Below are 121,896 nucleotides of genomic sequence, written 5' to 3'. Positions count from 1 at the left end.
GTCTCGCGAAAGAGGGAGGGGGGAAATGGCCCTTTTTCCACTGCTTGGCGTGTGGATCTCGTTGACGTTTCGAGGCCCATCTTGTCGTTTTTGGAGCTGGAGCGGATCCACCCGTGGTGCAATGGCTTGAGGCCCGTGAAACGATCAGTCACCGGGGGCCGGTAATGCTGGACACCATCTTCTTGCACGACTCGGCCTGCCATGAGATGAAACGCGAATTTTCAGAAAGAAAATCCGGTATCGAACACTGCATGTGTCTTCTTTGTAATCCAATTATTTGGCATGTGAAATCAGAATCGAAATGTTCCTGAGTCGATGCGAATTGTGAACACGATTTTGACATGCCGACGTGAATTGCCGGCTTTAATTGGGACCTCTCTCGCCAAGATGAATCAAATCAAATGAACACGTAGATCCATTAAATGAGTGGATCATAATGAGTCGAAAATGGTCCAACTCATTTGACAAACTCAGTATGTTGAAATTTGGCTAACTACACTTATCCCAACCTGTGCCCAATCCAACCTAGAATCCATTTTAGGAAACTTTTCTCCTTAAAATGTTACATTTGAAGAATGGATGGCTTCATGGACTGACTCGTCAAGCTTGTGAGGGACCTCAGGTACGTGTTATGGCTGAAGGCAAGAAGTTGATAGTAAAAGTCAGCCTTGAATCATCCATAAAATCATGAAACAGGTTTGGACTTTGGTTTTAAATATAGACGAGACATCTCAATGTATTGGACTTTTTTTTTTTTTTTGGGTTGAAAAATGTATTCAACTTGATAACAACCCAACTTACGATTTTTTCATAACAAAAACAAATTCGTATTAATTTACTTTTGCTCATTTTCCAAAATTACACATCTTGGTCGACAATCAACATACGAATTTATTACACAAAAACATACTTTTGAGAAATTATTGCACCATCAATTGTATTTTTCCATCCAAGAAAACACAACAATTGGATTCAAATCTGAAATTGTTAGCAATGGGAGGGAGTACTTAAGTCGTCTTCAAAATAATAACTAGTGGCCTAAAATACCACGAAACACAATAGCAAGACTAAAGTGACATACTTCAAAATACATAGGTAGAAATGTATTTTCTTATATCACACATTTTGTCCTTCGGGTCAGTAAATGTAGAGCACCATATGATCAATCTTTTTACAAAGTGAACTTTTTTCCTCAAGATAAAAGAGCCCTGTTTTGTCATCTCCCTTAGCCATGCATAAACACAAACAATTCATTGGCACTCTATAAAATCCATTATCAACCTTGAACCTCAAATCAATGTCCAACAATTTCCAAAATTAGCGTGATCAAGTCTACTTAGCCAATGGAAACTCAGTCTTATGAGGCTGAATCTTTACTCTACGCACCACCAATGAAAACTCTGCGAAGAACCATCACTGCCTTAAAGAATCAACCTATCAAACTTGAAAAAAAACAACTAAAACTTCAAGAAATCACTTGGCAGTAGAATACCACGAGATGGTATCCAGGTAAGTGTGCTGGCCTCCGAAGATGCAACATTGTTGTTTCTCCTTCCACCAACCTCTTTAAATCTTAAGGAAGGCCGGTGCCTTTGCTATTGAGACTGTAATCCCTCTCCTCGTGGCTCATCCAGCGTTCCAACTTGGAGCGCCCTCTTTTGGATTCCAGTGGTTCATCCTCCCACGTTTCCGTACCGCTCGAAATGAAGCAACCAGACACGCTTAACCAAAAGACAGATTAGTTACACCCCCAATTCAGCACAGGCCCGCCAATAGAATTGTAAACAAAACCATCGCACATGTGAAGCACATTAGATGGAATGCTACATGTGAAACACAACTACCGAAGCATCTGAGAAAAAAAGCCACGACCAAAACGACGAAGAACAACCCACGATCTTTCCATTCGAGATCGGTGGATGGAAGGAGAGGGAAGAGAGGAGGAAGGACTTGGAACTCTTGAATCGGGTTGACAGTGGGTTTCTGAATAATACATTGGCATCTATTTTCTTCGGCTTTACTTTTCAAAGCCCATTATAATTGATATTTTAACTTTGACTTGACTTTTTAAAATAAATGTGAGTTGGGATATGGGTTGTAGTTGTAATTTATTTCGATAGCTCTACGTCTTTTGGCCTTTGAGAGTAAATTGACTGCGGCCACCGTGGAAGGCATTTTACGTGACGCATCGAATGGATGGTCAGGTGTTGCTTGCTCAACAGGTTATTACAATTTCTCTTGAGGTTGAGCTAAGGACGCTTCATTAAGGTCATAAACTAGCATGCTCCCTCGCTGTGAATTAATTGACTTTGGGAGTCGATTTGTATACCGCAATTCCCCTTTCATCTCTAAAATACAAGGCAAGTTTAAGTTTTGAGAGGCTTTGCTGGCGCAAATTCTCGGGATGATTAGTCGAACGGGAAATTCTCTTGTTTAATTGCTGCGCAAATACGTCTTTTTAAGAGTTTACTTCCTGCAATGTAGAGCTCACGAGCCATCCATAAATTTCGTGTAAAAATGTTCGAGTGAAATTTAAACAAGAATAACCCATTTACGAGTCAAGTCATCCCGCCAAATCCCAGTCATCATCATCCACGAACCAACTTCCCCTTATTGTTTTTCTTCTCTTCCTCGCGGATTCTGCGAGGGAAATGGCCTCTCGCGAAATGGCATCTCCGGCGGCCGGCCACCTCGAGCTGTGGCATGACCTCCGTGACAAGGTGGTGATGGTCACGGTGGCTCCTCCGGCCTTGGCCGCGAGTTCTGCCTCAACCCAGCCCAGGCCAGCTACCACATCGTCGCCATCGTGTGTTGCGTGGATCGGCTCTAGTCCCTCTGTAGTGAGATTGATGGCCTCGGCTCATTGCCCCTGGGCTCTGTGGCCGTGGCCGGGTCGGGCGGCTAGCGAGCCGTGGCCATGGAGCTCGACATCACGGCTGACGAGGCATGAAGTTGGTGGTAAAAGTCTAGGCTGGGCCATCCATAAATCAGGAATATAGGTTTGGATTTTGGTTTTACGTTAAATATGGATGATAGATCTCAATGTATTGGACTTGATGAAAGCCTAACTTACGATTTTATCATAACAAAAACAAATCCATATTAATTTACCTTCTTTTGCTCATTTCCCAAAATTACATGTCTTAATTGATGAGAAGTTATGAATTTATTACACAATAACATACTTTTAAGCAATTATTTATTTTATTGTCAAAAGTAAATACAACAACTGGATTCAAATCTTAAGTTGTTAGCAATGGGGGAGAGTACTTAAATTGCCTTCAAAATAATAACTAGTGACCTAACATCTCCACGAAACATAATAACGAGACGAGAGGGACACACTTCGAAATACACAAATAGAAATGTATTTTCTTTAGATTACACATTTGTCCTTTGGGTCAATAAATGTAGAGCACCATACAATCGATCTTTTTTTGACTAAGTGAACTTTCTCCCCAGAGAAAGGAGAGCCCAGTTTTGTCATCTTCCTTAGCCATGCATAAACACAAAAAATTCATAGGCACTCCACGTCCAAAACATTAGATAGAAAGCTACATGTGAAACACAACTACCGAAGCATCTGAGAAACAAACCCACGACCAAAACACCATGACCAAGCACAACCCACGATCTTTCCGTTCGCGATCGGTGGATGGAAGGAGAGTGAAGAGAGGAGCAAGGACTTGGAACTCTCGACTTGGGTTGAAAGCGGGTTTCTTGGCTTGAAACATCAACATCCATTGTTTTGGGCTTTATCAAAACCCAATATAATCCATATTTTAGTTTTGACTCGACCCATTTAAATAAATATGAGTTAGGATATGCATTTTGGCCTATTTCGATTTTGGTTTCCAAGAGTAAACTGAGTTTGGCCTCTGGGACGCATTTTATGTGGCATGTCGGATGGATGGTCAAGTGTTGTTTGCTTGACAGATTATTGCAATTTCTCTCGAGGCCGAGCTAAGGACGCTTTTCAAGGTCGTAAGCTAGCATCCTCCCTCAGTGCGGATCGGTTGACTATGGGAGTTGATACATAAACTGCAATTTCACTGTTATATCTAAAAGATAGAAGATAAGTTGAAGTTTCGAGAGGCTTTGCTGGTGCAAATTCTCAAGATGATTAGTCGAGCCAGGGACATCCTCACGTCTAATCCTCGTGCAAATAGGTCTTCCTAAGAGTTTACACTATATATGATATGTGTGAACTAGTTGGAGGGAAATTTAAACAATTAGAACGCGTTTATCGATAGATTATAAATGTGTCATATGCAAATTGATGTTTTTTTAATCCGTTTACGATAAATTTAGGCATTATGGTCAACATGTCATTGGCATCCACCATCCATGCACTAAAAAATTAAATTAAAGAAAGGAAAAAGATTAGGGCATGTTTGTTTATGTTTCTTTTTTTTGTTTTTAAACACTTTTTCTGTTTTTTTTTGTTTCAGGAACAAAAAAACAAAACGCGTTTGGGTATATTTCTGTTCATTTTTTGTTCTTTTTTTGTTAAGGAACAAAAAAGAAACATAAATAAGAAACACAAAATTTGTGTTTCTTATTTCAAACACATTTGAGAAACACATTTTATTTTCTTCTTCTTTTTCTTTCGCGGTCGCCGGCCTCGGCCATGGGGCGATCGGCCGACGAGGGCGCGGCCTCGCCCGGCCACGGCGAGGCTTGCCGCCCTCGCCGTCCCCGGCCGAGGCCGAGCTCGCCGTAGGCCGGGTGAGGGTCGGCCTCGCCTTGGCTAGGCGAGCTCGAGCTCGCCCAGATCCGGCGAGGCCGAGCTCGCTAAGCGGCCGGGCGAGCCTCGCCTCGCGCGAGCCTCGCCGGCCGTTGGGCGAGCTCGGCCTCGCCGGATCGGGCGAGTCGGCGTCGCTTGGCGGTGGCCCGGCGAGGCCGCCGGCCCTCGTCGGCTGGTCACCGGCCATGGCCGAGGCCGGCGACCGGCCAAAAGAAGAAAAAAAAAAAAAGGAAAAAAAAAAAAAAAAAAAGGAAAAAAAAAGAAAAAATAGAAAAAATAAAAGAAATAAAAAAATTATATAAATTTACCAAACGTGTTTGTTTATTTTTATTTAATGAATAAGTTTACCAAACGCGTTTTTTTTTCAAAAATTGTTCCTCAAACAGAAACACTTTTTTCTATTTTTTGTTAACAACTTTTAAACCGGGATTTCTGTTCCTGGAACAACTTTTAAACCGGGACGCGAACAAACGCACCGTCAACCACAAGTCAACCCATCCCAACCAAAACTTGGTCATCATCATCATCACCCACGAGCCAACTTCCCCGCCATTGTCGTTTCCCTTCTCTTCGTCGCAGATCCTGCAAAGCAAGGAAAGGGCCGCTCGCGAAATGGCATCTCCGGCGGCCGGCCACCTCGAGCCGTGGCGCGACCTCCGCGACAAGGTGGTGATGGTCACCGGCGCCTCCTCCGGCCTCGGCCGCGAGTTCTGCCTCGACCTGGCCCGGGCCGGCTGCCGCGTCGTCGCCGCCGCCCGCCGCGTCGATCGGCTCCAGTCCCTCTGCGGCGAGATCGACGGCATCGGATCGCCGGCCCCCACGGGCGGCCGGAGGGCCGTGGCCGTGGAGCTCGACATCGCGGCCGGCGGGGCCGCCATCGAGAGGTCCGTGGGGAGCGCTTGGGATGCGTTCGGGCGCATCGATGCGCTAATTAACAACGCTGGGGTTCGCGGTAATGCTATTCCTGCTCACCTGTTTCGACTTTCGGTTTCGCCATGTTTATTTCGTGCTGATTAGTTGCTGAAATTGAGGAGGAGGCTGACGTGATACTGGCTTGTCTTATCGTTATGTGTTTGAGGAATTTCACCTGAACACAATTTTCGGTTTAAGTTGAATTAGTGGATGGCTGCAGCGGTTTCTGCCGCAATTTGAATCAGTGTGTTTGATTTGACATCGTGCCTTTCGTTGTTGAAGCTGTCGGAGTGCTCGAATTTGAGCTTTAGACTGAATTGGTGTTTGATTTGCGAGTAGAGAATAAGGAAAAGATCCCACCTTTCCTGTGATATCATTATTGTGATAATGATTATTGTTCGAGTCCTTAAGAAAGATCATTTTTTGAATCTCTTCCTTGAGCAATTTACTGACTCGTGTGAGTCCTCAGTTGGCCCAAGTAAGCATTTAGAGGAGAACGTATTGCGCAGCTGCGTATCAAGCACAAGATTATTTAAAAGCAGAGCATTTGATGCTTACGCTTTTTCAGATGCCTCCTGGACTGATGACTCATGGTGCTTTGGAGTATTGCGGATACTATAAAATTAAACAGCCTTCAATTTTGATTGAATATGCTGGTTTTTGAGTATGTTCAGCTTAGGGATGGTCTTTCGCCTGTGTCTGGAGTCAATCAATCAAATAGTTGCATCTTCTTTGCTCGACAAGTGTTAATGACCATTTTTTGTCTCTTACTTCTCAGCACCTTCATTTTTCTAAGTCCACAGCAGGCATCTTTTGTGGGATTCACATGCTTCACATGCTTCTCCTGCCAATTGAAGTTTGCATCTATAAGTGAAAGAAAATTCTTTGCAATTTGTTGTGGGGCGGTACATACTTGCAATTCAGCATGATCACTGCATACTCTCTCTTGCTTGTTCCACTCTTCTAATTAGATGCCTTTTTCTTTAAATGTGCTTTGTTAGTCATTTTATTATCCAAATACTGGAATAGTGTATGGAATGATCATTCTTTCTTGCAACCCAGGATCTGTAAAATCTCCACTAGAATTGTCTGAGGAGGAATGGAATCATACTTTCAAGACGAACCTGACAGGATCATGGCTGGTGTCAAAATATGTGTGCATACGCATGCGTGATGCTCACCAGGGAGGATCCATTGTCAATATCTCCTCTATCGCTGGTCTTAATCGAGGACAACTTCCTGGGGGTGTTGCATATACTTCTTCAAAGGCAGCCCTAAATACCATGACAAAGGTAATGATAACTTTAATTTAAGATGGCAGGCAGTCAAGTCATTTGCTTTCTGATTGAGTAAATTTCAGCTATACATATGAAAATCAAGTTTTCTCTTTTATAATAGAATTACTGGCTGCAAACATCTGCTTTAAGCTTTTGGCAAAGGTAGTTGTTCCATGAATAGAGTCACAAGACTCCTTTCTGTATCCTACAAACTTTCTATTGCTTTGAGCTTGGTTTGTGGGTTTCACGTGGTTGTCTAGATTCCTCGAGATAACGGGAACAAAGTTTTGACCAAATGATGATATCGTTAATAACAGGTCATGGCCTTGGAACTTGGGGAGTACAAAATTAGAGTGAACTCAATTTCACCAGGACTTTTCAAATCCGAGATCACACAGGGTCTCATGCAAAGAGACTGGCTGAATAATGTGGCTGAGAAAACCGTCCCTCTGAGAACATACGGGACCTCTGATCCGGCGTTGACTACGCTCATCCGCTACTTAATCCACGACTCCTCGGAGTACATCACGGGCAACATTTTCATCGTTGATGCGGGGGCCACCTTGCCAGGAGTTCCTATTTTCTCTTCACTATGAAAGGTCAACTGACAACATGGGTACTTCTCCGTGTGGCGAGGGCATCCCGAACAGAGTAGCAGAGTTGCTTTGCTGCAGGATCGTAGTGTTCTTAGTTCTACTGTGTTGAAGTGTTGCTTATGTGTTAATAATGAATAATCTAGCCTCGGTCATTTGAGTTCTGCTATAACATTAGGTTGTGATTCTAAGGAGATGAGCACAACCCTGACTATATGTCCTTTTGGTCTCTGCAGTTGAATGAGTGAAACTTCAATCCAAGGCCTGGCATGGAAAGTTATGCGCAGTAGTCATATAAAATCTGGCGCCTAAAGCGACTTCTTTTGCTAATTGATGCGATGATAAGTTTTTCAAAAACAGGGCATGTCTTCTTGGAAAAAGAGTACACCGATTATTGACATATATAGATGAAGAGGCCAGTCTTTCATGGTTGCTCACTGTGAAGGAGATACAATTGTTAGATTAGCCACATTTCAGTTTAGTAAGCAACATCATCCCTCAGAAGCCAAAATCACTTTTTAATTGAAAATCGAAGCCAAATTAGAAAGAAAGAGGAGTAAAAGAAAAATAAGCTGAAATCATTCTAAATGAAAATTGAAGCCAAGTAGGAGATACAATTGTTAGATTAGCCACATTTCAATTTAGTAAGCAACATCATCTGTAATTTATTGATCAGCCAGAAGCCAAAATCACTTTTTACTTGAAAATCGAAGCCAAATTAGAAAGAAAGGGGAGTAGAAGAGAAATAAGCCGAAATCACTCTAAATGAAAATTGAAGCCAAGTAGTAAAAAGGACAAAAAAATTTGGACCATTTCTCGATTTGTGCGTGTCATCCTTGCGCAGGGGCCATGCTAATCTTCTCTGTATCGTTCCAATTTTATCGGATGTCTCCTAAGAGACGGACTCTTACGCTCCTCCATCGACATAAAAACCGTCTAGTTTCCGTTGACCTGGCGATGTGGGACTTCTCGTAACTCCAAAGCCCACGCTCCGCTTATTGGGCCGGCGGGCCTTTCCTGCCACTCGCGGCCCATATCAATCTTTCCAAATCCTTGGGTCTTATCCGTTTCTCTTTCTCACGTCATCGTCGCTCGCCATTCTTATTTCCGCAACACCGTCGGAAGGATCGTCGGGAACGAAGCTCCGTCGATCGGGGTTGGTGCCTCTAACGAACTCGAGCGCATGCATCTTCTTCCGGCTTCGTTGATCGTCGGATTCGGATTCCTCGTTCGATCTTCCACCGGTTTCGATTTTCCTTTCCGCGGCGTCCGCTTCGATCGCTGACGAACTTCCGCCTCGTTGGAACAGGTGACTCTTGTGGGAGCTGGCCGGTGCGACCGCGGTCCGATGCTGACGCGGAGGGCTCTGGACGAGGTCTCGCGGCGCGGCGCGCTGTCTGGTCGCGAGGCGGTGTCGCGGAAGTGCGACGCGAGAGGAGCTCTCGCGTTTATCGGCGCGGCGTCGGGCGCTCGGGGGGGTGATACGCCGGAGAGGTCTTATTCCAGCTCCGGCGCATCCGCGGCTGATGAAGTCGGAGCTGGAGATGGCGCCGGCGAGGGTGGCATTCGCTATCCGCGGCGCGGCAGCGAGTACGCGACGAGTAGACTTTAGCTCATTCGGAAGATTGCTTTGTCTGTCTGAAATTGCTGCTTAGAAATTGCTGCTTAGTAATCTCGTTTTGCTTGCAAATGCTTTGCCTATGTGCTACGGGAGATTTTGAGATTCTTTGGGCACGATCGTGTGGAGAAATCATATTGCCTCTGAAATTTGTTGTCTTGTTGACCTTTTCCTCCCCTTGAACATCTGGGGTTGTTCTATTTCCATGGAACCGTGTCTTTTAGACGTTGCGTAGGTCCGGTTCTAGTTCGTTTTCTTGTTGGCATGCGAATGGGTTGGGCGTGTCGGCTGTTCTATTGTGACTGAGTTATGGCTGGATGAATGGTTTTAAATGATAAAATGATAAATCTGTCTGGTTTACAAGGCATTAATTGTTGCCACTTTTCTTACGTTGTTTTGGATATCATGAGGCTGGTTTAATGAATAGATCGTCTTCATGCTTACGCTGGATGCTTGAATTTCTGCAGTCAGGGATACTCGGTACCTTCGAGTAGGTACTCAAGCATTAGGTTACGGAATACGTTATTCAATCGGACACGTGGCAGTTTGGGTTGGGACCTTAAGGCTACAAATAACGACAGTGTTTGTGATGCACGGTATTTATCAACTTGTGATTATACTAGCCATTGTGTTGAGAAGAATACAAGGGAGGGCGGTAAGGTGCAACCGTGCAACAAATTGTATCTTTCAGCATTTTGATTTGTTGCCGGCGCATGTTATTTTTGTATTTGTATGGTTTCGTTGGTGCGTATCTTGTTTGTTCTCCTTTATATAATAAGTCATGACATCAATCTTTTTGTATTGCAGCTTTTAGGAAGCATTCCAAGGTATGTGAAGATTGTAGAAGTTGGTCCGAGGGATGGATTGCAAAATGAGAAGGAAATTGTGCCTACCAAAGTAAAGGTTGGGTTGATAAAAATGCTAGTCTCTTCAGGTTTGCCTGTTGTTGAGGCCACGAGTTTTGTCTCACCAAAATGGGTGCCGCAGGTAGTCAACCTCTCTTGTAGAAGTCTGGCACCTTGTTTTGTTCTGAAGTGTTCTTTATTAATGGTTTAGATAGTTGTTTTTATTCTCTTTCCCATGCAATGAATTTCCTCCGTCTGTGATATTTGTAAATTATCATCCTACTTTTGAATAATTGGATGAGAAAAATTACGCATGTCCTTGAGATAGAAAAATAATAAAATACATAACGTTTAGGAGTAGTGAGGATGTGTGCTACATTGAGTGAAGAGCCATCTCCTGCCATATTATCATATCCACTTTCTAAGTCTTGGTTAATGAGGTAGAGCGAGTTTAATCAATTTTTATTGTTGTCCTGTTGGAACTTTTGTATTCCTTTTATGCTTATTTCTGGTCTAAATTTTCTTACGTTTCATTAGTTGAACCATATTGCAATATAAAGTGCTACCATCATGAACTTTATTGTGATTGAGCAGCTAGGAGATGCAAAGGATGTTATGGAAGCAATTCGAAATGTTGAAGGTGCTAGATTTCCTGTATTAACTCCTAATCTTAAGGTAAGTATAGTTGAGTATTTAGTAACGAAGTTTATGTCTCAGCATATGCAATCATCTGGCATGATGAAAAATTTCACATTCTTTCAGGGATTTGAAGCTGCAGTTGCAGCAGGAGCCAAGGAAGTGGCCATCTTTGCTTCTGCTTCAGAATCTTTTTCGAAGTCAAATATAAATTGCAGCATAGAAGAGAGTCTTAAGCGTTATCATGATGTTTCACTTGCAGCTGAGAAGGCCTCAGTTCCTATCCGTGGGTATGTCTTTTCACTTAGACTACTAATCTTCAGAGAAGAGAAGTTGTCTCATTTTTTTTGCCAAGTGAATATTTTCTATTAAAATGATCCCTTTTGGAACTGAAAACCAGAGAGATAGGATGTTGATATGGTTTAATCTGCTGTCATTCATGTTGTTTTAGGAAACAATTGTTTGTTCAAGGACATAGCACTTTTGTTATGTAACTTAGGCACAACTCTAGTCACAACTCTAGTCACATAAATAGCACATCTTGTGGTGGCATTGGGTATTTAAGAAAATTATTAGAACTGCTTTTGATATTATAGATGTAAACCAATGAATTTATGGATTTATAAGTTACATATCATACTTGAGCCTCTCTACACAGTGTAATTGCTTTTCTTGATCCTGGCCTTCACATAGGCATGGCCAGAAGTACTTCTCTTTTCATTGTTGACCATTTTGGTGGTACAGTATATATGTTAGTGATCACACTTCATAGTTCTGTACAGTTATCTTATTTCTCCACTTTAGACTGGATAAACTTTCTTTTCATGCTTCTTTACCAAAAAAAAAAACTTTCTTTTCATGCTTGTGATATTTAATGCATCGCAAAACAACTGTCTCATTTTGGCTAAATTAATTTCTCCTATGAGGGCAAGATGGAATTCTAAAGAACAATTCTGCTAGCTATATAGAATTACATGGAAAATCACACTTTGTAGCTGCTTTTTAAAAATCACTCTGGACATCCTTGGATTGATGAGATCAAGTCCCCATTATCCTCATTCACAATGTTGGTGGACTCTCAAAGACATGTAGAAGAGAGGGAATGGTAAAGTCATGAAAGATGGTGATTGTGTGTGAAGGAGGCAAGTCAAGAAATAGGGTGAGGCCTCCAACAGTTTGCAAGAGTAATTTTGAGCAATCAACATACTAAATTCCACTAGTGTGAACAGTGATTATCCTAACAGATATGGAGGACGCATACTGCTACTTGGTGTGCCAACTAATAATGTGACTTAATTTCTTAAAAGTAGGGAATGCCTTGTCAAATTACGAGAATTGCAAACAATAATTCTTACTTACATGCATATGGTCCAAATTCTCCAATATACTGGTTCGGCTGTTTCTTCTTTTGCAAGTGGGATGTGACTGATTTAATATTTCATTTTCAGATACATATCGTGTGTTGTGGGTTGTCCAGTGGAAGGAAAGGTACCTCCAACAAAAGTCGCTTATGTGGCAGAAAAACTTTATGATATGGGTTGCTCTGAAATATCTCTAGGAGATACGATCGGCGTTGGTACTCCTGGTAATACTTAATTTATCTGCTCTATTTTTGCAAAAGAACTTTTGAAACAGTCTAATATTCTAACTCATACAATGGCACCTTTTATTGGCCATCGCAGAGGAGTTGTTATTATCTCTATATTCTTTCAGTGGAACAAAAGATGAGCTTTCTTGTTTCTATGTATTCTGTAGTACTGTTGATTAGCATTTTCGGATCTTTGTTTAGCAAGTAACATGTGAATGAAAAGAGAAGGGGCTGATCAGTGACATTTCATCCATCTAAATCTGCCCCCCATACTATTCTGTCTTATGTTTGGAGGCTGAGATTGTCATGTCTGAATGATCAGGGAGCATCTCTATGACTCTGCTTATGCCCTAGTTCCAGCAATAGCGGGATCACATTATTTCTCAAAATAAATGAACATTTTTCCATATTTTCTGTCTCTTTGTAAAGCTGCTGATGTCTGCATCATTAATCTCAAGCCTTATGAAAAACGTGTGCCAGTAATATGGGCATATAATGTTAAGTGTTGATCGGAGTGTGGTTAAATCAACAGGCAGCATCGTGGATTTTAGGGAGGAAAATTTTGTTTTCTCTACTTGACTGCCCGAGCCATTGGTTAGATATGCCACTTTAGAATATTAAGATTATAATATTGTGCTGGGACCAATGGGTGAATGGACAGTTAATATGAAGGATGATTAGATTTAGAAAAGGACTTTCTAGGTGACTAGTATGTTGAACTGCCATTAATGCTATATTTGGTAAATAATGGGGGAAAAGAAGATTTGAATGGAAAGTTTTGTAAAATTCATCATTTGAGTGAGTAGGAAGAGGGGGGAAAATTTAAGATATGGGGTATTTTCTTTGCATTTTCTTTCCGCATGGAGCCCCTCCATGGGGGGCTTAAATTATTCTTATTCCTATGTTCTACTTACTTTGACCTCTTACTTGGTTTTGATCTTCTTTGACAATTTAGGTACTGTGGTCCCAATGCTTGAAGCTGTTATGAATGTTGTCCCTGTTGATAAGCTAGCTGTTCATTTTCACGATACTTATGGACAGGCTCTTTCAAATATTTTAGCATCCTTACAGGTAAGCAAATTTTGAAGAAATTGAGTTCATGATATCTTCTTGAATTATTTAGAAACTTAGGAGGTTGAGTTTTGATTTAACAGATGTCCGCATACCTGTCAGTGAAATCATTAATAAACCACTTTTTCTCCAGTCAACTTCAAAATAGCTTGGTGACTGATAGTTCGAATGTATATTCAATTGTCTTACAAGTTGTGAAAGGCTGCATCTTTGAAAGCTGCTGTACACGTCTTTTCAATTTTCAAGCGAAGAAATTCAGTACCTTCAAGTGCAGGCCAGCTAATTTTTTCTGCCTTGCCGTGATAATTGTTCAATACCAAAACTGTGTTCAAATTGACTGAGCTTGAAAGAAAGGTAAGCCAACATAAGAATGAAATAAAATTGCCGTAACTTTTAGGACGAAATGGTTATCAGTCAACTAAAAAATTAAACAATTCAAGTCACTCGACTTCATACTTGATGGCATCTGTATGTGCTTACTATTTGAAATTAAAAGGTTAGTTTAAGGCAGGTATAATTATGCAGTCAAACTCAAATTCCTCCCTTTTCTCATCAATGTGTGCCTGCAAAGGCATCATGCTTACGCTTCACCATCTTTTGGGGCAATCACTTTTAGGCTTAGCTCGATAATGATTCAGAGGTCCTCGTGTTTGATTTATCATACTTGCATTTCTTAAACTCCAATTTGTAGTTTAGACATGATAGGATTTAATATTCATTGTCATATCAGCCTTTCTTTATGGGAGAGTTTAAAATACACAATTTGTATCTCCGCCCTTTTCTTTAAGTGCTTAAAGCTGAGTAATTGATTTGATTCTGCATCTAGTCTAACGATAATAAGACATGTTTATTTAAATCCACTGTATTTCTTAGCTATCGTTTCAGAAATAGGAATTAATTGATCATATTTTTCCATTTACGCACAGATGGGTATTGCAACAGTAGATTCATCAGTCGCCGGCCTTGGGGGTTGTCCATATGCTAAAGGTGCAACTGGGAATGTTGCAACGGAGGATGTTGTTTACATGCTTAATGGACTTGGAGTGAAAACCAATGTGGACCTTGGGAAGGTCATGTTAGCTGGGGATTTCATCTGTAAGCATCTGGAACGTCCATCATTCGAAGACCGCAACTGCCCTAAGCACAAGCACAGCTCATGTGTCTAAGCTTTAAGGTACTCGAGAAAGCCGACACATACATTGTTCACTTTCAAAATTCGAGCTGCGATAACTGTACTGCGATACATAAAGCAGGGGCAAATTCCCCATTTCATTTAAATTTCTATTCTGGCATGGACTGTTTCCCCAACACCTCTCTCTCTTGTATTATTTAAAATACTCGGACTAGTCTGCTCTAAGCTTTGATTTGGAGAGACAGCGAGAGAGAGAGAGAGAGAGAGAGAGAGCTCCTGCATGTTACTGCCTCAAAAGCAGCAAAAGGTGTTAGTGGAAAGGAGTATTGATGAGAATGTCGGATTGGTTGGTGGATCGGAGAAAGGTTGGTGATCTACAACATGGGAAATGGACCGAAACGATGACTGCATTAAACACCGCTTTTAAAGTTCTGAGAACTTGTCCTTCGGCGGTAGTTGGCCCTGAGGAACTTGGGTAAGGGAGGCAGAAGACCGTCGGTGAATGCGAGGATGCGATAATGGAGGACTTCCGCTTTCTAGCCTTGAAGAACATTTTCCAAAGAATTTAGTTGACTAGTGTCCCTTGCGACCAGTTAGGAAAGCTTCATAGTTTCAAAGCATTGATTATGTGTAATGCAAGACGGTCAGAACCTTGAGAATTATGAAATATCCTTAATGAGTTGCTAAAATAGCGACTTGAGACATTCATTAACAAAATCCCTACACATGCCATGCCGTACGTAGTCTTGTCAATTATGTCTTGATGGCTAATTGATATCTCGAAAGAGCAGAGAATCGACGTTGCAGTGGAATTATGAGTGGTTCATAATACATTCTGGGGTCTCGTAGCCTCTTGAGGGTAGACTTCCCTCTCTGTTCTGGCGCACGCTTTTGGGGGCTTTTGGGACCGGGGTTTGAGGGAAGCTTTTATCGAGTGTACTGCCATCAGGTCTGTCTAATTAATTGATGGAGAATCCAGGCCCCCCAGGGCTTCTTTAAGTATTTTACCACATTATATTTAAATAATACGAAAAAAAAGAAAAAAAAAGGACTTCTCTATTTTATCTTAATGGAGTTCGTAAGAACTCAGACCAAGTAGTTTATCCCAGCATATTTGGTGTTTACCCATTTCTTAACAAGGAAAGAAAGTGCTTTCTTACCGTCAAGTGCAAATAATTTCATATTTTAGATCTACTTTTGATTTTTTCGCACGCGCAAGAGAGATTATTTGCTTTACATTCTTGAGTGATGCGAAGGATTCTCAAGATTTGTTGTTAACTTGCTAACATGGTCTTATGGTAATCAGGGAGACTTCTCCCACTAGTAACATTCCTAGTCAGGTTTCGCACACATGGCTATACGGAAATCTTAGAGCGACCGTAGAGACGGTGTTCTAAGTATCTTCTCCATAACAGCTACAGCTGCGAAACAGGAGTGTTGCTACCGGTCATGGACCGACCATTAACCAAAAAGATTGCCCTCCTGAAAGCTCAAGCGGCAAAAGGCCAGGGGTTCTCCCTAGCAGAAACTCGCGTTGGAATCTAATTTACACTGCATGCATGGTTTGGGCTTTTGTCCAGGTCTCGTTATAAATGAGAATTGACAGATGGAAGCCAGTCTCTGCTCACCTGCACCTGCACCTGCACCTGCTGCCGTAGCCAGAGCTTGGAGTCTCAGTTCTAGTCCCCGCAACCGTCCAAGAAAACACAAACCCATTAAATGTATTTGTGGCCGCGTCTGCTTTCCAGGGACCCGAATTTCGTTCATGCATCGAAAGACATATCTCAACGTTTAAGAGACCTGGAATCAATCGGAGCTTTACCCGCAGAGACGAGAGTAATGTCTCGTGCTGCATGATTGGTCCCTGTTCTCTCAGCTGGAGATGGTTCAATCACATTCACCTTTCATTAATTTGCGTACCGTTCTTTCTTCGTCCCGTGAACATTATGTATCGAGTGTACAGCTTTGACTCCATTTTTTTCCTTTTGGCAACATCTTGCGACATCCTTCAAGCTCTTCTCGTAAGGCGGGAAAAGGACACCCGAGTGTTTTAATTTTTGTACGACGTTCATAATTTTTGTACACATTCACGTGTCGTGACGCTTACTTAAGTATTGTAATCTTCTTTTTTTCAATCATTTGAGTGACGTTACTTATATATGACGTTCACTTAATGCCATAATTTTTTTTTCCTACTACTCGAGTGGTATAACATTTTAGAAATGTTTACCACAAATGTCATGCCATTTTGGTTTTTGGCACTTGAGTGAACTTTTCTAAAAGAAATATAACATTTAAAGAATTAATTAAAAGTTATGACATTCAAGTGAACGCTTTTTAAAAAATTCTGAAACTCTAATGGTCAGAAAAAAAAAGTTATGTTACTTAAGTGAGTACTGTACAAAAGTTATAACACTTGTAATATCGTTATCCTATCATAAAGTTGATTTGTTTTGGGAATGGGTTGGCTGCGCATTTGAAAACAATTGTTAGAAATGAGTAGAGTGAACAGTTTTCCCATGACTCAACTTACTTCTAAAAACCCCAGCGTTCTTTAAAACTAATCTAACTCGAAACAAGATCGAAGAAGACAATACTGTCTGATTCCACGTATTGTAAATCAAAAGATTGCTATGTGGAATGAGAATGCAGTACAACAGCGACACACGCTCTTGCCCACTAAAGACCGAGGATAAAAGAGCCTTATAGCTCTTTCTGCTTCATCAATGATGAATAACACACCACAACCACCGCCCAACTCACCAGTGCAAAAGCACTGGTAGTGCGCGTGCCTATTCCTTCAAGTTATACTCGTCAAGCGCACAAGCACTTTGTTCTCAGTATTGCACAAGTGTTCCTCAGAAGAAAACCACCAAAAGTATCAATCGGTTGATTCCAATCTAACGAATTTACAGCTGAACTTTCATGGTTGAGCCATCTGCATTATATATTATTCGGAAGTTGGTCTTCCTGATCAGTTACAGTGCGCATCATTCACCAAGGCCTCACAGCATTGAAGAGTGATTTTTGTAACATTGAAATGCACTAGAAAGGGAGGGGCAAAAGAAAAAGGAACATACGACGATTCCCAAAGCTTGCTTGCTTCATTTGCGTGCTGACCGCCCACAATAACCTAGCTATCTGTTGTGGAGAGGATTTGGACCCGTGTGGACTCTTCTTTCTTGAGCGCGGAAGATTCTGTCGGCATCGTCTTTGCGTGCATGGCCTCCGGCTCGAGATTCAACACCGTTCTTCCTCATCGTCGTCTGGGGCACAGCATTGACCGACCGGCTCTCAGATCTCTTCGGCCTCCCATGTCTGCGTGCATCGTGAGCCGAAGAAGAGGTCGTCTCTGACGAGTGTAAGAGCAAGAGGAAGAGAAGGGGCCAGCATGCCAATGGCAGCTTCCTCCTTCTTGTTCTACTACCGCCAAGTTTCTTGGAGTTGGAGGAGACACATTCCATTTTTTCTCAAGAGGACAATTCACTAGAAAGAGAGCTCCTTTATGTGCGTCTTTGGTCCCCTTGAGGAAGCGGATGTTGATAGTGGAAGAGAATGAGAGGGTGACGTGTGACTTGGGGGCTATTGGGTTGCTGCCAAGGGAGCTTTGGGTGATTTTGTTTGCTTTAGAAGCCTCGGAGTTTGGGGACGGAGAGAAGAGAGGGTGGAGTCAACATGGAGTGAGAGTCAACATGCATCGGAGATGCCGCTCTTTAATTTAAGGAGAAGAAAAGTCAATAGCAAATGAGTCGTACCAATAGGCGTCTCCATGACACTTATTAAGCTGTCTTCAAAACACTCGGTTAAGTATATTAAGTAAGGAATAATTCAACCACCGAGTTCTCAATCCAATGGGCGAGGTTAGGATCCAAGAGAAGAGAGGTTCAAATTGCTCGTATCTCCCTTTTCCTTTACGAATTGATGCATACGTAGATGCGCCGTTCTATTTTGCCTTCTAATGTTGAGTCCGAATCCTTTTTCATATATTTATTTTGGATTTATCTGGTGCTAGCCTGCTAGGAGTGGTTTTATGCTGTAATCGGTATAAGTAAGGCTGGTATGAGTTTCCCTTATTCGAGGAAATTAGGGCATTGAAAGGGCCAATTTAGTCAATTTTCTTTATTTAGCTTAGTTAACAAGTATGCGTTTGCTCATGAAAGTCTTATTTGTCTGACTCTGTTTGTGAGAGAGGGAAGAACCTTTTTTAGGTAGATGCACCCCCATTTGTCAAATGTGCACTACCCCTAGTGAAGTAATGAATGTTTCCATGCGGCGGAAGACAAATTTTACTGTGCCTCCGCTGTTTTATAGAGACGCGCCCACCATTTCCTCTACTGTTCAATCACAAGAAGAGCATGGAAAGCTGGATTCCACTTATATTAACCAGCAATTATGTGTTGAACCCCTCTTGGTTGCAACATTTTCTTCAAAAAAAAGAAAAAAAAATGAACCCAATATGACCTACTTACTACGTCAACACGGGCCAATGATTATTAATGCCGACGTGATAACCCGGTAGTTCAGGGATCGCACTCCCTTCCATGAGACGATAAATTCTAGCTTGTGTCGTGAGTGAGAACCAGGCCAACTTGTGCCTTCAACATACGCTGTATCTTGGAGAGAGATTTCTCGACTTCTAGCATTGCCGATGGAGCTGCGGCGACAGGCCGGCGACAGGCCGGATGGATTGAGTAGTTATAAGTCAAATTGAATATTTTGTAGCGATTATAAAAATCTCGTGATAATACCCAGAGGAGGAAACTGCCCGGATTGCCCCCTGCCCATCCCGCAACTCATTTGAAAAAAAAGGGCTAATGATCATTGCAACCAAATTTAATTGTCTAAATTCATTGGCTCAAAGCCTCAAACCACCATCGGATAGAGAAGATTCCCTCTGCCGCAGATCTCAAAACCTATAATTTACTGTGCTGATATAGGAGTAGAAAATCATGAATAATATATCAACCATGCAATTTACGTACGAAAGCGAAATGAAGTGATGTGATAAACATAAGATTTTCAGACGATTAACTTGTGTCCCTCTTGAGGATAACAACAAATGAATATCACATCCCATTTCCTCTTCCCGACGACGTAGGAAAGAAAACAGTACTCCATGGGAAACGCAAAGACAATTGAAGGCCACGCTCACGAGAGACACAGACGACCCTGGATGCTTTATATTCATATGTTATAAAAGTCTTAGTGAATTTTCCGATCGAATCTCTCGATTTTAATTCCAATCATTGAATAGGTTAATTTTCATTTTCTATTTTGAGTTTGGTGCATTTAATAGGATCACATGACGGAGTATTGACGTGACCACTAGGTGATTGTTTCTATAAAGGCTGTATTGTTGCCACATGGCTACTTCGCCGACACTTCAGTTAAAGATTCACATAATTTCCTGTTTGAGGTATATCAAATAGATTAAAAAAGGACAAAATTAGAGTTGATTTTTTTTTTAAAATGTGATTATAATTGAAGTTTAGCAACGTCATTCCGAACTAATGTATTTGAATAAAAATTAGAATTTACCAAAGTTTAGTAACGTCATTCCCAACTCAGACCTAAGGATATATGATGGGTCGTGGATATGTGAAGATGAGAATAAGTGAATAACATGCAGTGGGCCACGGGCACTTTCATACGAGAAATGATGACGCTTTTCTAAGCACTATATTATGTTATGATAAAAGAAGAAAGCACTAGATTATGCAAGGAAAAAGAGGCCTCCTTGAAAGTCATGGACACTTCTCATGATTTCCCAATGTGGAAACATGAGATTCATGGTGTGTTTGTTTCACCGAAAATTTTATAATATAGAATAATATTTTTTCATGAAAGTTTTCAGTTGTTTGTTTAGTTGTACAGGGAAAGTGATTTCCATTTTGGTAGAAGGTAAAGTTTCCTCTAAACTAAGCTTGTTATTTTTATAATTTTCTGTCATTTACAAATTGGAAAGTCGGAAAACAAATTTCTAAAAATGGTTTTCCTTCACATGAACGAATCTTTAATAATATGTGACTCTATGATATTTCTCTCGTAGAGATGAATAGAGACAAGTAGAATGTGTCCACCAAGCTTTGGCAAATATTGTGTAAATTTTATAATGCCTGGAAAGGCATAGGGGATTTATCCTTTTCATTCGTGAAGCAACCGGTGCTGCCTAAGAGTGAGTGCGAGACTCTCATGATCAAGTCCATAGGATGTCGTTATGGTCGGTCGGCCCCCTTGTCCTTTTTGGTTTGAGGCCATGTTTTGCTCTAATCCAAATTGGACGAAACTCCTCCCAAGTATACTTCTAATTGGTCGATTGTAGAGACGGACATCGCCTGCGTTTAATTTGGTTAATTTTTCATGTGGGTGATGTCCACAACTTACAACTCGTTAATTAGAGACACGGTCGACGGGAGTTTCTTTTTATCATGCAATGGACATAACGTCGACTGACGTCCTACGGGTAATGAAGAAGTGGGGAAATAGTAAGCATAAGCAGATTGATATTGAAAAATCTTTGCATCGAAATTATGGTTGGATCTACAGCACGCACATCACCTCAGGGGGATGCGTGACGGGTTCAACGGGTTGGTGTCGAGGAGGTCCCATGTCAGATCTGAATGTAGGGTTATCAAATCAGAACGACAAGGAAGCGGTGTAATCTGCCATAATTAGCCAAGCTGTCTCTCAATGATTCCGCTTTTCTCGATGTTTAGTCTCCTCTTATAACAGCAATAAGAGCTAATTATCTGGAGGAAAGCTCAAATGCCCTCCTCTCATCAATTCTCAAAAGGTGAGAAGTCACCATCTGCTCGGCTCCACATTGATCCCCTCCAGGACTAATCGGAGTGATGCATATGGCGTCGCTGTTAGGAATCATTGGCATGTCGCAAATCATGTCATTCAAACCAAACACGACAAGAAACGCTACAAAATATGTTGCCCTTACTTTCGAGTCATAAGCTCCTAAGAATTCGTTAATGGCTTGCAATCCTAAGTATAGATGCTTCAAACATGACTCAGTCCACTTGATACAGTTTGAGCCCCCCTCTATTTTCTGTCTTTACTGTTTCCGCTACCCCCCCTCCCCCTTTTGGGGTATCTGAAGACTTTGCCATCTTGAATTAGTAAATTGCATTTCATAGCCAGATTACCTCACCTTCGTATAGGAAATTGGAATTTAGCCATGGAAGCAGAGTCGGTACTCCGCACTTTTGATGGAACTGTCCATGGGTCTAAGTTCAGGACGAGCGATCTGCTATGGCCTCTCATACTTAGAAATTTTGTTGGAGCTGGACCCATTTAAGGGAGGTCATTGGCATATAAGGACGTTATGAAGCCGAGATAGTTACAGAAGAAACAGAGAAGAGAGGTGTTGGTGATTATTTACACAAGTTATTAGTCTCTCGGCTCTCTATACTCGGGACTTGGTCTGGCATATGCTGCTCAAGCCTTTTCTGGTGCATGTTCCCGTACATTGCACGTATGATCTGATCAATGTGATACTAAAAAGGCCATTGTTGGGCCTCTGTAAATGTCATCTTCCCAAGCTACTTTCTTGCCAGACCGCAATGCACTCCTAATCGTCGCGCTACTCGCATTGAAGATATCACATTCACATGGCTTTTTAACTATATAAAACAGTCCAATGTGATCCCAGCCCACACAAAGCCTAGGGGTTTTGTCATAATTTTAGGTAACGTTCGCATAGCATACCATCGTTTCTTGTCCAATGAACGTCAAACCCCAGTTTTCGTAATAGTTTCTCCAGGAAAAGAAATCAAGCGGTTGACCTGTCTTATCCGTTGCTACTTATGAGCTTTCCTTCTGTAGGTACCGGCCATGAATAGGAAAGAGGAGAATGATATTCCTCTCTTCCATTAACCATAATTGGTGAAGCTTCAAGATGATCAAGTCAACAACGATGTTGAGAATACCCACTTATTCGCAACCCGTTTCTATCCGTCCGTCTATAATCTCATTAAAAGCTTCAGTGCTTGGAAACGTTCACAACACCCGAATTCAAACATTTTTGCCCCTTCAAAACTGAAGAACTACGAAAAAGGGTTGTCGTCCCCATGTCTTGATTTTAATTGTGAATGAAACCGAAATTTCCTGAGAATACGCGAATCGCTCCTTTTCTCTCACTCTCAGAGTGATTGTGATACAGAAAGCAGCACTGGGGAAGCAAACAGTGATTTTGGAAGAAGCCAAGAAATGCAAATTGGAAACATGGTGATTTTGATATTTATTGCTGATCAAATCGGATGCAGTCCAATTTTGGTAAACTTAGGACCACTTAATATTGATATCGTTACTCTCCGCAGCAGACTCCGACAAGAGCCCTCCTGGCAATGGCCTCCCTCCCAGAAATGAGCTAAACAACACCAGCGATCTCTCCGGCTGCGAAAACGGGGCTTCATGAGAGGCCCCTCTGATTGTTGCAAATGATAATATATCTCCATACACTTGTGTCCACCCGGCAACCTATGAAAAATGAAGGAAAAAGGCCTTAGTTTTGTCAATCACCTATCAAAATCAATGCGAGGATTGATGTTCATGAAGGTTGATTACTTAGCCTACCTGTCTTTCCTTGAACCAGACTCTATAAGGCACGGTTGTGTTCAGTCCCAATTGCTTTGCTAAGTTGTTCACTATAGTTCTCGTTCCAAGTAATGGAATAGCAGCATCTTGATCCCCACTGTTGACATTGCAAGTGGAAAATCAAATCGACCTTGTTCCGTGTATGACAGCCCATGAAGTGATTGACCAATTTCGAGGAATGCCATTTCTTTGTTTACCTGTAAACTAGAACGTGGATTCCTGACTTTGCTAACTCCCCCAAAATTGAAACGGTGGGTATCTCCAGATTTTGCATTTCATATTTGAGAACACTGTAGCACACAAGAACTCAGGTAATAAGACAAAGAAGCATGACATGAGATATAGAATACAAGTCAAAGAACGAGTGATTAAGCACTACTCGATGAAAGTTCAAGAGAAACCCCGTCATTGATGGATATTAATGTTAGGAAGAACCAATCATGTAGTCCTATTTTACGCAACAATGTCGCTAAGAATCTTGTATAGGAATCGGGAAATGTGGACTTAGAATCTTGTCTAGGAATCAGGAAATGTGGATCTAGTTTGACAAGACACCCCAGATTGGTCACCATGCCAGTTATTCATGAACTTGAGCCTCGCGAAGATGAAGGTCCAACGAGTTAAGTTGATCCTTACCTGCTGCAAGTTGTCCATGCAGAGATTCCAATGAGCCGAGCATGTAGAGCCTCCTGCACTTCTTTCCTGTTCAAGTACTTGTACGTTTCCTCTTGTACACATACATCTATCTTCTGTGTTTCTTGCTAGAAAAAAAGCATAACCCGAAGGAAATCAAAATTTTGCAAAAGGGAAAAATCACGAAGTACCTCAGAATAGATAAAGAGGCTTACCAGCTTATTCAAAACCGCAGACTGAGAAAAAACTGTTGACAAACAAACATCAAGAGTGACATCGTACCCATCAACGAATTTGCTTATTTCTCGCAATGCTTCAGTGAAGACATGAGAGCAGACAGGGGTGAGGGCACCGCTCCGTCTTTGTCTTTGAATTTTGGAGAAATTGCATATTGTGTTGAAACTTTCGTAGGTTGCATCTGATATCAATCCGTGAGACCATAAAAATTCTGCCCGTGAGTTGATATCAGTGTCGAACTCGAGAAGCGGATTTCCTATCTGCAGTGAGCATAAGATTTGTTCATCCAAGTCAGTATCAATCCAATAATGTGAATTGCTAATTCAAGTTTGGAGATTTTTCAGTCAAACTCACAGCAATTCCCTTTAAATTGAACAGCTTGGACTGCACGATGAGCTTTGCAAGTTGTGGAACATAGTGACCTGGTAAGAGTGAGAATAGATACAAGTTAAATTCTGCATTAATGGAGCGTCCAATTCATTCAACCGCACCCGTTGCTGTTCAAAAAATTTTAAACACTAGTTCACCTGCATAGCTCTCTCCTGTGATGAATAAATCTCTCTCTCTGTATTGCGGGAATTTTTCAAACCAGTTGCAGAGGAATGCGAGATTGTCTCTTGCTGAAATGTGGAAGCATTGTTTAGCTGTTATTAGTACTTAATTTCAGCTTCAGAATAGATCTGTCAATCATAGTTGCACTTTTATTTTGGTCGGTAATAGTTGCACCTTCATTTGCTAAAAATACATGGTAATTTGCGAGGAAAAAGAACCTGTCATCTTGTCATCGACGGAATTGTAAAAAGAATTATTGACAGAATAGGAGAAACCAACTCCTGCCGGGGATTCGATGTACAACATGTTTGCTTCTGCAAATAGATTGAAAAATGCGAGAATTAACCAATTACAGAATCTTCATAGTCGGGACTACATCAAAGCGAACGTGATCGATCTCATGATTACCATCGCAGAGAATATATCCAATACAAAGTCCAAGTCCGTTTCCTATCAATTTAAGATCATGCGACGAGAGATAACCTGTTCAAATTCGTTTCCTATCAATTTAGGGAACTTACGCTCACCTTTATTCCAGCTATAGTCATTTTTCAGGAGCACATCTCCACTGGGCTTGAATGGTCCATGCTCACTGAAAGCACCAACTCCAACGGATGAACAACCAGGCCCTGCAAAGCGCAAACCCCACACAAGCAAACTCCAGTGTTTTTCAACGTGTTCATTTCATTTCTCACCGTCACCCCCTCAAATCTATTCCAGACGCTTTTACCTCCATTGAGCCAAAGCACAAGAGGCTTCAAAGCCGGGTCGGCTTCGGCTTCAGTGAAGTAATAGAAGAGAGCTCTCTGCTGCTTCTCATCCACGGTGATGTAACCTGCATACTGGCTGAAGCTAACCTTGGGCTGTCCCGGCAAGCTGGCGATTTTGTCAGCATCTGAGATGGTGCTTAGCGTCGAGCTTGAGCACATCCGGCTCAGTGTTACACAGAGTGTGGCTGCGGTAAGCCATGGCACTAGTTGCAGATGCATCACGAGAGAGAGAGAGAGAGAGAGAGAGAGAGAGTAAACAAAATGCCGGCAAAGCAAAGAAGTGAATATCTGGGTCGAAACGTAAAGTTTTTGACCTTTTTGCCGAATTCTGCGGTTTGGCTCTTTTGTTTCTCGCATCTTTGTTTATTGGAAGACACGTTGCTTTTTTACTTTAATAACCCAAGTAGGTTCTTGCAAGAATAGACATAGGGTTTTGTGTGGAAGGATGAAGTCTTTTATGTAACACGACATGATGTGACGTGTTAAGTAGTGTCTCCTGCAGCAGGAAGTTTGCTGGTGTTTAGTTAGGAAACAATTTATCTGCTCGAACTATTTAAAATTCTTTTTGAAGGAGTTTAAATGAATGATGTTGTAGACGAATTCAACAAGAATTCCCTTGTTTGAACTTTGGAGGAATCATAATTTCGAGAGTTGTTTGAGGTGCCCGGTGACCCAATCAAAATGGTTTATATGAGCTTTAATGGGAGATAGTGGTGGATTTCATATTGGGATGTCAGATGCATCTACCAAGAGTTTAAGTTGATGCCTAAAGGTTTTGAATGAAAGGAATCTGCCATGTGATTACGTGGCTAAGGAGCTGGATGTATGTAGGTCTATGACTAAGGCAAATGACAGAAAGTGCGGTTTAATATGATTATCAAAGAAACTACAGAGATTGCAAATTTGATTCACTTGGATATTCACATACTATTGAGATTTTTTTTTGAGAGATAATGCCAAATCTATGCTTATAGTTGTGGCTAACTACAAGAGAAGGACTTAAGTCTTTGAATTGAGGCAGAAGCTTAATGCTAGGGTCAAGATTATACAGTTGAGAACTTTGATTGAAAAAGAGAATAGTAAGATGATTAAACATGAGCGGATTAACAACAACATGGAGTTTTTCTCGGAGTTTTTAACTGAATTTTGCATGAAGAAAGGTATAGTGAATACCATACTAGTGCCACTGAATCGTAGGTTGCAAAATTGATGAATAGAATGCCACTAGAGATTGCCATAAAATGCTATCTAGTATTGGTATTGTTGGGCAATTACTGGCCGATGTGCTTAATCTAGCAAGTTGCCTGTTGATTGAGATTGGATGTTGTACTCCTAAAGAAGTATGCTTATGATATTCAAAAATTTCTATATTAGAATAATATATAGGATATAAAGTTAAGTAATAATTAGCTTGTTGTTTTGGATGACGTGTATAGAATCTCGGATGGATCATAAATTTTGTGATATATGGGAAATATGACGAATGATTTTTCGTAGCCAGAGTTGCCTCGAGTGTGATGCTTTAAAATTAAATTGATAGATGCTGATATGTATGTTGATTGTATAGAGTAATAGTGATTAACTTACCATTATAATATCCGTTGACGGGGATTTATATGCTTCGAAAAACATATTGGACGGTTTTCAAGATTTAAAATTTATTGAGTTGAGATTTTCTAGCATCCGTTATATTGATAATTTTAATGGGTTCAAAACGATTTTCTAATTTACTAAAGTTTAGAATGGACATTGATTTTCCTGATTATTTATTGAAATATAAAATATTTTGGCAATATCTTCATTAGGTAACCCAAATTTGGCCATGCGTAGCATCTTTACTTGACCACATCTCTTCCAATTCTCAATGCATGTTTTTAACTTAAGGTTGTTATTATTTTAACCTTAGTTGATCAATCTTATTTCTTTGTACCTCTTGTATAGTTTACTGGATACATCCGCTTCTTGATCAAGGAAACCATTATAAGTATCCAAATTTTAAAGAGGATTTCAACTCGTTCTTGCAAAGAAAGAAAATAAATCTCATGTTCACTTTCTCATTCCTATCATTTTTCCACTCTTTGAAGAAAACGTGAAGGTCCTCTGTTTGTGTTTCTAAAGCTTCTATCTGAATCTTTTAGGTGTCGACAAGGTAAATTACAGGACTTCACTACTCTTATACCACGGGCAGACCTCCGTAAATGTCAGCTCCCTGAGTTACTTTCTCGCCGGACCGCAGTGCACTCAAGATGGGTGCACAGCTCGTATCGAAGAGATCACATGGCTTTTCAACCAGATACCACAGTCCAATGTGATCCCAGCCTACGCAAAGCCTGTGGAAGTAATCATCTAATTTCGGGACATATTCACATCGCGTACCATCGTTTCTTGCGCAGTGTAATTCAAACTCCAGGTTTCATAATAGTTTCTTCAAGGAAAAAAACTAAACAAGCGGTTGACCTGTGTTATAGTCCCCACTTATGCTAGCTACGAGCTTTCCTCCTCATCAGTCATCTCTAAGTGGATTCTAGGTATTGGCCACAAGTTGGAAAGAGGATGATGATATTCCAATCTGCCGTCCACTATAATTGAAGTTTTATGATGATTCACATCAATAACTACGTTGAAAATATCCACCTACTCCAATAACCTATACCTGTCCATCTCTCTATAGTCTCATTAAAAGGTTCAGTGCTTGGAAACATTCACAGTTAACACCTGAATTCCTAACATTTTACCCCTTGAAAGAACTATGAAAAAGGGTTGTTGTCCCTGGGACTTGATTTCAACTAGAATGAAACTAAAATTTTCGCTCATTCTCATGATATAAGAAGTACTAGAGAAGCAAACAGTCGATTTCAAAAGAAGCCAGGAAGTGCGAATGGGAAACATGATGAATTTGATGTTTCTAGTAATCAAATCAGATGAAGTCCTACTTGGTAAACTTAGGACTGGTCACCGATAATTTTGTTAGTTTCCACTGCAGACTCTGACATGAGCCCTTCTGGCAATGGCCTTCCTCCCAGAAATGAGCTAAACAACAGCAGCGATCTCTCTGGCTGCGAAAATGGTGCTTCATGAGACGCTCCTCTGATTGTCGCATATGATAATTTATCTCCATACACTTGTGTCCACCCAGCAACCTATGAAAAATGAAGAGAAGGGCCTTAGTTTCGTCAATCACCTATTAGAATCAATGGGAGGAGTGATGTCCATGAAGGTTATTTACTGAGCCGACCTGACTTTCCTCGAACCAGACTCTATAAGGCACGGTCGTGTTCAGTCCCAACTGCTTTGCCAAATTATTCACTAGAGTCCTTGTTCCGAGCAATGGAATAGCAGAATCTTGATCACCGCTGTCAACGTTGCAAATGAAAAATCAAATCTCAGTTGTGGTCGTACCTTATACAATAGCCTACTAGTCATATACACAGTTCAGAAGAATGCCATTTTTCTGTTTACCTGTAAACTAAAACGTGGATTCCTGACTTCACTAACTCCCCCAAAATCGAAATGGTGGGTATTTCCAGATTTTGACGTTCATATTTGAGAACGCTGTAGCACACAAGAATCATGAGGGAATTCAGACGAAGGGGCATGACATGAGATGGAGAACCCAAGTAAAAAAACGAAGGATAAAGACTAGTCAGTTGAAAGTTCTAGAGAAACCACAATCATAAATGGACTTTTGGATAATCTAGAGTCATTCAGATCAATTGATGTTAGGAAGAACCAATCACATAGTCCTAGTAATGCAACAAGGTTACGGAGAATCTTGTCCAGAAATAGGGAAATGTGCATATACTTTGACAAGACTCATCGAGATTAGTCGTGATGCCATTTAGCCATGGACTTGTGCCTCTATAAAATGAAGGTCGAAGGAGTTAAGTCGATCCTTACTAGCTGCAAACTGTCCATGAAGAGATTCCAACCAGCCGAGCATGCAGAGCCTCCTGTACTTCTTTCCTGTTCAAGTACTTGAGGGTTTTGTCTTCTACACATACATCTATCTTCTCTGCTTGTTGCTGGAAGCAGCATAATGAAAAAAAGTTCAGGTTGTGAAGGGGAAAAATAAAAAAGTTCATCAGAATGGACGAAGATGCTCACCAGCTTATTCAAAACTGCGGACTGTGAAGAAACTGTCGACAAACAAACATCAAGAGTGACATCGTATGTGTCGATGAATTTGCTTATTTCTCTGTTTGCTTCACTGTTGACACGAGAGCAGACAGGGGTGAGGGTGCCGCTCTGTGCCTGTCTGCCAATTTGGGAGTAATTGCACATTGTGTTGAAACTTTCGTAGGTTGCGTCTGATATCAATCCATGAGACCAAAAGAATTCTGCCTGTGAGTTTAAATCGGTGTTGAACTCGAGAAGTGGATTTCCTATCTGCAGCGAGCATGAGATTTGTTGATCTCAGTAGGCATCAATACAACGTATGTGAGATGCTAATTCAAGTTTGCAGACTTTCAGTCAAACTCACAGCAATTCCCTTCAAATTGAACAACTTGGACTGCACGACGAGCATTGCAAGTTGGGGAACATAATGACCTGGTAATAGTGAAATTAGATAGAAGTTAAAATTCTGCTTTCATGGAACTTCCAATTCATTCAACACACAAATCGGGCTTTCACAAAATCTTAATCACTAGTTCACCTGCATAGCTTTCTCCTGTGATGAATAAATCTCTCTCCTTGTATTCTGGGAATTTTTTGAACCAGTTACGGAGGAATGCGAGATTGTCTCTTGCTGAAATGTGGAAGCATTGTATAGCGGGTATTAATACTTAATTTCAGCTTCACATTACCTCTGTAAATAATCGCTGCACTTTAGTTTGTATAAAATATATTGCAATTTGCAGGGAAAAGAACCTGTCATCTTGTCGTTGACAAAGCTATAATAAGAAGTATTGACAGAGTAGGAGAAACCAACTCCTGCAGGAGATTCCAGGTACAACATGTTTGCTTCTGCAAATAAATTGAAAAATGCAAGAATTAGCCAATTGCGGAATCTCTGAAGTCGGAATCATATCACAGCAATGGGATCAATGTCACATTCACCCTTGAAAATAATATATCTGATACAAGATCCGATTCATTTTCCTTTTGATTTAAGCCTTAGCAAAGAGAGACAACTTATGAACACGTCTTTAAGCTGCTAAAGCCTAGAGGTAAAATGATTAATGGTTCCCCCTCCTTTGTTTAGGGGAATTATGCTCACCTTTATTCCAGCTATAGTCATTTTTCAGGAGTACATCTCCACTGGGCTTGAATGGTCCATGCTCGCAGAAAGCCCCAGCTCCAATGGACGAACAACCAGGCCCTGCAAAGTGCAAACCCAACACAAAAGCAAACTTTCAGTGTTTTTCAGCATGCTTGTTTCATTTCTCACCATTAATCTCTCAAAATCACTTCAGATGGTTTTACCTCCATTGAGCCAAAGCACGAGAGGCTTCGAAGCTGGGTCGGCTTCGGCTTCGGCGAAGTAATAGAATAGGGCTCTCTGTTGCTTCTCATCGACGGTGACGTACCCTGCATACTGGCCGAAGCTAACCTTGGGCTGTCCTGGCAAGCTGGCGATTTTGTCAGCTTCTGAGGTGGTGCCTAATGTTGAGCTTGAGCACAGTGTTGCACACAGTGTTGCTGCGGCAAGCCATGGCACCAGTTGCAGATGCATCACGACTCACGAGAGAGAGAGAGAGAGAGAGAGAGTAAACAGAATGCTCGCAAAGCAAGGAAGTGGAGAATATTTGGGTCGAAACGCAAAGTTTCACCTTTTTGCTGAATTCTCCGGTTTCACATGTATTTTTTTTTTTTTTTAATCTATTTATAGGAAAGTGCTTGTATGAACGCGCCCTCAGATTACAAAGTGGAGGGGCCAACCGCAGCCTCAGATTTTGACTTGCTTGGCTGGTTTCTTGTTTTTATTCTACAAAAAGTGCGTAAGACGATATTTTTCTTGTCTATTTTTAAGAATCAAATCAGAGTGATAATTTCTGATCGATAAGTAATATAGGTAGAACTCGATTACATTTTTTGAAACAGGTGGATATTATTCTCCCACTAAAGAAAAAGATTAGGTGAATATTGTTCTCAAATAAAAAAAGAAACTTAATAACTTATAATGATTGGATTGTAAATGTCAAGTATATTTTGAAGTTTGGATTATTTTAGGATTTTGTAATTAATTAACACATAAGGTTGGAGATATGTTCGCTAGCCTGTTCTTCTTTGATTGCAAGAACATAAGAAGTATCTATTGTCCTTGAATTTTAGCATGTATTTGGTGATATATATATAGTAGACATATAATTCTTAATTTTTTCTTCTAATATCGTTCAAATGAATGCAATTGGTATTGAAAGCAACTTCACCATTGAAATTAATGGTAACGATGAAGACAAGATGAGCAATTCAATTGAAGATGCTAGTGATAAAAGAGTCACGACACTAGAGATTATGAAGGCACAATTATGTTCAGTCCCAATTCCTTTGCTAAGTTATTTACTAGAGTCCTTGTTCTTGTTCCAGGTAATGGAATAGCAGAATCTTGATCCCCACTGTCGAATTGGAAATGAAAAATCACAAATGACGTCATCATTGTTAGGCTCTTAAGTGATATATACAATTCCGAAGAATGCCATTTCTTTGTTTACCGGTAAACTAAAACGTGGATTCATGACTTCACTAACTCCACCAAAATCGAAATGGTGGGTATCTCCAGATTTTGATATTCATATCTAAGAACATTGTAGCACACAATAATTAAGAGGGAATTTAACAAAGAAGCATGTCGTTTGGTGAAGAACCCAAGTCAAAGAACGAAGGATTAAGGACTAGTCAATTGAAAGTTCTGAAGAAACCACGTCATAAATGGACTTTTAGATAATCTAGAGTCATTTAAATCGATTGATGTTAGGAGAAACCAATCATATAGTCCTATTAAAGCAACAAAGCTACGGAGAATCTTGTCTGGAAATCAGGAAATGTGGATATACTTTGACAAGACTTATCAAGATTAGTGAAGGTCCAAGGAGTTAAATCGATTCTTACTCGCTGCAAACTGTCCATGTAGAGATTCCAACCAGTAAAGCATGTAGAGCCTGCTGCACTTCTTTCCTGTTCTAGTACTTGACCGTTTCGTCCTCTATACATACATCTATCTTCTCTGTTTCTTGCTGGAAGCCGCATAATAAAAAAAAATTAAAAATCAACAGGTTATGAAGGGGAAAAATCAATAAGTTCATCAGATTGGATGAAGATGCTCACCAGTGTATTCAAAACCGCGGACTGTGAAGAAACTATAGACAAACAAACATCAAGAGTGACATTGTAGGTGTTAATAAATCTGCTTATTTCTATTTTTGCTTCACTGGCGATGCGAGAGCAGACCGGGGTGATGGTGCTGCTCTGTGCTTGTCTGAGAATTTGGGAGTAATTGCATTTTGTGTTGAAACTTTCGTAGGTTGCGTCTGATATCAATCTGTGAGACCAAAAAAATTCCGCCCGTGAGTTGAAATTGGTGTTGAACTCGATAAGCAAATTTCCTATATGCAGCGAGCATGAGATTTGTTGATCTCAGTAGGAATCGATACAATGTATGCGAGACGTTAATTCAAGTCTGCAGACTTCTCAGTCAAACTCGCAGCAATTCCCTTGAAATTGAACAACCTGGACCGCACGATGAGCACTGCAAGTTGTGGAACATAATGACCTGGTAAGAGTGAAATTAGATAGAAGTTTAAATTCTGCTTTCATGGAGCTTTCCATTCATTAAACCACGCAAAACGGCGTTCACAAAATCTTAAACACTAGTTCACCCGCGTAGTTCTCTCCTGTGATCAATAAATCTCTCTCCTTGTATTCTGGGAATTTTTCAAACCAGTTATGGAGGATTGCGAGATTGTCTCTCGCTGAAACATGGAAGCATTATTTAGCTGGTATTAATGCTTAATTTCAGCTTTACATTACCTCTGTAAATCATAGCTGGAGCTTAATTTGTTAAAAATATATTGCAATTTGCAAGGAAAAGAACCTGTCATCTTGTTGTCAACTAGGTTGCACCGGCACGGACACACGACACGCGACACGACACGATATGACACGCCGACACGTTATTTCTCAAAAGTAGAGAATTTCAACCCGTTCCGACACGTTATATATTAAATAAGCATTTTAATATATAAATGCATAAATAACTAAATAATAAAAATAAAAAGAGCCTAGAATTAATCTATACTAAAAACATTAATCATACATTTGTTAATATCATTCATTATTTTAATTTGACAAATTCAACTACATTTCATTGTAATAATCTATAAAACTTGGAGGAAAAACAAGTAATCCATATTTCATTATTAAATTTAAAATTTAACAATAAGAAAAAAAAAATCAACATTCCATCATCAAATATAACAAAAATTCATTCATTCACATTATCTACTTCTTCTGAAAAAAAAAAAAAAAAAAAAAAAAAACTCCCTCCGGCTCGTCAAGTGAAAAATTTGCAATTTCAAGAACCTAACATCTTCAAATGAGTATTAGAAATTTGTTTTAGCTTTTATTTTTATTATTTTTATTTTTTATATATATTTATGTTTAAACCCCAAAAGTTTTGAAAATTTGTAAAAATAACCCTGTGCGTGTCGAAGTCACGTGTTGGAGTTCGACTCACGTGTCGAAGGCAGTTGACCACGTGTCGAATTTTCCGATACGCGTTGACCGCGTGTCGGAGCGTGTCGGACACGTGTCGGAGTGTCGGACATGACATGAAGGGTCCCGGAGAGTGTCCGTGCAACCTAGGTTGTCAACAGAGTTATAATAAGTATTATCGACGGAGGAGGAGAAACCAACACCTGTAGGAGATTCCAGGTACAACATGTTTGCTTTTGGAAATAAATCGAAAAATGCAAGAATTAGCCAATTACAGAATGTTTGAAGTTGGAATCACATCACAGCGAATGGGATCAATCTCACATTCACCCTTGAAAATGATATATCTGATACAAGATCCGATTCAGTTTCCTATCGATTTAAGTTTTTGCGAAGAGAGACAACATGTGAACTTGTATTTAAGCTGCTAAAAGTACAGGATTAGCTTTATGCGCCCTCCTTTTTTTGAAATTATGCCCACCTTTATTCTATGAAGCACCGACACTTTTCGGAAGCTTTTGTGTCGTGTGGGACACTCTACATGTATCCGACACTTAGTCAACACGTGTCGGAAAAATCCGACTCCTAATCAATTTTCCCAATACTCTCCGACACTTGAGTTGGAATTCCGATAAGCGAGTTTCCGACACGTGATTCAGACACACGAGGCCAATTTTAAAAATTTTCAATAAATGATGAGTCAAAAAATGCATATATGTAAAAAATAAAACAAAAAAAAAAAATAATAAAGATAATAAAAAACTATTATTCTCTTCTTTTTGACTCTTATTTTCCTTGATACACAATTCACCCATAATTTTTTTTCTCTTCTCATCATTTGACACGTTTGACACGTAAATCTAGAATGAATTATTTTTTTTTTTTCAAGTTTTATGAATTTTGAAATAAAGTTGAATTTATCAAATTGAAACAATGAATGAAATGTTTTTAGTATAAATTCATTCTATTTGAATTAAATTAATTAATTATTATGTATATGTATATATAAAAAATAATAAATAAAATATTAATAAATAGTAGGTGCTTAACTTTTACTCCAATTAATTTTTTTAAATACAGATGATTTTACCAACTCCAATGAATGAACGACCAGGCCCTGCAAAATGCCAACCCAACACAAAAGCAAACTCCAGTGTATTTCAAAAGCTCATTTCATTTCTCCCCACCATTCACGAATTCAGTACAGATGGCTTGAGCCAAAGCACGAGAGGCTTCGAAGCGGGGTCGGCTTCGGCTTTAGACTCAGCTAAGTAATAGAAGAGAGCTCTCTGTTGCTTCTCATCCACGGTGATGTACCCTGCATACTGGCTGGAGCTGACCTTGGGTTGTCCTGGCAAGCTGCCGATTTTGTCAGCTTGAGATGGTGTTCAGTGTCGAGCTTGAGCATATCCGCATGTCCGGGTCAGTGTTACACTGAGGGTTGCTGCCATAAGCCATGGCACTAGTTGCGGATGCATCACGAGCGAGCGAGAGAGAGAGAGAGAGAGAGAGAGAGAGTAAAGAAAATGCCGACGGAACAAAGGAGTGGAGAATTTTGGGTGGAAACGTGAAGTTCGACTCCTATGCGCAAATCTCCAGTTTCACATCTGTTCATTTTTATATTTATTTTGCATCATTGTTTTCGGGAAGGCCCATTTTTTTCTTATTGACCACGTCAAAAAAATGGGTAGAAGAGCTAAGACTTTTATGTAAAAAACATGACAATGACATGATGTGTTATGATAGCGTCTCGTGCGAGGACCTGCCGCCTCCTGTTTAAATATGAAATGATTTTTTTTTTTTTTTGCCAACTAGATGGAAAGTAATTTATGTGCTCGAGACTTTTAATGTTTTTATTATTTCGGATTTCAAAGGTTCAAACACATGCTGTAGTAAAAATCAACGACTTTGAAGGGATGAGAAGATGCTCGTTACCAACTCTTAGAAGAATACAAAGATGTCGCGCTTTTCAAAGTGGGAAAATCACGCAATCTATGCGATTTGACCACGTCCCTTTGTCTAAATAAGAGATCCGGTAATAGATCTAGTCTTAGAAAATGATGATAATCCGTAATGCACATGGTCATTTTTCGGTCATATAATATTATATGTTTCACGATAATAATGAGGCATATTCCCGGCCATATATGTTTAAAAGACACATGTGAATTGATGTAGACATATTATTAATTAATTTGGCTTGGTCAAGAAATCCAATTGTTTATTCCAAAATAACAGTGGTCCCGATTTTTGCTTGCAATCACTCTATTATCATAGAATAATTATATAGTTTAATTCGGTCCATGAATAATTGACCTCAAAACATGATTTAATGTTCGAGATGTCTCTATTTAAAAAAAAAAATTTAACCTAAGGTCTTGCACATTGTGTGTGGATAAAAATATTGGAAAATATTGAAATTTGTGAAAAATTATATTTGCAAGTTAGTTCCGCTTCGGATATGTAGTTCTGAATGGAACTAAAATTTTCGCTCTTTCTCATATTTATTGTATATGATGACATAAGAAGCAGTACTAGAGAAGCAAACAGTCCATTTCGAAAGAAGCCAGGAAGTGCGAATGGGAAACATGATGAATTTGATGTTTCTACTAATCGGATCAGATGAAGTCCTATTTGGTAAACTTAGGAGTAGACTGGTCACCGATAATTTTGTTAGTTTCCACTGCAGAATCTCACATGAGCCCTTCTGGCAATGGCCTTCCTCCCAGAAATGAGCTAAACAACACCAGCGATCTCTCTGGCTGCGAAAACGGTGCTTCATGAGACGCTCCTCTGATTGTCGCATATGATAATATATCTCCATACACTTGTGTCCACCCAGCAACCTATGAAAAATGAAGAGAAGGGCCTTAGTTTCGTCAATCACCTATTAGAATCAATGGTAGGAGTGATGTCCATGAAGGTTATTTACTGAGCCGACCTGACTTTCCTCGAACCAGACTCTATAAGGCACGGTTGTGTTCAGTCCCAACTGCTTTGCCAAATTATTCACTAGAGTCCTTGTTCCGAGCAATGGAATAGCAGAATCTTGATCACCGCTGTTGACATTGCAAATGAAAAATCAAATCTCCGTTGTGGTCGTACCTTATACAATAGCCTACTAGTCAAATACACAGTTCAGAAGAATGCCATTTTTCTGTTTACCTGTAAACTAAAACTTGGATTCCTGACTTCACTAACTCCCCCAAAATCGAAATGGTAGGTATCTCCAGATTTTGATATTCATATTTGAGAACGCTGTAGCACACAAGAATCATGATGTAATTCAGACGAAGGAGCATGACATGAGATGAAGAACCCAAGTCAAAAAACGAAGGATAAAGACTAGTCAGTTGAAAGTTCTGGAGAAACCACAATCATAAATGGACTTTTAGATAATCTAGAGTCATTCAGATCAACTGATGTTAGGAAGAACCAATCACATAGTCCTAGTAATGCAACAAGGTTACGGAGAATCTTGTCCAGAAATAGGGAAATGTGCATTTACTTTGACAAGACTCATCGAGATTACTCGCGATGCCATTTAGCCATGGACTTGTGCCTCTAGAAAATGAAGGTTGAAGGAGTTAAGTCTATCCTTACTCGCTGCAAACTGTCCATGAAGAGATTCCAACCAGCCGAGCATGCAGAGCCTCCTGTACTTCTTTCCTGTTCAAGTACTTGAGGGTTTTGTCTTCTACACATACATCTATCTTCTCTGTTTGTTGCTGGAAGCAGCATGATGAAAAAAAGTTCAGGTTGTGAAGGGGAAAAATAAAAAAGTTCATCAGAATGGACGAAGATGCTCACCAGCTTATTCAAAACTGCGGACTGTGAAGAAACTGTCGACAAACAAACATCAAGAGTGACATCGTATGTGTCGATGAATTTGCTTATTTCTCTTTTTGCTTCGCTATTGACACGAGAGCAGACAGGGGTGAGGGTGCCGCTCTGTGCCTGTCTGCGAATTTGGGAGAAATTGCATATTGTGTTAAAACTTTCGTAGGTTGCGTCTGATATCAATCCATGAGACCAAAAGAATTTTGCCCGTGAGTTGAAATCGGTGTTGAACTCGAGAAGTGGATTTCCTATCTGCAGCGAGCATGAGATTTGTTGATCTCAGTAGGCATCATACAACGTATGTGAGATGCTAATTCAAGTTTGCAGACTTTTCAGTCAAACTCACAGCAATTCCCTTCAAATTGAACAACTTGGACTGCACGATGAGCATTGCAAGTTGTGGAACATAATGACCTGGTAATAGTGAAATTAGATAGAAGTTAAAATTCTGCTTTCATGGAACTTCCAATTCATTCAACCACACAAATCGGGGTTTCACAAAATCTTAATCACTAGTTCACCTGCATAGCTCTCTCCTGTGATGAATAAATCTCTCTCCTTGTATTCTGGGAATTTTTCGAACCAGTTACGGAGGAATGCGAGATTGTCTCTTGCTGAAATGTGGAAGCATTGTATTGTGGGTATTAATACTAAATTTCAGCTTCGCATTACCTCTGTAAATAACCGCTGCACTTTAATTTGTTAAAAATATATCGCAATTTGCATGGAAAAGAACCTGCCATCTTGTCGTCGACGGAGCTATAATAAGAATTATTGACAGAGTAGGAGAAACCAACTCCTGCAGGAGATTCCAGGTACAACATGTTTGCTTCTGCAAATAAATTGAAAAAAGGAATCTCCGAAGTCGGAACCATATCACAGCAATGGGATCAATGTCACATTCACCCTTGAAAATAATATATCTGATACAAGATCCGATTCAGTTTCTTTTTGATTTAAGCCTTAGCAAAGAGAGACAACTTATGAACACGTCTTTAAGCTGCTAAAGCCTAGAGGTAAAAGGATTAATTGTTCCCCCTCCTTTGTTTAGGGGAATTATGCTGACCTTTATTCCAGCTATAGTCGTTTTTCAGGAGTACATCTCCACTGGGCTTGAATGGTCCATGCTCGCAGAAAGCCCCAACTCCAATGGACGAACAACCAGGCCCTACAAAGTGCAAACCCAACACAAAAGCAAACTTTCAGTGTTTTTCAGCATGCTCGTTTCATTTCTCACCATCATTCTCTCAAAATCAGTTCAGATGGTTTTACCTCCATTGAGCCAAAGCACGAGAGGCTTCGAAGCCGGGTCGGCTTCGGCTTCGGCGAAGTAATAGAAGAGGGCTCTCTGTTGCTTCTCATCGACGGTGACGTACCCTGCATACTGGCCGAAGCTAACCTTGGGCTGTCCTGGCAAGCTGGCGATTTTGTCAGCTTCTGAGGTGGTGCCTAATGTTGAGCTTGAGCACAGTGTTGCACACAGTGTTGCTGTTGCTGCGGCAAGCCATGGCACCAGTTGCAGATGCATCACGACTCACGAGAGAGAGAGAGAGAGAGAGAGAGAGAGATGCACACAATGCTCGCAAAGCAAGGAAGTGGAGAATATTTGGGTCGAAACGCAAAGTTTGACCTTTTCGCCGAATTCTCCTGTTTCACATGTATTTTTTTATTTTATCTTTTTATAGGAAAGTGCTCGTATGAACGCGCCCTCAGATTACATAGTGGACGGGCCAACCGCAGCCTCAAATTTTGACTCGCTTGGTTGGTTTCATGTTTTTATTCCACAAAAAGCGCGTAAGAAAATAAGGTTTTTCTTGTCTATTTTGAAGAATCAAATCAGAGCAATAATTTCTGATCGTTAAGTAATATAGGAAGAACTCAATTACATTTTTCGAAATAGTGGATATTATTCTCCCACTAAAGAAAAATATTAGGTAAATATTGTTCTCAAATAAATGAAACTTAATAACTTATAATGATAGGAATGTAAATATCAAGTATATTTTGAAGTTTGGATTATTTTAGGATTTTATAATTGATTAACACATGAGTTTGGAGATATGTTCGCTAGCCTCTTCTTCTTTGATTGCAAGAAAGTAAAAAGTATTTATTGTTGTTGAATTTTAGCATGTATTTGTTGATATATATATATTAGACATATAATTCTTATTTTTTTCTTCTAATCTCGTTCAAATGAATGTGGTTGGTATTGAAAGCAACTTCACCGTTGAAATTAATGGAAATGATGAAGACAAGATGAGCGATTCAATTGAAGACGCTAGTGATAAAAGAATCACGACACCAGAGATCATGAAGGCACGGTTGTGTTCAGTCCCAATTCCTTGGCTAAGTTATTCACTAGAGTCCTTGTTCCAGGTAATGGGATAGCAGAATCTTGATCCCCACTGTCGAATTGCAAATGAAAAATCAAAATGACGTCATCATTGTTCATTATACATAGGCTCTTAAGTGATATATACAATTCCGAAGAATGCCATTTCTTTGTTTACCGGTAAACTAAAACGTGGATTCATGACTTCACTAACTCCCCCAAAATCGAAATGGTGGGTATCAAATGGTGGGTATCTCCAGATTTTGGTATTCATATCTAAGAACGCTGTAGCGCACAATAATTAAGAGGGAATTTAACAAAGAAGCATGTCATTTGGTGAAGAACCCAAGTCAAAGAACGGAGGATTAAGGACTAGTCAATTAAAAGTTTTGAAGAAACCACGTCATAAATGGACTTTTAGATAATCTAGAGTCATTTAAATCGATTTATGTTAGGAGAAACCAATCATATAGTCCTATTAACGCAACAAAGCTACGGAGAATCTTGTCTGGAAATCAGGAAATGTGGATATACCTTGACAAGACTTATCAAGATTAGTGAAGGTCCAAGGAGTTAAATCGATTCTTACTCGCTGCAAACTGTCCTGCACTTCTTTCCTGTTCTAGTACTTGACCGTTTCGTCCTCTATACATACATCTATCTTCTCTGTTTCTTGCTGGAAGCCGCATAATAAAAAAAATAAAAAATCAACAGGTTAATAGGTTATGAAGGGGAAAAATCAATAAGTTCATCAGATTGGATGAAGATGCTCACCAGTGTATTCAAAACCGCGGACTGTGAAGAAACTATCGACAAACAAACATCAAGAGTGACATCGTAGGTGTTAATAAATCTGCTTATTTCTCTTTTTGCTTCACTGGCGATGCGAGAGCAGACGGGTGATGGTGCTGCTCTGTGCTTGTCTGCGAATTTGGGAGTAATTGCATTTTGTGTTGAAACTTTCGTAGGTTGCGTCTGATATCAATCTGCGAGACCAAAAAAATTCCGCCCGTGAGTTGAAATTGGTGTTGAACTCGATAAGCAAATTTCCTATATGCAGCGAGCATGAGATTTGTTGATCTCAGTAGGTATCGATACAATGTATGTGAGACGCTAATTCAAGTTTGCAGACTTCTCAGTCAAACTCGCAGCAATTCCCTTGAAATTGAACAACCTGGACTGCACGATGAGCATTGCAAGTTGTGGAACATAATGACCTGGTAAGAGTGAAATTAGATAGAAGTTTAAATTCTGCTTTCATGGAGCTTCCCATTCATTAAACCACGCAAAACGGCGTTCACAAAATCTTAAACACTAGTTCACCCGCGTAGTTCTCTCCTGTGATCAATAAATCTCTCTCCTTGTATTCTGGGAATTTTTCAAACCAGTTATGGAGGATTGCGAGATTGTCTCTTGCTGAAACATGGAAGCATTATTTAGCTGGTATTAATGCTTAATTTCAGCTTTACATTACCTCTGTAAATCATAGCTGGAGCTTAATTTGTTAAAAATATATTGCAATTCGCAAGGAAAAGAACCTGTCATCTTGTTGTCAATAGAGTTATAATAAGTATTATCGACGGAGGAGGAGAAACCAACTCCTGCAAGAGATTCCAGGTACAACATGTTTGCTTCTGGAAATAAATCGAAAAATGCAAGAATTAGCCAATTACAGAATCTTTGAAGTTGGAATCACATCACAGCGAATGGGATCAATCTCACATTCACCCTTGAAAATGATATATCGATACAAGATCCGATTCAGTTTCCTATCGATTTAAGTTTTGCGAAGAGAGACAACACGTGAACTTGTATTTAAGCTGCTAAAGGTACAGGATTAGCTTTATGCACCCTCCTCTTTTTCGTTTTTTTGAAATTATGCCCACTTTTATTCTATGGAGTACTGACACTTTTCAAAAGTTTTTGTGTCGTGTGGGACACTCTGACACATGTCCGACACTTTCAAACTTTCTTCGACACTTAGTCAATACTTGTTGGAAAATCCGACACCTAATCAGTTTTCTCGACACTCTCCGATACTTAAGTTGGAATTTCGACATGCGAGCTTTTGACACGTGATTCAGACACATGAGGTCAATTTTTAAAATTTTCAATAAATAATGGGTCAAAATGTATATATGTGAAAAAATAAAACAACAATAATAAAGATAATAAATGGGGAGATAAAAAAAAATTATTCTCTTCTTCTCTTACTCTTATTTCTCTTGATACATAATTCATCCCCAATTTTTTCTCTTCTCATCCGATACGTTTGACACGCAAATTTAGAATGTGATTTTTTTTTCCTTTTCTAAGTTTTATGAATTATTAAAATAGAGTTGAATTTATTAAATTGAAACAACGAATGATATTAATAAATAGTCGATTAATTTTTTTAATACAGATGGTTTTACATCCATTGAGCCAAAGCACGAGAGGTTTCGAAGCGGGGTCGGCTTCGGCTTCGGCTTTAGACTCAGCTAAGTAATGGAAGAGAGCTCTCTGTTGCTTCTCATACACCTTGGGTTGTCCTGGCAAGCTGACGATTTTGCTAGCTTGAGATGGTGTTCAGTGTCGAGCTTGAGCATATCCGCATGTCCGGGTCAGTGTTACGCTGTGGGTTGCTGCCATAAGCACTGACGTGGTCAATAAGAAAAAAAATGGGTAGAAGAGCTAAGACTTTTATGTAAAACAGACATGACAATGACATGATGCGTTATGATAGCGTCTCGTACGAGGAGCTGCTGCCTCCTGTTTAGATAGGAAATGATTTTTTTTTTTTAAAATTTTTTTTGCCAACTAGATAGAAAGTAATTTATGTGCTCGAGACTTTTAATGTTTTTATTATTTCGGATTTCAAAGGTTCAAACACGTGCTGTAGTAAAAATCAACAACTTTGAAGGGATGAGAAGATGCTTGTTGCCAACTGTTAGAAGAATACAAAGATGTCGCGCTTTTCAACGTTGGAAAATCACGCAATCTATGCGATTTGTCCACATCCCTTTGTCTAAATAAGAGATCCGGTAATAGATCTAGTCTTAGAAAATGATGATAATCCGTAATGCACATGGTCATTTTTCGGTCATATAATATTATATGTTTCACGATAATAATGAGGCATATTCTTGGCGATATATGTTTAAAAGACACAAATGTGAATTGATGTAGACATATTATTAATTAATTTGGCTTGGTCAAGAAATCCAATTGTCTATTCCAGAATAACAGTGGTCCCGATTTTTGCTTGCAATCACTCTATTATCATAGAATAGTTATATAGTTTAATTCGGTCCATGAATAATTGACCTCAAAACATGATTTGATGTTCAAGATGTCTCTATTAAAAAAAATAAAATTTAACCTAGGGTCTTGCACATTGTGTGGATAAGAATATTGGGAAATATTGAAATTTGTGAAAAATGATATTTGTAAGTTAGTTCCATCTCGGATATGTAGTTCTGAATTGATTTATAGTTAGAAAAAGGTTACTGTACATACTGTAAAACCGAAAAATGAGATCTATTGAAATTATCGACAACTATGTTGAACTCACATTAAGAAATGATAATAATATCCACGAGTGGAAGGAGCAAACAAACATATAAATACTTCGAGGGGACATATACATCCGCCATTTATTCAGTGCTCAAGGTAAGTTAAGAAAAAGGCCAAGTGTCGCTTAGTTGCTGCGACACGTGTCAAGACCTCATAGTCTACCCTTGAGCACCACGTCACATTTATTATATCAGATAATCCAGGCTCTTTATCGAAGATGCCTCTGTGGACCTCATGCGTTAGTAGCCAGTGATTTCCCTCTCAGGAATGAGGTGAAGAGCTGCAACGACCTCTCCGGTTGCGTGGCCGGGGCAGTGTGCGAAGCTCCTCTAATGGTTGCGAACGCCAACTTGCCATACTCTTTGCGTGTATCCAGCAACCTGTAATAATCGATCGCCGAGTATCAAATGTGTGAACAATTCATGACACATGTCTGTGATTCCCCGTCACACCGAACAATTTCAACATCTATCTGTCTAGATGGAAGGGACATCAGAACACAAAACTGATTTTCCTTGAGTGAGAAATAAATAGATTGACCTGCTTGCTAGTGAACCAAGCTCTGTAGCACAAAGTTGTCTTCCGTTTTAGCACCTTGGTATGATCCACAAATTTTTTTGTTGGGCGATCAGCAACTGGTAGGCAAAGAAGAATAAAAGAAAAAAAAAGCAAAAAAGAAAAATAAAATTAACTTATTTGTACAAATTTTTCTCAAAAACAAGAAGTTATTTTTTTTTCACTTTTTGTTTATGTTCCAATCTATTTTCCAGCCAATTTTCTATTTCAAGGAATAGAAAAATTAATTGGCGTTACCGAATTAATTTTTATTCTTTTTCTGTTCTAGGGAACAAAAGAACAAAATTTGAGAGAAATAGAAACGTTAGCAAACGGACCCTTAGTTGGACTTGGCAAGGAAAAGTACTCAAAAAGTCATAAACCTTTTGTATTGATATCAATTCAGTCATAAACTTTTCAATTGGACTAATTTAGTTCTAAAGTTTTTCACATTGATATCAATTCAGTCCATTCGACTAATTTAAGCTGGAAATTGCTGACATAGCCGCCGCGACGGTCTTATGTGGCGCCATGTGGATACATTTTATAATTTTTTTTTATATTTTTAGATTTTTAAATTATTTTTTTCCTTTTTTCCTTTTTTAATTTTTCCTTTCTTCTTACCCGTTGGCAGTGAGGTCGTTGGCCATAGGCTAGTCGAGGCGAGGGGCCCTGCGCCCTCGTCGGCCACAAGCGAGGGCGTCGGCCCCCACCCAAATTCAAGCGAGGGGTGAAACCCTTGCCCATTGGCCAGCGAGGGCCTCTGCGGCCTTGTCGGCCACAGGAGAGAGCACGACGGCCTTGGCTCGTGGCTAGCAAGGGTGTAGCAGCCCTCACCTAGATCCAGGCGAGGGCACAATGCCCTTGTCCGCCACGAGCGAGGGCATTGGTGATGTGGATATCGAGCCATATCGAGGAGGAGGTGCTAAGGACCCATTGTTTATTCCTACTGGTTCGATCACTCGAGCGCGTGCCAAGCAATTCAGGCAAGCTGTTGGCGTCATGGTTCGTGATCTTCGGCGTGAAGATGACCTTGGATCAGATCTTGAAGAATCTTGGAAATCTTTGCGTAATTTGATTATCTAGTCAAATAGGAATATTCTTTTTGTTTAGGAATATTCTAGAATAGGAATATTCTAGAATATGATGAATTATATCTCTAGGTTGGTTTTAGGGTTTGTGTGGCGGCTATAATGACTATATATAAGACTGACTGAATTTCTTTGGGGGACAGATATATTTTATTTTTGAGGAAAAAGTTGAGAGATTTTTTTCTACTATTCTTTTGAGGACTTGACCTAATCAAGGTTCCTTTGTGACGGTTGATTCGACTTATCGAGCGAGATAGCGAATTCTTTCGCTCGTGGCATCTATAACGTTGGTTGGTTGACACGCGTTAATCAATAGGTCACGTTCATACCGAGGTTGCCAATCACATGTTTGATTGGAGGTCGAGGTTTGCAATTCGCATCATCTGGGTCTTCATAGAACGATCCTTCCGCAACGATTCACATCAATTGGGCCCTCGCCCAGATCTAGGCGAGGGCCACGATGACCTCGCTTGTGGCATTACGGCTCTCGGTTGCCACAAGCATGGGCCTTCGCGCCATCTCCTATGGCTGACGAGGATGTGGTGACCCTTGTCGAGGACTTGGAGGCCCTCGTCCTTGGTCGGCGAGGGTTGTCGCGCCCTCTCCTGTGGCTGATGAGGTCGCAGAGGCCTCGTCGGCCAATGGGCGAGGGTTTCGGCCCTTGCCTGGATCGGGTGGGGGCTAACGCCTTCGCTTGGATTTAGGCGGGGGTCGATACCCTTACTGGCTAGGGGTAAGGAGAAAGGAAAAAAAAAAGAAAAAAAAAAGAAATTTTTTTAAAAAATCTAAAAAATTATAAAATTTATCCACGTGGCGCCACGTAAGACCGTCACTGCCACGTTAGTAATTTCCGGCTTAAATTAACCGAATGGACTGAATTAGTACTAATGTGAAAATGTTTAGGACTAAATTGATCAAAAAAAAGTTTAGGATTAAATTAATACCAATACAAAATATTTAAGACTATTTTGGTACTTTTCCCCGACTTGGCACGCTGTACAGGAGTCCCAACTCATTGCCAGCGAGAGGAGGAAAGCTCAGTTAAAACCCTACTTCACCAAGACCCAATGTGTTTGAAGCATGCTCGAGAGGACTCCAGATCACACGGCCAGACAGAGGCCAATTCACACCGCTAGTTTCATGAAAGAATCATTTGACTTGCAGAGGACCGTCCAAAGATCAATCGTAGGCCGAGTCATCGAACCGATTACACTTCGCAACGCCAGCTGGTATCAGTACTAAATTGTCTGCTAATGTGAAGGGAACAGCTCGACCTCGATGTTCCTATTGGAATTAAACTTATGATTGAAGAAGGAACCTTCAGTTTCTTATCCCTTTTTATCAAGTAAAAGCATGCCCTCAGCTAAGCGTCCGAAACTAGTACTTTCTCCCCAAACTTTGGAACGATGACAATGCTCGATGATTTATTTTAAGCCAAGAATTATTGGAGATGAAGATTGCCGACCATCCCTACAGTCCATAGTTAGGCAACGTGGGATAAGAACTAACATTCCAATCTTGGTCCATTGTCAGCATTATATCGTTTACTATGGCCATAGTTCATATAAGTAAGGGTGAGTAAAACGGACTGATTGAACTGGACCAAACCGGCCAGTTTGGTCCTATTCCAAGGAGTGTCGATCCAGTTCTCAATTTCGAAAAGTGGAATTGGTGTTCGGGTGGTCCGATTTTCAATTCCAATGGGGGAATCAAACTGCTTGTTTTTTATTAAGACTGGCCAAAGCAAACAATATATCGAATAATTGATATGGTATAGAGCAGTAAATAATATATCCTAATTGGCCCATAATTTATTGGTTTAAGTTTTTGAATGAAGGTGGGTTCAATTGAATATATTGATAGGTTTGAATTTGGGCTCTCTCTTGATAATCTTCCCAGGTGAAGGTGTCAGGTTTATTGCGCACTCTCCAACAGTCGTTTCTTGCAAATAAATAACGATGCTATTTATGAGTCTTCTGAATCAAAATCCCATATGTTTCAGCGAGAAAACATGGGGAGAAAATGAGCATCTCCAAATTGAGAGAGTTAGTTTGAATGAATTCGTTGGCTTACAGAGACGGAGAACTTGTAGGTGGGTATTTTCAGTCCTTCAAGTATAAGTTCGTGTCTTCTTTTGCACATAGGCTTGACTTTTGAACTAAGTCACAATCGTTTCATGGGACAAAATACTATAAGTGCCATAACTTTTTTCTTACTTACTTAAATACCACAAATTTTAAAAATCGATTAATTGTGTGCTATCGATTTTCCTCGCTAGAAAATCCAATGTGATATCAATTAAGAATATATCATTCAACGTGACTTGCCAGTAAAATGAAGTTAGCAATTGAGAAGACAAATGGCATCATTTAGATATCTGATTGAAGAACTCTAACCTAGCTTAAAGAAATTGGACCAAACTTCAACCTCCTTCTTCAAGAAACCTAAGCAAATCCCAATGTTTCAAATAGGGCAAATCACCTTATCAAATTCGTAATGGGGAGCAAAAGCAAAAGAAGTGGCTCATGATTGTATTAACAAAGCCAATGGTCAATGTTTTTGTTATCGTGGGCTGCAAAGTCCAACAAGAATAACTTGGACGAGATGATTCTGGTAGGATGCACTCCTCACATTTAAGAGATCGCATAAATTTTTTACCATATACCACGGGCCATCGTGATCCTGGCCCACGCAAAGCCTATGACTGTGATCATCTGATTTCAGGACAGATTCACATAGCATACCATTGTTTCTTGCTCAAAGTATATCAAATTCCAGGTTTCGTAGTAGTTTCTCCCCGGGGGGAAAAGAGAAACAAGCGGTTGACCTGGGTTATAGTTGCCACTTATGCTAGTTATGAGCTTTCCTTCGCGTCAGTCATCTCCAAGTGGATTGTAGGCAGCAGCCACAAGTTGGAAAGAAAATAGTGATATTCCCATCTGCCATTGACTAGAATTCGCGAATTTTTATGATCATCAATACCCACTTACTCCAAACCTATATCTGTCCATCTATCTGTAATCTCACTAAAAGGTTCAGTCCTTGGAAACATTCACAAGTCGAACATTTTTACCGCTTGAATCCTTAAGAACTACGAAAAAGGGTTGTTGTCCCATTGTCTTGATTTCAATTATGAATGGAACTCGAATATTCTGAGAATACACGAATTATTGCTTTTATATATGCTACAGAAAGCAGCTTAGGGAAGCAAATGTTTCATCTTGGAAGAAACCAAGAAACTTGTATCAGAAACATGATGAGTTTGACGTTTCTTGATATGAGAAATGAAGAAAAGGGCCCCAGTTTCATCAATCACCTAATAAAACCAATGGGAGGACTGATGTTTGTGAAGGTTATTTTTACTGGACCAACCTGTTCTTGCTCGAACCAGACTCTTTAAGGCACGGTTGCGTTTAGTCCCAATTGCTTTGCTAAGTTATTCACTAGAGTCCATGTTCCAAGTAATGGAACAGCAGAATCCTGATCCCCACCATCGATTGCAAATGAAAAATCAAACCGATGTCATCATTGTTCATTATACATAGCCTCTCAAGTGATATACACAATTCCGAAGAATGCCATTTCTTTGTCTACCTGTAAACTAAGATGTGGATTCCTGACTTCACTAACTCCCCCAAAATCGAAACGATGGATATCTCCAGAATTTGCATTTCATATCTGAGGACACTGTAGGAGACCAAAATCATGAGGGAATTCTGACGAAGAAGCCTGACTTGAGATGAGGAACCCAAGTCAAAGAACGAAGGCTAGTCAATTGAAAGTTTGGGAGAAACCACGTCATAAATGGACTTGTAGATAATCTAGAGTCACCTAAATCGATTAATGTTAGGAAGAACCTATTGTATAGTCCTATTAACGCAACAAGGATATGAGGAATCTTGTCCGGAAATCGGGAAATGTGGATATACTTTGACAAGACATTGAGATTACTCATGATGCCATTTGGCCATAAAATTGTGCCCCTAAAAAATGAAGTTTCAAGGAGATAAGTCGATCCTTAGTCGCTGCAAACTGTCCACGAGGAGATTCCAACCAGCCGAGCATGTAGAACCTCCTGCACTTCTTTCCTATTCAAGTACTTGACGGTTTCATCTTCTATACATACATCTATCTTCTCTAAGAAACTGTCGACAAACAAACATCAACAGTGACATCGTAGGTGTCAATATATCTGCTTATTTCTCTTGATGCTTCGCTGGCAACGCAAGAGCAGACAGGGGTGATGGTGCTGCTCTGTGCCTATCGTGTTCAAACTTTCATAGGTTGCATCTGATATCAATCCGTGAGACCAAAAAAATTCAGCCCGTGAGTTGAAATCGGTGTTGAACTTGAGAAGCGGATTTCCTATCTGCAACGAGCACGAGATTTGTTCATCTCAGTAGATATCAATACAATGTATGTGAGATGCTAATTCAAGTTTGCAGACTTTCCAGTCAAACTCACAGCAATTCCCTTCAAATTGAACAACTTGGACTGCACGATGAGCATTGCAAGTTGTGGAACATAATGACCTGGTTAGAGTGAAATTAGATAGAAGGTCAAATTCTGCACTCATGGAACTTCTGATCCATTCAACCATGCAAAGTCGTTCACAAAATCTTAATCACTAGTTCACCTGCATAGCTCCCTCCTGTAATGAATAAATCACTCTCTTTGTATTCTGGGAATTTTTTGAACCAGTTATGGAGGAATGCAAGATTGTCTTTTGCTGAAATGTGGAAGCATTGTTTAGCTGGTACTAATACTTAATTTCCACTTCACATTGCCTCTGTAAATCATCACTGCACTTTAGTTTGTTAAAAATATATTGCAATTTGCAAGGAAAAGAACCTGTCACCTTGTCATCGACATAGTTATAACAAGAAGTATTGACAGAGTAGAAGAAACCAACTCTTGCGGGAGATTCCAGGTGCAACATGTTCGCTTCTGCAAATAAATCGAAAAATGCAAGAATTAGCCAATTACAGAATCTTCGAAGTTGGAACCACATCACAGCCAATGGGATCAATCTCACATTCACCCTTGAAAATGATATATCTGATACAAGATCGGATTCAGTTTCCTATTGATTTAAGCTTTAGCGAAGGGAGACAACTAAAGAACATGTCTTTAAGCTGCTAGAGCTATAGGATTAATTTTCCCCCCTCCTTTTTTATGGGAATTATGTTCACCTTTATTCCGGCTATAGTCATTTTTCAGGAGTACATCTCCACTGGGCTTGAATGGTCCATGTTCACAGAACGCGCCAACTCCAATGAATGAACAACCGGGGCCTGCAAAGAGTCAACCCAACACACAAGCAAACTCCAGCGGTTTTCATCATGCTCATTTCATTTCTCACCATCACTCACTCGAATTCAGCTCAGATGGTTTTACCTCCGTTGAGCCAAAGCCCGAGAGGCTTCGAAGCCAGGTCGGCTTTGACTTCAACGAAGTAATAGACGAGAGCTCTCTGTTGCTTCTCATCCACGGCGATGTACCCTGCGTACTGGCCGAAGCTGACCTTGGGCTGTCCCGGCAAGCTGATGATTTTGTCAGCATCTGAGATGGTGTTCAGTGTCGAGCTTGAGCACATTCGGGTTAGTTTTACACTGAGTGTTGCTGCGATAAGCCATGGCACTAGTTGCGGATGCATCACGAGCGAGAGAGAGACAGAGGGAGAGGGAGTAAAGAAAATGCCAACGGAACAAAGTGGAGAATATTTGGGTGGAAACGTAAAGTTTGACTAGTTTGCTCAATTCTCGAATGTCACAATTATATATATTTACATTACTCTTTTGTTTTGCATCTTTGTTTCCGGGAAGACCCTTTTATTTTTTTTATATACTTTTTCTCATTGATCAAGTCAGTGGTTATGAGGATACGCCTATGATTTTTTGTCAAGAGGAGCTAAGACTTTTATGCAACGTCCATATGATATGACATGACTTGTTACCGTAGCGTCTTGCATAGATGCGAGAGGCAGCTACCTTGCGTTAGATGGGAAATGATTTTTTTTTTCCTTTGGTGAAATAGAAAGCAAGTTGTCGCAACCAATTTTTTCGGAGGTGTGAACCACCTAGGGTTTTGGCTAATGGATTGTTAAGCCTAGACTTAACTCGGGCTCTCCCAAGCCCATACCATTCGCGACTTAGGTTCGAATTCTTAACATGCAAATTGATTTTATTTAGGAGTCGCCACTAATCAGTTTATGGTAGGTCGATTAGACACCTAAGTAAAATAATGGGAGAATTACCTTACTCCTACGAACCGAGACTAAGGGTAGATGGGACTTGATTACATTAGATTTCTCTAATGCCTTTTCGGTACCATTCTTTTTATTTTCAAAAATGTTTGGCAATTGAATTAATTTTAAATAAACTTCCTAACATGTGAGGTGATCATACATGTGCGCATACCACCAATTTAACACTCAAGAAAGCAAATGAATAAATGATGCAGAACTTACCTCAAAGCAACGAAAGCATCTCGCAATGTTAATTTAGAATTCACATCGGCAGTCCTAAATATGATTTCTAATTAACACGCAATTTTTGTCTTGTTTTCACTTAATTAATGAAAATCATGCAATATGCGATGCATGCCACTAATTTAACATGAAATGATATGACATGGCAACATGACTTAGCTATATGACCTAAGCAATATGACATAACTAAGCATGTAATCTATCCTAAGCATGAGATGATTTATTCTAAATAATTTTTTTTTGTATTTTCTATGAGATTCGAAATTAAAGAAATGCAACATTTAAATATGCAATCTAAATTAATCTAATGACCTAATTCTAATGACGGGCAATTTCTAATTAAATGCACCTAACAAAAATCATTAAATGACGTGCATTGTATGAAACTAATTCTATATGACGTGCACATGATTTTTATTTTCCTAATAAGCATGCAATCTATTTAGGAGAAATTATCTAAACAATAATATGCAATCTTAGTATGCAATGACGTGCAAAGAATGCCCTAATTCTATATGACATATGCATATGACATTTTTTTATTAAAAAAATGCAATCTATCCTAGAAATTGCAACTAATTTATCCTAAGACAAATTTTATGAAATTTCAAATGATCTAGCTAAATTAAGATTCTATCTAATTTAAACTAGGATTAAGTCATATTAAATCCTAATTAAAACTAAGACATTATCTAAATCTAAAATGCCATTTATCTTAAAAAAGATGATCTAAATTTAAAATGAAGCATGCAATTCTAATCTAATATGCACAATGATTTTTTTATGGGTTTTTTAAATTAATTTCGAAATTTAAGTTTTCACATAATTAACATGCAATTCAAATAAAAAACTAACAACCTAAATGATTGCACTTTCTTTTTTTGGATTTTTTATTTAAAAATTCATAATAAGATTGCAATCCTAAATATGCAAGATGACAACAAACCTAATCCTAATTAAGATTTTTTTTTTTTGATTTTTTATTTTTATGAAAATAAGATTTGACTCAACCAACTTGACGATAGCAAATCAAATAAAAGATAAGATTGATATCCAAAATTGGCGAACCATATCTCGCGCATGAGATCGGGTAGACCAATTTTAATTTTAAATCGCGAATCAAATCTCGGGCTTGAGATTGGATTGTCGATTTTTATAAGGGATTGCGAGTCGGATTTCGGGCGCGAAAATCGGACTGTCAATCCCTAGCTTGATAGACTATTTCATATTGGGATATCAATAATATATCAAGGAACAATTCCACTAAAACATAATATTAAAAAAAGGTAAAATAAAAGAAAAGAAAACCACCTAATCAGATTTTCTTTTTCTTTTTCTGTTTTTCTTCTTTTCTTTCAAACTTCACGTCCGTGCGGCCGGCCACCGGGGCCCGGTAAGGGCGTCGCGGTCGGGTCTCCGGCGAAGGTCCGGCGAGGGGCAGCGGCGTTGCGAGCAGGGTCTCCGTGGGTGCTGATCGCGGTGGTCGTCGGGCTGCGGCGTCGATTGGGGCCGCGGGAGCGACGGGTCGCGGCGTCGATTGGGCGTGAAGAAGCTCGGCGTCCAAGGGCGCGCGGGTCGGTCGATCGGCAGATCGAGCGGTGGCGAGACGCGGCACAGAGAGGCTCGGTGAGCGTGGCGGACGGACCCCGGCGCTGAACTCGGGCGTCGTGGGCGAGGTCTCGAGGCCGGCAGACGCAGCAAGTCGCGGCCGATCGCGAATCAAGCGGGAGTAACGACGTCCCGGTTGCAGCGGTGGAGCTTCGGGCGAAGGCGAGCGAAACGGCGTCGCGGGCGTCGGTGGTGAACTCGCTTGGTGCGAGACGCAGCCGGCGCGCGCTTGCGCAGGACGGAGTCGCGCTGGGCCGAGGCGCGACGAGTGCCGGTCGCCCGAGACCCGGTTGTTGCGGATCGAGCAGACCGCCGTTGGGCTCTCGGAACAGCTACACGGGTGCGGTGAACGCGGTAGTCGCTTGGTGAGGCGGAGTAGCTCGGGTGGTCACGGATGGAGCAGCAACGCGGGGGCAGCAAACTTAGAGAGATGATGAACGGTAGGGGTCAAATCACTCCCTTTTTTCTGCTTTTCCGCTCTCCTCTCGTCTCTTCCCGTCACTCTCCCCTCTCTCACGGCAATGCTCTCTCTAACTTTTCCTTTTCCTGCAGTTTGTCAGGAAAAAGAAAAGAGAAAGAAACCCTCTTTTTGCTGAAGATGGACGAGGAAGAAAACCTTTCTCTCTCGTTTACTTGACTTTTTTTTTTTACCGAAGAGAAAAAAACCCCTTTTAAACCTCTCACACGCACGGCTTTTATAGGAAAAGGAATTGATTTTCAAATTATACTTCGAATCAATCTTCGTAAATCTTTTCACAAAATTCATCCCATATTGATAAGGATTCGAGATCAAGATGAAATTTTTTCTAAATCCAAATCTTTCAAGGCCAAATCGCAATATTTTTTTAACCATCTGCCCTATCTAAAAAAAATTCATATCCCGATTGAAATTTCAAAAATTAATTTTCCCACGAGATAATGTTCGATCATTAAAAATATGGGCCTGGGCCGACTTGCTCGTTTCATGGGCTTAATCCAACTAATTTGAAACCATCCGCCTTCCGTCCAATAAAATGCAAAAAATGCAAAATAAATGCAAATATAAATCTATGTGCTATGCAATTAATAAAAATTAACCCATAATTTCCTATGTAATAAATGAATAAACTAAATCGTCAAAATTTAGGTGTCAATTTTTGCCCCTCTTTGAAGGTGAGCTCGAAGAGGTTGCCTTCAAAGATAATTTGAGACCTAAATTTTGGTTATGTGTATGCAATGGATGATTTTTTTCGGAAAATGAATTCCATTCTTTAATGCAATTTATATGATGCATGGAAATGCTAATGCAAATGATAGATGAACCTACTCGAAATAACTAACCTTCGAGGAGGATAGAGTAATTCGAGGTAGGTGTTACTTGTCCAGACCCGTACCATTCTATGGTCGCCTAGAATAATAACATGACTTTGTGAAGATGCTGCTTTCCCAGGACCCGTACCATTCTACGGTCGCCCAGTATAGCAAAAATGAGCTGCTTTCTCAGGACCCGTACCATTCTACGGTCGCCCAATACGGCAGAAATATTTTGTAAGGAACTCTGCTTTCCCAGGACCCGTACCATTCTACGGTCGCCTAAACGGGGATTCATTTTCCAGGACCCGTACCATTCTACGGTCGCCTGAATAGGGAAATAGGTTTTGTCTAGGACCCGTACCATTCTACGGTCGCCTAAACGAGGTTTTGCTTGGTTAGGACCCGAACCATTCTTCTGGTCGCCCACCTTGCAATGTAAGTCAAGCGACCAGACCCGAACCGTTCTTCGGTTGCCTTAATCGATTGAATCGAGGAAAATATTTGGGGGACAACTCGGCCGAGTGTCGGTGTTTTCAAAAGGGACTCGGGCTATGACAAAGCACGCCAGGTCAATATAACCGGACATCGAGGCTACAAAAGCACGCCGAGTCAATAAAGAAGGACTCGGGCTACGAAAGCACGCCAAAGTCAATATAAAGGACACCGGCTACAAAAGCATGCCGGGTCGATAAAGAGGGACTCGGGCTACGAAAGCACGCCAGTCAAGAAAGAGACATCGGGCTACGGAAGCACGCCGAGTCAATGAAAATGACTCTAGGCTACGAAAGCACGCTGTGTCAATATGAAGGACACCGGGCTACAAAAGCATGCCGGGTCTATTAAAGGGACTCAGGCTACAAAAGCACACCAGGTCAAGAACCCAGGCTACGAAGCACGCCGGGTCTATTAAAGGCGACATCGGGCTATGGAAGCACGCCGAGTCGATGAAAATGACTCTGGGCTACGAAAGCATGCCGGGTCAATATAATTGGACAACTTGACCAAGTCAAGTGTCGATGTACTTGAGAGAGAATACCGCACAATGACAAGTATTTTAGAGTATGGTAGAGATATACTTACCTGATGATATCTCTGATTCTTGGGGATATGTCTTTTTGGAATTTGGATATCCTGTGGAGGTCTTTCACCTCCTGGTGGAGGTTTCTCATCTTCTAATATCATGAAACACTCTGAAAGGAACTTGAATTACTTGTCAGACATGAATTAGAGCAAAAGCTGATATGCATTCATCAAAGAGATAGACAATCTAAGCTACTCTAGAATGCACATTTCAAAATTCAGTGAGGTTTTCATCAATTCAATCGGGGTTTATGCATAATGACCTTTGCATCACCCAAATTTCCACTTTGGAGAGAATTATCATTTAAGACAATCTTCACTCATGACATGGATTTCTTAAGAATACTAAATGAGAGACTTTCGGTTAGAAAGGACTTTCACTCACTCTCATTTAGAATGGTTATGAGAATCACTCAATTTTATCATATCGACATGGGTCCAAGTATTCTCGCAAGCGGTACGATCTTACCAATCTGAGAGGTCTTTAACAAGGACCATAATGTGGCTTGGTCAACGGCTTAACAAAATGACTCTTTGAGTCAAAGCTATTGAATGATCTGTTTTGTAATCATCTCCGGGTTTACAAGTCAAGAACCCTGCAAAATGAAAAAGAAATAATCTTGCTCGCACTTCTTCGAGCGATGCTTATAAACATATGAACTCTTACGTTAATTCAAATGCCCTAATCTGAAGAGACTTTGTAAGGGACGTAACGTAGGTTGGGTTCATGGGTTGAGAAATGAAAGGATCATTAGGCTCAAAATGTGTGTAAAAGGTGTGAATTGATGATCATCTTGGCATTGCCACCAGTTTTCTTTTTTCACCATTGGGGACCGTCTTCATGAAATGCCCCATTGATTGCAAAAACTCAGCATTTGAGTTCTTTGACTATTGCTCCATCATGATTCAATTCTTGCAATTGACAGTCACCTATCTTAACTTTTTTTATCTATGGGCATTGACTTTGCTTTTACCAAGCACACCACTTTTTATGCCCATAACTCTCATGCATTTTTTCACTTCTTTTCATGGGCATTGGCCTTGCTTTTACCAGGCACACTGCTTTTTCATGCCCCTTAATTATATTTTGAATTCAATTCTTGCGCACAATGCATGCATCAAGCAATTACACTTTGAATGGCACTTGAACTTTCAAAGGTCCTCATCTAGCTTTTGCCTTGCCCCAGTGTGGGGGATGATCACCAACTGGGTTTAATGTGAAATGAATTCATAGGCTCAAGTGGGCTATGCAAAGGATATAAGTGTATGAGATAGAGAAAGAAATGCTCTTCATCATCCTAAGGCACTTAAATTAACACATGAATTCAATGTAATAGCATGACTTGAAGATTGATGCAAGTGAGAGCAAGAAAATTTCAATTCATTTTCCTCACCTCATGATGCCATTCGATCTCTTAGTTGCCCCGATGTGGGGTGATTCTTGACAGGGGTGATTTGAAAAGAATATCCATAAGTGTATGGGCTCAAAAGGGTTAAGCAACGGATCACCTGTAGTGTTTGGGATAGAGATATGAATTGCCTCTCATCATTTCGGTTGCCGTACCTTTGCGAGAGAACTCTTTACCTTATGGATATGAACCTTCCTACACTCATCTCACAAGTGTATGAACATGGGACTGTGTATAGGATAGGGTTTGCCTTTCATCATCCCAACTCATCTCATTTAGTATGCTTAATCAATTCCACATCATTCATTAAATTAGTCCATCTTGATATTCTTTAGTGGAATTGATGGATAAAACATATAAGAGTCAACATGCAAAACCCTTTTTTAAAAAGAACTCAACAGCTTTAAGCATGTCAACTTCAAACAGTTTTCTATACTGCAAAATGGTTTTAATCATTCATTCAAGGATTCCTCTACAATGGGAATTGCCTCAACAGTTGATGTCTTTGGATTGTCCCTATCATTCAAGACTGAAAATCCACTTTTGACCCTGCACAAGAGAATGTGCATCAGGATAATACTATGCAACATCAAAGTAAATTCAAATTGCACATCCATTTTGGCTCGAGTTGAGACTTTATCCCAATCGGATCACTACCAAAATCTGTTACATCCCAAATTGGTCATCTCCTCCACCAGGGAATGATGGTCATCTTTTATTTGCCCCAAATCTTTTTCATTACAAGTGCGCTCTAAACCTGTTGATCACAAGTCAAGTTTATGATTATTGAGACTTGATACGCCATTCTCAGATGTCCCTTGTCATAAAGTTATAGAATCATGTTTTGAGACAAGAAGCAAATGAGTCAGACAAACAAACAAGTTTAATCTGCTACAAGCTTTGGGAAAATGTTTTTTTTTTTTTGTTTTATTTCATTTTTTACAATGAAATGCTTTTTTTTTTTGTTTTTGAAAAGGTTTTGGGAGGAAACATGAAAAGTCCAGCCCTCGGGATTTCTCCGTGGATGATATTTTCTTTTTCATGGTTGGATATCGTCATTGACTGGTTTGGTATACTCCATGTCCTCAAAATTGAAATAAAATTGTAATTTCATTGAATAAAATCAAATGAATTACATTATTGGAATGGAAAATGCAAACAAACCAAACCCTAAAAGTAAAAGCGATAATTGAAATTTCAAAAGCAAAGAATCCTAAGCAAAACTTGAAATCCTAGGAGATAAGCACTTCTTCACTCGGTGACAGCGTTTGCGCCTTCATCGGTGGTTGGGCAGAGGATTTTCTGATTCTGCTGAAAGAGAATGCCTTTGTATCCAAGAGATCTTGAACCTTATGCTTCAAAACATAGCAATCATCGTAGAGTGACCAATCTCTCCCATGTGATAGTCACACTTCTTGGAGGGATTATATGCGGGATAACACTCGGATTTGGTCGCTTCGGCTCAGTAGAGAGTAATCCCTTCTTTTGGAGAACAGGCAAAACTTTGGATAGGGGTCCAGGAAGAGGTGTAAGCTGCCTCCTAACATTACGTCGTTGACCCGAGAACTGATATCCTCCACCTTGTTGCTCAGTAGAAATCTTAATTACCGGAGCGCGATTAGATGTATCACGATTCGGTTGAGAGTAGGCCATATTAATCTCGGCTTCGGGGTCCCTCTCCTTCTTGGTAGAAAACCTCTTGTTAGATGGCTCGTAAACCACCCTTCTCTTATCCCCATCTCGATTTGTTCTCCTACGGGAATAAGCCGATTGAAGCTTTCGACGTATGTACTGGCCATTCATTTGCGAAACTCGGACGGAAGGGTTTTCACGAATAACTTCATCAGCTCCTTGTTGGTAGGCTCGTGGAGTAATTTGAGCCGCCAAGTTCCTCCATCTCACAGCATATTCTTTAAATGATTCGCTCCTTTTCTTTTCCATCCGCTCCAGGTCTTCTCGGGAAGGCGCGATGTCCATGTTGAACTTGTATTGTTTGAGGAATGCGTCAGCTACTTCATTCCAAGTGTCGAGCAGGTTCACATTTTTCATCACGTACCAGTTTAATGCGGGTCCAGTCAAACTTGCATGGAATGATTGGATCATGAGGGGCTCGTTTTTTACGTGCTGGGCCATGCGCACATGGTACATCTGCAGATGAGATTTTGGGCAAGATGTGCCATCATACTTCTCAAACTCTGGCATTTTGAACTTGCTCGGCATTTTGTCCTTCTCATAGACCGAGAGGTCGAACGGGAGGACATTTGTGACTCTGCACTGTCTCATTTTCTCCTCCAGCTTCGCAACACGCTCATCCTGATCTGTCTTGGGAACGCTGTCAAGCTTGGCCTTTCCAACAATGACTGGGTCATCTTCCAGCTCGGGCATGTCGTCGTCAATCGTTTGAACCTTGTCTGCTTGCTTCGGGATAACTACTTCAGGAAGAGCAGGTGCAGCTGTTGGATTCGCTCGGAGGAATTGGAGTTGATCCGTCACAAGTTGTAAAGAGGCGAGTACTTGTTGGAGTTGAGTCTCCACAGCGGAGACATGATCACGCATTTCGGTTTGTTCGGCCATTCTAGCTCTTAATCGTGTGATGATGGGCGAACGTGACGGATCCGTTATCACCTAAGGTAAATGGAGATATGTAAGAACGAGGTATACTGAGAAAACAGATCCATGACAACAATCTATTTTTTTTCCATTTTTCTCATTTATTCATGAAAAGTTCTTCCAAGAAGGGCATTTCCTAAAAATGGACTAGGAAAATAAAGATAGACACCCTAAAAAGACCAAATTTCATAAACAAGATGATCCTTGCATGGATTATTTCTGAGGGCATCCCTTCTTTTCCCTAGCAATTTCTCATTTCATTTCCAATTGACAAATGAATTAGATCAAACGACTAACCTAGATTGTCATGGACGGACCGAAAGTAAATTGCATAGTATAGGGATAGAAGACTTACTTCACCAAGGAAAATCAATGGCAATCACATAGACATGCGCATGATAAGTGGCTCGATTTCTACTCTATAAGGCTTATCAAAGTGGAGCCACAAGGATGATCGGACTAGCCACGGGCTTGTGGACTATGTCGGGTCCTCATGACTTCAGCTTGGTCAAAGAGCCGACCCGGGTTGTGACATCCTGAAATTCGACCCCGTTTCGATAAAGTGAAATGGGCATTTCGTCAACGTGTTTACGGTCCTTTTTCTCTGAGCTGATCACTCACGAGTTAACTAACCTATTGAGTGAAGCCGTTAAGGGACGTATCTGCAGTAAAATCCCTGAAAGCTACTCAATTGGTTGGATTGGACTAAAATCACGTCTGATCGATTTTTAACCACGAAATTGAACTCGATTTCGGGAATCGAATTTTAAGCGCGTCATAATTCCTTTTTAGGACCTTGTCTCATCGTTCGTCAATTTATTGACGAGTCTGAAATTTCAATAAAGAAATTATCGGAGGAAGAATTGAAGACCAAAGAAAATAGAAATAATGTTATTATTTAATTTCTTTTCTCTCTCTCTCTCCCTTTTCTCTCTTTTTCTCTCTCTTCTCTCTCCTCTCCTCCCCCTTCGTGCGAGCACCCCACCGACCAAATCCCCTTGCCAAATTCAATTTGGCTTCTCTCTCTTTCTTTTTCACTTTGACTTTTCAAACCTCTTCTTCTTTCTCACTTATCTCTTCTTCTCTCTCCTCTTTCTTCTCCCCCAACCCCACGTGACCGACTCCTTCTCTCTCGACATTCTCTCTCTCCTTTGCTGTTGAACCGAACCAGAAGCGGACAGAAGTGGAGGAGCTCGCCGAAGCCGTCGCCGCCCGTCCCGCCGCTCGCGCTCGCACGCCCCGCGTCCGCCGCTCGCCGTCGTGCACCGCCTGCCCTCTCCTCCGCCCAGGCGCCCCTTCCCCGCGCGAGACAGGCCGTTCGGCCTCTGTACAGCTCGGTTCCGCCCCGACCAGCCGTCTCCGGCCACCACCTACCTCCGTTCGGCCACCTCGCAGCTCCCCAGCGTCCCCCTCACCTTCCGCCGGCCTTCCCTTGCCGTTTTGGCCGCCGGATCTGCTCCGACCAGCCAAGGGCAGAAACCCACGAAATGGGTTTCCGGCTGGTTCGGGCTCGTTTTGGGCCGTTTCCGGGCCCGGATCCGCGAGTCGCTTTGGGAAGTTTTGTTCCTCGCGTCGCCCTCGTCGGATTGATCCGATTTGCGCGCGATTTGGTGAGTAATCTCACTAATCTTGGATTAGTTGGCTAATTATGCTTAAGGTTGGTTTAGTTTTAATTAATTATGTTTAGGTTGTTAGATTAGAATAAATTAGCAATTATTAGTCAATTGTGATGTGATTTAGATAAATTGATTGCGCAATTAACAAGTAGACGTGGTCTACTATTTATTGGAAGTATCTCGGGAATTTTCCGACCCTAATTGGGCTTCAATTTGGCGATTCGGGCCTAAGTGTGATTTTTGGCATTTAAATATTATTTTTGGAATTAAATTAATTATTTATTTATTTTCCGAAAATTCAACTGAGATGGTCGGAACCGGAATTTTATGCTGGTGACTGTGATGAAGTCCGTTTATTTAATTGGGCTTTATTTTGTGCTAAATTGAATTTTTAGTATTAATTATTTAATTTTCGAAATTAATAAATAAATTAATTATTTTTCGGAAATTAAGATTTTGATGGCCGACGACCGAAATCTCGTGCTGATCGTCGTGGCGCAGTCCGTTTATTTATTTGAGCTCCACGTTATATGGAATTAAATAAATTGTGATATTTTAGAGATTTACTCTAAATTGATTGGAATTGATTGAGACTGAATTATGGATTGGTAAATGGCGTGGTTAAATTCTGCAATTGAGTGTTAAATTATGCAAATTGAGTGCTGATTGGATTCTTGGTATTTAATTCCAAAATTTGTGGATTTTGATATTTACTCAGAAAATCCCGGGTGTCGGGTTCTAACACCGAAAATGGATTTTTAGTACTATATCAAGTAGTGGGGTTTGAAAAAGATAAGTATCAGTCTTTTGGTTCGAATTGACCGTGTACCCACACACGACTATTTTCGGGATGTTTTTAATACGAAGGAAATAGGCCAGGATCACTATTTTAATGGAGGCATTTGAGTGCAATGCACTGGTGGTCGGGGCCGATATTGAGTGGTCGTGTGTTGGTTAAGAGAACCAGTCTCGAGCAATTATGCCGGACGTTACTAAATCCCTTTTCGGGTTACCCATGCATTAGGGTAGCGGGTCGCAGTAGATTCTGGACCTATGCCCCTTCGGGGAAGCCGTCTAATTGAGAGACGTTGCCGTGCTCACGGGGAGAGACGACGCCTGGCAATGCCAGAAGACCGCCAATAGAGTTGGCCGTACCCTTGAGGGGGTGTAATTAACAATTGGAACGCATGATGGTTGAGTTTGATGCGCCGGATTATGAGACAAAATTGTGTGACATGGAATGGGACGTGTCATAACGATTTGGCCTTATAATCTGGACCCCTTGTGATTTATTGAGTTGAGTGATGCGTTTCAATTGCTGGATGTATCGATTCTATACGTAAGGTATGTGAATTGTATTGACTTGCAGGTGGAATCTGAGGCCAAGGTAAGTCATCTGCCCTATGCGTGTTTAGGCAGCCTATAGTATAATGGTTTACTAATCGGGCTTAGTGGGGTAGAACTCGCGAGACGTAGTCTCATCCCAGTTGGGGAAAAACATTTCAGGACTCCGTTGAGGAGCTGAGGAGGAGGAGTTTGAGAAGGAGAACTCGAAGGCAAACTTGAGGAAAATGATTTTTGGAAGATGAAGATAATTCCGAAGGGGGTCTTGAGTACGACCCGGATGGATTGAGATCCCATTTTCTTTTGTGAACTTCAATTGATGTGAATAGAGTTTAGAGTAAGAAGTTGTGAAATGCTCTGGTTTGTGTTTTGCATAAAAGTTTGGTTATAAGTTTCAATATGAGAAATATGACCCTGCTTTTCTATCCCATTGTTTTATTGTCTGGGGATTTTAACTGCTTCCGCATGTGCTTAAATAATGAAAGGGTCGGCGATACATAGTCCTGGGATATCGCATTTTAAAATCGACCAAGAGTAGAAGGATGTGTGCGTGCCCGAGGATCGGGGCGTGACACGGGTCGCGGGCATGCGGACCGAGGTGGGTACTCTTGACACCATGAAATAAATTTCGGGATTGAGATGGGCGACTCGTACCGCGAGCATGCGGTCGAAGTGGTATCCATCTCAATACCCTCCTAAATGATCCTATGCGGAGGAGTCCGGCGGCGGGTTGTGTGTGCAAAGTGTAGTGATTTATGCAAAACATGCACATCAATTTAAATCAAACAACACTTCAAAAAAATGAAATAAACCATACATCCCTAACTCCAACCTGCAAGGCAAGGGTTAGCAAACACTTCCCCTTATACCTCCCAATCTGCAAGAACATTTAACACCTAAATGTTAGGGACGTACCTGGAATCCTCGCTGCCAAACAAAAGCATTTTTAAAAAAAAGAAAATTGGCCTAAGTCCACTAAGAATTTCAACTCAAGTCCCCAGCGGAGTCGCCAAGCTGTCGCGACCAATTTTTTCGGAGGTGTGAACCACCTAGGGTTTTGGCTAATGGATTGTTAAGCCTAGACTTAACTCGGGCTCTCCCAAGCCCATACCAATTCGCGACTTAGGTTCGAATTCTTAACATGCAAATTGATTTTATTTAGGAGTCGCCACTAATCAGTTTATGGTAGGTCGATTAGACACCTAAGTAAAATAATGGGAGAATTACCTTACTCCTACGAACCGAGAGACTAAGGGTACGGGGACTTGATTACATTAGATTTCTCTAATGCCCTTTCGGTACCATTCTTTTTATTTTCAAAAATGTTTGGCAATTGAATTAATTTTAAATAAACTTCCTAACATGTGAGGTGATCATACATGTGCGCATACCACCAATTTAACACTCAAGAAAGCAAATGAATAAATGATGCAGAACTTACCTCAAAGCAACGAAAGCATTCGCAATGTTAATTTAGAATTCACATCAGTGAGTCTTAAATATGATTTCTAATTAACACGCAATTTTTTGTCTTGTTTTCACTTAATTAATGAAAATCATGCAATATGCGATGCATGCCACTAATTTAACATGAAATGATATGACATGGCAACATGACTTAGCTATATGACCTAAGCAATATGACATAACTAAGCATGTAATCTATCCTAAGCATGAGATGATTTATTCTAAATAATTTTTTGGTATTTTCTATGAGATTCGAAATTAAAGAAATGCAACATTTAAATATGCAATCTAAATTAATCTAATGACCTAATTCTAATGACGGGCAATTTCTAATTAAATGCACCTAACAAAAATCATTAAATGACGTGCATTGTATGAAACTAATTCTATATGACGTGCACATGATTTTTATTTTCCTAATAAGCATGCAATCTATTTAGGAGAAATTATCTAAACAATAATATGCAATCTTAGTATGCAATGACGTGCAAAGAATGCCCTAATTCTATATGACATATGCATATGACATTTTTTTATTAAAAAATGCAATCTATCCTAGAAATTGCAACTAATTTATCCTAAGACAAATTTTATGAAATTTCAAATGATCTAGCTAAATTAAGATTCTATCTAATTTAAACTAGGATTAAGTCATATTAAATCCTAATTAAAACTAAGACATTATCTAAATCTAAAATGCCATTTATCTTAAAAAAGATGATCTAAATTTAAAATGAAGCATGCAATTCTAATCTAATATGCACAATGATTTTTTTATGGGTTTTTAAATTAATTTCGAAATTTAAGTTTTCACATAATTAACATGCAATTCAAATAAAAAACTAACAACCTAAATGATTGCACTTTCTTTTTTGGATTTTTTTATTTAAAAATTCATAATAAGATTGCAATCCTAAATATGCAAGATGACAACAAACCTAATCCTAATTAAGATTTTTTTTTTGATTTTTTATTTTTACGAAAATAAGATTTGACTCAACCAACTTGACGATAAAGAAATCAAATAAAAGATAAGATTGATATCCAAAAATTGGCGAACCATATCTCGCGCATGAGATCGGGTAGACCAATTTTAATTTTAAATCGCGAATCAAATCTCGGGCTTGCCAGATTGGATTGTCGATTTTTATAATGATTGCGAGTCGGATTTCGGGCGCGAAAATCGGACTGTCAATCCTAAAGCTTGATAGACTATTTCATATTGGGATATCAATAATATATCAAGGAACAATTCCACTAAAACATAATATTAAAAAAAGGTAAAATAAAAGAAAAGAAAACCACCTAATCAGATTTTCTTTTTTTCTTTTTCTGTTTTTCTTCTTTTCTTTCAAACTTCACGTCCGTGCGGCTGGCCACCGGCTCCGGTAAGGGCGTCGCGGTCGGGTCTCCGGCGAAGGTCCGGCGAGGGGCAGCAGCGTTGCAGAGGGTCTCCGTGGGTGTTGATCGCGGTGGTCGTCGGGCTGCGGCGTCGATTGGCGGGGCCGCGGGAGCAGACGGGTCGCGGCGTCGATTGGGCGTGAAGAAGCTCGGCGTCCAAGGGCGTCGCGGGTCAGTCAGCAGATCGAGCAGTGGCGGAGACGCGGCAGAGGCTCGGTGAGCGTGGCGGACGGACCCTGGCGCTGAACTCGGGCGTCGTGGGCAGAGGTCTCGAGGCCAGCAGACGCAGCAAGTCGCGGCCGATCGCGAATCAAGCAGGAGTAACGACGTCTGGTTGTAGCAGTGGAGCTTCGGGCTGAAGGCAGAGCAGAAACGGCGTCGCGGGCGTCGGTGGTGAACTCGCGGGTGCAGAGACGCAGCGGCGTCAGTTGCTGCAGGGACGGAGTCGCGCTGGCTGAGGCGCAACGAGTGCCGGTCAGTCTGAGACCCGGTTGTTGCGGATCGAGCAGGACCAGCGTTGGGCTCTCGGAACAGCTACACGGGTGCGGTGAACGGCGGTAGTCGCTTGGTGAGGCGGAGTAGCTCTGGGTGGTCACAGATGGAGCAGCAACGCGGGGGCAGCAAACTTAGAGAGATGATGAACAGTAGGGGTCAAATCACTCCCTTTTTTCTGCTTTTCCGCTTCTCCTCTGTCTCTTCCTGTCACTCTCCCTCTCTCACGGCAATGCTCTCTCTAACTTTTCCTTTTCCCTGCAGTTTGTCAGGAAAAAAGAAAAGAGAAAGAAACCCTCTTTTTGCTGAAGATGGACGAGGAAGAAAAACCTTTCTCTCTCGTTTACTTGACTTTTTTTTTTTTTTTACCGAAGAGAAAAACCCCCTTTAAACCTCTCACACGCACGGCTTTTATAGGAAAAGGAATTGGATTTTCAAATTATACTTCGAATCAATCTTCGTAAATCTTTTCACAAAATTCATCCCATATTGATAAGGATTCGAGATCAAGATGAAATTTTTCTAAATCCAAATCTTTCAAGGCCAAATCGCAATATTTTTTAACCATCTGCCCTATCTAAAAAAAAATTCATATCCCGATTGAAATTTCAAAAATTAATTTTCCCACGAGATAATGTTCGATCATTAAAAATATGGGCCAGGCCGACTGCTCGTTTCATGGGCTTAATCCAACTAATTTGAAACCATCCGCCTTCCGTCCAATAAAATGCAAAAATGCAAAATAAATGCAAATATAAATTTATGTGCTATGCAATTAATAAAAATTAACCCATAATTTCCTATGTAATAAATGAATAAACTAAATCGTCAAAATTTAGGTGTCAACACAAGTAATTAATGTGCTCGAGACTTTTTATGTTTTCTTATTTCAGGATTTCAATGTTTCGAACAGATGCTGTAGTAAAAATCAACGAAAAAATTTCCTGGTTTCAACTTTAAGGGATAAGAAGATGCTGGTTGCCAACTCTTAGAAGAATACAAGAATGTCGCGCTTTTTTAACATTGGAGAATCACGTGGTCTATGCGATTTGACCACATCCCTTTGTCTAAGTATTAGATCTAGCATAATATAAAAAATAGATGCAGCCTTAGAAAATGACAATAATCCAAAATGCGTATGGTCGTTTTTTGGTTACGCAATATAATGTGGGCAAATGTTCCACGACAATAACGAGGTATATGCCCAATCATACATGTCCAAAAAACATGAATGTGAATTGACGTTGACAAGTTACTAATTACTCTGGCTTGGTCAAAAAACCCAATTGTATTCCAGAACAGCGATATTCCCAAATTTTTGCCCTCAATTTCTCCATCGTCACCAAATAGTTATGTATTTTAATTCGGTCCAAGTATAATTGACCTCAAAAAATGATTTTACGTTAGAGATGTCTCTATTAAAAATAAAAATTGATGGTTTTATTTAATTGGTGATGGGCTTAAGGCCCGTCCGCCCATGCTGGGCCCAAAAGGCCCAGCCCACGGGAATAGGGCCCGTGGATGGGGGAATGTATAAAAGGGAGGAGAGAGAGAGAGAGATGACACCGTTTTGTTGAAAACAGAAAAGGTACGTACGTTTTTCCTCTCCCTCTCTCCCTCCAAAAAGGAACAGTAAGTACAAGGCCACTTCCTTCTCTCATTCCAAGGCGAATTGACATCATCGGACCATAATTTCTTCATCGCTCTTCGGCATTGGTGTCTAATCTGTGGTTAACAAGGTATGCTCAAATCCATGGTGTGCTTTATGATCGGTGATATGTGTTTTTCCGGGCTTCGTCTTCCGCATTGCTTTAGGGGTTTGATTTAGTGTCGAATCCGGTTTTGGGATCCGTTATTCCCAACATTGGTATCGAGCCCGAGTTCATGTTTTCCCGACCCTTTTCATGTTTTTTGATTGAATTTTCACGAAGAAAATCGGCCGGCACGGATCGGGGTGAGAAATCCCGACACCTGAGCTTTGTTCATCGATTTTTCGAGTTTCCGTAAGTCGAAATCGATTTCTGAATGCGTAGGGTGAAAGGGCTCGTCGAGGCGAGTCCGGCGACATGTCGTGCGTCGCCGGACGACGCCGCACGCGCCCACATGCGCGGCCAGAAGCTGCTGCGCGTGGGCGTGACGCGCTGGCATCGGCCAGTGCGTGCGCCACACACGCTAGTCGGCGAACCGGCACGCGCCGGTCGGCGGACCGACGCGTGCTCACGTCAGCATGACATCATCCAATGGTCGGAATCGTTGGGATGACGTCATCACCGACGCCGCGCCGACGACGGTTGGCCGGGCGGCCACCGGCACGGCGACTCGACCGAAACCCGACTCGACCCGACCGCGGGACGCCGGCACGCGCGCGGCACGTGCGGTCGGTTCGTCCGACCAAGCCCGACCGGTCCGATGACCCGACCGTGACCCGTTGACCGTTGACCGACGACCGTTGACTGTTGACCGTTGACCGTTGACCCGAAAAAAAGAAAAAGAAAGAAAAAAAAAAGGATTTGTTTCTTTTTCAAAAATGTCTGTGTGGGTTAGAGGTAATCCATTTTTTATTTTGCATTTGTTGCATGAATCATGGAAAATTATGTATTTTCTATTTTGTTTATTGTGGATTATAAGTGATCCATTTATTGGTTCGCATTTGTTGCGGGAACTATGATGCGTTATGTACGGATACCCGCAATCCCGAGAACGGACGAAGGAAGAGCTAGACTGAAAAGGCTGATGAAAGAGTTAGCTGATTATCGGTGGTTTGATGGTGATTTAGTATCACACATGGTCAAGGTCAATAAGATGATACAAGAAATCATCTGGAATGGTTATCTTATGCCGGATTTTGAGAAGATGCCGGCTTTGATGAACACTCTTCCACCTGAATGGCAAGCAGTGTTAGATCGGCTATGGGAGGTCAACGTGGTCCCGGATTATAGGGGGCTAGTGGAAGCTTTTGTAAAAGAGTACTATAGGATTGAGTTGGCCAAAACTTCAACCCTTAGATTGAGCGCCACATGGCGCAGAGTAAATGTGCCTTGGTGGCGACGTGAGAGCTCTCCAAAAGTTTTTCCATGGTTGGCAAATGTGCATTCAGTTTTCTCAGATACTTTGACTGATAGATTAGAAGGGACTTTCCCTATTTATTTCTTAGATTAGTTTGAGATGTTTTTGAGTGTTGAATATCTCTTTCTATGTTGATATTTCTTTTTGGATATATTACTTAGTGTAATGGATTGTTGTATTAGTTGAAAGCATTATTATTTTATTGGATGTCAATTATCTGTTACTTTATGTTATTGCTGATTGCTGTGGGTAGTTAGCTGTGGGTAGTAATAGAAGTTTTTGTAACTTCATAAAATCTATTTTGCATAAGACAATTATATTAATAATAATTTTGAGTTAGGATTTTTGGAGGATCATTGGAAATATAGTGACCTTTTGATTCTGAAACCTTACTTAAAATTGTTTATTGATATGATGGGTCTATGCAAAGTGGATGCATAAATGATAGGCATTAATTATTCGTGCATGTATATCTGATGTGTTCAGATCGATGGTTTCAGCAACTAAGAACGTAATTGCTGATATGAACGGCAACAATTGTTAAATATTGAATATGAAGATTCAATATGTGCTGGAAAAGCAAGAAGCACTAGAAGCTCTTGACCATATTATGGAAGATCTTGAGGATGCCGTGCGTCACCTTGAGCTAGTAGAGGACCGCCTAACGGCATTTGAGCTGAGAATAGACATTTGCAATGCTGGTTCTAGCTTAGAAAGGGCTACGAGCTCTAAGCGCAAGCGTATTGATTCGTTCAATATGTGAGAATGCAAAGGATCAAGTCCTTATTGCAAGAAATCAAGAGTTAACCAATACAAGAGAGGAAAACGTCCTCAAGTGAAGAAAATGTCAAGGGTGAGGTGTTACAATTGTGACAAGAAGGGTCACTATGCTCGCAACTGTCGTGAGCCAAAGAAGGTAAATACCTCTTGTACATTTGAGAATTTTGCTTATGTGTCAAGTTCTGCATTATTGGCTGAATCCAATCCTTAGTGGACTGTAGATTCAGGATCGACAGACTATGTAGCGAAGGATAGAGAATCCTTCATGGAATTCCGATGATACCAACTGGAACTAAGTGGATCTATGTGGGATATGACTCCAGAGATGAAGTTAAAGGGATTGGCACCAGCCAATTGAACATGCGTGATGGACGCACCTTGTTCCTACATGATGTTCTATATGTTCCGGAGATTCGTCGAAATTTAATGTTTGTCTTAGTGTTGGTTAAGCTTGGTTTATGTGTGAACTTCCATAATAGCGATGTAGATTTGTATTTGGATACAAACTACTAAAGTTGTGGTCACTTTCTGGATGGTTTTAATTGTACTAAATGTTGACTGTGGTGATGTCAATATTTGTTATTCCCTTGTTTCATGTCTTCTACTTCATATGATGATGATGTGAATGTGTGGCATGCTAGACTTGGTCATATTGGCCAACAACATATGAATAGACTAGCCAAAGATGGCTTGTTGGGCAATATTGAAAAAGTTGATTTGTCCATATGTGAGCATTGCCTAGTAGGGAAAACGACAATAGAACCATTTGGAAAAGATAAAAGAGCTGAATTTCCTCTGCATTTAATCCATTCTGACGTCTGTGGTTCAATGAATGTGAAAGGAAGGCATGTGGCTGTTTATTTCATCACTTTTATAGATGATTATACTCGATTCGGATATGTCTATTTGATTTCTCATAAATCTGAAGCATTAAGTTGTTTCAAAAGGTTTATGAACTTGGAAGAAAATCAATTAGACAAGAAAATAAAAGTATTGAGATTCGATCGAGGTCGAGAATATTTATCTGATGAGTTCATAAAATAATGTGATGAAAAGGAATAGAAATACAGTTGTCTATTCCATATACTCCTCAATAAAATGGTGTTGCAGAGAGAAGAAACAGAACCATACTGGAAATGGTTAGGTCCATGATGTCGCATGCTAACTTACATATCACTTTTTGGAGTGATGCGTTGTTAACTGCTGCCTATATACTTAACCGGGTGCCTTCCAAATCAGTTAGTTCCACTCCATATGAGTTATGGACAAGTAGAAAACTGGACTTAAGTTTTCTTAAGCCATGGGGTTGTGCTGCCTATACTCATGAGTCCTCTCACAAGTTTGGGAAATTGGGTCCCGAAGGAAAGAAGAGTAGTTTAATGAGATACTCCGAACACTCGAAAGGGTATGTGTTCATAGGTGAGCAGGAAAGTGGGAGTATAATTGAATTTTGAATCATAGGATGTCACATCCTTAGTGGATGAATTTCCTAAGAGGGGCGAAATAGGAGAAGATTACTTCCTATTTGAAATCTTGGATCAATATAATGATATTAGTGGAGTTCGTCCAAGTGGGAGTAATATGAGAAGTGATGAATTGAATTCAACTCATTCTCAATTACAACCACATGATGAAATGATATCGTCATTATCTAATCCGAGTGGGAGCATAATGGGGAATGGTGTGCTAAGTGTACAATTTCCCATACGGCGAACAAGTCGCCAGAGTATTCCCGGTCGAAGTTTTGACATTAAAGGGGAAACTTTTATGATTGCTCCACAAGATGAGGATGAGCCAAGAAATATTAATGAGGCTCTGAATTGCCCTAGTAAGGAAAAATGGATTAATGCAATGGAAGAGGAAATGGAGTCAATGAAATCAAACCAAGTCTGGGAACTGGTTGATCTTCCAAAAAGGATGTAAAGCTATTGGGAACAAGTGGGTTCTCAAAATAAAGCGAAAGGCTGATGGCTCGATAGAAAGGCATAAGGCCCGCCTTGTGGCGAAGGGGTATAATCAATAGGAAAGAATTGATTATGAAGATACATTTTCTCATGTAGTGAGATTTACCTTAATTCGCATAATTCTGGCAATAGTGTTTAGTATGGATCTTGAGTTACATCAAATGGATGTAAAGACTGCTTTCCTCAATGGAGAATTAGAGGAAGGAACATATATGGAACAACCTGTTAGTTTCATAGTGAAAGGCCAAGAAGAAAAAGTATGTCGACTTTTGAGGTCGATATATGGTCTTGCAAGTCATCAAGACAATGGTATATACGTTTTCATAATGCCATAATGGCATATGATTTTACGATGATTGATGAGGATCATTGTGTATATATCAAAAGATCCAAGGATCAATTTGTAATCATATCATTATATGTTGATGATATACTAATTGCCGGAAGCAATATGGAGCTTGTTAATACTGTCAAAAGTTGGTTGTCTTCCAATTTTTGAATTGAAGTATATGGGATTTTAAACCCATAGACACTCCTATTGCAAAAGGTGAATGATTGAGCCATAGACTGTGTCCAAGGACTCCACAAGAGAAGGAACAAACGAAATATATTCCTTATGCTAGTGCTATCGGGAGCTTAATGTATGCTATGATGTGTACAAGACCTGACATATGTTATGCAATTGGAATGGTGAGAAGATACTAATCCAATCCAGGTTAAGCACATTGAAAAGCCGTTAAGAGAATACTGAGGTATCTAAAGGGGATTGCTGATTATACGTTGAGTTATTATGGAAAGGATCTGCAACTCAAAGGCTATTCTGATGCTGATTGGAGAGGAGATTTAGATGAAAGAAAATCTACCTCTGGGTTTGTTTTCTTACCGAATAATGGCACCATATGTTGGAGCAGTAAGAAACAAAAGTGTATAGCCTTGTCCACGATGGAAACTGAGTTCGTGGCATTATTAGCAGCAATAAAAGAAGATGTTTGGCTTAAGAGATTATTGGATCATTTAGGTGTTATTTGAAGTACTGCAGATTCATTGTTGGTTAACTGTGATAGCCGAGCAGCAAAAGCGTACACCAAAGATAAAAAATATCATGACAAGACCAAACATATAGAGACCAAGTATAATTTTGTCAAGAATATGATTGCACGAAAAGATGTGAACTTAGAGTACATACTACGCATAGAATGGTAGCAGATCCTATGATAAAGCCAATACCTAGAGATGTGTTTTGTGGCCATATGGAATCTCTAGGATTGCGTAGAGGCTGATGTATTGAATATTGTAATTTCCCTAAGTGTTCACATTTGATGAATATGTTTTCATCATTGATGCCTATGAATCTTTGTTTGATCTTTATGCATCTTAATGCTCAGTGCATTATTTTAAGTTGAGGAAGTATGTCGGACAGATATAAGATTAGCCCACTCACACGGGTAATCGCCTCTATTTACTATGTGATAAATAGAGATGGGACTGTTTTTAAGCTTATTATCTAGGTGATAATCGAGAGCTCAAGCTTAAAATACGTATGTTGCCTTAACTGGGTGTTAAGATGAGGACATAATACTTACTATGTCCGAAAGTAAAATACCTCACATATTTTACTTTATCTGTTTATGATGCCAGATGTGAGTTCTGATAAATTTTGTGAATGAATAGATACGTGAACTCAAGTTAGACATTGGGTATGTTTGAACTATCATCTGTACGGTATTGAAGGTGTAGACATACGCTCCATGGGAAAGGAGTTAATACCGTAATACGTATTTCATACTACGTATGCATGAAACGACCAATAAGAGTGGCAAAAGTTTGATCTCAACTTTTATGTTGTGTGAGACTCTTGAGGAAAAGAGTTCCTCAATTTTTTAGTCCCCTCATGATTCTTACTTATTCTCAAGATTTCTATTTAGTATTTGCTATCTTAGGATGTTGCCAATGGTCATGAGTTGATTCGATCTAATAGGGCATTTCTAGAAAAGCAAGCTGAACTGAAATTGAGAGTTTGAAGGGAAGAGGAAGATCGAATTTGGAGAATCACATTGTAGTTTTTGTATTCATCGGTTAACCAATTATGACTGTCTTTGTGATAATCATAATTGTGAATACAATATATATATATATATATATATATATATATATATATATATATATATATCATTTTTAAAAGAGATCAAGAGAGATATAAATGTGATCAATCGATCTAGGGTGCTGCATACTAAATCTACTCGGAGTGTGATGCCCATTATGAGCTGCTATATATTTCTAACGAGATGTATGGCAACGAGCTCTCAAAGTATGCTGGTCGCACGGATTATTCACCGGTATGAATGTTGAAGAGAGGTAAAGAGAATCTTGTTCAGCCCACCATGTGCGAGTGGGAGATGATGGTTTTATTTAATTGGTGATGGGCTTAAGGCCTGTCCGCCCATGCTGGGCTCAAAAGGCCCGGCCCACGAGAATAGGGCCCGTGGATGGGGGAATGTATAAAAGGGAGGAGAGAGAGAGATGACACCGTTTTGTTGAAAACAGAAAAGGTACGTACGTTTTTCCTCTCTCTCTCTCCCTCCAAAAAGGAACAGTAAGCACAAGGCCACTTCCTTCTCCCCTTCCAAGGTGAATTGACATCATCGGACCAGAATTTCTTCTTCGCTCTTCGGCATTGGTGTCTAATCTGTGGCTAACAAGGTACGCTCGAATCCGTTGTGTGCTTTACGATCGGTGATATGTGTTTTTCCGGGCTTTGTCTTTCACATTGCTTTAGGGGTTCGATTTAGTGTCGAATCCGGTTTTCGGGGATCCGTTATTCCCAACAAAAATAAATTTTAACCTAAGGCCTTACGCATTGTGTGCGGATAAGAATACTGAACAATATTGAAATTTGTAAAAAGTGATATTCATATGTTAGTTCTACTTTGGACATGTAGTTCTAAATTGTTTTTTAAACCCGTAAAAAGGGTCGTCCTAAAATTGAAAGGATGAGATTTCATGAGATTATTGGCATCTTGAACTCATAATAAGAAATGATAATAATATCCACGAACGTGAAGGGAGCAAACCATGATATAGATACTTAGAAGGGACAATACACATCCGCTTTTTATCGAGTGCTCAAGTTTAAGAAAAAAGGGCCAAGTGTCGCTTAGTTGCTGCACCACGTGTCAGGACCTCGTATGTCTACCCCTGAGCACCGCGTTACATTTATTATATTAGATAATCCATTCAATCTCAGGCTCTTCATCGAAGATGCCTCTGAGGACCTCATGGGTTGGTGGGCAGTGATTTCCCTTCCAGGAATGAGGTGAAGAGCTGTAAAGACCTCTCAGGTTGCGTGGCCGGCGCAGTGTGCGAAGCTCCTCTAATGATTGCGAACGCCAAGTTGCCGTACTCTTGCGTGTATCCAGCAACCTGTTATCATCAAACGCCGATTGTCAAATGCGTGAACAATTCAGGGCATATGTCTGTGATTCGGCGTTGTACCGTACAATTTCAACGTCTATCTGTCCAGATGAAAGGGACATCAGAACACAGCACAGATTTTCCTTGAGTGAGAAATAAGTAGATTGACCTGCTTGCTAGTGAACCAAGCTCTGTAGGACAAAGTCGTGTTCAGTTTCAGCACATTGGTTGCCAAGGCGTCGACCATAGTCCGAGTTCCGAGGAAGGGGACGACTGCATCTAGATCCCCACTGCCAAAATCATAAAAAGAAAAGATGATCGATCACAATATTATATCAGTTAAATGTGACCTTATCGGAAAAGCCAATCAATCTTAGAGGAATATTTGATGATAGACCTGTAAACAAGGACTCGGAGGCCAGACTTGACAAGTTCTCCCAAGACCGGGATCATACTTATATAAAGATCCTCAAATCTGTAGTTTTTATTGACGTCACTGCAGAAGAACAGAACATATTAATCAGTAAGCAGATGCTAATCTTGTCGACACTTGCCTAACCGATAAGATGAATTTATTATGTGATAGTGATAGTAATAGGCATTTGCATAAAATCTTTTTGTGGTTACCTATGTGCTTGATACCGTGATTAGAACAACATATGACAGAAGAAACTCATGCGGTTTGATGATTGATCATCTATTTTCACTCAATCTGAGTTTATCATTTTCCTAGCCCATTTAGTCCTTAATTCTTTAGCAAGAAAGCTTCCTCTAAAGAAGAATTGAGTGAGCTCAAAAGAATTCCTGATTCGAATTTTACTTCTACTGTGACAAGCTGCAATGCTATGCCACTATTTCCAGGGAGAGGCAAAAGGAGAGGAGCATAAGTACTCGCTGCACGTGTTCCAGTGTCTGTCTCCAACAAGCTTGGCATGGAGTGCATCCTGTACGTCTTTACGGTTAAAGTACTTGATGACATCTTGTTCTTCGCAGGGATCTTTAGTTTCCAAAAAGTTCTGTATGCAAAATACAAAATGCAGGGAATGAGTTGAATGAGCTTCCGGAACATGGATATAATAGTTCTATCTAGCAGTTACTGATTCGAAATTCGGTCTCAGTCTCGCTCTCACTTGATAGTTGATCAAGTCTTCTGATGCAAGGGAGGATGACAATGAATGCGCTGTGGTGAGCATCTTATAGAAAATGTTCAATGTGGATTGCCCCGACGTTAGGCAGATGTCAGCGAGGACGTCGTACTTATCGATCGCGTTGGTATCATTAAGTTCTTTTGCTGCCTCTTTCAGAACCTCTAAACATTCGGAAGTCAGATTCCTCGATCTGATTTCACGCAAAAGCCGAGTGTAATTACAGACGTTTTGAAAGAGTAGCTCGGTTTGGTCTGACATCATCCCGTGGGACCAGTAAAATGTGGTCATGGTGTTCGTATCAAACTCATAATCCAGTAAAGGATTACCAATCTGCAAATTGTGGCCAAATAAGTAGTCAAATTGGAGGGGAAAAAGCGGAATAATAGTCAAAAAGGGCTTTAGGAGTCTCTTAAAATCGATTCCTTTTATTGAATAGATCTTATCATAATTTCAAATATGCAATTCAAAAAAGGGATCGAATAGGAATTGATACTCTGAATCATAAAACTGTTAATGAAATAAAAAAGACTTACCGCTATGCCCTTTAAATTTATCTCCACCTTGGACTGGACAATGAGCCGTGCAAGCTCTGGCACATAGTGACCTGGGTACAAAAAACGATCAAGTCATTAATTTTCTGGTTGGTTTCGTTAGATCTGCTCTAGAAGTCCTGGAATAGGTACATATTTAAAAAATATGCAGGTAAGTTCGCCTAAATAGTGGAATTTAACTAGACCGACTCCATAATCCTAAATTAATTCACTCAATCCGATCGGATTAATATCTGTGTACAACTGAAATGGTACCTCCATAACTTTCCCCGGTGATGAAGAAGTCTCTCCCTTCGTACTGCGGGTATTTGGTGAACCAGCGCTGCAGGAACACTAGATTGTCTTGTGCTATAGTAGAAGGGAAACCATTTATCAGTTGCATTTACAATGTTCACGGTATAAGTTAACTGTAGTGATTAGAGTCATAAATAACCAAAGCTTCATTTTTCTTTTCTATCAAATAGCAGAGTTGATCATTACACCTGTTATATTGTCAGTAATGCCCTTGTAAAATGACTGATTAGTTGAGTAAGAAAAGCCGACTCCCGCTGGAGACTCCAAGTATAGGAGATTGGCCACTGCAATATTAAGCCAATTCAGTTGTCATATTTCCAGGGAATGCAAGCGAAAGTTTTCTGACAAGGAAGCATTAGCTTCTATCTCCTCACTAATAAGCACTTAATCAGCGTCATATCAAAAGAAAGTCATGATATGTTTGTTCTATTCACAGTTATGAAGTGGCTCTTAAAAAATGATATCACTAGAGTTTGCTTGTTTAGCGGATATCTAGTTGCTAACCCAATGAACATAGGCAAGAAAAAAGTTCGTCACATCAACTAAAAAAAATTGAGTTCAAAAAGTAACGTTCCTTTGTTCCAACTGTAATCACGTTTTACCAGATCCACTCCCTTCACTTTGAAAGGGCCATGCTCAATGAAAGCTCCATACCCCAAAGAAGAACAGCCAGGCCCTACATTAGGAGAAAAGAAAAAGAAAAGGCGAAATAAAGTATCATAATAGTTGAACAAATTGTGTATACCTGCTTGACAGATCAAAATGCATAATAATTAAGATTTGATGTTCATTCTGCTGCTATAATTGAAGGATGAAGTACATAGAACTTTACAGAGGAGACAGCATTGAAGTTTTCATAAGTAACAGAGGGATCTGCGGTTTTGTTACCTCCAGTTAGCCAGAGAACAAGAGGCTTAGAGTCAGGGCTTGTCTCTGCCTCCACAAAGTAGTAAAAGAAAGCTCTTGGTGGGTAGTCACCCACTGTGATATAACCTGAATAGTGGCTGAAATTGATGCTTGGTTGACCGGGCAAGCTCACGATTCTATCGGAGAGAGATGTCACTGGCTTGCATGCCTGCATGAGGATTGAGCAGGTGATTACTGTTAGGATGAGCCATGTCTGGGACATAATTGCTTGAGGGTGAGTGAGTTGCTGGTTTCTTGCTTTGCTCTTGGAGCCTGGAAGTAAGTTGCTATTTATAGAGACGGAAAAGAAAGGACTAAGGGCATGTCGACTTTTCGTTCCCGTTAAAAGACACGTGAAAAACAAAATATCCTAAGGCTCATGCATGCTCATGCGTCCTAGCTAATGGTACAAAATCGTTTCGTGATAGATGAGATTCTCGAGACATTCGTTGGAGATTAAAGTAAAATTTGTTCCTTCACTGACTCAGTGAAAGTCAAACTAGAATCTGGAAAAGTACCGAGATTAGTCTGGCTTGAATTTACTACGTTCGGACAGATTCAGCTCAAGTTGGCACGCTGAACAGGAGTCTCAACTCATCACCAGCGAGAGGAGGAAAACACAGTAAAAACCCTCCTTCACCAAGGCCCAGTGTGTCGAGCATGCTTGAGAGGACTCCAAATCACATGGCAAGACACAGGCAAATTCACGCAACTAGTTTCGTGAACGAATCATTTGACTTGCAGAGGACTGTCCAAAGATCAATCATAGGCCGAGTCACACTTCGTAACGCCCACGGTTGGTGTCGGTACTAAATTGTTTGCTAATATGAAGGGAAAAGCTCGACCTTGATGTTCTTAGACGTAAACTTATGACTGAAGAAGACACCTTCAGTTTCTTATCCCTTTTTTTATCAAGTGAAAGCACATCCTCAGCTAAGAGTCCGAAACTTAAGCACTCTCTCTAAACTTTGGAGCGATGACAATGCTCGATGATTAAGCCAAGAATTGTTGGAGGCGAAAATTGCCGACCATCCCGACCATTTATAGTTAGGCAATGCGGGATCAAAACTAACATTCCCATCTTGGTCCACTGTTAGCATGATATTGTTCACTCTACCTGTCGCTCATATATGCAGGGGTAAGCAAAATGGACTGATCAATCGAACTGAGATTTGTCTGAATTGGACTGAACCGACCAATGTGGTCTTGTTCTGAAAGTGCTAATTCAGTTCCCAGTTCCTAAAAATGGAGCTGGTGTATGGACGGATGGTTTTTATTGAGAATAGTCAAAGCGGACAATATATTGAGTGCGTTATTTTAGGAATATCATAATATGATATCAAAACAAGATCCCCTCTAATAAGTATATAATTTGATGACGAATTATGCAAAAACTGGTGGGCTTGTAACAACTTAGTTTGACGAAAGTAGGAAGTGGTTGTTAAGATTAGAGAGCCTGAATAAGGACCAACTCATGACAACTTTTAAGATAACGAATGAAGCAAGAATTGAGATATATTATACATACACACACATGGAAATTGGAATTAATTTATGGAGGCATCTTTTGACGTAGTGATAATGTTTATCCTTAAAATTCCAAAGTTAAGTGTGCTCAAATAGAAGTCCTCCCAAGATGGATGACCTTTGAAAGGGTGCTTACCTGTATTTTAAAAGACAAAATCATAAAGCTCGATATGAGACAGCCCATAAGAGACAATACTCAAATAAGTTATTTCAAGGATGTCTCGGCATGTATTGCAGTGCCTTTTCTTCATCTATTCTTTCTCTTCGAACATGTGGGCGTACGTCTATCAGGATGTTCACCCGAAGAAAGAAGAGAGAGCCAGCTTTGCAAAGTTGGGTAAATGTACGTAATCGTCTCTCGTGATTCAGTGACTCATCAAGATTTGATTCCATTGTGGATCGGGAATACATGGCGGACATTGATTCGATCGACCACGAGAAACACGTGCATGGATCGAGGGGTCATCCAAGTGTTCAAATCCACGTGGAAGCATATGTATGGTTTTGGTTTTTTTATCTTTTGGGGGGGAGCAATCATTGGATTCCGGGCCCGACGTCTCCCACAGAATACAAAAGCACATGCATGCACGCATAGAGCAGTGTGACGATCGGCGTGAGACGCTGGCCTCTCACACCATTCGCTAGTTATAATTGATAAATTAATATCTCAAATTTAAATTATTTAAATTTTATTAAATCGAATTTATTGAAAAAAATTGATTACAATCGAACAAAGAAACTCTTCTTTCTTAGATTCGCTTTTGAGCGTACAGAAGAAAGCAAGGAAAATATCATCTGCCACTAACAAAAAAGGTCTCATATATTTTATTATATTTGGATAACTTTTAAAGGTGGAGAGTCCTTTTGTCCAACCCTAACTATTCCGACAGAATCCGTGTAAAAGAAAAGAAAGGATATCTTGTGGGTTCCCTCTTTGCATATATAGCCAAGAAGCCTAATGAGGAGCCGTCGAAGCTAAGAAGAGCCGCACAGAGCCAGAAAACCGACAAGAAGCAAATCGCCGTACGAAGAAGGGAAAAATTCAAGAACGACACACATTCTTGATTTTAAATCACACGAGAAGAGTATTGCTTGGGTTTGAACACGTGATGATTTGTGTAGTAAGTTTACATTTAAATTGAGTTGTTTATTTGTAAATACTTTAGATTTGAATTTAAATTTATGTGTAGAAAACATTCGAGTATATTGACAATTATAAACTCCGATTATCTGATTATAATGTCTATTAATTATAATATATTATTTGATTAATGCTATTCCACACCAAGGGGAAGAGTTTTCTTCTTATTGTTGCCAGCGGTGGGGGGCCCTAGATATCCGCCGCGGACGGCAAGACGGAGTGCTTCTCGGCCACCAAAAAAAAAAAAAAAAAAAATTCTGACTGAACCACATAAATTTCTAATATCCTATTATTTCTCATTTACTTTTTTGGTGATTGCACATTGACTTAATTTGCAAGATTTTGTTATTTCCACATATTATATTTCTACAATTAATATCAAAGCTTGGGATCATATTTTTTTATTATAATTTAAGGCTTTTGTTTGTTTGATTATTATTTTGAAATTCTATTATAACAATTATGTTTGAGACGAAAGTTGAAATTGAGAAGTTTAATAGGAGGAATAACTTTGGATTATGAACCATTAAGATGCATGCACTATTGACAACCCAAGATTTAGCTAAGACATTGGATGATGAATATGAGTTGTCGATTATAATGAAAGCCTATGAGGGAGTAGAGCTAATGGAAAGAACAAATAGTACAATCTTGTTGAACTTGTCGAATGAGATGCTAATAGAGGTGGCAGAGGAAAATGATGTCGTAGAATTATGGACAAAATTTCAAGCATTCTATGCAAAAAAAATGTTTGAACAATTGCTTGTACATGCTAAAGAAAATATTTCAATTTGGATGTACTGAAAATATGTCTATTAGATCCCACTTGGATGAATTCAATAAACTCACAATGGATTTGAAAATCATCGGTAAGATACTTGATAATGAAGAATGATGCATGATGTTGTTAGTTTCTTTACTAGAGTTATGGTCGGAAGAGGTAAAATCCGCTCTACTCTCTAAGGAGTGTAGAGAAAGTTGTGAGATGAGTTTGCAGAGAAAGTTGCGACGATTTGGGGATGGAACAACATTGATAGCCTAGTGGTAGCAGAGGTAAAAGCACTATAAAATCACACTATAAAAAGTCCAAGGGACGCATGGAGTGCTTTGAGTGTCATGATAAATGACACATCAAGGTAATAGGTAGAATGCTACAACCAATGTGGTGAATGTTACCAAATAGAGTACTAGTGATGCAAAAGCTATTTTATGCATGACCACTAGTTTGTCAGGAGGCAAATGGGTATGAGATTCAGGGTGTTCTTATCATATGACGCCTCATAAGAACTAGTTTATTACTTACCATACTACAAATGGTGGTAGAGTTCTTTTGGGAAATAACACAATTTGTAAGGCTGTAGGGATAGGGCCAATTTGGATTTGAATGCACGATGGGACGGTGCACATATTGAAAAACGTGAGGCATGTACCAAAGCTCAATAAGAACCTTATTTCTCTAGGGACACTTGATGACATTGAGTGTAGGTATGCCGCTGAAGGTGGAGTACTTAATATCTCTTAAGATGCCATGACAATGATGAAAATGAAGAAGGTGAATACTATTGGAGAAAACTCCTTTAATATTTTGAAGCTGACAAAATTTATTCAAAATCTATTATGAAGATTTCCAGACTTCCATGTCAAAGTTTGAAAACTACCAGACTTTAGTGTCAAAGTCTGAAGACTACCAGACTTTAGTGTCAAAGTCTGTTCTATATCAGAAGTTTACCCACTCTGACAAATTCCAGACTAAACGCAAGTGAATGATGAAGACTTATCCATATGATGAATTATCTATCTTTCTTCAAGGTTCGGTTCATACATGTTATATATAACATTCTGGATGGAAATATCACCTACGGGATTGATTATTTTATTGGAATCAATTTAGATACTTCAAATCTTTTTGGATAACAAGTAAATTTGGAAAGAATATACTTATGGAAACCAAGATCTTGATTGAATGGGTGAACAAGATTGACGGGCTTTCATCACAATCGTCAAACGGCTCGAGATCTCCTTGATTGATTTTGTTCAATGGGTTGATTGGAAAAATTCCTTTGGAAAGTGCCAATGGTGAGAAGGCATGAAGGAGCATGTAAGGAGACATCTCTAGTTATTCGATAGTGTGCGTGAAAGATAAATTCCAAAATTTGAAGTTTTCAATTTTCTTGTTATTTCTTACATTGAGTTCAAAGTTGTACTCAAAAGAGAGAAAGTCTTATAGTGTGGCTTCGTGAGAGAGTAGTAGAGACTTTTCACTGTGAAGTCGAGATCGCAAGATTGTAAATTCTCTTTTGATTCATAGTGGAATCCAGCTAGGAGGTTGTTAGCGTGGGAGAGTGGATGTAGGCTTAATCTAAGCCGAACCACTATAAATTATGTGTTCTTATTCTCTTTCCTAAAATTTTTTATTTTGTTCATAGTTTTATTTAACTACTAAAGTCTGAACTCGTTCAAAATTTGTTATTTTTCAGACTCTGTTTCAAAAATAAATTATTTTTACTATTCTTTGCGAAATTTTTTCTTTACACCTATTCACCCCCTCCACGTATTAATACTAACACTTTCAAATACTCCCTATCATTTATTAGGGAGACTGTGACCGAAACTGCTGTAGTTTCATTAGATGAGACATATTATGACTAGACTCAATTATGACATATGCGTTTAGGACACATGAGTGAGGCAGGTATGACAATACTGAGTGTGAGAGAGAGAGTTGTTGAAGGGTTAGAAGACAGGAAAGCTAAACTTGTGTGTGCATTGTATTTTTGAGAAGCAACGCTAAATTAAATTTACTATAGTTATTCATTTAACCAAGCAACTAATTAAATACATTTATTCAGATGTTCATGGCTCATCTCCTGTTCCTTTGAAAGGAGATGTCCCACATATGCTGACATTTATCAACAATTATTCGAGGAAGGTATGTGTTTACTTTTTGAAGCATAAATATGATGTGTTTGATTGGTTCAAGAAATTTAAGACATTGATTAAGAGCGGTCAAATAAAAAAATCAAGTGCCTGAGAACCGATAATATCATGGAGCTCTATGGTAAAGATTTTACCGAGTTCTGCAAGAAATAATGGATTGTGAGACACCTCATAGTACTTAGGACACCACAATATAATGGCGTGGCATAATAGAAGAACAGAACTTTGTTTGAGTGAGCTCAATACATACATTTGCATGTAGGACTTGGCAAGAAATTTTGGGCCGAAGTAGTGAACATGGCATGTTATCTAGTTAATCGGTCTTCATCATCTATTATCGAGTGGAAGACTCATAAGAAAATATGGTCAAGGAAACTTGTTAATTAATTCAAACTACGTATATTTGGATATCTTACGTATGCTCGTGCAAGTTATGGTAAGCTTGAGCCGATGGTGAAGAAGTGCATGTTTATGGGTTATGCACATGGGTTGAAAGGCTATTGGCTGTGGTATATTAATCCCAGATCATCTAATTTTCTAATAAGTAGAGATTTGATTTTCAACAAAACTGCAATGCTTTAATAGAGGAGTTTTGAGACATGACTAGTAGAGAAGACTGATCATAGTGTCATTAGTGAGGTAGAGCTTTAGGTAGAGACTTTGGAGACTTCTAAGGTAATAGAAGTTGAGATTGTAGATGAAGTCATAGTTCCTGAAGTCAATGATAGTGGACAACCAGCACAGCTGCAGCACATTATAATCGCACATAGACAGAAAAGGCAAATTAAATCACCAATATATTGTGGTTATACATATTTTGCTTATGCATTGACCATGGATGATGAGGTGGAGATAGACAAGCCTTTGTCTTACTTTAAAGCGATGGCTAGTTCGGAGTCGTTGCAGTGGCTAGGGGTTATGAGTGAAAAGATAGAACCACTTTATCGAAATACGAAATGGAAGTTGGTCAAAGTACCAAAGAGCCAGAAGATTATTGGAAGTAAATAGGTCTTTAAATGAAAGGAAGGCATTCTCGATGTCGAGGCTATGAGGCATAATGCAAGACTTGTGGCGAAGCGATATACACAGTGGGAGGGCATTGACTATAATGTGATGTTCTCTCTTGTGGTAGGACATACTTCTATTCGTATTTTACTTATCTTAGTTGCTGCACAAGATTTTGAGTTAGAGCAATTGGATATGAAAACTATGTTTCTTTATGATGAGTTAGAGGAGCAAATTTACATGAGCTAACTAGAGGGATTTGCTATTCCGGGTAAGGATAATATTTGCTTGTTAAAGAAATCTTTATATGATTGAAATTGTTTATTAGGTAATGGTATAAGCGTTTTGATATTTTCATGGCTCATTAGGACTACTTGAAAAGTCAGATGGATAGCTATGTTTAAAGATTGAAGAATGGTTATTTGATTTATCTATTTTTATATGTTGATGACATGTTGATAGTAGTTAAGAATATGTCTAATATTGATGTGTTGAAGAGGTAGTTGAGTGCTAAGTTTGAGATAAAAGATTTAGTTGTTGTAAAGAAGATATTGGGTATGGAGATTTGGCATGATAGAGCTCCAAGAATTTTACGTCTATCTTAGAAGAAATATATTGAGAAGATTGTGGTACGTTTTAATACACAGTCAACGAAATTTATAAGTACACTTTTATTAAAGTACTTTAAACTTTAAGATAAATTATCACTACTGACTGAGAAGGAGGAGGAGTATATGTCCCATATTCTTTATTCTAATGACATTGGTAGTATTATGTATGCTATAGCATGAACTAGACTTGATATTTCACAAGCTATAAGCATAGTTAGCCACTATATAATGCATCTTGGTAAATCTCATTGTGAAGCTTTGAAATGGATCCTTAGATATTTGAAGGGACAACATACGTGTGTATAGTGTACTAGGTGGACAGCAATGGCAGTGAGACCATTAGTTTTGTGGATTCAGATCACGCTAGTGACTTGGATAATTGCAGGTCTTTAGTAGGGTACGCGTTTACGTTAGCAACTGGTTTAGTAAGTTAGAAAGCGTCGTTATAGGATCACGTTGACTTGTTTTCAACTAAGATAGAGTATATGACACTAGCCTTTATAACGAAGGAAACAATGTGGCTACAAAGTTTGTTCTTGGACATTGGGTTAGACCAAAAAAGTGTTGATATTGTCATGCCCCAAACTCTCAAGCGCGCAAACATCCCTCCTTGGTCGATTAGTTGCGACGTCTTAGGACGCGTCGCTAACCCATTCTTTTCATATTTCGATTAAACGTAAGCGGAAGCATATTATAAACACCCAATCAAACATAATAGCATGGGTAGTATAAACACAAATGCAAACATTTCCAAAAGCACTACTTTTATTTATTTATGGTTAACCCTAGGAAGTTTAATGATTACAAGCTCATTCCAAAAATGCGACTTCCTATGTGACCAATATACCAAAAGGGTTAGAAAGGTCGTGGTTAACCCAACTCTTTTATCACGAGAGCTATCCAAAAAATGATTCCCACATCATCACTAGTTTGCTAAAGCAAGCCATCCAACCTTGGAAAAGGACCAGCATGATCCCCATGAATCCAATGAGCCAGGCCACAAAATGATGGGGAATCATATGATCTACTCCCTCGTTAACCCATAAATTGGTGGTGTAGTTTAGAAATGTCACCTTGGTCCCCGTCATTGCATACTTGACCACGGTCCATTTAGAGGACATGGGGACCCCCAAAAGGAACATGGTGCACATTCATGACTATAGGCCTAAAAACATTTAAACAACAATAAGTGAGATAAAATCTTAGTGAGTCAACAACGCAAGCCTCGATTAGGACATCGATTCATTTCAAAAGCAACCTAAACATGCAACATGACATATTCTTACTTCATCTTGGCATGCCCTTGCATTTTTTAACTATCATAGGCCAACGGCAATATAACACATATAACTTAAAATCAGAACACATCTCATAAATTTTCCATCCAAAATGCATTCACACACGTTCTAATTATTACAACCACTTAAGTTATGACCAACACAAGTGTAACGACCCCAACTCCATTCCCAGGGTCGTGATTAGTGGGGGTTATTTTTGCAACGTCCTAGGCTCGTTGCCATTCCGTTCTTTTTATTTTTCATTAAGCACATGTGCAAGCGTTACAAACAACTCCCAAATATATCAGTTATATTTACAGGCCCATTTGTCACGGGCCATTATATTTACAATCACTACATTTTCTATGCTCCAAAGACCGGGTAAACCTCATCTCCTCTAGCAAGACTGCAACTCCAGCAATAGTAGGAGACCTCAATGCCTACAATTCTAAAAAACAACGGGGTGAGTCATAAACTCAGCAAGTAAAACCCACTAATTTCCGGGTAGGAGGATGTCTTGCCTATCAACAAACATTTAATTCATCCAAAACATTAGTCGATGATAGATCAATAGCAAAACAAAAGTTTTGTCTTGGATGAAACATGAGAAATCCTCAATCAACAGTATGCAAGCATAAACCAATATCCATCCACAACATGAAGAACTCACGCCTCACTCAATGTTATACAAGTATAAATAAGATCCATTTCATAGTATGAGGAATTTACGCCTCACTCAACATTATGCAAGCATAACCAAGTTCCATTCTGTAATATGAGAAAATCATGCACCTAGGATTCATTTATTAATAGTTGAAATCCATCAATTCTTTCGGAATTCATTCGGCATCCGAACTTAATTGGGCAACATCCCCTAATCGAAGGGTGACGGCTACAATTATTACAACATCCCATCCTTTTGATGAGGCATTCCATTGGTGTGGGAGGCATCTCGTTCTTATTAATGAGGCATCCCATTGGCGAGGGGGCATCGTCGCCGAATCTATTGGTCGATGGAATAAATTAGTCTATCATGTGTTCATGCATCAAGCATCACAATCTAGTTCTTATCTTCACTTTTAGTTCAAGGGCTCGAAGGCGTGCCATGCATAAGTGTGTGAAATGGCTTATTGAAATTGAGACGTTGTACATGTCGGGTGTGAATTAAGGATTGCAGCTTGATCCGACACTTTTGAGCATCGATCTAGTACCTAATTTGGCTCGGGAATGGTATACCTCGATATCGCATTGAGACCATGAAAGGACTAATCCGACGTGATCCCACTTACGTTCAAGGCCAACGAAACCCTTTTCGGAGCTCGGGGCGTGAACTAGAACATGCATTTGTAAAAACGGTTAGAAATAGTTTTGTAAGGAAATACCAAGCTTTCATAAAAACACTTTTCAAATAGATTTGTATTAAGGAAAAAACCAAAGCATATCCAATAAACACATGAACCGGGCTTCTTCCAAAGCAACTCAAAGCAAAGCGCGAGCCAAAGCTCATCCAACAAAAATTGAATCAATCAAGGAACAAGATCTAAACTGATCCAAGCAACCACAACCAAACCTCAAGCAAGAATATAGTTACAACATTTCAATCAAGGACTCATCATATGCTTGGATTAGCGTAACACAACACCCTAACCAAATATTAGTAAGTTTTACTTACAACACTTCAAGGAACAGCCTAGGTAACTGAGCAACATGTAGGTGAGCAAACGGGCAAGAGGCGCGTGGCCATGAGAAAGAGGGAGAGGGCAGCAGTGAGGGTGAGATTGGGAGAGTGAAGAAGGAAGATGGGGTGGTGTAGAAATGAGGGGGGGAATGCCTCTATTTATAGGCAAACCCCTCATCATGTTCTTCCTAAGTTGACCAATCATCTTCATGTAGGTGAACAATCTAGGTTGAGGGGGTAGCAAACTAAAGAGATGGGTGCCAAGTCTAGTTCTTAGGGGAGACACTTGCTCATCTTTCCAATGGTTCACCTAAAAGATTAGGTCATCATGGAATAATTACATGTAATTATTGTGGGGACACTTAAGTTGACAACTAAGCTTCTCTCCTTAATTGCCCAACTTGCTCTCCAAGTTTTTTCTCTCTAACACACTAAGGTCCAAAAGTATTTAATATATCCTTATCTTCAAGCCAAGAAGACTCTAGATTGTCTTACTCCTCAAGTTAGACGTACAACCCCCTCCTCTCCAAGTTGGGCATGTGATTCTCCCATTCTAATGCAAAAACAATTTTAAGCAACTTTTAAAATCAGTACTATTATCTTATCAAACAGGCTTGAAAATTTATAAAATTTTAAGATATTGTAGAGAAGACTTTAAAACATTATTCATGAAATAATCCAAGCCAAATTCGTTCTGTGGAAAGAGCAACAAATCATTGAACACAACCCACAAATTCATATGTCAAGCAGATTCAATGGTTAGAGAGAGATTTATTTCGAAATCCAAATCTTCACAAAACTCTTTGAAATTTTAATATGTTGTAGATATTTATGTAATTTAAAAATTTTGTGAAGGAAGTATGTCAAAATTATAAAGGGAAGATTTTATTAAAATTCAAGAAAGCAACTTGGTCACTGTTTTCACTATACTGGGCATGTTCTATATGGTAATTGATTGGGCCTTCGTCCCAATCATTTCACCTTAAAAAAATCTGAAATTTAAGTATGTTATAGAATAAGATGTTTCTAAAAATTTTTATTGAGGAATTTTTTTCAAATTCAAAGTACAAAGAGCTCTATAAAATTAGAAAGTAGGAAATGTCCAGCAAATTCGAAATTCAAAGGTAGCATATCTAATTGGAGAGAGGTGGCGCCCTACTTGGTCAAGAAGCATTCATTGTTGGACATCCTTATCCTCCAAGTTTCCAACTAAGTCCTAGGTTAGCTTGGACACTTCATCTTGCTCATTGAATGGCTAAATTCCAAGAGATATTAATGTGAACTTGAGTTCAAAGTTTGAACTTAACTTGGTTTCTCTCTCTTTTCCTCTTGGGTGTGTGGCCCTTTCCTTATGAGCTCCAAAGTCCACATTTCACACTTAGGTATTTAGGTAAGATTAGGCCTAGGCTATATGGACACCTTTTTCCACCCATTATTTAATGCGTTCACATTAATTCACATTTGTTCACATTTATTTTTCTAAGAAAGTTTGACTAGTCCGAGTTTCATACTTGTCTTCCAAGGCTAAGGCCTAATGTGCCATGTGTCCAATTCAGTCGATGCTCCTTAATTAACTACAAGACAATGGTGTTAAATGCAACTTGGAATATCTCAAATTTGAAGGCCTTGTCATCAGGCAAGGACTAATCAAGTTTGACCTCAATCAACTATCTTATTTGGCCCGAGGTTCATGCTTAAGAAATGATTGGAGGAAGCAGACACAACTAGGCTTAATCGGTGAAACCAAGTTCGAACTTCTCTTTTACCCTGTAAATCGCTCGAAGTTGAAGATGTTACAACAAGAGTATTGTTCTGCCTATTAGGCACGACATCATCTTGGACCCCTGCCATAGATGACATTCCTTAAGAAGTATCAGTTCGATCTCAACTACGACTTGGCATCCGGACCCCTGCTAGGCATTCGATAAAATTGGGCATCATCCCTAAACTCCCATTGGGTGATGGGTTCCTTTAAGTGACCACACGAGTACACTATTAACTTATACAAATTTCATTTCTCGTCAATTAGCCAATGCAATCATGGTTTGTTCTCAAACGATAATTTACCGCAACTTTCACACGTAAAAAGACAGTAAAATATTCACATGTGATCATGTACGCAAAATTAATTCGTTAAACATTGCATGCTTCCATTTTAAAACACCTTTGCCCCCTTTGACACATAAAACATAGCACCAAACATGACACCTCGTAAATTACCATTTATATGTTAATAAAACCTTTTTTTAAAATAGCATAAAGGTTTTTAACTTGGGCAATTATTTTTATGGCATCACAAATTTAAAACAACATAAATCATGCATAAATTTACCTCATAAATTAAGCATAAGACACATAAAAATCACTACTTATTGCACTATTGATAGCTTATTGACCTTAAACCGATAGCTTATCATTCAATCTTTCATAACTTATTGTCTACTTAACGATAATTTATCGCCTATTTTCTGATAACTTATCACCCATTTTGTGATAGCTTATCACCATTTTATCAATAGCTTATCATATATTTTTCGATAGCTTATCACTTAATTGCCGATTGCTTATCACCCATTTGGTGATAGCTTATCATCCAAATGTTGATAACCTATCAACTCTACTTATTTCTTGCTGTAATAATCTATCCACTAAACCATCATTAATTAACACTAACTATAACCTTAATCTAAAGTATCCCTAAATGCAATTAACAGCCCAATAAAAAATTAGGAAGTTAACTCATGGTTTTACGGTGTCGGTGAGCTAACGGTGATGGTAGTGCGACGATGACGAGAACGTGACACTCGCAGCTCGAACGACAATGGCTTGGTGAGGATTGAGGGGCGCACGGCAAAGGGGTTTGGTGGCATGGTGGTGGTTTGGCAGTGAGGGCGGCTTGGCTTGTGGACGACAATGGTGGCGTGAATGGACAGTGGCAGTGGTGTGAACAAACGAAGGCATAGACAAAGCGACGAGCGGCGGTAATGGACAGCGGTGGTGGTGGTGATCGGCGGTGATAATGGGGAAGAAATAGAGCAAAATGAGAGAGAGGATGGAGGGTGGGAGGTTCAGTTGACCAAATGAGGAGGAGGAGGAGGAGGAGGAAAGAGAGAGAGAGAGAGAGAGAGAGAGAGAGAGAGAGAGAGAGAGAGAGAGAGAGAGAGAGAGAGAGAGAGAGATTGGATAAGATTTTTCTCTCAAAAATACTACTACCTTCCTTAAAAGCCTCTCCTCCAAGCTTCTTGCCTTTTGTCTTCTTCTTCTTCAATGTCCAAGACCTTCTAGAAAGGGTATTTTGGTCATTTCACCACTTTGACACAAAATCCTAATTTTGTCCTTGGGTCCAATGGCTTGAATTGGACTTGGATGAGCTTGGCTTGACTTGGCTTGGTAGGGCCTAATTGGCTCCCCTTGGCCGCATCCTATAGGCGTGAGGCCCATTGGGCCTTCGCTTGGCCTAACTCTTTTTTTTTTTTTTTGACTTCTAGTTTTCGACCTGCTAAGCCTCATTCAAAAATTTAAAGTTTATCGAGAAATAGACAAATAGATGAGGCGACGTCTAATAAGTTGGTCTTGAAATTCTTGAAGCTTGATACCAAATTAAATTTCATGGCTAAAATTGATTAAATGCGACTTTAGTACGACCTAAACTATCGAGTGGCTTTTAGAGACTTCGCGTGTGTGACCCGTGGTCGATAATTTTCAATCCACGTTTGTGCCTCTTCAAATCATAGGCAATTCTCGATTGTCATGTAATCATGAGAAATCAATTACTCATCATGAATACAAGATCAATATAAAATTGATTTATGGTTGCTCCCAACAAGTATCGTAATTGTGCGGAATCACTCGCGAACTGTTTACATACTTCTGTTGAATCGATTTATATTTGTTCACTAATTGACTTATAACAATGTATTAATGTCCTTCATCGATCCTTATGGGTGAGCGGTCTATCCCTGACATAATTCTCTAGTCGTGCGCGTTTTAATCCTTTATGGCATCTCATAATAAATTAGTTAATTTATGAGTGATCATTTTAGAATAAATTCAATTATCAATGCATTGATAATATAACCATTTCATATATTTCGAAACGGGTCGAATTTCAAGATATCCAGATATACACTGTGCTAACCGATGTGTAATATATTTGGCATATAATCTAGTTTATCACGAGCGAACGAAGCATATCGACATTAGATACCACTTCATTCGAGATATTTTAGCTAATGGTAATGTTATTGTGAAAAAGATTGTTACAGTAAATAACCTGATAGACATAATGACTAAACTGGTGACTTGGTAAGAGTAAAATTAGATAGAGATCAAAATTCCGCAGTCAGGGAACTTCCGATTCATTCAACCGCGCAAACTAGTGTTCACAAAATCTAAATCACTAGTTCACTTGCATAGCTATCTCCCGTGATGATAAATCTCTTTCCTTGTATTCTGAGAATTTTTCAAACTAGTTGTAGAGGAATGCGACATTGTTGCTCGCTGAAATGTCGAAGCATTGTTTAGCTGGTAATAGTACTTAAATTCAACTTTAGATTACATCTGAAGATCATCGCTGCACTTTAATTTGTTAAAAATATATTACAATTTGCAAGGAAAAGAACCTATCATCTTGTCGTCGATGGAGTTATAATAAGAAGTATTGACACAGTAAGAGAAACCAATTCCTGCAGGAGATTCCAGGTACAACATGTTTGCTTTTGCAAATAAATTGAAAAATGCAAGCATTAGCCGATTACAGAATCTCCAATGGAGCGAATGCAATCACCGTTACATTCACGCTTGACAATAATATATTTGACACAAGGTCCAATTTGTTATTTATTGTGTGATCCCACATTTTCTCTTTAAAGTGGCGGTTATTCGACATGTAGTGTTTCCACGCTCCGTACTTTTTTGTGACAACTGTCCATTTGCTAACCGTCTTGATGGGAGATGGTATATAAAAGAAATGATCGTTCATTTATAACGGGTAATCACAAGGTTTAACACAAACCCTCTCAATCTTGGAATACACCATTAGTACGCGAGGGAATTGGGTTAATAGAGTGTGCCTAATATTTCTCTGAATTTTCAGGATTTGCCGACGAATGTGAATACGTTCAATGGCTGGAGGTTTGTCTATAATTGATCCTGGTTTCCGCATTTGATTTTCACTTCTAACATTGGGTATCAGAGCAAGTTTAGTGCCTCTACCTTGTTTTTTTGTTGATTCTTGGTGTATTTTTCGGGCTTTTGAAGATGAACAATATTCGGATTTTTTAGGCCAATAGAGAAACTCGCTGATTCTAGGCAAATTTCGGCGACCCACCCCTTGATTTTGGACCAATACGTCATGAGTTATTTTGGCATATCAGTGTTCGCCGGAGGCTAATCGGGTAGCGGAAGTCACAGTGGTTAAGGGTTTGTGTTCTGGGAAATTTTCATTTGATTTGGGGCAAATTTCTTTGTCATTTTCACCGAAACTTGAATCCATGTGGTCGTGCTGGCATTCTCTCCAAAACCCATTATTTATTTGTGTCTTAGATGGATTGCTGGAGAAGAAACAGCCGGCAAAATTGCTGCAGAACGGCGAAAATCGTGAAGAAAAGGGTTCTGAGCGCAAGGGAGAAGGCGCGTGGGCTTCACGTGCGTGCTACAGTTGTAGGAGTGTGGAACCCACGCACCACGCGCGCGCAACCACGTGGGATCCATGCGAGCGCCAACCGTTGGTGCTTGGGCCCACGCACGCAGAACTACCCATGGCAGTTGCTAGGCGCATGCACTTGTGCAGTGGATTACGCACGTGCGAGCCATGCTCGGCACATGCCTGACGTGTTGCAGCCCTTTTTTTTTTACCCTTTTGCTCCTACGCCATTTTTAAAATTCTCGTTTTGCCCTTTCTACAATTTTACAATATTGTTCTACCCTTTGGTGAATTTATTTACTATTTTGTCATTTCATGCATTTTTATGAATATTTTATACATGAAATTAAATGTCCAATGATCCATATATTTAATTAATTAGAGAGAGGCCATGGCATCTTTAATTAATTAATTATATATTAAGAGCCTTCGGATCATATTTAAAAATAGACATTGATTGTAATTAATTATATTAATATGATGAATTTTATTCCACATGAATTTTCATTATATTAATATGGTTAATTAGGATGAAATATCATTTTAGTTTTTCTTAATTTACCCACAGGGATTAAGAAAAATTATATAATATGGTAGTTTCTTCATAATGTAATTATGAATCTATTTAAATTAAAAACTTAGCCCACATGCAGTTTTTATGTTATGTGATTCATATTCGTGACGTGTTTACATTGGTAAAACATGATTTATGTATCTTTTGCCTCAAATTTTGTGACATAAGCATAATTATTTGATATGCAATTGTGCAATTTGTGAATTTCTCTGAATTTAAGTGTGATGTTCCCATATTGAATGATGAGAACTATAAAATTTGGAAGGAGTTAGTACTTCTTCAATTGGGGTGGATGGACATTGACTATGCTATAAGGAAGGATGAACCACCTGCTCCTACCGATTCAAGCATTGCAACTGAGATAGCCCTCTACCATTCCAACTGTTAAGGCTAAAATATCTCATAGTATTCGTGGTTCGATTGCTCAGCATAACAATGTTAATGCTTTATTGGAGGCCATTGATGCGCAGTTTGAGATTTTTGAGAAAGCGCATGCCATGACCCTAATTATGAAGTTTTCATCATTAAAGCTCACTAGTGTTAGAGGTGTGCGTGAACACATCATGCAAATGAGATATTGCGGCTCAACTTAAGAACTTTGAGGTTGAGATATCTAAATCATTTCTTGTGCATTATATTTTGAACACTCTCCCACAACAGTATGCACCTTTTAAGATTTCTTACAACACACATAAGAATAAATTGTCAATTAATGAACTCATGACCATGTGTGTTCAAGATGAAGAAAGACTGATTATGTAATTGGGAGAGAGTGCTCATTTGGCAACACAAGAAAAGAATAAGGGACATGGCAAGTATAAGGGAAAATGTAAAATAACTCCCCAAGCTGACATTAAGAAAGAATTCAAATGTTTCTTCTGTAAAAAGAATGGGCATATAAGGAAAGATTGCGTCGGATTTAAGGCCTGTCTTGAGAAGAAAGGTAATCTAATCTCTTGTGTTTGTTATGAATCTAATATGGCTGATGTGAGTCACAACACATGGTGGATTGATTTTGGATCTACAATCCACATTTCGAATTCCTTGTAGGGTTTTCAAAACCACAGGAAGCCAGTGTGAAGTAAACAAAGCATTTATCTAGGAAACAAGATACGTTCGCATGTCGAAATTATTGAGACATGTAGACTAATTCTCAATAGTGGCTTTGTTTTGAATTTGGAAATGACCTTTTATGTTCTAGTTTCTCTAGAAACTTTATTTCAATTTCAAGACTTGTACCTTTGGGTTAGTATTTTAACTTTTCAGATTCAAACTTCTGTTTATCATTTAAATTTGAAATTGTTGGGAGTGGTATTTTGTTTGATTGTTTTTTTCGAATAAATTTACAAGACAATGCATATTATAACGCGATGCATGTTCATAATAACGCTAGTATAAAACGATGTGTTGTGAAAGAAGATTCCTCTACATTGTGGCACCGGAGATTATGACATATCTCCATAAAAAAAAATTAAGGGATTGGTAAATGATGGAGTACTCAGTACTTTAGATTTTACTGATTGTGATACTGGTGTGTGGATTGCATAAATGGAAATCAGACCAACAAGAAGAAGAAATGTGCCAAGAGGAGTAAATAAATATTAGAAATATACATACGGATATTTGTAGTCCGAATATGGACTTATGTTGTCAAAAATACTTCATCTTTTTCATAGATGATTACTCACATTACATGTATCTCTACTTGCTTCATAATAAGCATGAAGCATTAGATACTTTTAAGGTATTTAAGGCAGAAATAGAGAAACACTGCGGCAAACAAATTAAGATCATGAGATCAGATAGAGGTGGAGAATTCTATGGTAAATACACTAAAGATGGACAAGCACCTAATCCATTTGCAAAGTTTCTTCAAGAGTATGTGATATTTGCCCAATATACTATTCTTGGTTCTCCGGACCAAAACAATGTAGCGGAAGAAGAAAACAAACTTTATTGGACATGGTACAAAATATGCTCAGCGGCTCCAAACTTCCTAAGTCTTTGTGGACTGAAGCACTTAAGACGACAGTGTACATATTAAATTGAGTCCTGACTAAGGCTGTCCTAAAGACAGCTTTTAAGTTATTTAAAGGTTGAAAACTAAGTTTGCAACATGTACGTGTTTGGAGATGCTCATCTAAAGTGAAAGTTTACAATCCACAAGAAAAGAAGTTGGACCCAAAGATTATAAGTTGATATTTCAATGGATATGCCGAAAGGTCCAACGGATATAGGTTTTATTATCGGGAGAAGTATAGCCCAAGTGCCAAAACTTGGCACGGAGGGACACTTAAGATCCATAGAGATAGATCTAGAGGAATTTTAGGACTATCTCAAGAAACCTATATCAATAAAGTCCTAGAGAGATTTCAGATGAAAGATTGTTCACCAAATATAGCACCCATTGTGAAGGGTGACAGGTTCAATTTGACCAATGCCTAAAGAACGATCTAGAAAATGAACAAATGAATAACATTCCATATGCTTATGTTGTCGGAAGCTTAATGTATGCTCAGGTTTGCACTCGATCTAACATCGCTTTTGATGTGGAAATGTTGGGAAGATATCAGAGTAATCCAAGTATGGACCATTGAAGAGCTGCAAAGAAAGTGATGAGATACCTTTAAGGTACCAAAGACTACATGCTTATGTATAGATGGATTGACAACCTGGAAGTAGTTGGTTATTTAGATGCGGACTTCGCAGATTGTGTTGATTCACGAAAATCAACATCTTGATACATTTTTATGTTAGTTGGTGGAGTTGTGTCATGGAGAAGTGCGAAGCAAACTTTGACTGCTACTTTCACTATGGAGGTTGAGTTTGTTTCTTGTTTTGAGGCTACCTCGCATGGTGTATGGCTGAAGAGTTTTATTGTTGGGTTTAGAATTGTTGATTCTATTTCTAGGCTATTAAGAATATATTATGACAATTTAGCTGTGGTTTTTATGGCTAAAAATGCCAAAAGTAGCAGTCGAAGTAAGCATATCGACATCAAGTATTTAGCCATAAAGGGAACGTGTTAAGGAGAATAAAGTGGTCATAGAACACGTTACCATTGAATTGATGATAGCTGATCCTTTATTAAAGGCATGTTACCGATGAAGTATAAGATTCATGTAACTAGTATGGGAATAGGTCCCATCATGTGATTTTCGTCATATGGACGATTTTTATTGTATGAAACTCTTATTTTGTTGTAATGTTGATTCTCAGTTTTTGGTATGCACAATTTGTTGTTTATTTATGAGAATAATATTTATATTTTGTTCTGGAATAAACATAGGGTTGATTGGATAATCTGTATGATGAAAATGATGGGATCAAGTGGGAGAATGTTATTTATATTGTGTGATCCCACATTTTCGGATCCACATTTTCTCTTTAAAATGGTAGTTATTCGACATATAGTGTTTCCACGCTTCATACATTTTCATGACAACTACCCATTTGGTAACCATCTTGATGGGATGTGGTATATAAAATGAACGATCGTTCATTTCTAACGGATAATCACAAGATCTAATACAAACCCTCTCAATTTTGGAATACACCATCAGTACACGTGGGAATTGGGTTAGTAGAGTGTGCCCAATATTTCTATGAATTTTCAGGATTTTCCGATGAACATGAATGTGAACAATGGCTGAAGATTTGTCTATAATCGATCCTGGTTTCCGCATTTGATTTTCACTTCTAACATAATTCAGTTTCCTATGAGCAACGAGAGATAACATGTTCAAATGTGTTTAAGCTGCTAAGAGCATATGCTCAACCTTTATTCCAGCTATAGTCATTTTTCAGGAGCAGATCTCCACTGGGCTTGAATGGTCCGTGCTCAATGAACGCACCAACTCCAACGGATGAACAACTAGGCCCTGCAAAGTGCAAACACCACACACGCAAACTCCAGTACTTTTCAACATGTTCATTTCATTTCTTACCATCACCCTCTCAAATCTAGTCCAGACGCTTTTACCTCCATTGAGCCAAAGCACGAGAGGCTCCGAAGCCGGGCCAGCTTCAGCTTCGGCGAAGTAATAGAAGAGAGCTCTTTGTTGCTTCTCATCCACGGTGATGTACCCTGCATACTGGCCGAAGCTGACGATTTTGTCAGCATCTGAGATGGTGTTCAATGTCGAGCTTGAGCACATTTGGCTCAGTCTTACACTGAGTGCCGTTGCGAGAAGCAAGGGCACTAGTTGTAGACGCATTGCAAGCGAGAGAGAGAGAGATTGAGGATTTTGTTGGAAACGTAAAGTTTGAGTACTTTACGTCGATCCTCCAGTTTCACATTTATATTTTTTTATTACTCTTTTGCTTTGTATCGTTGTTTTCGGGAAGACGCATTTGTTTTTCCCTTATAGACCCAAAGTCAACGCTTACAAGGATAATGAGCCCGTTTGGTTCAGCTTTAAGGAAATGTCTTTGGGAAAATGCAAACACCTTTAAGGTAAATGGGTTTTTCAAAATGCTTTAGTATTTGGCAAATTATAATTTAAAGTGCATTGAAAAGTGACTTTTGCGTAAATATCGTTTGGTAAATCTTACATTTGCAAAATGCTTTTATTTTTTATTTTTAAAAATAAAAATCAAATCCAATGAAACTCCGTCACCGATCAATAGCTGGCCAACCACCGGCGGCCAAATCTAGTCTCTGGCGATTGGGGTATGGGGAAGATAAATGCTCGGGGAAAAAAAAAGGTCAATGGATGAATTGTAAAAGTGGACTTGCATTTCCAAAATGCCGAAAGCCCAAAGTAGGTCGAGACCTGCTTTGGGCTTTTTAGCCTTCCTGATGGTTTTTATTTTTATTTTTTATGAGCCAAGTCAAACCCGTTTGCCCATGTTGGGCCAAACCCGGCTCATTAAGGAAGGGCCCATAAAAGGAAGGGGTATTTATTTTTTAAGTGAAAATAACTGCTGTATAGATATGAAAAAGGAGGGACATTCTGAAAAAAGAGAATGAAACAATACATTCATTTCCATCCCTTGAGACACTCCCTTTTGAAGAATATTCCAAGGCTTCAATCGATTCCTCTGAAACTGTAACGAGTTCTTAATCTCTGGCAAACAAGATATGTTCATCTCCGTAATATATCTTTCGATTGGTGTTATATATTTCTCGGGCACGTGTTTTATTTTCGGTATTCGATCATTCCAACATTGGTTCATTTTTCAGGAATCCGTTTCCAACATTGGTATCAGAGCGATGTTTTTCATATTTCCTTATCATTGTTGACGTTTATAATTTTTTTTTTTGGCTGAAATTTTGAGAAACATTGCTGTCGGACATTCAGGGATGGAAATCCCAACACCCATCTATTGTTCGCCCTTCCTTTTTTTATTTTCTGTGAATCAAAATTTATTTTTGATAGTGTAGGGTCGTAGTTCTCGTTAAGACAAGAAAAGTGATGGGTGGAATGCCACCAAGGGCCACATCAGTGTTGGTTGGATGGTCCGCATTCACGTCAGTGCTAGCTAGCCAAAAGTGGCCGAATAGACCGAATTGACATAATTGCAAAAGATTTAGAACTGAATTAGCCAAAAAAAAAAAAAAAAAGTTTAGGACATTGATTTGGAAAAATTGCAATAGGTTTAAGATTTTTTTGTAATTTTCATTTAGTAGATCTAGTGTAGTGAAGTAGATTTTTGTCATAGATGACAAAACATGTTCATAGTGGTGGAAAGATTGTGAAGACACATTGGCTAATGTTACGCTAGAATGATCTCTTGAGAGTCATAACCATAATCAGGTGTGAAATTTTGAAAACTACATTTGAAAAGTTACTACTATATTGACTAGATTCAGTCTGCAATTGAGATTCATCTCTAGGAAACACGAGTTCAAGACTTTTCCTAAATAAATTAAGGATTGGATTATCAAATAAAGAGAGCCAGCGATCAAGCTAGCTAGTTTTAGCACTAGCGGTGATTTTATCTACGATGATCGCCAATGAGCCGATTGCTCTCGCCATGGCCGATGACACCCTAATGGTGGCAAGTTGGTTCGCTAAGCTCAAACATTCGAAGCCAAAAACCGCACACATTCAGTTCTATTTCCACAACCTCCTAGAAAGAGCTCGACGACCGAGAAGTCCTGACTATTTCCCGCATAAAGATGATGATGGACGATCTATTGACGAAACACCCCGAGCAGACATCCTCCGTCCTCGGCGGGGATCGAGCCGTCAGGCCTGCTCGTGAACATGAACCTCGTATTCTATGAAAGAACCCTAAGCATCATGGATCGCAACATGACTTAGGAATCCCATCGGGAGATGCCTACAACCAACGGACCCTTGCTTTCCGGTTGTCAAGAGGAGTTGCCACAATTGGTGACATCGAGGAAATGTCTTTTATTTTTCAGTTTTTCGAGCCAACATTTTTCCATCGATGCCATCAAGAGATGCTTGGAGGTCCCCAAGGTGACATCCTACACTAAAAACCAAAATGATGGAGAACGAAAAGATTTTAATCTCGTATTTTTTTCTGGCACACCATGCGATTCGACCTAAAGACAAGACAATGGATGAAATTTTTTTTTACGGCCTAGCATGTAGCTACTCATTCAATCAACAAAAAAACAAGAACCTTAAGCTCTGTCTCTTGCTTCTCCTTAAAATGCGTATCTTCCATCAAGAATCTTTCAAATTTGCCACTGCGGTTGCCCCGCCTTTTCATCCCTCTCTCTCTCTCTCTCTTTTTATTTATTTTTTATTATTTTTTTCTCAGATGATAAACCCTAGACACCATCCTTGCAGCCAAATAACATCGAGGGAAAAATATCACAGTAACTCACCGTCCCGACTGCCCAATTGAATCCGGGTTTCAATGAGAAACAAAACCCATAACCATCTAATTCTACATTGAAGCGTAGAAAAGTGATGAAATAACTATCATCGCTATTTGCTAATCAAAAATGGCTCCCACACTATTGGGGCATGGTTCATACTCCCCGAATCACTAGATGGCTTTTAAACTTTGAGCTCATATTTTATTAATAATTTAGATTTAGAACTATAAATAGCTACTCGATTATATAATCTCTTTGTCTTATAATTGAAGAATGTAATAGAAAAGTGCGATGTGCTAATTATAGTATAATCATCTACTGAACGTAGCCTTAGTTTAATGGTGAACAAAAATAAAATCGTGTGTCTCGAATTCTTCTTCTTACTTGACTCTTTATTTTTCTTATGATTGTGCATTGAATCCTTAACACACACCTATCAACCCCTACGCTAAGAATAAAGAAATGTTGCAAAGAAGTGTGTATCGTCTACGTTCAGTATTCACATTGCAAAGAAAAGTGTATTGGTATGGTTTAATATTGGTTTGAGAAACTTCACGACAAACCAAGTGCCGGTATCCAATCACGTGAATTCCGATATTTTATTACTCTCCAATTAAAATCATGAACGTTTGCGTAAGAGAGTAGGGCCTATTGGAAAGTGTCTACATTAATTGGCATTGCATTGATTAGGAGATCACTTTGTATTTGCAGAAACAGGCTACTATAAGCATGTTAGACAGTGCACGAAAACTTAGTACAATCACATTTTCGAATTGTATTGGGTTTTACACATCCTGGCCAGATAGAAATGTGGTAGGTCGGCTTACTATGGGTGTTAGTGTTTAATAGTGACAGGTGATGGATGGGTCCATTAGACACGATTATATACAAATGGCTATGGTCCCCTCTCCATTTCCAAAAGTACATGCTCTAGGGTTCTATCCATCAAGGGCTGTCATGGTAAAAGGGAGATTGGAGAGGACGACCTAAGTAAGGAGGCTCGATCAGAATTAAATCTGTGGATTCTTCGCACTATCCAATTGGTTTAATAGGTTAGCGTTATCCAAAGGTGTTTTGAATTTATACACGATCTTGGATTGAACATTTCGTTCATAGTAGATTAGCGATTTTCTTGCAAAGTGTCCGTTATCAACATTCCTTATATTTGAAGAAACATAATACGCTGATGTAATTCTTTTTCTACATTCAAAGTTTCGACCTGTGATAAGAAATTAACATATGTTTATACGCTCTACATTTAAGAAAAGGAACACCGCAAGTTTTATAATTTTTATGCAGCGCTCATTTTAATATTATAACTTTTCAACTGATCACCCGAGTGTCATTAATCTTTTTAAACAAAGTCACTACAAGTACTATGAATTTCAATGCCATGTTAGATTTTCTAGTAAGGGAAATCACCAATGTCACTCAAATAAACTTTTTTTTTTTTTTTTAAGTTACGACGTTTAAGTAATTGTTTAAAAAGTTCTGATAATAAAAAGAATCACTATATAAAAGTTATAATATTTGTGGTGTTTGTCTTTTCTCTTGAAATTTATGTGCGTCCTTTAACATGTTCTCTCCTGCAGAGCGTGCCATTTTTTAGCCCCTAGAACGTGCAAAGATGCCATTTATATTGTTTTTATTAGTTTCAAATCCAAACTGAATACCGCAAGGACGATGACTTGACGACTTCTGTCGCTTCCGCCTCTAAAGGCGTCTTCTACTTATAAGTCTCCTCTTGGGTTCATTTTCGCCTGTTAATTCTTTCCAAAAGTAGCTACTTTCCACACAATATCAGATTAAAAGAGAGATGGCAAAGCTAGGTTTAACGGCAATGGTGATGGTGGCGGCTCTTGCTCTGGTGGCCATGGCCGCACGGCTTGCCCATGCCGTGGCGGATGACCCCAAGAAGGTGGACAAGTGGTTCAATAGGCTTAGCCACGCTGAGCGTAAGACCACACGCCTCCGCTTCTACTTCCACGACACGGTCTCAGGCAAGAGTCCCACAGCAGCGCGCATTGCTGAAGCCACGATGACCAAGAAGTCCCCGACACTATTCGGGGTGGTCTTCATGATCGACGACCCGTTGACCGAGGGACCCGAGCCAGAGTCCCCCCTTGTGGGCCGGGCTCAAGGGTTCTATGGCTCAGCTGGGCTGGAGTCACTGAGCCTACTCATGAACATCAACCTCGTATTCACGAGTCCGGAGTATAATGGCAGCACTCTGAGCATAATGGGCCACAACCCGACATATGAGACCTACCGGGAGATGCCCATCGTCGGCGGGACTGGCTTTTTCAGGTTGGCGAGCGGAGTCGCAACGGCAAAGACATACTTTCTCAACCTCACCACCTTTGATGCGGTAGTTGAATACAATGTAATAGCTATGCATTACTAGACATTAATTGGACAAGTCATGGCTAATGTCGTTGTCCATTTTTCTTTTCTTTTGACCTTTGACTTTGTGGGATCCAAAGGTTGTTTACGGCGTAATTATATCGCTGTAGTTTGTGTGTAGATGGTTTGTTTCTAATTTGGTAATGCTCTACATGCTTTCTGTCTTGTTGTGTGACCTTAGGTGAACTAACTCTTTGACAAAAAAAAAAAAAAAAAAAAAGAACTAAACTGGACTCGGTTTCATCACTGGTCAGAGATACTGTGACCTAACCGAAATACGAAGAGAGCAGGTGATGTACCAGTCACGTACAGTTTTCGCCTCTCTGAAATAGATCCTGCTGAAAATGTCAATGATTTTTACCCACCTAATAGTGCTGAAATTGGAAGCAACTACATGAAAATTAACAATAACATTGAGTTTGATATAGATAAATACATGAAAATTGGAAGCAACTACACATGAAAATTAACTTTTTTATTTTTTTTTTACTAATTCGGTTTCAGTAGGACAACTATCTTACAGTAAATTGAACTGGCTAAGCACAAATTATCGTGCCCATGGGGTACGCTAGGTAGCCAAGTGTCAATCACTTAACAATAACATTGAGTTTGATATGGATAAATACTTTCCCACTCTTCAGAAAAGTTTGAGCGACACAATTGATATTAACATTGATTTAAGCAACTACAAAATCCGTTTTGAATTTTATATAGATAAATATTCATTTGATTTAGCCCATTTAATCGACCAATGTCTGATTTCAAGTTTAATTGTTATATTTTGAATACATATCCTAATTTGATTGGACAATTGCATTTGCAAAAAACACTGATTAAGTATTAAAACAATTTTCAGCGTTTTATGTTTGGCTCAAAATTTTCGCCATTTGAAAATCTATTTAAGAAACTACCTTGTAATAAGCCCCGTTAGAGTAGAGCATGATTTAAAACGCTTTCTCTAGTTTATCCTCCATTTAAGTTCAAACTCAATAAGAGGATAAAATATTCATGTATTTTTTCTATTCATTTGCAGAAAGTAAGATCCAGTAAGAAATGGGAACCCGATATGCATCAAATCATTAAGCCAAAAGCTTATTGGCGATATGTGCGCCACGTGGCAATCACGAAGGCAGGTTGAAGTGGCACGTGAGAAGCACTGTAACTAATGTTCTCTCAATTTCGGCTTTAATTGTTATATAGATTAGAGTGCCCTTTCTCATAGAGATTAAAAAAGAAAAACCCATAATTCCAATATTTTCATGGGGTGAAAATTTGAGGTTGAACTAATGTGCTTATCTCTCTTTAGATCGGCTTCCACACCTACCGCCCCCAAACGAAAAAGAAAAAGAAAAATTGCATAGAAAGTGTATCGGTAACATTCCCCCGTTACACCGACTAGCTTATGTTAGGGAGATAGCCTTAATTGACCCGAACCAACACATGTGATTGGGTTTAAAAAACTTTAACCAACACATGTGATTGGGTTTAAAAAACTTTACTACAAAGTAATTGCAAGTATCCAATAATAGGGTCCTAATCACGTCAATTCAATGCTGCCAATTTTAATCATAAACGTTCACCGCGTTAAAGAAGAGCATATTGGAAGATTTCTATATTAATTTACATTGCCATCGATTGCGATATCACCCTTTATATTTGTGAAATAGAGGGCCAATAAATAATATTAGACAATGCATGAAAATTCTACAATTGCATTATCAAATTATAGAAATGTGTTAGGACAGTGCACTATAAGCATAATGTCCTAACCGTGATGAGTGATGGATGGGCTCATTAGAAGTGACGATATGCAAATGGCTAAGTGCCGTCTAGGTAAAAGGGAGATTGAAGTGGAAGACCTAAGTAAAGAGGATCGATTAGAATTCAAAAGTAAAGTGGCTTGGTAAGAACTAAATCTGTAAATTAGGCAAGTGTTAATAATTCAAATAATCTTTTAAGTGTACTGAATAAATATGTAATATATAGGTGATCTTGGGTTTGAAAGTTTTGTTTATATTAAATAAGTGATTTTCTTACGGAGCTTTTGTCGTTAATACTCCTCGATTTTGAAGAAATGTAACATGCTAATATCGCTTTCCCTAGATTCAAATTTTCGATAAAATTAAGTGAAATGAAATTACCATGCATTCACCTACCCTGCATATTCGGAGCTCATATGCCTTTTTCTAACACGTTCTTTCGTGCAAAGCATGCCCTTAAATAGTTAACTTCTGATTAAAAAGAAATGATTAGTGTCAATTTCCAAATCAAAAACCGCAAGGACGATGCAAAGTCGGTACTAACGCGAGATTGACTCGGTGGTCCCTCGTGAATCGCTTGACTTTTAAAAAATTATTTTGGGCCTATGACCGATTAAGACCTATCCTCACGTCTGTCCGTATAGGGTGAACTCGCGTTTCATAACGTAGACAACATGATGAAGCCTGTCCCTAGGGAAAAAGCACGCCCAGTTAAGTGATTGATCTCGACGACTTTTGTTGCTTCTTTCCCTAAAGGTGTCTTCTTTATAAGTCTCCTCTTTGGGTTCATTTCCGCCTATAAATTCCTTCCAATAGTATCCACTTTCCCAGCGATTTCAGATCGAAAGACAGAGATGGTCAAGCCAGGTTTAACGGCAATGGTGGTGGCAGCTCTTGCTCTGGCGGTTGCCACTGCAGTGGTGCTCGCCCGTGCCGAGGCGGATGACCCCAAGAAGGTGAACGCCTGGTTCAATAGGCTTAGCCACGCCAAGCGCAAGACCACACGCCTCCACTTCTACTTCCACGACACGCTCTCGGGCAAGAACCCCACAGCGGTGCGCGTCGCCGAGGCTGCGATGTCCGAGAAGTCTCCGACGCTGTTCGGGGTGGTCAACATGATTGATGACCCGCTGACCGAGGGTCCCGAGCCAGAGTCCCCACTCATTGGCCGGGCACAGGGGTTCTACGGTTCGGTTGGGCTCGAGTCAGTGGCCCTGCACATGAACGTGAACCTTGTATTCATGACTCCCGAGTACAACGGCAGCACCCTGAGCATATTGGGCCGCAACCCGGCACTCGAGACCTATCGGGAGATGCCCATTGTCGGTGGGACTGGCATTTTCCGGCTGGCAAGTGGGGTCGCGACGGCAAAGACGTACTTTCTTAACCTGACCACCGGCGATGCTGTAGTTGAATATAAGGTCATAGCTATGCATTACTAGACATTTAGTAAATATATCGTGGCTTGTGTTGTAGTCTAGTCCAAAGGTTATGGAGTAAATTACACCATTGGAGTTGTGCATGGATGTTCTGTCGTTTCCAATTTGGTAATGCTCTCCGTGCTTCATGATTTTTCATTGATTTTGGTGGTTTGGAATCTTTCTTGTGTGGCTCTAGATGAAGTATAAATTAGACTCGGTTTATCACGGAGTAGGTAATGTTATGATGTTTGCTGCCTCGTGAAATCAAGCTTGCTGAAAACGTCAGTGATTTTATCCACCCAATGATTATGAAATTTGATGCAGTCCACATGAATTATTATTATTATTATTATTTGGATTTCCTATTTTAAAGTTACTGAAACCCAATATTATGTCTTGATCTGTTTTCGATTCGAAAACGGTCATCTAGCGAGCTCAATCAACCACAGCCTAACAACTGATCGATTCAATCGAATCCTTTCGCTTCCCTTATGCGCTCCCTTGGCGCTCTTCCCCTCATCAATGGTATGAGCTTCTTCCCTATCCTCGTCGATAGCTGTTTCTCCTGCAACCCTAGACTCCCATTTTGTGGTTTCCCTTAGTCTAATGGTTATACCCAAACCCTTTCCACTAGACTAGCTTCCTTGCCATCTACCCCAATTCTTGTCCTTTAAGAACACCAAAACCCTACTGACCACCTCCCAGTTTTTTACCTTTCAATCGCATCATCCTCACATCTCTTCTCCCTGGTTTGCGATTGATGGTGGATAGAGTAGCATGGACTTGCAAAGTTACCCATTCTCTGACCCCAAGATTAGATAATCGCTGATTTCGATTTCATCTCCAACCCTACCAAAAACCTCAACCCAAAACCCAGAAATCACGTTCGGTAGAATCAGTAACCACAACCTCCACAAGTCCCTGTAATCCTCTCACAACAGTCTCCTCATCCAATGCCTAACCATACCCCCAAATCAAATACTCACCAACAGAGCTCCCTTCACTCCACCTAGCTCCGACACTAAACCACACAGCAAACCAAAACCCAAATCCAGATCTACCACAACAAACAACTATACAGGTTAAGGATGGACAAAATCAAAGAAAATCAACTCTGTCTGGCAGCATTATGCAAAAGTATGGGAGATTTTTGGTTAGAAGATAAAGTCACCGAGCTGGATGCCCACATACCTAACAAAGATAAACAGGAAAGTGACCTAACCTTGTATGGAAAACTGCTTTCTAAACCGAATGTAAATTTCAAGGCATTTATCAGCACAATGAGGAAGGCATGGAAAACATATTTTGTTAAATGTGAAGTTATTGAGCCGGGTTTTTTCTCCATATTTAAATCGGTAGAGGACAAAAAAAGAGTAGCAGAAAATGGACCTTGGTCATTTGCAAGTAACTTACTTGTTCTCTTGGAAGGTAATCCTCACATCCCTGAACATTGCTATGACTTTTCACATAATGCCTTTTGGGTGCATACATTAGGGTTGCCCCGAGCTCAGATAAACAAAGACTCTGTTCGGAACATAGCCTCAAAACTAGGCAAAGTGGAGGATGTAAAACTGGAAGCTCGGAACAATAGTTGGCGCAAGATAGGCAAAGCAAAAGTAAGCCTAAATCTGTCATGCCCCCTGCAAACAGGAACATTGGTTAACTTAGGAGGGAATAAATGGTGGCTCGACTTTAATTATGAAAGACTACCTCATTTATGCTACTCATGTGGTCGACTTGGGCATTACGCCAATTGTTGCCCTGAAATACCTTATGAGGAGACAAGGTTGGCTCAAGACAAACCAGGAAAATACGATTCTTGGCTGAAAGCAGAAGTTAGAGAATCCAGCCCTTGTTGGTGTTGACACCTTAAAAAAAAAAAAAAAATTATTATTGCATGTAGATTATCTAGGTGTTTAGTATAGTTTTTTTTTTAAAATGGAAGATGTTTTCCGTAAAAAAAAAAAAAAAATTAAAAATTAATTAATTAAAAAAAAAAAGATTAAAAAAGAAAAAAAAAATTTGGGCCCAATGATCTAAATGTGACTAGCCAAGCCCAAGAGGTCAAACTGGAATTAAAACGGCAATTTGGGGCCAAAATGCAGTTTTCAAAAGTTGAGGGACCAATTCGCAAATTTTTGTAAAATTTCACCCGAGCCCTTAAATCATCATCTGGGCCTCCAATTGAGTTGAAATCGAATTTGGGCCGGGTCGAATCTATCAAATTGGGCCAAAATGACCAAACTTGCATTAAATTGGGTATTTTCGGATAAGAAGATGGCCAACTTTGAGGGATCTTTTTGCAAACTTGGGTGGGAAAAATCACAAACTCCGATCAAGATCTTAAACTACTATATATGAGCTTGCTAATTGATAAAAAATATCAGCCAAATTCATGGATTAAAGTGCCTAAACCAGCTGACAAATCCCAGTCCACGAGTTGGTTTGAAGTCGGAGTTGTTGAGTGGGCAACTTGGTGGCCCCACCATATCCTCCGTAGCTGTCCAGCCGGCCTGATCTTTGCACGTGATGGAAGACCGTAATGAGTAGTGCAAGTGGACGGAAATTTGTCAGGGATAAGCTGCTGGAAGCACGGGAAAGTCGCAGCAAAATCGGCACACTCAACATCTGCAAAATGGGAAAATCTTGACTAAGTCAGAAAGTTGTTGGACTGCTTAGTTGGTAGGCCTCGCAGGAGGGCAAAAAGCCGGTTAGGAGATCGTTGAATGCAGGAGAGAAGATCTATGAAGCATGCTAGTTTGAGGGATAAGAGAGAAGAGACGAGAGAGAGAGAGGAGAGCTCGGAATCGCTCCCCAAAGACACCTTCAGAAGCAACTCCAGAAAAGAAACCCAGAAAATTCTAGATCAACCTTTGGAGAGAAAAGTGAGATTTTCACAACCCTTCGGCCAAAATTAGCCAAAACCTTCAACTAGAGAGTGAAACTTCACTCAAATATCTTTCCATCCATAGGTCGCAAGTCCTAAATGGAGATCGGGAAGGCCTCCTAAAGCCCCCCGAAAAACACCCTCCAGGCGGGCCAGGAAACACTGAAAATTTTTCTAAGTGTTGAGCCCAGTTGGTCACGAGTGATGAAAAATCAGTGTTTTTGAGAAATTTGAGAAACAAATGAGGAAAATATTGACTTCTACCCCAAACTAGAATACATATAGTTTGGTTTGATGTCAATGTTTCCAACAAAAGACGTCTTGAAGTCTAATTTTAGAGGTCAACGAAAACCTTCGTTGTCAGTTCTTCTTTTTGCAGATCTCATTTCCAGTTGAAGAAGCCAACTTCCACGTGCTTCCAGAGGAAAATTTCTCGGTTTCCTTGGCCAAGAACCACTTGAAAAGGAAACTAGAAAGTAAGGTAAGCATCCTAGATGTACGTATTTTCGAGTTTGAGCATGTTTTGATCATGAAAATCAAGAGGGAAACCAGCCCGGAAAACTGATTTCTGAGGTTGAAATTTTTCTAAGTGTCTGAAACCTCTTCAAGAGTGTTGCATGTGTGCTTCTTGGAGAGGTCGTTTCGATGTTTTTCGGTGAGTCATTCTCCATTATGTTTGTTGCATTTGAAAGCCCGTGTTACCTACTTTCACGTGGATTAAGTAGCATTTCCCTTAGATCTCGCATGTGATGAGTGTTGGGGCTTGAATATGGGCATGTAACCTGTTTGCTTGACTTGGGTTCAAACCCAGATTTGCAAAATCAGCTCAAACCCGTGCATTTGAGGACGATTTTAGCTTGGTTCTAGTATTTTTTTAGCTATGATTTCTATCTAATCTTGTTCTTTGCATGTGGTAGTATAATCTTAATACTTTAGTTCCATATGAGATTACTTATAAGTGGAGATTGAAGGCTGCAAACATGGCTCGAGGAGGCTATTGGGGCTAGTTTAATGCACACCAAATGTTCGACAAAATGCAAAAACTAAGCTTCGATCTTGAGACGGTCGATTTGAGCTTGATTATTGTGATATTCATGTGCTGTGTTACTCCATGTTAGCATAGATCGGCTTAAAGAATTTATTATTTTTAAAAAATAATAATAATTAAAAAAGAGAAAAAAATATGAAATTTTCAAAAATATCAAAAAATGTTAGATAGCATCAAATTAGGATAGAAATGACATATATGAAATTTTCCTAATTTTAAAATGTCATTTTCCTAATTTAATGCTATTTTGGTATTTTATAACCATTTTTGTAAATAATCCATCTTGCGTAGATTAAAACTATTTAAAGTAATTTCATGCACGTAGAGCAATTTTATGCATATTTGAATTCTCATTTTGCTCATGGGGTCCTGTCCCGGGGCGTGATAACAAGGCCATGTAATATTATTTGCCCAACTTGTATTGGGTTTATATTTTCCGCGTTTATTTTCAAGTCATTTCAATTTCTTGGATGTTTACTTACGCGCTGCTTTTCATTAATTTGAGTGTAAATTTCTCTTCTAAATTATGTTAGGCTTAGTCTAGACATTAAAAAAAAAACTACAAAAACATTTGCATGGACACTTAGTGGTTTCATAAAGATTATAATTGGTAATCAAGATTGTGTGACCATTTAGATAAACAACTTTCCAAGTTAGTGGTACCGTAAGGGCGTTAATAGAAACATTGGCGTAAACAAGTCTCCGTTTCTAGAAATCTCTGGTTGCGTAAGAATCAAGACAACACTCCCGTGTCTTGATTGGTTTCTAGCCGACCCCAATAGGCTAGTGGCGACTCCTAGAATTACATAGGTTGTTAAGAATTAAAAATTCAAAATCCAATGTTGCGCGAGGTATGGGCTTGGGAGAGCCCGCGCCTAATCTAGGGCCATCGGTCCGCCTCTTTAGGCAAATACCCCTAAACCTCTTTTTCCTTTTTCCCCGGACGAAAAAAGAGGTCGTGACAGCTCGGGTGAAATTTTACAAAAATTTGCGAATTGGTCCCTCAACTTTTGAAAACTGCATTTTGGCCCCAAATTGCCGTTTTAATTCCAGTTTGACCTCTTGGGCTTGGCTAGTCACATTTAGATCATTGGGCCCAAATTTTTTTTTCTTTTTTAATCTTTTTTTTAATTAATTAATTTTTAATTTTTAATTTTTTTTTTACGGAAAAACATCTTCCATTTTTAAAAAAAACTATACTAAACACCTAGATAATCTACATGCAATAATAATTTTTTTTTTTTTTTTAAGGTGTCACAGTTGGAAGACCATTTATGGGCAAATTGATCAACAACCTAAAGAGGAGGAAATGGTGCCTGAAACCCCCATGCCATCTACTGATAAAGCATCCAGATCAGAGCCATTCACTGCTGAACCAAAGGCCTTAGCCATAATTTTATCCACTATTCCAACAAACGAACCAGGAGAAGATGTATGGATGGATGAACATGTTCCCCCAAACAAGGGGAAGAGGCCTCAACAAACCCAGCTCCTGCTTCTTCCCTTGATCGAGGAGGATAAAGGGGCTGGATACCTAAAGAAAAACAAGAACAAACTCAAAACCTCAATGACAAAAAAACAAAAAAGGGTTAACCCTTATGAGAAAAGATCCTCTACAATTCAGCTTTTGGATGAGGAGAACTTATTGGATACCCTATCCAATCGATGGAAGGCGTTATGGAACGGGCTTTGGTGGCTAGCCCTAATAAGCCACTAGGTTATACATGAAGATCCTATGCTGGAACTATCAGGGTCTGGGCACACCCCTGACAGTTCAGCACCTTAGAGCCTTAGTGGCTCGAGAGAGGCCTAACTTGGTGTTCCTTATGGAAACCAAGAATAAAGAAAGCAAGGTTGATCGAGTACGAAAGAGTATGAAGTTTAGCTATTCTACTATAATTAACCCAATTGGAATTGTGGGGGGATTAATTCTAATGTGGGATGATCAAGTACAAGTGGAAGTTCTGGCATGCTTTGGGGAGATCATTGATGTAAAGTGTAAAGTTCTCAGCAGCGGTTATCAAATGAGAATATCATTTCTACATGCATCTACCTACTTCCAAGAAAGATTAAGCCTTAGGCAAATGCTCTCCTCAATTAATTCATCCAACAACCTACCTTGGCTTTGTATGGGAGATTTTAATGAAGTTCTCTATTATTGGGAAAGAGTTGGAAGAAGAGAAGCATATAGACATAGAATGGTGGCTTTTCGTGCTTTCATGGACTCATGCTCATTAATGGATATGGAAAATAAAGGCTCCAAATTCACCTAGACTAATAATAGAGAAGGAGATGACCTAGTGAAGAAAATGCTAGATAGAGCTTTATGCAATTGGGCATGGAGAGTACAATTTCCAAATACGAAGGTCCTTGCTTTACCGGCGATAGGTTTGGATCACAACCCCTTGCTACTTGCACTAGATCCAAACACTATAAGAAGAAAGAAGAAGTTCAGATTTGAGGGTTACTGGCTCGAAGAAAAGGAATGTACAGCTTTGATCCAAGAGGCTTGGGGGAAAAACAACGTTCACCAAGTAAACTTTACTGGAAAAGTGAAGAAAGTCACAGCCGATCTAGCCAAATGGAGTTGAGGAAAATTCCACAATGCACTCCGACAAATAGAGCTACTAAAGCAAAGACTAACGAAGTTGACTAACAAGAAGGAAGAGTCTTATAACAGAGAGGAATGCAAAAATATCGTTGGGAAAATAGAAGGCCTTTGGCGACAAGAGAAAATGTATTAGAGCATGCGGTTAGAAATCATGTGGATGAGATGGGACGATCAAAACACAAAATTTTTTCATGCCACGATGGTTCAAAGAAGAGTTAGAAACAAGATCTCTATGTTACGAATCGATGAAACTACATGGAGCCGAGAGCTTTCAACCATAAAGCAACATATCGGGGTCTTTTATCAATCTTTATATACCACGGTAGGGGAAATAAATTATCAACCTATCCTTGATAAATTCATGCAATTAGTAAACGATGAAATGAATGAGGGCCTAATCAAGCCTATCTCTGAGGAATAAGTTAGAGATGCAATCTTTCAACTGGGAGCTACTAAAGCACCAGGGTCGGATGGACTCAATGGTTTATTTTACCAAAGCCAATAGTCGGTGGTTCGGGAAGACATATTCAAAATGGTAGACTCCTTTTTCAGCCAAGGTACGCTTGATCTTGAGTTGAATAAGACCCATATCACTCTTATCCCTAAAGTAGCAAACCCTGAAAGTATAACCCAATACATGCCTATTAGTCTTTGCAATTTCAATTATAAAATCATTGCCAAAGTTATGGCAAACCGACTAAAGCCCCTCCTCCCGAACCTAATCTCCCAAGAACAAAGTGCTTTTGTTTGTGGCCATCAAATCCAGGATAATATTTTCATTGTTCAAGAGGTCCTACATCAGCTAAGAGTGAGGAAAAGGAAGCGGAATTTTCAAGCAGTACTTAAGCTTGACATGAAAAAAGCCTTTGATAAAATGGAATGGGATTTCTTATGTGATTATATGCTAAAGCTGGGATTTAGTGACAAATGGGTATCCTTAGTCAAAAAATGCATCTCCTCGGTCTCATATAATGTAAGAGTAAATGGGGACCATTGCACTCCTTTTAGTCCATCCCGAGGTTTCCGACAAGGGGACCCATTATCCCCCTGTCTCTTTATCCTCATGGCCAATGCTCTTTCATCTCTCATTAACAAATCAATTGAAGACCAAACCATCAAGGGTATCCAACTAAACACAACCTGCCCCACCTTGTCACATCTCCTATTTGTCGATGATGCTAACTTCTTCCTCAATGGTACAATTACTGAAGCCCAAAATCTGGCCAATATCCTAAACCAATACTGATTTGCCTCGGGTCAAGCCATCAATCTAAACAAGTCAGGGATTTTCTTCAGTAAGGGCTGCCCTTAGCTCTTAAAATCCAACCTAGCAAATGAATTATGGGTTCCTATCATGGAAAAGACAGGGAAATATCTGGGAACACCTTCGGATTGGGGCCAGACCAAAAAACATATGTTTGCTTGGGTCCTTGCTCGAGTTGAAAAGAAATTAGAGGGATGGAAAGAAAAACTAATATCCAAGGCAGGGAAAGAGATTCTTATCAAGACATTAGTCCAAACTTTGCCACAATACTCTATTTCACTCTTCAAAATCCCAATATCCATTTGTTGGGCGATAGAACAACGGATATCCAACTTCTGGTGGAAGCAAAATTTAGCAAAGAAAGGTGTTCACTGGAAGAATTTGGATTCTTTGAAATCCGAAAGGACTATGGAGGCCTTGGCTTTAGAGATCTCGTGAATTTTAACAAATCTTTCTTAGGGAAACAAGCTTGGTGGCTAATTCAAGCCCCAGAAGCCCTATGGAGCAGAATATTAAGGAGCTTATACTTTCCAAGAGATACCTTCTAGAGTGCACATGAAGGACACATATCGTCTTGGGGATGGCAAAGCCTCTTGATGGGTAGGGAAGTGATTGAACCTGCAACTAAATGGGATGTAGGAAATGGGGAAAATATAAGGATTCGAGAGGATTATTGGTTAACCTTTGGAAAGATTGGTGGCCCTTCAAATAGAAACAACCCACAAAGGGTGGTGGAATTGATAGACCAAAATACCAGAGAATGGAATGCCCATAAAATCAATATGATCTTTGGTGAGAGTGGCAAAGGAAATATTAGCGGCTCCTCTTAGTTTATTCCAGAAACCTGATAAATTAGTTTGGACGGCAAACGGATCGGGAACCTACATAGTCAAGAGTGTCTATAATTGACTTAGAGACCACGAGAAGATTTCAGCAGCAATGCTACCCTCCACTTCCTACCAGATTCCCAAATCATCATGACATGAAATCTAGAAGCTCCAGACCAGCCCCAAAGTCAAATTCTTAATAGGGAGTCTGTGTAACAATGCTCTCCCTACCAAAGAAAATCTATTCAAGAGGAAAATGATACCTAATCCGAGATGTTCAATTTGTCAACAAAACCCAGAAACAGTTGAGCATCTGTTTGTGTTATGCAACTGGACAAAGCTATTTGGTCAAACTCGAGACTATAGATCAACACCTCCCCGATGAAGATAACCCGAATCGACAAATGGGTCCTGGATGCCCATACCTGGCGGTGGATCCTCAGGCAAAAGCTTTTTTCGCTGAGATTTTATGGCAGATTTGGAAAGTGAGGAATGCTGTGATTTTCCAAACTCATTGGCCAAACCTCCGGTTGATCTTTGAAGAGGTGACCTCCATGAACCTGCTATTCAACAACCAGCTCCTACGGAATAGACCCCATCAAAAAAAGATGAGGCTAGATCCAACGAACAGAAACCCATTGACGGCAAAAGAGTCCCATACCTGCAAAATCAATGTTGACAGTGCCTGGTGCAGCTCCACGTTGTTCGGTTCGATAGCCGGAGTTGTTCAAAACAGTAGCGGGCTCCTCGTCGACGGCTTCGCGAAACCCATCCATGCGCCCTTAGTCCTGATCGCCGAAACCCTAGCGGTGAGGGAGGCTTTACTTTGGCTGCAACACTTTGAACAAGACAGAAGTGCATGATCTGTCGTGTACTTGGAAAGTGCAAAAGAGTTCCAACTCACTTCAGACAATCTAGAAACTATTCAAGGTATTTTGGGCCAAAAAGAATGTGTATGGGCCGCACGAGTAGTAACTGGTGATTGAAAAACTCTTTTGAAGCACATGCCTCAATTCAAATTAGCCCACAAGCCCAGAGAAGCCAATAGAGCAGTGGATTGGGTCGCAAAGGCCCACCGAGCAGGCAACTTCCCGTTAACTGGATAAGCTGTCCCCCCCCCTTCTCTTTCATTAATTTTATGCTTGGATGTTGAAACTTTGTGGTGTTCTGATGGTGGTTAAGTAATGAAAGCTATCTATTTCCGACCAAAAAAAAAAAAAAAAAAAAAACCACAGCCTAAGAATAATATTAAGGGCTTTATGTCTTGTTCAACTTAATAATTGGAATAGGTGCGTTTGAATAGGCTTTTACAATATATTAGGCAATGCATGAAAACTTAAGTAAAATTAGATTACTAAATTATATTTGGCTTTACACATCAAAGATGTGGTAGGATGGCTTACTATAAGCATAGTGTTCTAGAGTGACCGGTGATAGATGGATTCATTAGATGTGACTATATAGATATGGCTAAGGTCTTCCTTCCATTTCCTAATGTACATACTTTATTGTTCTATCATTGAGAGCTGTCAAGGTAAAAGGGAGACTGGAGAGGAAGACTTAAGTAAAGAAGTTTGACTATAATCGGCAAAAGAACGCTTCAAGTGCCATAACTTTGTCCAAATGGACACTTAAGTGCCATAACTTACGAAAGGTACACTTAAGTGCCACATTTTAAGAAAAGTGGGACACCTGAGTGCCATCTCCTGCGAAGCTGGCCGGAAATCATACGTGGCATTAAAATATTAATATCTCTCGCCAATGTGTCTCGCCAGAGAGCTGAGTCAGCTCGAATTAACCCCAAACGACGTTGTTTTGGGTGTTCGCCCAAAATAGACCCCTTAAATTAGCGAAAACGCCGTCGTCTTCCCCATTTGCCCTAAATCTAAAACCCTAAATCGGGAAAAATGCTATTGAAGCGCTGGAGCCCTAATCTTGCACCATAATTCGATTTACCCCAAATTCTACCACCGAATATTGGAAATGGAGAGCAAGACTTTTAGCAGCGGCTCAAATTTCTCTCGCTGAAGCGAAGGAGAAGGCGAGCATTTATGTTTCTGTGGGTTACCAAGTCCAAGAAGAACATCGTGGACTCGAACGAATCCCGGGAGAAGATTCTATGGATGTGCCCGATACAGAGAAGGCTCGAAGTGCAAATACTTCAAATGAGTCGATACGAAATTCTCTCACCGAGCCACAGAGGTGATATTGGACCTACTTGATGGATGTCATCAACCTCCATCTACGCTTGTGGACGACTTGGACGATGTTGACTCAATGCAAGCTCAAGCTCAAGCATCTTCATTGTCAACCATTTGAAGAACGAAGTTTCAAAATGAAAATTGAACGGAAGTGTTACCAAGCGTTTATTGTGTTGTTGTTTCTTTGTCTATCCTACTTTATGATGAAATGTAAATGACTCGTAAGATGAGAAGAAGTTTCTTCAACCGCCATAGTTGTAAATGTGTCGGGAAATGTACTTGTTTTGAATGAATGAATGAATGAATGATTTCAACAATTTTTGCTTATTCTCAAATATAAATCAGTGATGATGGAATGTATATTAGGTCGATGTGTTGTGGTGACTATTTTTACTTGAATTGAATGTAAATCAGCAGCAAATGTGTAAACCAGTAGCTTCTCTGTTTTGCTGCAAACCACCATATACATAGAACAGACACGAGTGATTAATGGAGTACTATAAGTTATATCTAGGGATCACTTAAGTGCCAGTCGTGATAGACAAAGAGTCATTTAAGTATCAAGTTATTATTAAAAGGATCACTTAAGTGTCACTTGTTGTTAAAAGTGAACACTTAAGTGCTAGGTTTTTTAGAACGTGATCAGTTAAGTGGCATTTTTCTTGTACACATCGGCTACTACCAGCCACCACCACCGGTCACCACTGGCCACCATCTCCAGCCATCATCACCACCAGGCATCCCAAGCATCCATTTGAGCCATCACCAGCCACCACTATGTTGGTGGTATGTTGCTGCATAAGTTGCAAGTGTAAGGTGTCTTACACCAGCTTGCACCAGCACTACCTGGTGCAAGCTGTGCATATTGCACATACATCTTGCACCAGGTGCAGCAAAAACCTCCAACCCAACCCACCACCACCAGGCTTTTCACTAGCAGCCACCACCAGCCACATGAGCACCCCAGTCACCACCACATATCCACCACCAGGCTTCACCAGCCGCCACCACCAACCACACGAGCACCCCAGTCACCACCACATATCCACCACCAAAAGTAGCAATAAGTAAAAGAAAAAACAAAATCAAAAAAGAAAAAAGAAAAAAGGCATGCCAAAAATGATAAGCAACAACGGTTGTTCCATTGATTTTGAACATCTGTCTCACAAACTCAATGACTGAAGTCTCACAAACTCAACTAACTCAATGACAAACTATTATAAAAAAAAAAAAAAAAAAAACATCCACATATGTTTACAACTGACTCCTCAGCCCCACAAACCATATCACATCCCATTTCATCAATCAATATGCACAATGCCTCTGTTCGTGCTCGTTTTGATGGACTTCGCACTTGATTCATAATCCTTGCACTTTTTCTAACCGGACGTGAGACTTCTTCTTCAAGCTGTCTTGGGATGCGTTGAGTCCGATGGAGCCGCAATTGTCCTAGGTTGAACCGATTCGAAGGAGCCGCAACCGTTGTAGGCTAAACCGATTCGGATGGACCCGCAACCGGGTTCTTCTCACTCTTCTTTCTTGTTGGCACAGGCAATGTCTTCTTCTTTGTTGGCGTAGCCGTTGATTCTTGAGTTCGGCCTTGAGAGATAAGAACCTCTGAACTTCTCCTAGGCTTCAAAAAGAAAACTCAATTATCAACAAAAGTTTGCACTATAAATTAAATTAAATGCAGCCTATAAAACTTACATTAAGAATAACTGTTCCAGAACGGTCATCTGTATAAAGGCCATTACCATATTGTTTAAGCCTCTTCCCAAGAGCCCCTCTTGTTCGAAGGGGAGCGTCACTTTCAAGTACTTGTGATTGGTTGCCTCTTCTTCTCGCATGTGATTTCTTCGGCTCTTGTGGCTATTCAGCTACAGAAGGGGCTTCTTCGGCCAATTCTTCAGCTAGGCGTCTTGTAGATGGCCTTCTTATAGGTGGCTCTTGATTTGGCTTTGGCTTTCTTCGGTTGTTTTTCTAGTTACGCCTTCGCCTTCAGTGACACCTTCGGTAGGCTTTGGTGGTGGCCCTTGTGATGACCCTTCTAGTGGCCTTTGTGATGACCTTGGTGATGGATCTTGTGGTGGCCCTTTAGTTAGGCCATCTATTAGCAGCTGAGCTCTAGCTTGTCTTCTTCGAACCTGAGAAAAAGGCAAAGGACATCATAAATATAACATCAGGCCATATTAGAACGTAAATGAAAAGTAAACTCAAATAATTTAACTGACCGGGTATTTTTTTTCTCTGTTGCTGCTGAAGAACAGTCGACTTAACTGGCCCTCCAGTTGTTTTAGCCAATCTTGCAGCTGGCTGTCTTCCACCTTCGGTTCTTTAAACAGGCCCTTCATTTTCAGGTATAGCAAGGGCTTTGGCCAATTCTTCACGTGTCACCGTGACCTGACAAAGGCAAAAACATTACATACATGTCACTTATATCTATGTACATATTCATAACAAACCATAAAGCAACATAAACATAATTGTCATGACTTACTTGGGTTTATTGTCGTCGATCGAAGAACAATCGACTCACTTCGCCTTTCGTTTCTCCTTCTCCAACTGTCCCTTCACTAGGCCCTTCTCCTGGCCTCAATTGTTCCTGCTGCTTCTTTAATTGACAACCCTTAATATTGTGCCCTGCTATGTGGCAAAAAGAGCACTTTATCGGTACACCCATCCTATTCATCCTACGGTGACATGAGTCCTCTCCCTCCATCATTTTTCTTTTTTTCTTTGGTCTTCCCATTCTCTTCTTCAGTGGAAAAGGTTGAGGTGCTTCGCGATCTGTTGGCTCCCAGAACTTGCTACTTCTAATTGGCTGCAACATGAGTTGATACGAAGCAAGATATTTCGATTTCTTGTACCAATCATCAAGGTAGTCTTCGTGTTGTGGCCCTTCAATTGAATTGCACATATGGCATGTGCACAAGGAATTCCACCGAGTTGCCATGCTCTACATGAACACTTCATCATACCTAAATGGACAACATACTTATCGGAACCCTTCATTATCTCATATCCTTCATCCCCATTCCAAATGGGATGACAATACCTACTTGCAGCCAAGTTGTCATCCAATTTCTTAGCAATCCTAGGACCATATTGCTTAGTCCACTTTGCAGTGTCATCTCTTTGTCTGTGCAGCCGAGTCATGACCAAAACCCATATGTCTTCAAGCATCGAGATAATTGGTTTACATCTAGCATCTATTATCCTCCCATTGAATGCTTCGCAGATGTTGTTATCAATGTTATCGCACTTGAATTCCTCGCTGAAGAACGCCCTACACCAATGCTTCGGTCTGTTTGGAACAAGTGCATCATAACCATCCTTTGTCAATTGAAGCATCTTTTCTTTGGCCATCCTAAAGTCGGCCATATTCGTGCTCTTTGCTAGCTGCCAAAATTGCGACTGCAACTTGTCCCCTTTATAGGTCTTTGCCCAATTTGCGTATATGTGTCGCGCATACATTCGATGTTCAGCATAAGGCAACAGCTCAGCTATTGCTGGAACAAGTCCCTGCAATAATTGAAAATATAAAAAAATATAAGCAAATGACATGTTGATATCAAAAAGCAAACAAGTATGTTAATATTTTAAAAAGCAAACATTACCTTTGTTGGTCGCTCATGAATGCCCACCCCCGCCCCATTTGTTATCTCCAAATCAGTCATCAAATTTTTTAGGAACCAGGACCAATTGTCCTTGTTCTCTACCTTCACAACAGCCCAAGCCAAGGGAAACATTTGGTTGTTTGCATCTCTTCCAATTGCGGCCAGCAATTCTCCCTTGCACAAGCCCTTCAAAAAACACCCGTCCAATCCTATAATCCGTCTACAACCAGATAAAAAACCTTGTTTGCATGCATCAAAACAAACATAGAATTTATCGAACTTCGTTCCAATATCAGGAAGTGGTCTCTCCACGACCTCGAGATACACTCTACTTCCAGGATTTTGCAACCTACACTCCCAAGCATAGTCCCACAACTGTCCATATTCACCGCTGTACTGACCAATGAGTATCTTCATCACCTTTTGCTTCGATCTTTTACATTGATTCCTAGATATATTGATGCCTACCTGCTCCTTCACCAGCATCCTGAACC

At 39.7% G+C, this 121,896-nt stretch overlaps 8 protein-coding genes, 1 non-coding gene and 4 pseudogenes across 9 annotated transcripts; 4 read left to right on the top strand and 9 right to left on the bottom strand.

Moving 5' to 3' along the window:
* The first annotated feature begins 5,265 nt into the window (after positions 1 to 5,265).
* Positions 5,266 to 7,790, top strand: LOC104443933 (3-oxoacyl-[acyl-carrier-protein] reductase FabG). The gene is made up of 3 exons (XM_010057495.3): positions 5,266 to 5,699; positions 6,722 to 6,951; positions 7,254 to 7,790. The coding sequence occupies exons 1-3, from the start codon at positions 5,360 to 5,362 to the stop codon at positions 7,530 to 7,532; spliced, it is 849 nt and encodes a 282-aa protein (XP_010055797.1). The 5' UTR covers positions 5,266 to 5,359; the 3' UTR covers positions 7,533 to 7,790.
* A 537-nt stretch (positions 7,791 to 8,327) lies between these two features.
* On the bottom strand, positions 8,328 to 8,430 carry LOC120289077. Its single transcript, XR_005547031.1, has one exon. It is a non-coding gene; the product is annotated as a U6 spliceosomal RNA (small nuclear RNA).
* A 190-nt stretch (positions 8,431 to 8,620) lies between these two features.
* On the top strand, positions 8,621 to 15,108 carry LOC104443925 (hydroxymethylglutaryl-CoA lyase, mitochondrial). Its single transcript, XM_010057483.3, is given in 10 exon segments — positions 8,621 to 8,685; positions 8,839 to 9,119; positions 9,615 to 9,807; positions 9,955 to 10,134; positions 10,587 to 10,667; positions 10,755 to 10,918; positions 12,077 to 12,213; positions 13,172 to 13,287; positions 14,214 to 14,404; positions 14,406 to 15,108. Coding segments are annotated over 9 exon segments (1,359 nt in total). The 5' UTR covers positions 8,621 to 8,685; positions 8,839 to 8,877; the 3' UTR covers positions 14,461 to 15,108.
* Positions 15,109 to 22,474: 7,366 nt separating this feature from the next.
* LOC104443886 (serine carboxypeptidase-like 45) lies at positions 22,475 to 25,558 on the bottom strand. The gene is made up of 10 exons (XM_010057442.3): positions 25,176 to 25,558; positions 24,973 to 25,074; positions 24,664 to 24,759; positions 24,421 to 24,513; positions 24,248 to 24,315; positions 23,872 to 24,153; positions 23,660 to 23,784; positions 23,221 to 23,313; positions 23,003 to 23,120; positions 22,475 to 22,906 (listed from the first exon to the last, which is right to left on the bottom strand). Exons 1-10 carry the CDS (start codon positions 25,432 to 25,434, stop codon positions 22,709 to 22,711), a joined length of 1,434 nt encoding a protein of 477 aa, XP_010055744.2. The 5' UTR covers positions 25,435 to 25,558; the 3' UTR covers positions 22,475 to 22,708.
* Positions 25,559 to 28,007: 2,449 nt separating this feature from the next.
* Positions 28,008 to 30,945, bottom strand: LOC104443899 (serine carboxypeptidase-like 45). Its single transcript, XM_010057452.3, has 10 exons — positions 30,640 to 30,945; positions 30,434 to 30,535; positions 30,085 to 30,180; positions 29,870 to 29,962; positions 29,696 to 29,763; positions 29,320 to 29,601; positions 29,113 to 29,237; positions 28,675 to 28,767; positions 28,451 to 28,568; positions 28,008 to 28,355 (listed from the first exon to the last, which is right to left on the bottom strand). Exons 1-10 carry the CDS (start codon positions 30,887 to 30,889, stop codon positions 28,158 to 28,160), a joined length of 1,425 nt encoding a protein of 474 aa, XP_010055754.2. The 5' UTR covers positions 30,890 to 30,945; the 3' UTR covers positions 28,008 to 28,157.
* Positions 30,946 to 31,669: 724 nt separating this feature from the next.
* On the bottom strand, positions 31,670 to 34,095 carry LOC120286802 (annotated as a pseudogene).
* A 2,257-nt stretch (positions 34,096 to 36,352) lies between these two features.
* On the bottom strand, positions 36,353 to 39,282 carry LOC120294520 (serine carboxypeptidase-like 45). The gene is made up of 10 exons (XM_039314656.1): positions 38,980 to 39,282; positions 38,774 to 38,875; positions 38,444 to 38,539; positions 38,229 to 38,321; positions 38,054 to 38,121; positions 37,678 to 37,959; positions 37,471 to 37,595; positions 37,033 to 37,125; positions 36,809 to 36,926; positions 36,353 to 36,713 (listed from the first exon to the last, which is right to left on the bottom strand). The coding sequence occupies exons 1-10, from the start codon at positions 39,233 to 39,235 to the stop codon at positions 36,561 to 36,563; spliced, it is 1,386 nt and encodes a 461-aa protein (XP_039170590.1). The 5' UTR covers positions 39,236 to 39,282; the 3' UTR covers positions 36,353 to 36,560.
* Positions 39,283 to 40,058: 776 nt separating this feature from the next.
* On the bottom strand, positions 40,059 to 45,759 carry LOC104414379 (annotated as a pseudogene).
* A 2,877-nt stretch (positions 45,760 to 48,636) lies between these two features.
* Positions 48,637 to 50,836, bottom strand: LOC104414370 (annotated as a pseudogene).
* A 24,077-nt stretch (positions 50,837 to 74,913) lies between these two features.
* LOC104443906 (serine carboxypeptidase-like 45) lies at positions 74,914 to 78,454 on the bottom strand. The gene is made up of 10 exons (XM_010057463.3): positions 78,153 to 78,454; positions 77,839 to 77,940; positions 77,453 to 77,548; positions 77,226 to 77,318; positions 76,953 to 77,023; positions 76,402 to 76,749; positions 76,163 to 76,287; positions 75,669 to 75,767; positions 75,441 to 75,561; positions 74,914 to 75,280 (listed from the first exon to the last, which is right to left on the bottom strand). The coding sequence occupies exons 1-10, from the start codon at positions 78,391 to 78,393 to the stop codon at positions 75,134 to 75,136; spliced, it is 1,443 nt and encodes a 480-aa protein (XP_010055765.2). The 5' UTR covers positions 78,394 to 78,454; the 3' UTR covers positions 74,914 to 75,133.
* A 14,283-nt stretch (positions 78,455 to 92,737) lies between these two features.
* Positions 92,738 to 98,781, bottom strand: LOC104414361 (annotated as a pseudogene).
* Positions 98,782 to 103,203: 4,422 nt separating this feature from the next.
* On the top strand, positions 103,204 to 103,864 carry LOC104414356 (dirigent protein 23). The gene has a single exon (XM_010025434.2). The coding sequence runs from the start codon at positions 103,204 to 103,206 to the stop codon at positions 103,765 to 103,767; it is 564 nt and encodes a 187-aa protein (XP_010023736.2). The 3' UTR covers positions 103,768 to 103,864.
* Positions 103,865 to 106,320: 2,456 nt separating this feature from the next.
* Positions 106,321 to 107,259, top strand: LOC104414351 (dirigent protein 23). The gene has a single exon (XM_010025426.3). It carries the CDS (start codon positions 106,381 to 106,383, stop codon positions 106,966 to 106,968), a length of 588 nt encoding a protein of 195 aa, XP_010023728.2. The 5' UTR covers positions 106,321 to 106,380; the 3' UTR covers positions 106,969 to 107,259.
* Positions 107,260 to 121,896: the final 14,637 nt, after the last annotated feature.

This window comes from Eucalyptus grandis, chromosome 1, assembly GCF_016545825.1.
Source record: "Eucalyptus grandis isolate ANBG69807.140 chromosome 1, ASM1654582v1, whole genome shotgun sequence".
NCBI classification, from domain to species: Eukaryota; Viridiplantae; Streptophyta; class Magnoliopsida; order Myrtales; family Myrtaceae; genus Eucalyptus; species Eucalyptus grandis.
Note: the sequence above shows the minus strand (reverse complement) of the source record. Positions and strands in the feature narration are given on the sequence as shown.

What these genes read in the sequence shown, in the direction of transcription:
- LOC104443933 (XM_010057495.3), top strand. Translation starts at nt 5,360, where the DNA reads ATGGCATCTCCGGCGGCCGGCCACCTCGAGCCGTGGCGCGACCTCCGC. An exon ending in TAACAACGCTGGGGTTCGCG is followed by an intron (nt 5,700 to 6,721) that starts GTAATGCTATTC and finishes CTTGCAACCCAG; the next exon opens with GATCTGTAAAATCTCCACTA. An exon ending in CCCTAAATACCATGACAAAG is followed by an intron (nt 6,952 to 7,253) that starts GTAATGATAACT and finishes CGTTAATAACAG; the next exon opens with GTCATGGCCTTGGAACTTGG.
- LOC104443886 (XM_010057442.3), bottom strand. Translation starts at nt 25,434, where the DNA reads ATGCATCTGCAACTAGTGCCATGGCTTACCGCAGCCACACTCTGTGTA. An exon ending in CACAGGAGAGAGCTATGCAG is followed by an intron (nt 24,316 to 24,420) that starts GTGAACTAGTGT and finishes CACTCTTACCAG; the next exon opens with GTCACTATGTTCCACAACTT. An exon ending in TCTGGTTCAAGGAAAGACAG is followed by an intron (nt 22,907 to 23,002) that starts GTAGGCTAAGTA and finishes CATTTTTCATAG; the next exon opens with GTTGCCGGGTGGACACAAGT.
- LOC104443899 (XM_010057452.3), bottom strand. Translation starts at nt 30,889, where the DNA reads ATGCATCTGCAACTGGTGCCATGGCTTGCCGCAGCAACACTGTGTGCA. An exon ending in CGTGCTTTGGCTCAATGGAG is followed by an intron (nt 30,536 to 30,639) that starts GTAAAACCATCT and finishes TGCACTTTGCAG; the next exon opens with GGCCTGGTTGTTCGTCCATT. An exon ending in CACAGGAGAAAGCTATGCAG is followed by an intron (nt 29,764 to 29,869) that starts GTGAACTAGTGA and finishes CACTATTACCAG; the next exon opens with GTCATTATGTTCCCCAACTT.
- LOC120294520 (XM_039314656.1), bottom strand. Translation starts at nt 39,235, where the DNA reads ATGCATCTGCAACTGGTGCCATGGCTTGCCGCAGCAACAGCAACACTG. An exon ending in CGTGCTTTGGCTCAATGGAG is followed by an intron (nt 38,876 to 38,979) that starts GTAAAACCATCT and finishes TGCACTTTGTAG; the next exon opens with GGCCTGGTTGTTCGTCCATT. An exon ending in CCGCAGTTTTGAATAAGCTG is followed by an intron (nt 37,596 to 37,677) that starts GTGAGCATCTTC and finishes TGCTGCTTCCAG; the next exon opens with CAACAAACAGAGAAGATAGA.
- LOC104443906 (XM_010057463.3), bottom strand. Translation starts at nt 78,393, where the DNA reads ATGTCCCAGACATGGCTCATCCTAACAGTAATCACCTGCTCAATCCTC. An exon ending in TGTTCTCTGGCTAACTGGAG is followed by an intron (nt 77,941 to 78,152) that starts GTAACAAAACCG and finishes CTCCTAATGTAG; the next exon opens with GGCCTGGCTGTTCTTCTTTG. An exon ending in CTCCGAGTCCTTGTTTACAG is followed by an intron (nt 75,562 to 75,668) that starts GTCTATCATCAA and finishes TGATTTTGGCAG; the next exon opens with TGGGGATCTAGATGCAGTCG.
- LOC104414356 (XM_010025434.2), top strand. Translation starts at nt 103,204, where the DNA reads ATGGTGATGGTGGCGGCTCTTGCTCTGGTGGCCATGGCCGCACGGCTT.
- LOC104414351 (XM_010025426.3), top strand. Translation starts at nt 106,381, where the DNA reads ATGGTCAAGCCAGGTTTAACGGCAATGGTGGTGGCAGCTCTTGCTCTG.